This window comes from Nycticebus coucang, chromosome 18 (assembly GCF_027406575.1).
Source record: "Nycticebus coucang isolate mNycCou1 chromosome 18, mNycCou1.pri, whole genome shotgun sequence".
Taxonomy (NCBI): Eukaryota; Metazoa; Chordata; class Mammalia; order Primates; family Lorisidae; genus Nycticebus; species Nycticebus coucang.
The window spans coordinates 55997437-56101054 of record NC_069797.1 but is presented as its reverse complement, the minus strand read 5'-3'; the positions used below and the strand labels follow the sequence as shown (position 1 = coordinate 56101054).

Below are 103618 nucleotides of genomic sequence, written 5' to 3'. Positions count from 1 at the left end.
TTAACTCCAGCTTTTTCACCACCACCCCCCACTGTGAACCCACAACTTCTACAGGCCTAGGCTGGAGGGGGCTGCCCTTGCCTGACCTTGCAGCTGACACTGGGGTGGGGAGCATGGCACCAAAGGGCAAGTTACAAGACTCCTTTTTCCCATTGGGAGAAAGAAGAGAGGAAAGAAAGGAGTGTGGGGGTGAGAGGGTGGAGGTGGGGGAATTTAGGGCAAACAGCAGGCAGTGAAGTCAGCTGGATTGAGGCCCAGAAACCCCCACACCCTGGGGCCAAGTCTTACTCTAGCTTTGCTCTCAGCTCAAGTCTTGGCGAGGCCCCAAACTAGGGAAGGCCCTGGTTGCCCCTTTCCGCCTCCCTACCCCCACCCTTATTAAATACACATTTTATCTCTCAGCATCTTCATTATCTTAACTGAAGGAGACATGCAATGGATGGCAGCAGCAGAGAGCGTCAGAAGGGGGGCAGGCGTGGGGAGGGCAGGCGCACCCTTGTTATAAAGTGCTGATCTAGCCCTTTCAGGCAGTGTGGGAAACAGAGGAGGGATCAAAGGGAGTGAGGCTGATTCAGAACTCAATTAGAGCTTTTTAAAAAATGAAGCTGGCTCTCTCCTTTTGCCAGTCTTCAGGCTTTACCCACGTCCCTTGCACCCAATTAGCTTCCACTGCCAGTGCCTTGGGGCTGGGGTTGAAAATCAAGGGGAGGCCAGAGGGCACGCCTTCTCCCCTGTGCCTTCCCCTTTCCTAATGCGCTTATTCTGAGGAGACGTGCACTGTTTGTAGCTTAAGAAATGTTGTCTTATAGGGCATCTTATCTCTTTAGGAGGAAGCTGAGATCACAAAAGTTAAAAAGTGTGACATCAAAGTTAAAAAGTGGGACATGAAAGGTGGGGTTCTCACTAAACCCTTGCCAATTAGAGGCCCAGCTTCTGGCCAATCTAGGAACACTGGGTAACATCCACACAGGGACTCCTCTAACCAGCCTGTAGGTGAGACTCTCCCCATAGCCAAAACTTCCCGCCAGAAACATAGAAGTTGCCTCAAGCAAAATACCACTACATCAGAGGGAGTGATTGGAACGCACCTGTGAGGCTAATAAATGCTCCAAAACTGTGCCAAGACACATTTTGTAAGATAGAGCACCCTTCTTTTGCAGGGGCCTGCTCCACCTCAGTGTAAAAGCACCAAAGATGTTTACCTTCAGTTTAGAATTGTCCTCAACATAGAGGAAAAGGCAACATCTTGGCTCACTGATCATTCGTTCAAGAATTACTGAATATTGGGGCGCCGGCCTCATATGCCAGAGGTGGTGGGTTCAAACCCAGCCCCAGCCAAAAATTGCAAAAAAAAAGAATTACTGAATATCTACCATGTACTGGTTACTATACAACATACTAGGGACAGATATAAATGTAAATAAAATCTGTCTTGGCTCTTTTTTTCTCCCTCAGTAATTAAGGTAACAGCTTTCCATAGATTTTTTTTTTTTTTTTTGAGACAGTCTCACTATGTTGCCCTTGGTAGAGTGCTGTGGTGTCATGTCACTGCTCACAGCAACCTCAAACTCTTGGGCTTAAGCGATTCTCTTGCCTCAGCCTACCAAGTAGCTTAGACTATAGGCGCCCACAATGCCCAGCTATTTTTTTTGCAGTTGTCATTGTTGTTTAGCTGGCCCGGACCGGGTTCAAACCCGCCACCCTCAGTGTATGTGGCTGGCGCCGTAACCACTGTGCTATGGGTGCCAAGCCTCCATATTTTTAAAAATATAACCTAGGCTGGGTGCGGTGGCTCATGCCTGTAATACTAGCACTCTGGAAGGCCAACATGAGTGGACTGTTTGACAGGAGTTTGAAATCAACCTGAGCAAGAGTGAGACCCTGTCACTACTAAAAACAGAGAACTTAGCCGGGCGTTGTGGCGGGCGCCTGTAGTCCCAGCTACTCGGGAGGCTGAGGCAAGAGAATCACTTAAGCCCAGGAGTTGGAGGTTGCTGTGAGCTGTGTGAGGCCACGGCACTCTACCGAGGGCCATAAAGTGAGACTCTGTCTCTACAAAAAAATAAAAAATAAAAATAAAAACAGAGAACTAGCCAGGGGTGATGGCGGGTCCCTGTAGTCCCAATTACTTAGGAGGCTGAGGCAAGAATATCACTTGGGCCCAAGATTGTGCTTGCTGTGAACTATGACTCCACAGCACTCTACCCAGGGAAACTGAAACTCTCTCTCAAAAATAAATAAAAATATAACCTAAGTTATTACCTTATCCCCACTTCTCAGTTCTTATTGGTGTATCTTAAAAGGGCACTTAATAAATTAAGGTTGGGAACAATTGAAAATAAGGCTCTGCCAACTTTTTTGATCTCTGAATAGCTTGGACCTCACACATTCTTGCAGTTAGCTAGCCACAGGCAAGTCCTCATTAAGCCAGAAATGTCAGTGGCCGCTGGGCGGTTGACACACACCAGCTTGATTGTGCCTATGCTCTTTCCATGGAAATACCAACACTCTATGGAAACTTAATCTGCTTAGGGGAATAAACCAGAATATAGACACACACACCCTACCACCTTCAAAAGGAAGAATGCAGGTCAGCATCTTTGACACTACTCTATCTAAAGCAGCCTATGATCTTGGCAAAAACTAGTAACCACAAGCCCATCCCATACCACTAAAACTCCCACCACCTTCCTGTGGCTCTCAGCTTCAGTGAGAAAGTCAGCAAGGGAAGGGCTTTCTTCCTTTCTTCCCCAGCTGTCTAAATTGCACTTAAGACTTTACTGACAAATATGTATCAGCATTTGCTTCCACAAGGGCAGTGGAAGCCAAGCAGGGACTCTAAGTTTGCTTCACGCATCATTGATAGAACCAACCCTGTTCCAATTGCTAAAGTCTTAAGAACAGCAATGACCTAGAAATTAACAGTGGGGGGAGAACGGAAGGAAACACACCAGTACACAGAAAACCGTATTTCTAAATACTAGGAGAAAGGGAGAGAAAGGAGGTAGAGGGAAAAGAAATTGGCCCCTTTGAATCTACAAATGTGATGTTGGCTGGAAGCCAAGGAGGATACATAGCAGTCCCACTGCGAGTTAAGCCATGTTCCTGACTCAAGCCCTACAGTGTAGAGGAAGGCGCCAAGCCTCAAACATGACGAGGTGGGGAGGCTGCTCCTTTTTGGGCAGGATCCTACTGTGGACACAGAACAGACAGCAGCTGCCCACAGTGTGGAAACAAACTGTAAAGCAGTCACGTCTCTTAAGGCTGTAGCATCCAATAAAATGTAATTTAAATCAAGCCTTGCATCTGTTCTCAATCCCATTCAGTCTCTGCTTTCCATCAGCCTTCGGACAATCTTTGCAATTATGCTTGTTAACCCTTATAGTCCCAGACACTTTCCAATCTTCTGGGTATAGAACTGTGTTCCCCACTTGCAAATTATCCTTAGAGGGAATGAATGATCTAATAAAGGAGTATGAGAGAACGACAGACTTGTATCTACAGACTATTCTCTGCTACACACACCAGCGGGTAGTGTTAATTTCAGAGGGCTCTCTCTACTTTCCTTTCTATCCCATACCACCTGCTGTAGCTCAGATCATATTGCAAGGATACAGTGGGCAGGATGAATGAAACGGTGGCCAACAGATCATTTGTACACATATCAAGTTCTCAAACTCAAAGCCATCTCAGAAAGGCAGAAGAGCTCAGGGAGAAGCTCACTGGGTCACTGGCTCTTGGACCATTCACATTCACATGGTTTGCATTTCAAGCCTTTGCTTGAGTTATAAAAGTATAGCAATCTCCCAAACAGATCAAACTTAAGAACTGCTCCCCATTCCCACCACCTTCCCTCAAAATTACCTCAGCCCGAACTTCTAAAGCAGTCAATGTTATAGTGCCCTCTGGTGCCCCTGTCACAAATCACCATTTAATGCAACTACAAACCAAACCCAGACAAGAGGAGTCTTGAATAAACATATGGACTAATTTAATAAAGACTGGAAAAAATATGTTTAGATGAAAATCCAATCCCAAACTATAGCATCTTGAAACAAGTGGCTTCTTCTAAGTGCAGCTAAGACTGTGGGACAGTCTGGGAAAGAACTTTCACACTGCCTTCTGAAAGCTTGAGCTCTCTTGAAATGTGATTTCTTAAAAAGACAAAGAATACAACTTGAAAATAAATATATTCACAATCTGTAAAGTTACATTTTCCTTACCACCCCCACAACCTTAGGAGTGCCCAAGAAACTCAATGAGTCTTTAAAATGTCACAATGTGGTACTATCTGCCATGTGAACACAGTGTACTCCATTTGATCAAAGTGTCTTCCAAATCTCCATGTGGACTTACTCTTCTTGATCATTCTTTTTAATTTTTCTTACCTTAACCTCAAAGTTCTCACTAAGAGGTAATTATATACACATTCCACAACACAAATCTGTATACTTGGAAACACGCTGGTTAGAGACACGCAAGTGGTAGAAGTAGTGAATATAATAATTAAAAAGAATCTACTTGTTCACTTTCGTAGGTACAAATAATATAAGACCCAAAGATATGAATCTATAGATTAAAATTAATTGGAGTCAAGTAAAAAAGGTCATATTTGTTTTTAGACCTTAATGTATAAAGTACTAAAATGAAGACTCCGTAATACTGTAATACTTGCAGCTGGCATTAGGTACGGTATAAGAGAAACACTTAAGACAATCCCATAGCTAAGATATTTCCAATTAAAGCTTTGTCTTTCAGAGCATGTTCAATTTCCTTCTCTTCAATCTTCAAAGACACCTGGAAAGAAGAGAAAAGGATTTTTCATGGTGGAGAACTCACAGAAGCAAAGTTGTCATTACACAAACTTCTACCATATTAAACTTTTCTCTTAAGAGGCAAGCAAGTGAAATACTACTTTTTTCTTTTGTTTTCCCTTTTTTTTACTTTTGTTTTTTGAGACAGTCTCACTCTGTTGCTCCAGTCTGGAGTGCCATGGCATAAGCCTACCTCACAGCAACCTTAAACTCATGGGTTCAAGTGATTCTCCTACCTCAGCCACCTGAATAGCTGGGACTGCAGGCATATGGCACCATGCCCAGATAGTTTTTCCTATTTTCAGTAGAGATGGGGACTAGCTCTTGCTCAGGCTGGTCTCCAACTCCTAAGCTCAAGCCTTAGCCACCCAGTGCTAGGAATACAGGCACGAGCTACAGCAACCGGCTCAATACTACTTTTTTCAATAGCCTACAAAAAATATTGTTTAACTATTTGTGGTCATTAAGTCTTTACTTTAGCAAAGAACAAGTTTTCCAAAACAGCACAATTAAAAGGGCTATGTGGGGACGGCGCCTGTGGCTCAGTCAGTAGGGCACCGGCCTCATATACCGAGGGTGGCGGGTTCAAACCCGGCCCCGGCCAAACTGCAACAAAAAATAGCCAGGCGCCTGCAGTCCCAGCTACTCAGGAGGCTGAGGCAAGAGAATTGCCTAAGCCCAGGAGTTAGAGGTTGCTGTGAGATGCCATAGCACTCTACCAAAGATGATAAAGCGAGAATCTGTCTCTTTTTTTTTTTTTTTTTTTTTTTTGAGACAGAGCCTCAAGCTGTCGCCCTGGTTAGAGTGCTATGGCATCATAGCTCAGAGCAACCTCAAACTCCTGGGCTCAAGCGAGTCTCCTGTCTCTGCCTCCCAAGTAGCTGGGACTACAGGCGCCCGCCACAACGCCTGGCTATTTTTTGGTTGCACCCATCATTGTTGTTTGGCAGGCCCGGGCTGGATTCGAACCCGCCAGCTCAGGTGTATGTGGCTGGCACCTTAGCCGCCCAGCACCTGTGGCTCAAAGGAGTACGGTGCTGGCCCCATATGTCGGAGGTGGCAGGTTCAAACCCAGCCCCAGCCAAAAACTGCAAAAAGAAAAAAAAGGTACTATCTGGTCGGGAGTGCTATCTCTGTGAGGCCAAGGCAGGTGGATTGCCTGAGTTTAGGAGACCGACCTGAGCTAGAGCAAGACCTCATTTATAAAAAAAAAAAAAAAATACCCAATGTTGTGGTGGGGGCCTGTAGTCCCAGTTACTTGGGAAGCTGAGGCAAGAGAATCGCTTGAGCCCAAGAGTTTGAGGTTGTTGTGAGCTGTGATGCCAGCCAGGGCACTCTACCAAGGGCAACAAAGTGAGACTCTGTCTCAAAAAATGAATAAATAAATAAAAGCACTATCATAAAGAAGCAGTTAGTCTTACCTTTGTTAAGCCAGTTGCCTTGTTTTTCTTTAATCCTAAAATGCCTCTGGCTTCCAAGAGCCCTGAAAGTGACAAACACTCTGACTGGTCCACAGCTGCCACCTGCTGTTTGCGACAGACTTTACTATAGGCATCATACAACTGGGAGAAAACAAAGAACAAATGTAGCTTAAATGTCATATCTCTTATAACCTTATAATCTTAAAAAAACTTTTGAGTCTGGGTTTGCAAAAAAATTATCTGAATACTCTATTTCTTCTTGTTTTCAATAAAATCCTTGAACAGGCAGTCTGTAGATTATTCCCCAAAACCTAAATCTGTAATATAGGAAAGGGGCTTTATATATTTCGTAGGGAGATGCAGAAATGAAGGGGGAAGATGGGGAAAAGATTAATGGTAAACTCTTAACCATAACCCAAGGAAAATAAAATCAACTGCCTATACTATCAGTATTTATTCTTAGTGTTAAAAATCCATGTTTAATTCACATCAGTTGGAGCACAAGAGGCCTTTTGGATAGTATCTGCTCTACAAAGCAAATTCTCATCTCTACCTCAGCTCCATCTGCTGAGATTCCCAACTTACTTTTGCCAGAGTGACCTCTTTGACTTTCAACTGCCTGGTCAAGAGTAGCAAAGAACAGACCAAGATCTTCTGCTGAAGAGGGAAGGAATCTTGCGCTCCTTCTTGACTCAAGGTCATCCTGTTACTATCAACTTCTGAGATGACTTGAGATATGTGAATAATACCAACCCGCTTGGGAATCAGAGATTCAGAAGGTGACTTACCTATAAAGTAAAGAAGCCAGACCTAATTAGAATTTTATTTTTATCTTATGATTATTATTATTTTGAGACAGAGTTTTACTGTCATCGTTGGTATAGAGTGCCATAGCATCACAGTTCACAGTAACCTCAAACTCTTGGGCTCAAGCAATCCTCTTGCCTCAGCTTCCCGAGTAGCTGAGATTAGAGGTGTCTCCCAAAACGCCCAGCTAGTTTTATTTTTTATTTATTTTTTTTTTGTAGAGACAGAGTCTCACTGTACCGCCCTCGGTAGAGTGCCGTGGCGTCACACAGCTCACAGCAACCTCTAACTCTTGGGCTTACGCGATTCTCTTGCCTCAGCCTCCCGAGTAGCTGGGACTACAGGCGCCCACCACAACGCCCGGCTATTTTTTTGTTGCAGTTTGGCCGGGGCTGGGTTTGAACCCGCCACCCTCGGCATATGGGGCCGGCGCCCTACTCACTGAGCCACAGGCGCCGCCTGCCCAGCTAGTTTTAGAGACAGGGTCTCTTGCTCTTGGTCAGGCTGGTTTTAAACTCCTGAGCTCAAGCAATCCACCCACATCAGCTTCCCGGAGTGCTAGGATTATAGGCATAAGCCACCATACTTGGCCTCTAATTAGAATTTTTTTTTTTTTTTTGTAGAGACAGGGTCTCACTTTATGGCCCTTGGTAGAGTGCTGTGGCCTCACACAGCTCACAACAACCTCCAACTCCTGGGCTTAAGCGATTCTCTTGCCTCAGCCTCCCGAGTAGCTGGGACTACAGGCGTCCGCCACAACGCCCGGCTATTTTTGGGTTGCAGTTTGGCCGGGGCCGGGTTTGAACCTGCCACCCTCGGTATATGGGGCCGGCGCCTTACCGACTGAGCCACAGGTGCTGCCTGGCCTCTAATTAGAATTTTAAAATATTGGGCTGGGTGTAGTGGCTCACACCTGTAATCCTAGCACTTGGGAGGCGGAGGTGGGTGGACTGCCTGAGCTCATGGGTTCGAGGCCAGCCTAAGTCACAGAGAGAACTTGTCTCTAAAAAATAGCTGTGTGTTCCGGCAGGTGCCTATCCTAGCTACTCGGGAGGCCGAGGCAAGAGAATTGCTTGAGCCCAGGAGTTTGAGGTTGCCATGAGCTATGACACCACAGCACTCTACCAAGGGCAACAAAGTCAGACCGTCTCAAAAAAAAATTTTTTTTGTTTTAAATATTGTATGTATGTGTGTGATAGATGATAACTAAGTTTTAGTTAAAAAAAATTCTAGTGGAATGACATGGTGGCAAAGCAGAGATTCCAATTCTCTAACTAGAAGTCAAGGGATGAGAGAAAATGCTCTCCTCAGAAAGGTGGATAATGTGAGATGACTTAGAAAGTAGGGTTATCCTCTCCAGGGACAGAATAATGAGCTATTTCATCTTGTGGAACGTAATTTAATGTCAGAGAGACAAAATCCACCTCATGAAAGTTCCTACTATTTCAGAGGTAAAAAAAAAACAGAAACCTGAAGCAAAGATGACTGTACCTGGTAATTAAGGGGAAAACAAGTTGGAAAAACTACCCAATGTTTTTTGAATCAAATGAGTGGCTAATGTGGACAGTAAAGTCAATCCCACATCAGTCCTCCAGACGGCCTCCCAAATGACCTTTGAGGTTTGGTTCACTTGCCCAAGCTGATCTGCAGGAGAGTAACACTTCAGGAAAAAGTCACTGGATATCCTAGCAGATAACAGCCATCTCAAAAGCCGGAGGTTGGGAAACTGCCAACAAGCTGCACAGGACTATGGCCTCATTGTTTGGAAATGCATGAATTGCAAGACAGAGAAGAGATTTGCTGTTACAACCTTTGCCTGAAGTTACTTCCTGAGACCACTTGCAATTGTCCCACAACAATTTGGTTCTCTTTCATTACCACAAAGGGATGCTGCAGAGGGCTAATGGAGAAACCAGAGCTCACAGATCAAGTAAGAGAATTTTAAAGTTGAAAGGAATTTAGAGGTCTATTCTTATTCCCTACCCAGTGGCTCAGTGGCTGTGTCCCCTCTAAAATAGTCCCAACATGTGGTCATCTATCCAGCTTTTGTCTGAATATCTTCAATATTGGGGAACTCACCACGTTTCAAGGAAGCCCAATTTTTTGTTTTGTTTTGTTTTGTTTTTTTAATTTTCAGAGTTTCTTTTTTTTTTTTTTACAGTTTTTTGGGCCAGGGCTGGGTTTGAACCAGCCACCTCCGGCATATGGGGCTGGTGCCCTACCCCTTTGCGCCACAGGCACCGCCAATTTTCAGAGTTTCATTCTGTCACTCTGGGTACAGTACTGTGGCATCATAGCTCACAGCAACCTTAAACTCTTGGGCTTGAGAAATCCTCTTGCCTCAATCTTCCAAGTAGCTAGAACTACAGGTGCCTGCCACAATGCCCAGCTAGTTTTTCTTTTCTTTTTTTTTTGAGATAGAACTTCAAGCTGTGGCCCTGGGTTGAGTGCTGTGGCTCTCTAGCTGTAGTCTGTGGTAGAGTATAGCTCACAGAAACCTCCAACTCCTGGGCTTAAGCGATTCTCCTGCCTCTACCTCCAAAGTAGCTGGGACTACAGGCGCCCGCCACAACACCCAGCTATTTTTTTTTTTTTTTGGTTGCAGTTGTCATTGTTGTTTGACAGGGCTGGGCTAGATTTGAACCCGTCAGCTCTGGTGTATGTGGCTGGAGCCTTAGCCGCTTGAGCTCACAGCTCACACACAGCTCACAGCAACCTCCTCACAGCGCCGAGCCTAGTTTTTCTATTTTTAGGAGAGACGTGGTCTCAGTCTTGCTCAGGCTGGTCTCAAATTTGTGAGCTCAGGCAATAGACCCACCTCGACTACCTCGCCCTCCCAGAGTGCTAGAAGTACAGGCGTGAGCCACTGCACCCAGCCTCAAGGAAGCCCAGTTCTATTATTAGAAAGTTTCTCCTTATGTTTAGTTGAAGTCAGTTCCCCAATAGCTTCCTGGACCTGTTAAAAGTCAATCCTGGATCAGGTGAATGGTTCACGCCTATAATCCGAGTAGTTGGGAGGCCGAGGCAGGTGGATTGCCTGAGCTCACAGAGTTTGAGACCAGCCTGAGCAAGTGTGAGACCCTGTCTCTAAATAATAGCCGGGCGTTGTGGCAGGCGCCTGTAGTGCCAGTTACTTGGGAAGCTGAGGCAAGAGAACTGCTTAAACCCAAGAATTTGAGGTTGTTGTGGAGCTGTGATGCCACGGCACTCTACCAAAGGCTGAACAAAGTGAGACTTTGTCTCACACACACACACACACACAAAGTCAATCCTACATGTATCAGAAATCAAAAGATAGGAATTAGGTTAGTCTAACTTAATAGCAGTTCTCAACCTGTGGGTCACAACCCCTTTGTAACAATGAAAATACATCCTACATATCAGACATTTACATTACGATTCATAACAGTAGCAAAATTATAGGTATGAAGTAGCAAAAAAAATAATTTTATGGTTGGGGGTCATCACAACATGAGGAACTGTATTAAAGGGTCATGGCATTAGGAAGGTTGATGCCAGGAACTTACAATCTCTTTTAGCTATGTGTGTGCTAGTCCTCTTAGAGGACACTTACAAGTCTAAATGTTATTGGTAGGGGGTGGGAGGAAAGGAATAATCTGAAAAATTGAAGAGGAGAAAGAAATCAAAATTTAGGCTGGGTGCCCATAGCACAGTGGTTACAGTGCCAGCCACATACACTGAGGCTGGCAGGTTTGAATCCGGCCCAGGCCAGCTAAACAATGACAACTGCAACAAAAAATAGCCCAGCATTTTTCCAGTAGCCCGTAGTCCCAGCTACTTGGAAAGCTGAGGCAAGATAATCACTTAAGCCCAAGAGTTTGAGGTTACTGTGAGTTGTGACACCATGACACTCTACCAAGGGCGACATAGTGAGACTCTGTCTCCAAAGGGGGGTGGGTGTGGGTGAATCAGTATTTAAGTCTGTGCATTGGCATATATTGCCTACTATAAGACTAAGCACTAATAATGGCTACTTCTGAAATATTTTGAGTTTCTTTTAACAAGTTGATGAAAAACGAAAGCATTTCATGCAGAATAGCACTAGAAATAAATTTTTTTTTGGACAGAGTCTCACTTTGTCCCCCTTCGTAGAGTGCCCTGCTATTATAGCTCACAGCTCAAACTCTTGGGCTCAAGTGATTCTCTTGCCTTAGCCTCCTGTGTAGATGGGACTACAGGCACCTGCCACAACACCTGGCTGTTTTCAGAGACAGAGTCTCTCTCTTGCTCAGGCTGGTCTCGAACCTGTGAGCTCAAGCAATCCACCCGCCTCAGCCTCCCAGAGTGCTGGGATTACAGGCGTGAGCCACCTCGCCTAGCCTTAGAAACAATTTTATTTTATTTATTTATTTATTTATTTTGTAGAGACAGAGTCTTACTGTACCGCCCTCGGGCAGAGTGCCATGGTGTCACACGGCTCACAGCAACCTCTAACTCTTGGACTTACGCGATTCTCCTGCCTCAGCCTCCCAAGCAGCTGGGACCACGGGTGCCCGCCACAACGCCTGGCTATTTTTTTGTTGCAGTTTGGCTGGGGCTGGGTTTGAACCCGCCACCCTCGGCATATGGGGCCGGCACCCTACTCACTGAGCCACAGGTGCCGCCCCAGAAACAATTTTAATAACTCTCAGCCAGTGAAGGAGAAAAGGAAGAAACAATCAAATCAGACTGTCCCATTTGTAAAGATTAATACTGGCTATTAAACACTAACAGGATATGCCACTTTACATCTATGGCCACTTTACATCTGCCACAGCTAAAATAACAAGACTGAGGGAAAGGAAAATTAATTTTTGTCATTTATGACAGTCTACAGTTTATGGTACAAGGTGATTTTTGTATCTCTCCTTCACAGACTTGTTTAAAAGCTTTGATATCCCAAATTGAACTCCCAGTTTTTTCACCTGATTCTCCCTTATTATCAGGCTTTGCTTTCACCTATATTAAGAACTAAGGTACAGGGCAGCGCCTGTGGCTCAAGGAGTAGGGCGCTGGTCCCATATGCCGGAGGTGGCGGGTTCAAACCCAGCCCCGGCCAAAAACCACAAAAAAAAAAAAAAAAAAAGAACTAAGGTACACTGAACATAAGCACCCAGAGAGAAGATGATCTAACTTCACTGTCTACAGTTTTCATTTCTAGAGCTTGGAAAGAAAACTTATTCTATTTCAGCCATTATGTAATATCCTGGGAACTCATTTCCAGTAATGCATGGACTTTGGTCTAGTAGGCAAGATCAAAATAGATGAAATTATCTAAAAACACAGACACACATAAAAAAATCAGTTGAGTGTGGATTTAACTATATTCATTTTCATCTTTCTACCTCTTTCCTCAGAAAAGTTAAGCTTCCAATTAAAAAGGAAGGTGATAAACTACTTACATTCAGACAGTGGTTTGAGGATAGTCTGGCTTTTGACATCTGACTCTACAATTTCGATAGCTCTCCTATAAAAAAAAAATTCTAAAATTAATTTATTCTGAGCCAAACCAAACACCACACCAAGCCACCAAGCTCAAAAGCAGGCACATTAATGAAAAACAACATGTTTTGTAATTTTAAAGCCCCAAACAAAACTGGGTTATGTCTCAACTAACCTGGACTTAATTGCCTTGAAATAATTCATGGACCAGGGATTTGAGAAACTTCAACATTAAATGGTTTCCTCTTATAGATGCCAAGTAGGTTGTCATATATGGAGCCAATGATAACATTTGAGATGAAGAGAAAATGTCATGGGTAGGAGAGAGGATATGTAGTGTGGGAGACTGACTAAAGAGAGCCAGCACCACCCATACACACCAAACCTAAAAGGGGTATCCTTAGTTATATATACAGAGGATATGTGTAGGCTAAACCATGCCGGCCTACATAACTATTGCTCATAGCTGCAGTCTTTATCCAAGTAGTTTGCTGACTAGGGCAAACTTTCAAATTCAGGATCATGCCATCTAGCAATAGGAAGAGCTTACTCTCCCACTGCTCTCTCCAAAGTTCTTTGCCCACAGGAAGCCATAAGCCAGACCTGGATCTTCTGCATGGCAGTAGGGGGAGGTTGGACCAGCAGGCCAGCACAGCAAGTATCATTTTAATGGACCTAGTGTCCCTACTGGGAAGGAAGAAATTTCATCAGTCAGCACAGAGGCTTTCCTCAGCAGGAGGGGAAGAGAGACAGGAAGGAAGAAAGAGGTCCAGAGTACAACTGTGGGGGATCACCAACTAGAGGGAAGGGGTGCTCACAAAAGGAAGAGAAAAAAGTCTACAGGTAAAGATGGTTCAGGTCCATAAATAAACCTGCTTGAGACCAGCTAATGGAAAAGTAAACTGGAGTCTTTTTTAATACAAATGTAATTAACCAATCTATAATCACCACAGGGAGTACCAGCAACATCTCATTTGTTTCTCCCTCTGTAGGTAATGGACTGATAATGTTTCAGACATTAACACGGCAGAAATCCACAGCTCCCCACTGAGAAACAAGTCCTCCTTTCTGGGCATAAAAAAGTAGCAGAACAGAGCCTCTTAAGCCACGTTCACTTGTATTCCATGGGACAATTAATAGCACTTCTTTTTTAAATAAAAACAGCTCACAGTACCATAACTCACCTGCAAACATCTAGTGCTTTGCGAACATCTCCTGAAACAGCAGAGACTTTGCGGGCACAGAACTGAATTGCAGCATTGTCCAGAACCTGATCTCTAGACACCTTTGGACAAGACATAGAAGATAACAGTTTGAATTAGAAGATTCTCCCTCTGTAATTTAGATTCTAGGGATATTTTCACATTTAAGTCTAAACATGATTGGCAACCCTTTAGAGTCTAAAAGATACTTTTCTGCTCATAAATAAATGGAGGTGTTTGAGAGTTTTCACACATTTAAGCATTTTGTAGAAAAGGAAGTAGAGGTTAATAAATGGAAAATAACAATGGAATTTAAAAAAAAATCTATGTAATCACTTTCAAAACAGAAAGTTTTTTCATGGGTCCTATTTTTGTTTTTTTGAGACAGATTCTCTCTACGTCGCCCTCAGTAGAGTGCTGTGCCATCACAGCTCACAGCAACCTCAAACTCTTGGGCTTAAGCGATTCTCTTGCCTCAGCCTCCCAAATAGCTGGGACTACAGGCGCCCGCTACAACACTCAGCTATTTTTTTGGTTGTAGTTGTCATTGTTGTTGGGCAGGCCTGGGCCAGGTTTGAACCCACCAGCCCCCAGGTATATATGGCTGGTGCCTTAGCCACTGAACTACAGGTGCCAAGCCACGGGTTCTGTTTTTTAATGCCCATTAAGGAAGTATTTAAGTGATTCTTCTAACTCCTACTTTTATTTCAGCACTGAAGTATCCAGTAAATGAATGGAGCCATGTGTGTAAATTCACCTAAAAATGTTCTATGTTCCATTAGTAAAGCAACCAAAGTGAAATATTTTAGAACAATTGTTAGGTTTCCCAAATGCAGATGATCCAAGGAACATATGGGCACAATAGCTGGGACTCACTTGACTAAGTCGATCTTGCAAGATAGTGGCTATCTGAACTCTGGTATAAGGTGGAAAATTCAACAGTCGTGGTTTACATTTTCCTCTAGCTTGAAGCCTAGGCAGGAGTCTGTCTGTTAGATCTAGGGTATTAGCAATACCTGAGGGGGAGATTAAATAACATTAATCATGATTGGTCAAATAATGCCCAAAAGAAAACACTGAAAGCTAATTAAAAATTTCAGTTATAATACATCATTTCTTTTTTCTTTTTTTGAGACAGAACATCAAGCTGTCATCTTGGGTAGAATGCCAGGGCATCACAGCTCACAGCAACCTCCAACTCCTGGGCTTAAGCGATTCTCTTGCCTCAGCCTCCCAAGTAGCTGGGACTACAGGTGCCCGCCACAATGCCCAGCTATTTTTTGGTTGTAGTTGTCATTGTTGTTTGGCAGGCCCGGGCTGGATTCAAACCCACTAGCTCTGGTGTATGTGGCTGGCGCCTTAGTCGCTTGAGCTATAGGCGCTGAGCCTATTAATACATCATTTCAATTGTTGTTTCCCATTTGCCCCTATCCTACCCCACTATTGGGTAGATAAATAAGGCTGGGTGCGGTGGCTCGCCCCTGTAATCCTAGCACTCTGGGAGGCTGAGGTGGGGGATTGCTTGAGCTCAGGAGTTTGAGCCCAGTCTGACCAAGAAAGAGTGAGAGATCCCATCACTACTGAAAATAGAAAATATTTGCTGAGTGTGGTAGAACCCACTTGTAGCCAGCTAGTCTGGAGGCTGAGGCAAGTATTTTATGTTAATACTTAAGCTTTCTGCCTTGTCAAAATAAGAAAATGAATATAAAGTAATAATTTTAAGGCAAATCTATTTTGTTAAGTCTGAATAAAATGACATAATAATGGATTTCACAGGTAACAGATTTTTGGAATATCTGATCCTGCATATCAATCCACAATTCTAAGCCTAACTTGAAAAGAACATTCTATAATGATTCTGTTATCTTAGCTAATAGGTATATCTTTTTCTTTTTGAGACAGAGTCTCACTCTGTTGCTCTGACTAGAGTGCTGTGGCATCATCATAGCTCACAGCAACCTCAAACTCTTTGGCTCAAGTGATTCTCTGAGCCTCCCAAGTAGCTGGGACTACAGGCACTTGCCACAATGCTCAGCTATTTTTTAGAGACAGGATCTTGCACTTGCTCAGGCTGCTCTCGAACCTGTGAGCTCAGGAAATCCACATGCCTTGGCCTCCTAGAGTGCTAGGATTACAGGTGTGAGCCATGCAACCTGGCCTAGAACTCTTTAGAACTATCATGTAATACTAACAATTGAGTACTAACCAATTAGTATCAATCGGGAGTTGCTTAGCCATGGCCATTCAAACAGTGTGTACAATACATCCTGCCCTTTGCTGTCCAGTTGATCCATCTCGTCCAACACCAACACACTGCATACAAAGAGAAACAATTAGTATACATGTTCACCTATCTTTTATTTCTTTTTTTTTTTTTTTTTTTGTAGAGACAGAGTCTCACTGTACCGCCCTCAGGTAGAGTGCCGTGGCGTCACACGGCTCACAGCAAACTCAAACTCTTGGGCTTACGCGATTCTCTTGCCTCAGCCTCCCGAGCAGCTGGGACTACAGGCACCGGCCACAACGCCCGGCTATTTTTTTGTTGCAGTTTGGCCGGGGCTGGGTTTGAACCCACCACCCTCGGCATATGGGGCCGGCGCCCTACTCACTGAGCCACAGGCGCCGCCCCATGTTCACCTATCTTAATCCTCCAATCTGATTTGGGCTGACTTTAGGTCACATTGCTAAAGATGAGACTAGCCTGAAGATCGTAATTTATCCTATCTCTAGTCACTTTTTACAAGGATACCCCCCATCATGAACAAGTAACATACAGATGTTTTCAAACAATTAGTTAAAAAACCCTTTTTCCTTGGCTTGGCCCCTGTGGCTCAAGCGGCTAAGGCACCAGCCACATACGCCTGAGCTGGTGGGTTCAAATCCAGCCCAGGCCTGCCAAACAATGATGGCTGCAACCAAAAAATAAAAAATAGCTGGGTGTTGTGGCAGGCGCCTGTAGTCCCAGCTATTTGGGAGGTGGAGGCAGGAGAATCGCTTGAGCCCAGGAGTTGGAGGTTGCTGTGAGCAGTGATGCCACAGCACTCTACCCAGGGCAACAGCTTGGGGCTGTCTCAAAAAGACAAAAAACAAAACAAAAACCAAAAAAATAAAACAACCCTTTTTCCAATTTAAAATTAGAAGGTGTATTTTTTTTTCTTTCCCTGTAAGTATGTGTAACTACCCCTCAAAAGCAAATATAAGAACTGTTCTTTTTGTGGGCAACAGACCTTACAGATTTTCACAGAGCAACATGCAACAGAACAATACTTACATCATGGGGCCCTTCTCCGCAGTCATGTGTTTTTCCAATTTTCTCATCATGTCCTTCCCAGCTGGCCTGGATACTTCTTCCTGACAAATCTCCTGAGCAATAGCTGGGAATACAGCCTGGGCAGTTCTCAAAGACATGCAATTCAGCATGATATTTTTAAAGCCTTTTAGTTCCTTCTAGAAAAAAATGCAAACATGGGAGTTATTTTGTCCTCTGACATCTAAGGAGTTAATAGCATATGAGAGGAGGAAGCTCTATGGTCATTTGAAAAGATTTAGACAATGAAACTACAAATGTCTTATTTTAAGGAAACCTTCCAACTCCTGAACTTCAACTTTTCTTAACCCTTAAAAGCTAAGTGTCATTTTAGCAAGAGTATCATAATTCAGATTCCCAAGGTACCTTGAGGTCTTGCAGAATTCGGCTTAAGCAGGCAGTTTTTCCAGTTCCAGGAGCACCAGAAAGGTAAAGACTTCCAGCTTTTTCCCCACAGATGTGTTCCCTCAGGAAATTCCTAATGACATTCATCTCTTTTTCCCTGGCAGGCAGCCGATCTGGGACAGCTGTATTCAGGACTAGCTTTGTTTGCTGGTAGCAAGTGCCTGTGCCAGATATAAAAGGTCAATTAGACACAACAGAAGGTAACTGAGAGGACTCACTGGGTTTTATTTGTAGTTATCAGCCTGTTACAATGGCTGCACTAATAGCTGCTAAGTAAGAACAAACCTTCTTGCTTGAACAGTCTCATACATGCAGATTCTTTCTCCAGTGGCCATTTCTGCTCAGACTTTATTGTGCTTTCATGACTTTTTCGAACTGAGGAAAGTATTTTGTTTTGGTGACCTCTAGCTTGTTCTCTTTTTCTAGGAGATTTAACTGTCAGCTGATTGTCAAATACCAATCTGCGTCCCTTAGGTGTGCATGAGCGAGGGGGACCATTCTCTTTCTTGCCTTGCTTTGGTGGAGAACAGGGAGATAAACGAGGAGTGTTGCATAGGTTATCATCACCTAAAACATATTAAAATCAAAATATAGCCATTAATAACAGAGGATAGCAAAAGGACTTGCAAAGACTTCTGCCTTTCCTAGAAAGAGGTGGATTTGGATCTGGTCAGAACCACCAAAATAAAATGCTTTCTCAAGTAGAATCAAATATTGACCACCAGATGGCACCACTGATCACAACGAAGTATCCCTCCCTTATCCCCGGTTGTGCCTTCCATGGTTTCAGTTGCCCAAGGACTGAAAATAGTAAATGAAAAATTTGAGAAATAAAAAATTCCTAAGTTTTAAATTGTGAGCTCTTGAGTAGTTTGATGAAATCTTGCACCGTCCTGCGTGGGACACAAATCATCCCTTTGTCCTGCATATTCATATTGTATATGTTACTCCCCCACTAGTTACTTGGTAGTTGACTTGGTTATCAGATCAAAAAAACACTTCATATATACATATACACTCTCTCTATATATATATGGTTCGGTACTACAAGATTTTAGACATTGGCTGGGGGTCTTGGAATATATCCCCCATGGATAAGGGGTTGTTACTGTATTTGGTAGAAACCAAATGAGTTTTAGTAGGATGAAATTCTAAGATGGCTCTACAAGATTTCTCCATCTTGATACCATTGACACCTTGAACCAAATTGCCAGAGAGCTGTCCTGCACTATAGGATGTTTAGCAGCATCCCTGGCCTTTAACCACTATGCTACTCTCAGTTGTGACAACAAAAAATGTCTCCAGATACAGCCAAATTACCCCTCATTAAAAACGAATGCTCTAAAATAAGAAAGGATTACCAAACATTGTTCTAAAACAAGAAAAGGACTCAAAATATAAAAAAAAATTACTGTGGAAAGTTTCATAATACTGTGTAACTGCAAGGTTATTTAAAACACTGAGACCAGCCTGAGCAAGAGCAAGACCCTGTCTCTACTAAAAATAGAAAAACTAGCTGGGTGTGGTGGTGTACCCTTGAAGTCCCAGCTACTTAGGAAACTGAGGCATGAGAACCACTTGAGCCCAAGAGTTTAAGGTTGCTGTGAGCTATGATGCCACAGCATGCTAATCAGGCAAAAAAAAAAAAGAGACTGCATCCAAAAAAAAGAGAGAGAGAAAACACCAACAAAGAGACCAGCCTGAGCAAAAGTGAGGCCCCATCTCTACTAAAAATAGAAAAATTACTCAGGCATGGTGGCAGGGATCTGTAGTCCCAGTTACTAGGGAGGCTGAGACAAGAGGATCACTTGAGCCCAGGAGTTTGAAGTTACTGTGAGCTAGGCTGAGGCCATCCACTCTACCCACGATAACAGAAAGAGCGAGACTATCTCAAAAAAATAAAAACAAATAAACAAAACAACGATAGAACTAAATTCAGAATTAAGGAATCGAAGAACAGACCTATGAAGTAGTTCAGAAAGTAATCTTAATAACCCTGGAGTTCAGTAAACACTTAGCAAACATTCTGAAAATAATTAGAATGGTTTCAAATGAGTTTTGAAAGTTTCTCCAAAAGAGAGTAAAAACAGGTTGAGAGGTACTAGTGAAAAAGTTGTACTTATATAATGGATAGCTTACCCAGACGTTTTCTAGGGCTGAGAGGCAGACTTTTTAAATAAGGAGACCAGGGTATAGCCTGGACATTTGTCGGTACTAGTTTGGTGTCCAATATCCTAGACAGTTTCTTTTTTGGAAAATTGATTATAGCCTGTGCCTGGGATCGGGTTTGAGGCATGATGGCAACACAGCTGGATACAAAAAAAGAATAGGATAGCCAGTCAATATGTAAAAGTGAAGAAAAAACAACATGGAACTTAATTTATGGAGATGATTGACACTCATAATATTCGAGCATTCAGTTCTGCTACACACCCAAATGTATGCAATGATGGCTAACATTTGTAGTCTACCTACCATGTGTAAGATATGGCTATAAGCACTTTATATATTAACTCATTTTAGTTTTACAACTGAGAAGTAGGTTATTATCATTATCTTTACTTTACAGACGAGATGTAGAGAGGCCCAAAGTCACAGAAAAGAAGGGATATAACGCCAGGCATTCTGGTGCGGAAACCCAAGTTAACTACTTGAATGATGCAATAGAAAGTTAGCTGAATTGACTTTTATGGCACTTCTAATTCCCTCACTCCAGGCACGTGGGGTACCTTTATCACCAGTTTAGGCCAGGATCCGCCACATTTACAGTCTCTCCCAAGCCCTCCCACTGCAGCTCGGTGGTCCCTCGGTTCTTCCCTCTGCCTCTGCCCTTAGGGTCCCCTCTTTGCGGCTATCGACCCCACCCTGGAGCATTCCTTCCTGCAACTTTCAGCTCCTTCGCACCACGCACAACTGCGCAAACTACTCTGAGGTCGCACAGGACCCTTCCCTGAACCCGACCTCAGACCTCTCTTCCTCGCCCTTCTCAGGCCTAGCGGAACCCGCGGCCCTGGCCCCAGCCCTCACCCAACAGCAATGCCTCCCAGGCCCAGGCCTCCCTTAGCAACCCTCTCCTTTCCACCTCACAGGGCTGCCTCACCGAGTGCTGGTTCTTTCTCACGTCTCACACACGGTCTCACGGACTTTCCACCAAAACTTCCTGAAAAACTACACACCAGCAGCAACCAAACCCAGCCGCGCTCGCGCCAAATCTGCACAGCTACGGCGTTTCCACCTCCCGCCACAGCCCGGCCTCGCTTCTGATTGGCTGTCACCACACCGCCGTACGCCTTGGCCACCACCCCTTGTTCCGCATCCAATCCTGCTGAAAGGCCCATAGCCAATGAGAAAGCCCCAGGTCTCAGCGCCAACGTGACGTCCTGCCCATTTCGAGGGAAAGACATGTACATCCGGGGCCTCCGCGGGAAGACGCGCGATTGAGACTGGGAAGACTCTGGATTGAGAGACCCACCTCGCCGCAAAGCCCGGCGGGAAGTGTAGTCTTTACCCCCATGCGACTCTATTTCTGCGCTCCTTTCCACTGGAGGAGCAAAATGCTGTTGCTTTACTCACTGCCAAACGCACCGTTTTATTCTTCTCATGGGCTAGATTTTCAGAGAGCTACCACATAATGCCTACCATTTGGGAGGCGATTGTGTGCGCCAGGTATGATGCTAGGCGCTTTACTTACTTCTAATGCTCAACCCTCCAAGGCCCAAAGGCAGTATGTGCACAGGGTTGGCGGTCAGGTCTCCTGACACCTGAATGCGTGGGGATTTTTTTTTTTTTTTTTTTTTTTGAGACAGAGCCTCGAGCTGTCACCCTGGGTAGAGTACGTGGTATCACGGCTCACAGCAACCTCCAACGCCTGGCTCAAGCGATTCTCCTGTCTCCGCCTCCCAAGTAGCTGGGACTACAGGAACCCGCCACAACACCCGACTATTTATTTATTTTTTTGTTGCAGCCGTCATTGTTGTTTAACGGACCCGAGCTGGATTCGAACCCGCCAGCTCAGGTGGATGTGGCTAGCGCCTTAGCCGCTTGAGCCACAGACGCCGAGCCACGTGGGTATTTTTGTAAAGTTTTGCACACCTATGCAAAGAAAACAAACTATACTATATCTCTTGATTTGTGCTTCAAAGGTGAGAAATAGGACTAACCCTTCGCCTTATTTTGTTCAAGATATTATTATATTCTGTGCATCTTCTTAGCATTAATCCAAACATTGTAGGGAAAGAAGAGAATTATGACCCCTTAATTTTAAAATCTTAGGGTTTCAGGGACAGGAAGACAGCTGTAGAAAAGGAAAGCTGAGCTTTTAATGAAAAATTATGAGTAGTAAATTTGCAGGCTAGCTTCCAAAGCTAATAACCTATCTAAGCTTCAGGTTCCTTTAAAGGCCAGAACACCTATTGTGTTCTAGGTGATGGTAAACATTTATCTTTTATCCTCCAATATCCAATAAAACAGAGCCATAAAGCCGAGAAACAGAAAAGCAACTATTACAATCATCAGTTAATTGTACTTAATTCATATAGGTGCTAAAGGCCAATATTTTGTTACTAAGTGTATGCCAAGGACTGAGCTCCCTGTATCACTGATTAATCTTTACAAGCACCCCACAAAGTTAGTATTATTTTACAAATGAGAAAACCGAATTAGAGGAGTTGAATAAACTTGTCCAAGATCACACAACTATAGTAGTAAAGGGGAAAGCTGGAATTTGAACTCCAAGGTCTGACAGAAAATCTAACTCTTGACCCCTTAATCACAGGGGGATGATTAGACAACTGTAGGTTCTAATCGTTCTAACATAGGAAGAGATGTTGTAGTACATTTTGGGAAGGCTTTCTAGGAGCTGAAAACTGGAGAAGTGAACAGGCTACCATGAACGGAAGAAGACAGAATACTTTTAGACCAGATGGTATTTCTAATCTCTTAATAGAACAATAGAAGCCAAGAAGCAACCTTAACTATTCATGTTTTTACAACCTGGGCGCCTAAAAATTGCCCTTAACACCCTGAAATGGTAAGTCCAAGCCAGCATTAAGTGATGGTGGTCGTGAACAACCTACCAAAGTTACAGTGGGATAGACAGAGCAGATACAACATTGGAGCTTATGAAGCATTTGCTAGAAAATATTGCACCGGCCCAAGAAAAGCCAAGCATTAAGTGACCACAGTGGAAGCAGGCAAAGAATCACAGAAATACAGGATTGAAAGGTCTCTAAATGGCTACCTACTTGAAGCTTTCCCTTTTCACTACTAAAGATCCTCCAGTAACATGATGTGCACACCATCATACCGTTTCTCCTGTTTGTGCCTTTGTTCTTGCTGTTACCTCTGGTTGGAATGCCACTCACCATCCTTATTCCCTGAGTAACTCCCACAATGCCTTTTAATACCCTGCATAGGCTTCTCCTGGAAGATGTCCTACAGCAGTGGTTCTCAACCTTCCTAATGCCGCAACCCTTTAATACAGTTCCTCATGTTGTGGTGACCCCCAACCACACAATTATTTTCACTGCTACTTTATAACTGTAATTTTGCTAGTTATGAATCATAGTGTAATTATCTGATATGCAGGAGACCCCCAAAGGGGTCACAACCCACAGGTTGAGAACCGTTGTCCTAAAGTCATCTATTAAGCTGTAAGCTCCTTGGAGGCACAGACCAGGTCGTATTCGTATTTGTAGTGTATTACAGAAGCCTGGTACAGAAGAAAGTGTGCAATAAATGCCTGCCAAATAAAGGAATGGAAAGGATATTCCTGCCAAATGGACATCCACCCTTTGCATTAACTTTTTTGTGGTGGGATAGCATACAGTCCCTTAAATCTCACACCCCTACACCTAGGAGGGGAGAATGAATTCAATTATGTGTAAAAACAATACAAACTGGGATCCAGAAGTGTATTTTTTTTTTTTTGAGACAGAGTCCCACTATGTCACCCTTGGTAGAGTGCCATGGCCTCACAGCTCACAGCAACCTCAAACTCTTGGGCTTAAGCGATTTTCTTGCCTCAGCCTTCCAAGTATCTGGGACTACATATGTCCGCCACGATGCCCAGCTATTTTTTTGTTGCAGTTGTCATTGCTGTTTAGCAGGCCTGGGTGGGGTTTGAACCCACCTGCCTCAGTATATGTGGCCAGTGCCCTAACCACTGAGCTATGGATGCTGAACCTGGGCTCCAGAGTTGTCAAAGGTGAAGCATTTTTCCAGTTATCCTCTGGAATCTGGGTGGTCAGGATCCTGAAGTTGACATTTTTCTATTCTAGTTCAATTTTTTTTTTTTTTTTTGTAGAGTCAGGGTCTCACTTTACGGCCCTCGGTAGAGTGCCGTGGCCTCACACAGCTCACAGCAACCTCCAACTCCTGGGCTTAAGCGATTCTCTTGCCTCAGCCTCCCAAGTAGCTGGGACTACAGGCGCCCGCCACAACACCCGGCTATTTTTTGGTTTCAGTTTGGCCGGGGCTGGGCTCGAACCCGTCACCCTCGGTATATGGGGCCGGCGCCTTACCGACTGAGCCACAGGCGCCGCCCTCTAGTTCATTTTTCATAGTTCTCTTACCTCTATCTGCAGAGTACAAGGGAGTCGGAGACAGAAATCTTCCTTCCAGTGACTTGCTCTGTTCATGGCTGGATTGGCTCAGGAAATACTTAAGAGGCACAGTTACAGCAAGCGGCTGTGCCTCAGCAGTAAAGTGAGCAAATTAGTGTCCTTACCACCTGCTAACTCATAGTATCATGGAGGAGGAGCAAATTACACTGGAAAGACCTGTTTGGCATCTTCTATTTGAGAAAGTGTGTGTCTGTGTATGCATATACACACATAGACTGGCAAAACGGTCCCAATAAGACAGAGAAACCTTATAGGGTTAGCAAGTTAAGGGTCATTTAGGCAAGCTCCATTTGCAGGCTAAAGTCAGGAGGAAAAATTAAATCAATAAATAGGTAGCTTTATTAATCATATTAATAACAACAATGGGTCAAATAATCAGGGATTCAGCCAGTCTGGTAAAGTATGGATGAAAATGAAAGGAATCTTTTCCCCCCTCCCGCACCCTCACAGAGTTTTATATCTAAATTATGCGAGTGAGTCATATACACACCCATTAAGAGTCAGTATGGGAAATAATTTCAAGACCTTTACTAGTGATGGAAAATACAAATTAAGCTCATTAAGCCTTTTAGTGGTTATTATGTCAGCTGACCACAGTAAGCACAGAATGTCTGGTTGAATTTTTACACCAAAAGTCAAAGATCAAGAAAAACAACTTAAGATTTCAACTTTTAAAAAGCAGCGAAGAAAAACAGCTAACACCCATATAAAAATAGATGCATAAAGTCTGTATGCTCTGCCCCCACCTTTTCTTCCATTCCTTAATTTGAGAACTTGCCATGCAAGGTAGAAAGAATTGAGGGATATTGAGGAAAAGGACACAAGGCCAGGAGGCCTCCTGAGTTCCCTGAAATCACGAGCAAAGGAGAGTTAGGTGGAAATACAAGAACTGTCCAAATCTCTTGGTCAGCAAGGCTAACTAGAAATACGATTTTTCAAGGGGAGGAGAGAAAATCCTCATGCAACTGCAGATGATTCTGCCCAAATCAGAACATCTACTTTTTTGAGGGGACCTGAAATCACATCACTACACTTACCCAGAAAATGAGGCAACAGATTTTCTACCCTCTCTAGGCCACCAGTTGAGGCTGTATTCCAGACAAGAGTACACAGTTTTCAGTTTTTTGTTTTTGTTTTTGAGCAAGGTTTAATTAAACTTCATGGCATCCAGAAGAAAGAAATGTACCAAAGGATCCAACCTGAGACCAGATTATACATTTTAGAAGGAGGAAAAAAAAAAAATCAATGCTATTTGAAAGGAGCACTGTAATCAGAATTCTAAAATAAATTGTACAATAAATTATTTTTTTGGAAGGAAACTGATCCACATGCAGACATGAACACATACATACCTACATATACACACGTGTGTCATTCTAGTCTTTTATTCAGTGTTGACTGTGACTTCCATGCTGGGGACCATGGAAAAGGACAAAGGTGAGACATGAGAAAAGGCAGTGAGGCCCCTCTGCCACCAGTGGAATGAGATTTAAGACCATGAAGAGAATGAACTCACTAAGTTGTCAGAAACAAGAGTAGAAAGAAGGAAACAGCAGTTACCAAGGAAGATTTTAATTGATTCAAAGGAGAGAAAGAAAGCACAGAAAACTAACACAAATAAAGGCACAATGAAGGTGGAAGTTGAATGGAACCAAACCTTTCCTTCAGTTAAATGGTTATCCTTTTTCTTTTTTTTTTTTGCATGTGGTTTTGAAGGTGGTTGTTTTAAGAGATAATTCTGGAAGGTAGAGCTGTAATGGCCCTCTTCTCTCCCTTCACATTCCCCAAATTAGGGTGGCTTAACAGAAGGCTACTGTGACAACTTAACTAGGGGCTGAGATTCAACAGGGGAAGAAAAACTGCAATTGGAATGTGAAGAATCTGATCTGCAGTTGATCTCAGGTTGGGTTTCCAGTAGAACACAGCTCAGTGTAGTGACAAAGGGCCTCAGATGCCCTACACTCGACCCCCAGAGCACAAAGGGAAGAACACTGGAGCCACATTCCTCCCCCAGGAGGAAGCACCCAGCCTACAGATTATTTCAAGTGATCAGGAGAATTAAAACACACCCCAACCCTGAGTTGCTCTGTAGCAAGTCTATTTACAATTTTTTTTTCTCGTCTTTCCCTGGAGGTAAATCACGATTTCAAGTTGGGAAGCCATGGGGTTTAGGGGATTCCCCCAGGGCAAGGGCCAGTGACTAGTTTCTTTGCCTCGGCCTGCTGAGAGAGCTGAGATGAATTCCTAGAGACAGCAGCCTCACATTCATTGGATGGGGTAGCCCTAGGCCCTCACACTGCTGGCCTAGGCTGTGAAAATAATAGGGCACTGCAGCTGAAGCAAATCCCCATGACAGAGAAAACCACACCTGGAATATCAAAGTGCTTTGGTCCAGGTTTGGTGACTAGAGAAGAGAGGGAAGAGGGGCACCTAGCTCATTTAAAAACTTCGAGGCCACTGCCCTGCTTCCCAGACAGGGTGGTTAAGAAACAACTATTAAGTTTTTCCCACTAGGAAAAAACATCACAAAACCAAACCCACGTAAGGGCTTCCTGATGCTTAGTTGGGCAATGTCTCTTCTATCCAGGAGGGGACAAGGGAGTTAATGGGACTGGGCAACAGCCTCAACATGAGACCACCCAATCTTCCACCGAAGAGACGACATTCCCACAAGCAAATAAGAAGAGCAGTTTAAAAGGTGAGTAGTTTTAGTGCTCTTGTAGCCAACTCACCATAAACCTATATTATAAGCTTTTTACAACATACAAAATAGACCAGTAACTATGAGGATCACATTCCCATCTTCAATAGTAAATATACATGATAATATATCTAATATTAACAGTGGGACCAAATGTATAAGGCAAAGACATTTAAACAATGGCTGTGTCATCAACATGCTCTGAAGAAGGAAAACCCATCTGACTAGATCTAGACCTGGGCCTTTGTTCATGAGGCCAAGACAACAAATATATAATCAATACCCATGTGACACAGTCCAAATGCTGGGGGTATGAGGGGCAGCAGGTTATGGGGAGGAAGATAGCAGCCCCAGTGAAAAGCTGGGGTTTGGCTTTACTTGTGATATTTTGATGCTCTATGTATGAGTAAGGGGTGGAGGGAGACACACTTTGAGAACATGGTGTAAAAGGCATCAACTCCCATTTCAAAAATAAATGGGAAGACTTCACAGTCAAAGTTCAGTAACTTGTCAGCATCTACCCTGGAACGCTGCTGCAGCATCAACTCTTGCCCCCTCTCCTTTATCCTCCACTAGCATCCCCTCTTCAGCTGTACTCTCTTGAGTACACTGCGGATACTTCTCGGAGGTAACTGCTAACAGACTTGAAAAGAAGAATGATAAATAAAGCATGATTAGAAAAAGTTTGGTGACAGACTTAATCATGATTGTCTAAAAAGTCAATGTGGTCCAGGGGATGGCAAAGGGCAGCAGACCCCATACAGATAACCCAAGTCGAGCCCTCCCTCACCTGGTCCTGGGAAGACCTGGTTTTCACCTGGCCCCATGTACAGATCCTTAGCCTGTGACTCAATAGATTGGAAAGATCCCAAAGGCAGTCTAAGCTTGTGTCTTTTGAAATTTTAAACTAATTTTCTCCATCCACTTAAAAAAATACCATGTTCTCCCTGCTTTCATGCCAAGCTTTGCCTCTGCATGTGGCAACAGCTGTAGCAAACCAAAGCAGCTGGTGTGTCAAACCCAAGAGCTTCTCCCTGCTGTATTCTCATCCATCCTGAGTTCCTACCTAAACTAGGAACCTCCATTTTTTTTGTGCTCTTTAACTAGGACCTGGAAGACGAAGAAACGACATATTGCTGGCTGCCAAGGAAGATGCACTGGTCTGAGGCACACCTCACCATTATCTTTGTGCTTCTTGACGTAAAGGAATCTTTGAATATCCTCATACATTCTACTTACTTCCTCAGCCTTCTTTACTCCAGTCTGCGAACTTCAGTATCAACAGGCTAAGGTCTTCTGTAGCCCACAGAGCCAGGCCCTTCCACAAGGTGCCTTACCCTTCCCTTGTTTGTCTATCTGGAACATTCTCCAAGGGCTAAGGGACTGAAAGAACTACTGACCATTTCAGGGCCAGTCAGCAAAGACTGAGGCAGATTCAAGTCTGAGGCTAAGGCCAAGGCCCTACCTCCTCTCTCCCACCAAAGGATTTTGGGGTTTGTGAGTCAGGAATGAATGATGCTCCCAGAAGTGACTTTTCTGTTGAGGGCATGGGGAGTAAAGGGAGGAAAAATCCCTCAGCCTAGCCCCCTCAGAAAATGGGGCAGGAAATACCAAGGGACTCAAATGGCTCTGGTCCCTTTGCTGCAGAGGAACTGACTAGCTCTAAAATGATTCATTTCACCCTCTCTTTTTATTAAATGTTTAGTTCAACTGATTAGTGTTTAGTGTTTATGTCCAACTTATCCCTGGAGTGGGGGTAGGGTGAGAACAAAACCAAAATACCCCTAAAAATAAAGCACACCCATGTCCTTGCCCTTTCTCCAAATTTGATCTTTAAAACAGATCACTTCTCTCCAAACTCCTTTCCTGCTTCACTAAAAATGCTCCCTTCCCACTTAGAAGCCCTAGCCATGCTACCCTGCTAAATGATGAAATATAACAGACCTGCCAGGCTTCCCCCATAGTGGGGAGGAGGAGGAAGGAGTATCATATTGCCCTGCCCCAGCAATGAGTTAATTCATCACAACAAGGCACCTTTCCCCAAGAGGAAAGCAGGAGACACAGAAGCTTTTTCCTCATCTGGCTAGCAGGGCTTGGTAGAGGAAGGATGGATGCAGGGTTTGAGACCCCATATCAATATAAAGAGTCCGATCACCAAGTCCAGAGATGAGATGCATAGATGGAGATGAGCCGGGAGGATGCTTGGTGTTTAGGGTTGGTTGCACTGGAGAAACATGTTAGGAGCTCTCATGCAGGTTTCTGGGGGCATGGAAGGGACCATCTGAGAAGAAGAGAAGGTCTATCTTTTTCCTGAGGAACAGGACCAAGCCAAGCTTCACCTGAGAATGGGTGGCAGAGGGGGGGCTCCACGGGCAGCTGAAAAACAAAATAAATATCAAACACCCAGAAGTCACCCACCAGATAAAGAACCCAAGCATTCCTGAAATGAGAGAAAGGCTCTTTAAGCTAAGCTTCAAAATCTGGGACTAGGTTTTGTTGTTTTGTTTTTATAAAAAACAAAGATGAAGAGCAGTAAATTTTAACCAAAAAAAAAAAAAAACAAAAAACCAAACTGTACATTCTATGCAGTTATGGAAAAACGTTTTTTTGTTGTTGTTGTTGTTTAAGATAGAGTCTCAACTCTACTGCCCCTGGATAGAGTACCATGGCGTCACAGCTCACAGCAACCTCAAACTTTAAGGTCTCAAATGATCCTCTTGTTTCAGCCTCCCAATAGCTGGGACTACAAGCCTGTACCAGTATACCTGGCTAGCTTTTCTGTTTTTAGTGGAAACAGGGTCTTGTTCTTGCTCAGGCTGGCTTTGAACCCCTGAGCTCAAGCAATCCACCCGCCTTGGCCTCCCAGAGTGCTAGGAATACAGGCGTGAGCTACTGAGCCCAGTCAAAACTTTCTTTACTACTATTCTCACCTCGGTTTGTTTTGCTGGGATATATTCTCTGAAAGTGTTTATACTCTTCTGGAGCAGGAAAGTCTTCTACTGGATGGAAGGAATATTTTGACTCAAAATCATCTGAGAAAAAAACAAATAGTGATTTATATTACCCTTGTTTGTGCTACCACAGACTTTGGACCACTTATTACCCTTCCCCCTTACTCTTTTTTTTTTTTTTTTTTTGAGACAGAGCCTCAAGCTGTCACCCTGGGTAGAGTGCCAGGGCATCACAGCTCACAGTAATCTCCAACTCCTGGGCTCAAGCGATTCTCCTGCCTCCACCTCCCAAGTAGCTGGGACCACAGGCGCCTGCCACAATGCCCGGCTATTTTTTGGTTGCAGCCATCATTGTTGTTTGGTGGCCTAGGCTGGATTCGAACCCATCAGCTCAGGTGTATGTGGCTGGTGCCTTAGCCGCTTGAGCCACAGGCACCGAGCCCCCCCTTACTAATTCTCATATACAAAATCTGATGTACTGAGAGGGCCTGCCTCACCCACTAAACCAGGGATCTTTAGAACAGCAGTAGCATCATCTTACGTGTGCTGCACATGCAGAGGGTGTATTCCAAGGCTCTCTATATTAAGGAGTGAGTCTTTGAGCTGATTCTTTAAACCTTTCCACTAAAAATCAGGCATATAACAGGAAAGGAGCCCAGCTGTTTGAATGGAAGCAGAAAGAAATATAGTTCCATGTTTTTCTTCCCTTTTTTATGTTTTTTGACAGAGTCTTACTTTGTTGCCCTTGGTAGAGTGCTATGGCATCACAGCTCATGGCAACCTCAAACTCTTGGGCTCAAGCCATCCTCCTGCCTCAGCCTTCCAAATGGACGGGACTACAGGTGCCTGCCACAACACTTGACTAGTTTTAGAGATGGGGTCTTACTCTAGCTCAAGCTGGTCTCTAACTCATGAGCTCAAGTGATCCACTGGCCTCAGCCTCCCAGAGTGCTAGGATTATAGGGGTGAGCCACCATGCCCTGCCTTCAATAACATGGTCATCTTAGGGACTGTTACCATGTGAAACCAACCAAACCGTATCCACAAATTGGTAAAAATTTATTTAAAATGGTAATATTCAGCTCCAGCTAATAAGAGATTTGACCAGGTAATTCCCTTTTTGTCCAGGTTTCCCTCACTTAGCTCTGCAACAGAGTAGGGACAGTCATCTCATGGTCCCCACTTCCACTCTTTAGGGCCTCTCAACAAGAAGGTTCAAATTTTGTGCAAGTTTGCCTTGATCACATTTCAAAGGTTTCTACAAAAAAGGACATTGAGCAAAATTCCTAGTCCAATAGGAATAGCCTGGAACATGGAGGATGGAAAGTAGGGGAGGTGAGCAACTATTAAAGAATCTACAGTGTCAAGACCGCAAAAGACCTCACAGATCTATTACAGGGGTCTTCAACAGAGGGTCTAACAAATATCCTCTGGACAACATTTACTCAAGGTTCCATCTCAGAACTAATAAATTTGAATCTCCCAGATGGGAGCCCCAACATTTACACCCTTGGAAAAGTTAATCTGGTATGCTCCTGCTCTAGTTAACCACCTCGTTTTACAGATGAGGGAAATGAGACCCAGAAAAGTGAAGTGACTTCCTCAAAACAACACAGCTAGGTGGTAGCTTTTAATTACCAGATAAATGTTACCCACAAAGGAACTCTTCTTCCTAAGAGGATACACAATTCCTCTCTGAATAATCCTAAAGATCACAGAGTCTCTGACTTAAAAACTAACCACAAATAATGATCCTTGAGGGGCACGAGAATGGCTTTAGAGTTAGCATCACACTTGCTGATTTTACTTCAATATTCCAAAACAACCATGCTTAGAATATGCACCAAGAAGGCCAGGCGAGGTGGCTCCCACCTGTAATCCTAGCATTCTGGGAGACAGAGGCAGGCAGATCACTTGAGCTCACAAGTACAAGACCAGCCCGAGCAAAAGCAAGACCCCATCTCTAAAAAATAGCTGGGCACTGTGGCAGGTGCCTATAGTCCCAGCTACATGGGAGGCTCAGGCAAGAAGATCGCTTTAGCCCAAGAGTTTGAGGTTGATGTGAGCTATGATGCCATAGCACTCTACTGGGGTGACTGAGTGAGACTCTGTCTCAGAAAAAAAAAAAAGAATATGTATAAAGAAAAGGATGTCAACAGACATCCTAGAGACCTGCGGGTAAAGTCAGGAAGGGAACTGCTATGAAGAAAGAGTACCTTTCAGCATTCCCACCCTACCCTGGCCATCTGTCAGCTAAGGCACTGGAGTTAGTGAAGTCGCCACAGGAATTATTATGAGACTAAAACAGCCAGCTACTCACCCAAGAAAGATCGAACAGTGGTGATAGAATCTCTGTGGCCATTCCTCAAAGGTGGTGGTGGAGGAGGGGGTGGCCCCGCTGGTGTCCTTGAGGGTGGAGGTGGGGGCTTTCCTCGGCTCTGGGGTTCCGACCCATGCATTCGGTATGGTGGGGGTGGTGGGGGAGCATCTCTGGCACCATTTCGGATCATGGGTGGTGGGGGTGGAGGAGCTGCAAAGAAAATCCAAAGTAGTCAGGACTGGATGTGGAAATGGCAAGGGTAGAGGGATTTGAGAGACATGAGTTAAGAGTACCTTGGTTCTTTTCCAAAGAACCAGCCTCTGTGAGCCTCGGGATGGCATGTTAATTATCATATTCACCTTTCCCCTGATCCTTATTTCTTGAATAACCTCACCAACCTTCCAAATACTAAGGTTCAAAATAAATGTATGACCTTTTTTCATTTCCCACAGGTGAAAAACACTATTCTTGATTTTTTTCCCCTGCTTTCCCATGCCTTCCTCCACAATTCTAATTCAGGTTTATCTCACATTTAGCCTGTTCTACTGCAGAAGCCTTCCAAATGTTCTTGCTTCCAATTCACTTTGCATACCACCAACTCACTAAGCTCTCTAAAAAACTTGCCCAGATTTTTTCCTAGGGCATTGCATTTCCTACATTATAAAGTCTCAAATCTTGTATTACTTAGTTAACCTACCACATCAAACAGCCTGATCTCAACTTCTCTTCCTTTCTAAATACCTATGCAGGGTTAGGTATCCCTCTTTTACATATCCACCACACTACTATACTGTGTCACAATTATTCATTATATGAGCTTCTTTCCCAGAATCCTACATACATGTACTCCTTAAAGTCAGAGCAGTTCCTTCACCAGGGATCTCAAGCTTGGCCAAAAGTACAGCACATAGCAGTGCCCGTAGCTCAGTGGGTAGGGCGCTGGCCACATACACTCAGGCTGGCGGGTTCAAACTTGGCCCGGGCCAGGTAAACAACAACTACAACAAAAAAATAGCCATTGTGGCAAGTGCCTGTAGTCCCAGCTACTTGGGAGGCTGAGGCAAGAGAATCGCTTAAGCCCAAGCATTTGAGGTTGCTGTGAGCTGTGATGCCACAGCACTTTAACATAGTAAGACTGTCTCAAAAAAAAAAAAATCCCCAAAAAACAAAAAAACCCCAAAGTACAGCATGTGGTAGGTGAATAGACCAAATTACATATATTTTGAGACTTTTTTTTTTTTATTTTTTTCCTTGAGACAAGGTCTTACCCTGTCACCAAGGCTCCAAGGCAGTGGCATCACCATAGCTCACTGTAACCTCAAATTCCTGGCCTTAAGTGATCCTCCTGCCTCAGCCTCCCAAGTATCTGTGACTATAGGTATGAACCACTGTGCCTAGCTAATTTTTCTTACAGAGGTCTCACTCTTCTTGCTCAGCTGGTTTCAAACTCCTGGCCTTAAGCAATCCTCCCACCTTAAACCCCAAAGTGCTAAGATTACAGGTGTGAGCCACCATGCCCCACCCATAATGCTCTGTTCTTATGACTCCCCCCACAATACTCTCAATATTCCTCTTTTCCAATTACCAAATCTTACCTATCCTTTAAGATTCAAATTCAAGTTCCATGTTCTAAAGACTCCCAAAACAATCCACTCTATTCTGAATCCCTTCTTTGCTCTGCTACAACACAAACAGATATTTCACTTATTCCAGCACTTAACAGTATAAACTAAATGAGTCATTTTCAAAATATGTATAATAGCAGATCCATCTAAGTTCTGGAAAAGTTACATATCTCCAGTGATAGTCTCTGCTCAAAATACTGTGAATACCTCTTCTGGAACTCCTCCAAAGCCAGTTTTTCAGACAGAGCCATAAATATTATATGATAGTCACATTTCACTTCTAAGGTCACCTGACCACCAACAATGAAAACATTCATACCTGTCCCTGACTCTGCTTTTTGGGCATTTTCAAAAATCAAATTTTCCCTTAAGTAAGACAAAAACTTACTACCAAGTTAATATCAGAATTATGTCTGAAGAAATGGCAACACCACTGGAATAGATGGGTTTTAAGTTGCATTACCCCTATGCTCTACATTAAATTAATAACAGCAGCTACTATTTACTGGGTAGTCATTATGTTCCAGGCATTTCATATGTACTACATCTTTAAAAACTCTTATAGCCACCTCTGCAAAGTATGTGGCATTATATCCCCATTTTGTAAATGAGAAAATAGTACTCAGGTTATATGCCTAAGGTCACAGATCTAATAAAAACAGACTCAGCACACATCTGCTCCTTTCAGTCCTCCCATACTGCTTTTCATAACTTCCTCAAGTAGTATCTCACCTTCCCAACTAGATCTACAATCCAGTGAGTTGAAAGGGTGTTTTTTGGCACCTAGGCCACATAATAGGTGTCACCTAAGTAGGGCAAAGAGAGATACTTGGTTGAATAGACAATTTAGTTTCAATAATAAAAGTCTATCTTATTATTCCTCCTGAACTCCTGTCAGAATTTCTATAGTGATCACAGCCAAGCATGTAACACAGGAGAGGGATGATGTGTATACGCACACCAAGTCCCAGCACGGTGGGTCCAATAAAAGTTAGTTTTTGATTCCCATAAGAAACTCACTATGTCAACTCTCCTCTCTTCAAGGTCTGTTTAATATTATAAACAGGGGCCACTGGGTGCAATAATTAAAAAGAAATCTCGGGCCGGGTGCAGTGGCTCATGCCTGTAATCCTAATACTCTGGCAGGCCAAGATGGGTGGATCATCTGAGCTCAGGAGTTTGAGACCAGCCTGAGCAAGAACGAGACCCCCATCTCTAAAAAACAGCTGGGTGTTGTGGCAGGCACCTATAGTCCCAGCTACTTGGGAGGCTGAGGCAAGAGGCTCACCTGAGCCTAGGCATTTGAGGTTGCTGTGAGCTATGATGCCATGGCACTCTACCAAGGGTGACAGAGTTAGATTCTGTCTAAATAAATAAATAAAATCTCCTTCACACCTCCCAGCAGATCTCTGACCCTTGTTTTTATTCCAAACTTACCCAGAAATACTCCTCAAAATACACCCTAAAACCCAGATTCCTCAGGGCCTTGAGAATTTGTATCTATTTGCAGGCAATGGCCAGGAAGTAAGGTAGACCAGCCACATACACTCAGGCTGTGGGTTCGAACCTGGCTCCGGGCCAGCTAAACAACGACAGCTGCAACAAAAAAAATAGCCAGGTGTTGTGGCAGGCACCTCAAGTATTTGTGGTAGGCACCTCAAGTATTTCTTGAGGCAAGAAATACTTGCCTCAAAATACTCCCTAAAACCCAGATTCCTCAGGGCCTTGAGAATTTGTATCTATTTGCAGGCGATGGCCAGGAAGTAAGGAAGACAGGATTACTCAGGTTCACCAGGGCACCCCATAGACAGGGGATAGGCGATAGTGAAAAAAGCCAATCTGAACTAGGCAAATAAAGAAGGACAAGAGCAACCTGCTTGGCTCTTCCTGTCTCCCCTCAGGAGGGTTACCCCAATTAGGTTCCACTGCCTCTAACAACTTTCTGGCTCTTCTCCAGATCCAGTTTGAAGATTATTTCAGTGATAGAGCCAGAACCCTGGTCCTCAAAAAACAATCAGTTTGCAAAAGAACACCTGGGGTAGGAGACTACCTTTTGTAATCCAACCCCAGTTTTGAGGAAAGTATGATGGTATCAATTTATTTTTTCAGTTTATTTTTTTTATTAAACCATATTTGTGTACAATAATGCATTTATAGGGGTACAATGTGCTGGTTTTATATACAATTTGAAATACTTACAACAAACTGGTTAACACTGCCTTCACCACGCTTTCTTTTTTTTTTTTTTTGTAAAGACAGAGAGTCTCACTTTATGGCCCTCGGTAGAGTGCCATGGCATCACACAGCTCACAGCAACCTCCAATTCCTGGGCTTAAGAGATTCTCTTGCCTCAGCCTCCCGAGTCACCACGCTTTCTTAATTATTGTGTTAAGACATTTATACCCTACACTTACTAGATTTAACATGTACCCTTGTAAAATGCACCATAAAAATTCCCTTAAAAATGGAAAAAAGGTATTCTACTCAGGCAAAGGAAAAATTCCAGAAACAAACTCTATGAATGCATAACCAAGTTTTGTTTTGTTTTTTTTTTGAGACAGTCTCATTATGTCGCCCTCAAAAGAGTGTTATGGCATCACAGCACACAGCAACCTTCAACTCTTGAGCTTAAGTGGTTCTCTTGCCTCAGCCTCCCAAGTAGCTGGGACTACAGGTCTCGCCACAATGCCCGGCTGTTTTTTTTTTTTGTCGCAGTTGTCATTGTTGTTTAGCTGGCCCAGGCCAGGTTTGAACCCGCCAGCCTGAGTGTATGTGGCCAGGCCCTACCCACTGAACTATAGGCGCGGCTCATGATCGAGTTTTTTTTGGTTTTTTGGTCTCTAAGTCCCCTAGGAAGGCAAAATGCTCCAACCCTTTCAAATGTAAATAATTTACATAGAGACAGAAGTACATTATCATATAATATTACTATGATTTAATAATAGAGACAAGTCTATGAACTAACTGGAAGCCCTCTGCATAAAACCAGTAACATTCATCAGCACACTATACTTTTACGTGTACTTTTATTTTACAGATGGGGAACTAACTCAGAGAATCAGTGATCTGCCCAAAGTCCTACAACAAATACAGCCAATACTCAAATGAGTTAACTTAAATACCTCAATTTTTCTTCAGTGTATCACTCTTAAGAACTGCTGCTGTGGTTACTGATAAGGAAACCAACTGAGGCCTCTGCCAGGTTTCAAAGTTGGTGATGACTAATGGACAGAAGAACAAGGCTCATAACTTCAAAATATTCTAAAGAAACCACAAAGAACTAAGAAGCAGGAAGTAAGAAGTCTTAAAACTACTCAGAGCAACACTCAGAAATTACATTGTTTTCAGCTTCTATTTCTGGATGGAGTTTGAAAGTTGGAGCTTTGTTCAAATAAAGAGTTTAAAAACATTTTTTTAAAAACTTGAACATTAAGCCGGTTGGTGGTGGCTCACGCCTTTAATCCTAGCACTCTGGGAGGCCAAGACAGGTGGATAGCTTGAGCTCATGAGACCAGCCTGAGCAAAAGCAAGACCCCACCATGTCTACTAAAAATAGAAAAAAACTGAGGCAAGAGGATCATTTGAGCCCAAGAGTTGGAGGTTGCTGTGAGTTATGACACCATAGCACTCTACTGAGGGAAACAGCTTAAGACTGTCTCAAAAATAAATAAGATAAAATAAAATGAACTTTATAGAATCAAGGGCCATCTTAGCTAACTCCTTATGCCTAAAGCTAGGGAGACAGGGGTTAGGAATGTACCGGGCTACTGCTTGACTGCCCTATGTTAAACTGCCAGCTCTAGACCACAAATCTGTATGTACTTAACAAAGCAATGGCAAAGACTCATTGGGTTTTTAATATCTGCTTCTTGACAACATAACTTCTTAACCAATGTTCCATACCTGTAAAGACTGACCTTAAAATAAAATAAAACCTCAAGAGCCACTTGTGGAGTGTATGGCTCAAAGTCCAGTGATACAGGAATATAACAGCCAAAATTCCTGGGTCTAATAAGGCCCCAGAGAGTTGTTATGGGCTCCTCTACTCTCAAATCTCATTCATGCTATTCTGTAAAAAGCATGACAACCTCTTCTATCTTGTTCTAGGGCAGTGGTTCTCAACCTGTGGGTCATGACATTTTCGTTATAACAATGAAAGTACATCACGGCATTAGGAAGGTTGAGAACCACTGTTCTAGGGTTTCTTAATGTCCTTCTCACCCAGTGTAGGCTCCACAGCCCATTACTACAATCACTTCCTTACATACTCTTTACTTGCTGCCCCACTCTCCCTTATAGTTACAATGCCTTAAAAATGCTAATGATGGCTAAATACAACCCCACTCTTACTCTGCTGAACACACAGCATGCTGATTAATCTCACAACATTTCCCACTAACCTCAAGTGGGCCTTTCATGTGGTTGGCTATCCAAGCACATTTCCCTAGTTCATTCACTCTTCCACGCTCCACATGACCATTTTATGCCTTTTCTCTCTCCTCAAATCTCCTTCTCCTTTCCCCACCCTGTTCACAGCTGATGTTCTTGCTTTCTGTTTCACTAAGAAAACAGAAAAAAATTAGAGAAACTTTCCACATTCTCCTACCACTACACCCACCTACCCACTTGCTTCTCTATGCTTATTTGCCATCTTTCCTCCTGTTACTATGGAAGAACTATCTGTGTTCCTATATAAAGCCAGCCCCTTACCTATGGATCAGATTCCATCTTCTCTTGCCTTCTCAAGGACATCAGTTAGCAAACCTGTCCTCTCTCTCCCAACTAAATTTTTTCCCTTCCTACTGGTTTCATGCTACTCGTTCCATCAGAATGCAAACAGATGTCCCAAACTGCAGTATAAAAAACCCCTCAACTCTCAACCCTGCATCCTCTTCCAGCAATCACATATCTTCACACCCCTTTCCTTCACAGCAAACTCCTTGGATTTCTACAGATTTCTCCAATTCCTCTCTTCCTATTCTTGTATTCTTGAACCCACTCCAATTAAGCTTTTACCTTACCCTCTACCACTCACTGAAACTACTCAAGAGTCTTCAATTACTGTAAGACCAATGTGTCAGTCCTCAAGTCTTCAACTTACCTCACCCATCTGCAGCACTCAACACAGGTGATCACCCACTCTATGTTGGTGTTTTTCCACTTTCTTGGTTTCTCTTTTTCCTTCCTCACTAGAGGCTCTTTTCTCAGTTTCCACTGTTGGGTATCCTTTCTCTCTCTTGCCTCTACTGTAGGAGAGCCCCAGGCCTCATATGCCTCTTGCTAGCTATTCTTACTCCCCAGGTGATTTCATCTAACATGTCATTTTTGATGCCACCCAAAAATACCTCTTTGGTCCAAACCTCTCCACTGAACTTCAGAGTTTGGGAACCAATCCCCAATTCATTATTTCCTCATGAATCTCTAACAGGCATCTCAAACTTGTACAAAACTGAACAACTATCTTCCCCCAAACTTGCTGCAGTCTTAGTCTTATCTGCCCAGTTTACTGCAAGAGCCTCCTACAGAGGCTCCTTTTGCCACCTTTGTCTTCTGCAGTTTGTTCTCAACACCAAAGCTAGTGATCTTTTTAAAAGTAAATCAAATTATACTACTTCTCTGTTCAAAACCCTCCAGTGGCTGCCCATCTCACACAGAGTTAAACCCGAAGTCTCTGCAAAGTCCTACAATGCTCTCCCCCAGAGAGCTAGCTTTCTGACTTCCATGTCCTCCCACTCTGCCTCTCACTTATTCTAGTCCTGCCACCACGGCTCCCTTGCTTTCCCCAGAAAGACCTGTCAAGAGTCCTTCTGCTTCAGGGCCTTTGTGTTTGTTGTTCTTATTGCCTACAACAGCTATTCTCCCTATAACTACTTAAGAGTACTCATCACTTTCTTCAGATTTTTACCAAATTATCACCCAGTCAGTGAAGACTTTCCTCACTCTACCCCCTTCTCCAATTTAAAATATCAACACACTACCCCCACTCTTATTCTTCTTCTATGCTTTGTATTTTTCTTTTTTTCTTTCAGGCTAATATAAGGGTACAGATGATTAGGTTACAATGTTCGCATCTGCACCTACCCAGGAGGTGTGCCGTGTACCCTTAAATTGTGCCTATTAGTGAGAGCACACCAATCTCCTCCTCTTCTCCCCAATCCCCCCAATGCTTTGTATTTTTCTAAAGCATAATACATACTATGTAAATATTTTGCTAGTTTATTGGTTTGATTGTCCAGAACGGAAATCCTTTGTTTTTTCTATTTATTGGGCTATTTCCCTAACAATAGAGTCTGACATATAAAAAGGGATGAATATATGAATTCTTACTGGGTCCTCAATCACTGAAGGTGTGATTTGGGGAACAGGCTGAAAAGATAAACTCAATTCACAATATGAAAGGAAAAAAAGGTGCTTCTCAACACTTACCTGCTCCCCGACTGGGAGGGTCTCGGGCTGGGGGAGGTGGCCTATTACTCAGTAAAGAGGGGGAGGGGGAGGTGGGTGGAGGCGGTGCTAGGCCTCTGACAGGCCCCGGTGTCTTCCTATGCAAAGAATTATGTCTCTGTGGCAGCTCAGGAGCTGACTCATTAGTGGGACTGGAAGGTCCATTGGGGACCCCAGGAGGCTGATGATAAGGCGGAGGAGGAGGGGCCAGAGACTGGCCACTTGGTCCCGTTCTGATATTCACAGGGGAAGGAGGTGGTTTGACTGGGGGTGGAGCAGGAGGTCCCTCTCGACCAGGGTGAAGCCTTTGTCCAGGTGTCGGAGGCAAGGGTTTCTCTCTGTTGTAGGCTGGGGCTTTGCTGCTGTGCACAGGCAGAGGCGCAGGGGGTGCGTTGGCACGCCGCCCTGGGGGTGGTGGGGGAGGGGCAGAGGAGCTGTGCTTCATGCCCGTACTGCTGGTGGTATTGGGCCGAGAGAGGTCTGGTAAAGAGGGTCTCTGCATCCGGGGCAGTTCTGGGAGTGAGGCCCGGCTGCTATCTGTATCATCTTGAGGACGTCCACTGGCTGTAGACACTGGAGGTCTGGGGGCAGCAGCTCGAGAACTGGGGACTTGCAGGGCTGGCTTACCAGCTAGGTTCTCTAAAAATACATCAGACAACACTGGGTCAACAGAACTAGATATATACTGGTCAGTATTTCTATTTCACCCAGCCTCCTTAGTGCAACCTGCATGGCAGCAGGGAAAAAGTACCTGCAAAGATCCAGATTTTATTTTATTTTTTTTTTGTGATTTTTTGGCCGGGGCTGGGTTTGAACCCGCCACCTCTGGCATATGGGACCGGCGCCCTACTCCTTGAGCCACAGGCGCCGCCCAAGATCCAGATTTTAATCTGGTTTCAAGCTCAGATTCCATTAACAAATAGTACAGATATAAGATGAATACATGTTTCTTTCTTTTTTTTTTTTTAAGAGAGAGTCTCACTTTGTTACCCTAAGTAGAATGTCACAGTGTCACAGCTCACAACAACCTGAAACTCTTGGGCTCAAGCAATTCTCTTGCCTCAGCCTCCGGAGTAGCTGGGACTATAGGTGCCTGCCACAACACCCAGCTAGAGACAGGGTCTTACTCTAGCTCAGGCTGGTCTTGAACTCAGAAGCTCAAGTGATTCACCTACATCGGCCTCCTGGAGTGCTAGGATTACAGGGGTGAGCTACTGCGCCTGGCATGTTTATTTTTATTTAAATTTACTTTTTAATTTTTTTGGTAGAGACAGAGTCTCACTGTACCGCCCTCGGGTAGAGTGCCGTGGCCTCACACGGCTCACAGCAACCTCTAACTCGTGGGCTTAAGTGATTCTCTTGCCTCAGCCTCCCGACAGCTGGGACTACAGGCGCCCGCCACAACGCCCAGCTATTTTATTTTTTGTTGCAGTTTGGCTGGGGCTGGGCTCAAACCTGCCACCTTCGGCATATGGGGTCGGCGCCCCACTCACTGAGCCACAGGCGCCGCCCATACTTTCTAATTTTTTTAAATTTACTCTTATTTTTGACAAATAATAATTGTATATATTGGGCGGTGCCTGTGGCTCAAGGAGTAGGGCACCGGCCCCATATACCAGGGGTGGTGGGTTCGAGTCCAGCCCAACCAAAAGTGAAAAAAAAAAAAAAAAAAAAAATTGTATAGGGCGGCGCCTGTGGCTCAGCGGGTAGGGCGCCGGTCCCATATGCTGGAGATGGCGGGTTCAAACCCAGCCCCGGCCAAAAAAAAAAAAAAAATTGTATATATTTCTGGGTACAATGTAATGTTATATATACACACTATGGAATGATTAAATTAAGCTAATTAACAAATCCATCACCTTACAACTTATTTCTTTTTTGTTGTTGTTGTTGTTGAGACAGAGCCTCAAGCTGTTGTGCTGGGTAGAGTGCTGTGGCATCACAGCTCACAGCAACCTCCAACTCCTGGGTTCAAGAGATTCTCCTGCCTCTGCCTCCCAAGTAGCTGGGACTACAGGCACCAGCCACAATGCCCGGCTATTTTTTGGTAGCAGCCGTCGTTGTTTGGCAGGCCCAGGCTGGATTCGAACCCGCCAGCTCAGGTGTATGTGGCTGGAGCCTTAGCCGCTTGAGCCACAGGCGCCAAGCCCAAAACTTATTTCTTTATGGTGAGAATACTTACTGTTAGTCCACTTACTCTTTCAGCAATTTTGAAATATACCTTATCATTAACTACAGTCACCATGCTATGCAACAGGTCACTAAAACTTACTCCTCCTAACTAAAATTTTGTACCCTTTGACTAACACTTTCCCTTCCTCCATCGCCCATTCCGATCTCCCCTAGCCTCTAGTAACCACCATTTTACTCTCTACTTCTATGAATGAGTTGGGACTGTTCTAGATCTCAAGTATAAATGAGATCAAAAAGTACTTGTTTTTTTGTGCCTGACTTATTTCACTTACTATAACATCCTCCAGGTATCATCCTCCTTCATCCATATTGAGAATTTCGCTTTTTAAGTCTGCATAGTATTTATTTATTTATTTTTTGAAGACAGAGTCTCATGATGTTGCCCTTGGTAGAGTGCCGTGGCGTCACAGTTCACAGCAACCCTCAAACTGTTGGTTTAAGCGATTCTCCTCAGCCTCCCAAGTAGCTGGGACTACAGGCGCTTGCCGCAATATCCGGCTTATTTTTTATTACAGTTGTGGTTGTTTAGCTGGCTCGGGCCAGGTTTGAACCCACCAGCCTCAATGTACATGGCTGGAGCTGTAACTACTGTGCTCGGGTGCTGAGTCAGCTGCATAGGATTCTATTGTGTACATACACCACTTTCTTTATTCAAGTTGAATACATTTTTATTTAATCCCTCACCTTTTACTTTATTCCAGTTTGTATCTCCTCCCCTGCTACCACTCCTCTTTCCTCCTACCTCTACACCACACTGAAGCTGAGCTGGCTCACATGGGACAATTCAAAAATTATTATGATCGGAAAATATCCTAAGAAAGTACTTGTAAGAGCCAGGCACAGTGGCTCATGCCTATAATCCCAGCAGTTGGGAAGCCGAGATGGGTGGATTCTCTGAGCTCAAGAGTTCGAGCCCAGCTTGAGCCAGACCAAGACCACGTCTCTTAAAAAAAAAATAGCTAGGCGTGGTGGCAGACATCTGTAGTCCCAGCTACTTGGGAGGCTGAGGCAAAAGAATTGCTTAAGCCCAAAAGTTTGAGGTTGCTGTGAGCTGTGATGTCATGGCAACTCTACCGAGGGCAACAAAATGAAACTCTGCCTCAAAAAAACAAAAAACAAAAACAAAAAAAAAAAGAAAGAATTTATAAGGTACCTGAAGTGTCCTTGGCTCCCACAGGTCGAAGCTTTGGCACTCCTCCTTGGAATAGCCCTCCCTTGGGCTGCAGCGCAGCTACTCCAGAGCCATAACTGCCGCTGCTTGCTTTGGGCTCTGGAAAGCATACCATTAGGGTTTTCAGTTCATATGCTCTGAGCTAGTGGCCAAGGCAATCCTGAGGAGAGACTCCTCCTGTATCTGGGTTATAACTTGCAAACAAATCAGGCTTGCCTTTGTTTTTCTATTTTAAAAAATCTAGGCCTTTCAGTTCCACAGCTTCATGTAGGGATGAAACTCTTTGCTGTGATGAAAGAACAAAAAGAACAAGGAGCCAATCTTCTCTTATTTAGGGCAAAGTGATAACTGGGAAAGAAATGTTCAACAGGGCTTTCTGGGCTCACCTCTCCAGATAAGAGAAGAGCTGATGGCTCAGGGACCGAGGAGTAAGCAAACTCTCTAGAGGCCTACGAAAATGGGCACTTGTTGCAAATTATATAACCATCCTTGGCTTCAGCCAAGAGGTTTCTAGGAATGTGGTAGTCTCCTCAGAGAAGAGGCAAGGAATTGCCCTAATGAGCATTAGTTATAGTAGGAGATGATAATCTTAATCTTTAGAATGCTTCCCACAGGTCAAGAGAAAACTTCTAAGGGGCCGGGTATTGTGCTCATGCATATAATCCTACCACTCTGGGAGGTCTAAGGTGGGCAGACTGCGTCAGGTCAGGACTTTTAGACCAGCCTGAGCACTTCTCTAAAATAGAATTTTTACTAAAAATAGAAAAATTGGGCTGGGCTCTATGGGTCACGCCTATAATTCTAGACTCTGGGAGGCCAAGGGGAGTGGATCACCTGAGCTCAGGAATTCAAGACCACCCCGAGCAAGAGAGAGACCCCATCTCTACTAAAAATAGAAAAACTACCCAAGCATTGTGGTGGACGCTTGTAATCCCAGCTACTCGGAAGGCTGAGGCAAGAGGATCACTTGAGCCCAAGAGTTTGAGGTTGCTGTGAGATGTGATGCCATGGTACTCTACCCAGGGCAACAGAGACTTTGTCTCAAAAAAATAAAATTTCTGAATGAATATAATCTGAATCCTGTTAAAATTTTCTCTGAATTATTTCTTAACTGGACTGTTTATGGAAATACCAGAACCAATTTATGCTTGTGGGTTTGGGAAAATTATCTGTGTTGGGGAAAATGTCATGTGGGGAAGGTTGAGTTGGGGGATTATTTTCTAACATTTTTGTACATTTGGAACAGTGGCAATAAATGAGCCCCATTTAAAGAAAAAATTCCTAAAGTATTCAAATGAAGACATGGAAAGAGAGCTGAAGGATATCTCAAGACAAAACTCTCCCACTCAAGCCCCATCAATAAACATGACAACTTAGCCAAGTCTCCAAGTCAATCTTGGGACCCTACTCGTTCACTAGGAAGCCAAGCTTAGACTCACTTTCGAGGATGGGTGCACTCCGATCATTAATGTTGGTCACCTTCTTCAGCTTGGTCCCTTTGCAAATGTCCTGTAATAGGGCACCTCGACCCCGCTGCTCATCTCTATTCAGCTTGGGCTGCTCTGTGTTTGCCTGAAAGACAGAAACATACATTCACCCTAAATAGGAATTCACATTTCATCACAAGCTTGGGATGAATGACTTAAACCAAACTGGATCCATGAGAGGCCTGTCCAAACTCATCAGATATATGTGCCAAACAGCAATATCAATGTGCAATATTATTCTTTGGGTTCTTTTTTGGGGTCCTGTTTAACCTTCTGTGAAGGATATGGGTCTTTCTCCCTATTCTGATGGGAAGACAATCCTTACTAAGTTACCTATGCACTAACCTTTCTGTGTCAGATACTTTATCATATCGTCATCAACAAGGCAAACATTTATGAATCCCTACTATGCTTCAGGAATTATGCTAATTACATTCATTATCTCATTTAAATCTTGAAATATTCCTATGAGAAAGGTATTACTATAATTATCCCCATTTGAAATGTATGGGCCAAAAGCTGAATAGCTTCCAAAGGTCATGCCAGTAGGAAACAGCAAAGCAGGATGGTGCCTGTGGCTCAGTGAGTAGGGCGCCGGCCCCATATACCGAGGGTGGCAGGTTCAAACCCGGCCCCAGCCAAATTGCAACAAAAAAATAGCTGGGTATTGTGGAGGGTGCCTATAGTCCCAGCTGCTCGGGAGGCTGAGGCAAGAGAATTGCGTAAGCCCAAGAGCTGGAGGTGGCTGTGAGTCATGTGACGTCATGGCACTAAACCAAGAGCGGTAAAGTGAGACTCTGTCTCTATTTAAAAAAAAGGAGTAGGGCGCTGGCCCCATATGCCAGAGGTGGTGGGTTCAAACCAAGCCCAGGCTAAACACTGCCAAAAATAAAAAAAAAAAAGGGAAACAGCAAAGCAAGAATCTAATCCCAAATCACACATGGTGACTCATGCCTGTAATCCCAGCACTCCGGGAGGCCAAAGCAGGTGGATTGCTTGAGCTCAGGAGTTAACCTGCAGGGTGACAAAGTGAAACTCTGTCTCAAAAAAAAAAAAAAAATGAATCCAACCCCAATGGTGCCTCTAAAACTCCTATCTTATCTCAACTAACATCCTTTTGACTCTCTATTACTTCAATTTATCCTCTAGACAATGTTGTTATAGACTGTATTCCAAAGACGAGGAAATAAAGGTTTACGCAAATTAATGTCACATAATTAGCAAACCAAGAACAAAGTTTGAATGCTGACATGATTGCTTCAAAGCCCCCATGCCTTTTCCACTCTCCCTGCTTCCTCTTCCAACACATGTTTCTTTTCAGGTCCTTCATCGTCTACCTACCTCTTAAATGTCATGTACTACCCTCAGTCTCCATCTAAATGAGCAAGTCCATGCAGTCCTGCCTACAGGCCACAAAGTCTCAAAACTTTGTATCCTGTCCCCATCCCTCTAACCTGAGTTTCACATCCATGTACCAAGGCCTACAGGACATGTCCAAATGAATATCCTACAGGTACCTAAAATGCAACATATCAATACCATGTTCCTGAATAGGAAGACTCAATATTATGCATTTCTTTAATTCTGACACAATTTATAAGTGTAGAACTTTTTGTTTGGTTTTGCTTTTGTTTTGAGACTGAGTCTCAAGCTGTTGCCCTGGGTAGAGTGCCATGGCATCACAGCTCACAGCAACCTCCAACTCTTGGGCTTAAGCAATTCTCTTGCCTTAGCCTCCCAAGTAGCTGGGACTACAGGTGCCTGGCACAACACCCAGCTATTTTGCTGTTGTAGTTGTCCTTGTTTTTGGGCATGCCCAGGCTGGATTCGAACCCGTCAGCTCTGGTGTATGTGGCTGGTGCCCTAGCCACTGAGCTGCAGGTGCCGAGCCAAGTGTAGAACTTTTTTAATAAGAGATTTTTTGGAAGACATTATAGATGATTCTAAAATCCATCTGGAAGACTAAGCATATGACAAAAATGAAGAAAATGGAACTTGTACCAACAAAAGCTAGGACCAACTACAACAGGAGCACAGGACAACTGCTAGATAAATGCAGCAAAACACCAAGTCCATAAGGAGGCCCAGATTTCTATTTAAGAAATAATGAACATGGCTCGGAATAAGAATGCTATGAGAAGGAAAATCTAGGATTTATTTACCAAACAGGATAAATAAACCAGTTGTGAGGGTCATCAGCCTATCTACTCAATGGTTTTGAAACAGAAGTCAGGCATGGTGCTACACCGTAGTCCCAACCAGAAGTTTCAGACCAGACTGGATGACACAGTGAGAACCTCTCAGTTCAAAAGAAAGGAAAAAAAAGGTTGAGATAGCCTGATGGAAGGACAACCTACCTGATTAAAAGTGGGAGGGGGAGGAGGGCCAGGTGGGGGTGGAGGGGGAGGAGGAATTGGCATCCTTGTCCTGTTCCCAGTTGGCACTGCTCTCTCTCCGTCTTTATTTGCAGCTTTACGTCACTCATATACCTGCAAATGATAACAGAAATTCTTAAGAACAACTTTACCATTGGAGACAGTAAGTATCCAGAAGAACTAGAGGACTGGGCATGGCAACTGATAACATGGAATGCTTCATCTTCTAGTTCCACTGTGATATAGTCTAGGGCTTTGTAAACTTTTTCTGTGAAAGGCTGGATCATAAATATTATATTTTAGGCTTAGTAGGTAACATACAGTTTCTGGTACAGATTTTTCTTTCTTTATTTGTTTTGACAATCTTTTTTTGCTTAATGAATAAACTTTAATTTTTAAAGAAATTTTAGGTTCATAGCAAATCTGAGTAGAAATTACAGAAAGTTCCCATATACCCTCATCCACACACATGCATAATGTCCCCTCCAAAGTGTTACATTTGTTGCAATTGATAAATCTACAGTGACACATTATCACCCAAGTCCATAGTTCACATTAGTTTACTCTTGCTCTGGATGGTATACATTCTATGAGTTTTGACAAATATATCACAACATGTATCCACTATTGTAGAATCATACAGAGTATTGCCCTAAAAATATTGTGCTGGCCTATTCATCCTTCCTCCCCTCCAACCCTAGGCAACCACTGATCTTTTTACTGTTTCCATAGTTTTCTTTTCCCAGAATGTCATATACAGTAGAACCTCCATTAGTTGACACCCCAGGGACTATTACAAACTGATTAACATATGGAAGTGGTCAACATAAGGAACTAGGCTTACTCTACTGATACATAAATGTAGTGCTTGTCTGGTCTATGAAAATTGGGTCAACTTAAGGAGGTGGTCAATGTAGAGAGGTAATAAACCTATGGAGGTTCTACTGTCATGAATCATATACTACATAGCACTTTCAGAGTGGTTTCTTTCACTTAATAATATTCATTTAAGTTTCCTCAATGTCTTTTCATGGCTTGATAGCTCACTTCTTTTTAGCACTAAATAATATTCCGTTGTCTAGATATTTCGTGGTCTGTTTAACTCCATTCACCTATTAAAGGGTATCTTGGTTGCTTCCAAGTTTGCAACTCATTTGCATAAATATCAAGGAATGTGACTTCTGGATCATATAGTATGTTTAGTCCTGTAAAAAACTGCCAAACTTCTTCAAAAGTGACTGTGTCATTTAGTACTCTTGTCAGCAATGAACGAGAGTTCTTATTGCTCCACATCCTTGTCAGCATTTAGAGTTGTCAGTTTTTTGAATTTTGGCCATTCTAATAGGTATATACCGCTATCTCATAGTTGTTTTAGTTGGCAATTTTTTTTTTTTTTGAGACAGAGTCTCACTATGTTACCCTTGGTAGAGTGCTGTGGTGTCACAGCTCACAGCAACATCAAACTCTTGGGCTTAGGCAATTCTTTTTTTTTTTTTTTTTGTAGAGACAGAGTCTCACTGTACCGCCCTTGGGTAGAGTGCCGTGGCGTTACACAGCTCACAGCAACCTCTAACTCTTGGGCTTACGTGATTGTCTTGCCTCAGCCTCCCGAGCAGCTGGGACTACAGGCGCCCGCCACAACGCCCAGCTATTTTTTTGTTGTTGTTGCAGTTTGGCCGGGGCTGGGTTTGAACCCGCCACCCTCAGCATATGGGGCCGGCGCCCTACTCACTGAGCCACAGGTGCCGCCCAGGCAATTCTCTTGCCTCAGCCTCCCAAGTAGCTGGGACTACAGGTGCCCACCACAATGCCCAGATATTTTTTGTTGTTGTTGCAGTTGTCATTCAGCTAGCCCAGGCTGGGTTCGAACCCTCCAGCCTCAATGTACATGGCTGGTGCTGTAACCACTGTGCTACGGGCACCAAGCCTTCATTTGTAATTTTCTTTTTTTTTTTTTTTTGTAGAGACAGAGTCTCACCTTACCGTGTTCAGTAGAGTTCTTTTTTTTTTTGAGACAGAGTCTCACCCTATCACCCTCGGTAGAGTGCCCTAGCATCACAGCTCACAGCAACCTCCAACTCCTGGGCTTAGGCGATTCTCTTGCCTCAGCTTCCCGAGCAGCTGGGACTACAGGCGCCCGCCACAATGCCCAGCTATTTTTTTGTTGTAGTTTGGCCAAGGCTGGGTTTGAACCTGCCACCCTCAGTATATGGGGCCCGTGTCCTACCCAGTGAGCCACAGGCACCGGCCCATTTGCAATTTTCTAAGGACGGTTTTTCTTTTTTTTTTTGAGACCGAGTCTCACTCTCTCACCCTGGATAGAGTACCATGGCATCATGATAGCTCATAGCAACCTTAAACTCTTGAGCGCAAGTGATCATCCTGCCTCAGCCTCCCAAACAGCTAAAACTACAGGTACCTGTCACAACACCCAGCTAGTTTTTCTATTTTTAGTAGAGATGGTACCTCACTCTTGCTCAGGATGTCTGGAACTCTTGAGCTCAAGCAATCCACTTGCCTTGGCCTCTCAGAGTGCTAGGATTACAGGCATTAGCTACTACACCTAGCCTTTTTTTTTTTTTTTTCTGTTGCCTGGCTACAGTGTAGTGGCATCATCATAGCTCATTGCAATCTCAAACTCCCGGGCTCAAGTAATCCTCTGCCTCAACACCACAAGTAGCCTGAATACTTGTGTGCTCCACCACAGCCAGCTAATTTGTAAAACTACATTTTGTAGAGACAAGGTCTTGTTCTATCGCTCAAGCTGGTCTTGACTTCTTGGCCTCAAGAGATCCTCCCACCTCAGCCTCCCAGAATGCTAGGATTACAGGTGTGAGCCATCATGCCCAGCCTCTAATGACTTACAATGTTGAACATCTTTTCATATGTTTACTTGGTATCTGTGTTATCTTCTTTGGTGAAGTGTCTGCTTAGGTCTTTGACATACATATTTATAATTGGGTTGCTCTTGCTTTTTTGTTGTTGACTTTTAAGAGGTCTTTGTATTATATATTTTAGGTAACAGTCTTATCAGACATGTCTTCTGCCAAGTATTTTCTCCCAGTCTATGACTTGTCTTCTCATTTTCTTGATTTTTACGATCTTTCAAAAGTATAAAAACATTCTTAGTTTGTGAGCCATACGAAAACAGGCCATTGATCAGATCTGACTCATGGACCATCTATTGATACCTGGTACAGTCACATCCCTGGAATCTCATCAGAACATAAATACCGAGTCAGAAGTTGGTCATTAATCAGGTCACAAACACTTAACATTCAAAAACTATACAGCTATCTCTCTCTCATTTTACAGAGGAGATCAAAACCAGGGAACTGACTTATTGAAGTCAATAAAGGAGGGGACAAAGACAAGACTAGAACTCAGGAAAAATAACTAACCCCCAAAAAGCTGTCCCAAGGAAATCTCATATTTTTGCCTCCCCCAAAATGGAAGCAAAAAATAACACGGCCACAATCAGAACTTACAGATGACAAGAAAGGTTCAAGATAGTGTAACCAACTCTCCAGTCAATCCATGGAAGAACTGCTTCTAGGCAAACCGATTCATGAGATTAGAGCATGGTAAAATCTACAGGTAGCCTTAGCACAGATGGGAGCCATGTATACCAAGCCAAGTCTAAAAATCAAACCAACATGGCAACCCACTGGGAAGGCCTGGTTGTGAAGTCCTTAGGGGTGACTAAAACCCCTCCGAGAATAATGGAGTTGAGTAACTTAAATAGGTCTCTCCTCTCAATTCCCTGGGAATGATGAAAGGACAGGAAAAATATTCCAAAGGTTCTATCAAACCAAGAACCTTTACAGGAGAGTAGAATTTGATCAGAAACATGACTGTTAACATCTTCAAAATCCCAGCTTCTGCCACTATAGGCTGGCTTCCCAACAAAGCCACCTGTTACAACTACAAAGAACTAGACAGTACTGTGTCTAGCTGGTTTCCATGGGGAATGGTGTCTAAACTCACTTCAAGAAACAAGCAGTTAACTTCCCTCGAAGGGAAATACCTTCTCATTTCTGGTTTATAAACTTAAATGCAGTCTTTCTTTTTCCCTGTGGGTGGTTTTTTAAAAACAAGAGTTTAGGGTGGCGCCTGTGGCTCAAAGGAGTAAGGCACCAGCCCCATATGCCAGAGGTGGTGGGTTCAAACCCAGCCCCCACCAAAAAAAAACAAAAAACAGGAGTTTGAGGTTGCTTTGAGCTGTGATGACACCATGGTACTCTACCCAGGGCAAAACAGTGAGATTGTGTCTCAATAAATAAACAAATATATAAATAAATAAAGCTGATCCAATCTAACAATCACACTATTTAAAAATTCATCAAAACAGTAATTCCTCTATCAACCAAGGTGGGTAAAATAAAATAAACGAAAAGAGAAGCAGAAAAAAAAAAAACTTTCTTCTTGGGCGGTGCCTGTGGCTCAAGGAGTAGGGCGCCGGCCCCATATACCAGAGGTGGTGGGTTCAAACCCAGCCGCGGCCAAAAAAACTAAAAAAAAAAAAAAAAAACAACTTTCTTCTCTTTGAATTTCCTACTTTACTATGACCACTCCACTCCAAAATCCCCACAGCATGCTCAAAGCAAGCTAGCAGGAAACACATTTTCAATGCATTCTAGTCACTTCAGGTCCTGCCTTTTCTGGATTTCTAGTTCTATCAACCACTGGTGATTTCCATGGTTGAAATGATCTCCTAGAATGAGCTGAAAACACTTCAGACAAGTCCCTAACTCTTTCCATATGCATAGGTGATTCAACCTACATACTACAAAGTACATGATATGGGCGGCGCCTGTGGCTCAAGGAGTAGGGCGTGGGTCCCATATGCCGGAGGTGATGGGTTCAAACCCAGCCCCGGCCAAAAAAAAAAAAAAAAAAAAAAAAAGTACATGATACTATACTACTATCAACCTTAAACCTAATAGTACATTCCACTTATTTAAGCAATGCAGGAATTCTCTAGCAAGATAACCCTTTTTGTAAAAAAAAAAAAAAAAAACACCCACAGAGAAAAAGCACTAATATTTTACACAAATAAAATATCTTTTTTTTTTTTTTGCAGTTTTTGACCAGGACTGGTGACCAGGGCCGGGTTTGAACCTGCCAGCTCCAGTATATGGGGCTGGCATCCTACTCTTTTGAGCCACAGGCACCGCCCTACAAAGACATCTTCTTTTTTTTTTTTTTTTTTTGTAGAGACAGAGTCTCACTGTACCGCCCTCAGGTAGATAGAGTGCCGTGGCGTTACACGGCTCACAGCAACCTCTAACTCTTGGGCTTACGCGATTCTCTTGCCTCAGCCTCCCGAGCAGCTGGGACTACAGGCACCCGCCACAACCAACATTTTTTTTGTTGCACTTTGGCCGGGGCTGGGTTTGAACCTGCCAACCTCGGCATATGGGGCCGGCGCCCTACTCACTGAGCCACAGGTGCTGCCCCAAGACATCTTCTTAAAATGGGCTCAATTCAAACTCTTTTTTTTTTTTTTTGTAGAGACAGAGTCTTACTTTATGGCCTTCGGTAGAGTGCCGTGGCTTCACACAGCTCACAGCAACCTCCAACTCCTGGGGCTTAAGCGATCCTCTTGCCTCAGCCTCCCGAGCAGCTGGGACTACAGGCGCCTGCCACAACGCCCGGTTATTTTTTTGGTTGCAGTTTGGCCGGGGCCGGGCTTGAACCCGCCACCCTCGGCATATGGGGCCGGCACCTTAACGACTGAGCCACAGGCGCCGCCCACTGAGCCACAGGCGCCGCCCTCAATTCAAACTCTTAATTTCAAAATAGACTGATCAAAGAAACATCATCATGAACTTCATCAGGTGATCAACTTTATTTATTTTTATTTACTTATTTTTTTGAGACAGAGTCTCACTCTATTGCCCAGGCTACAGTGCTATGGTGTCAGCCTAACTCACAGCAACCTCAAACTCCTGGGTTCAAGCAGTCCTCCTGCCTCAGTCCTCCAAGCAGTTGAGACTACCAGTGCCAGGTACAATGCCCAGCATTTTTTCCTATATTTAGTAGACACAAGGTCTCCACTCTTGCTCAAGCTAGTCTCAAACTCCTGAGCTCAAGAGATACTCCCACTTCTGCCTCCCAAAGTGCTAGGATTACAGACATGAGTCACCATGCCTGACCACCAAGTAAGTGACCAACTTTATTTATTTAGACACAGTCTCACTGTTTCACCCGGGGTAGAGTACCATGGTGTCATCATAGTGAAAAGCAACCTCAAACTCTTGGGCTGAAGAGATCCTCAGCCTCTCAAGTACCTGGGAGTACAGGTATGTATGTGCCATTATGCCCACCTAATTTTTCTATTTTTAGTAGAGACAGGGTCTCCTGCTGAGGCTGGTTTCGAACTCTTGAGCTTAAAGCAATCCACCTGCCTCAGCCTCCTAAAAGTGACCAACTTTATTGTTGACTACCCATAGCAGCTCTCAACCTTTTATAACACATTCCTATTAGTGACATTAATCACATAGTAATATACTACAGATCATTACCCTTTGGATTTTACAGGTGAGGACACCAAATATCTAAGAGCGGGAATACCTGCATGTCCACTACAGAGAGAAAAGCTGATTGATCAAAGGGCAACTGTCTAAGACTACTCAGGTGTAAACTGCAGAGTTGGGACTCACATCCAGGTCTTTCAATGTCTTATCTTCCCTTTCACTAATCACCATGGGAAAAACAAACATAAAAGCTCCCTATAAATTGATGTAGTTTGGCAATTTTTTTTTTTGAGACAGAGCCTCAAGCTGTCACCCTGGGTAGAGTGCTGTGACATCACAGCTCACAGCAACCTCAAACTCCTCGGCTCAAGCGATTCTCCTGCCTCTGCCTCCCAAGTAGCTGGGACTACAGGTGCCCGCCACAACGCCTGGCTATTTTTTGTTGCAGCCATCATTGTTGTTTGGCGGGGCCAGGCTGGATTCAAACCCGCCAGCTCAGGTGTATGTGGCAGGCGCCTTAGCCGTTTGAGCCACAGGCGCTGAGCCTGGTTTGGCAATTTTTTTCCTCAAGTGAAAATCAACTCATTCCAAATTTCTTAGTGACAGAATACAAACACTTCTTGTGTTTCCAAGAACAGCCCAATTTATATAAATTCAGATTAGCACTTGACTGGTTTTTTAAAAATTAAGGCCAGGTAGGATGGCTCACGCCTATAATCCTAGCAGTCTGGGAGGTAGAGGCAGGCAGACTGCTTAAGCTTAAGCGTTCCAGACCAACTTGAGCAAGAGCAAGACTCCATCTCTACTAAAAATAGAAAAATTAGCCAAGCATGTAAGCTCAAGAATTTGAGGTTGCTGTGAGCTATGATGACACCATGGTATCCTAACCAGAACAACAAATTAAGACTCTGTAATAAAAAATATAACAAGGGGTGGCACCTGTGGCTAAGTGAGTAGGGCGCTGGCCCCATATACAGAGGGTGGCGGGTTCAAACCCAGCCCTAGCCAAACTGCAACAACAACATAGCTGGGCGTTGTGGTGGGCACCTGTAGTCCCAGCTCCGTGGGAGGCTGAGGCAAGAGAATCACTTAAGCCCAAGAGTTTGAGGTTGCTGTGAGCTGTGACACTACAGAACTCTATCTAGGGCAACACAGTTGAGACTCTGTCTCAAAAAAAAAAAAGTTCCTCAGACTTTACCTAACAATTGCAATCAGTGTAACCTGGCTTATTGTACCCTCAATGAATCCCCGACAATAAAAAAAAAAAAAAAAGTTCCTCAAAGGACAAAGAAACTCCTATTTTTCTATTCAAATTTCCTGATGTTTCCCTCCAAATATTCCTGTATTTTAAGAGGAGACTTCCGGTGGGAGGTGGGTGGAGAGAGGGTGATTGGTGGGATTACACCTTCAGTGCATCTTACAAGGGTATATGTGAAACTTAGTAAATGTAGAATGTAAATGTCTTAACACAATAACTAAGAAAATGCCAGGAAGGCTATGTTAACCAGTGTGATGAAAATGTGTCAAACGGTCTATAAAACCAGTGTATGGTGCCCCATGATCACATTAATGTACACACCTATGATTTAATAATAAAAAAAAAGAGGAGACTTCCTTAGTACAAAGACACAAACTAATGCCCTTTATATTGATAAATGAAGAACCCAATTGCAGCTTTCCTCATACACTTAAAATTATCTAAGAGGTACATTAGTTATCATTACAATCTAGGGCAGTTATTTTATTCAAATGGCATTTGGCTGTTTTAAAACTCAGCTTTCAACTGAAAATTACTTTTTTTTTTTTTTTGTAGAGACAGAGTCTCATTGTACCACCCTCGGTAGAGTGCTGTGGCGTCACACGGCTCACAGCAACCTCCAGCTCTTGGGCTTACGTGATTCTCTTGCCTCAGCCTCCTGACCAGCTGGGACTACAGGCGCCCGCCACAACGCCCGGCTATTTTTTGTTGCAGTTTGGCCGGGGCTGGGTTTGAACCCGCCACCCTCGGCATATGGGGCCGGCGCCCTACTCACTGAGCCACAGGTGCTGCCCTGAAAATTACTTTTAAAAGAAATAAAGAAAAATTCTAAATCTTAATGCCATGTTCTGCTTTCAATGCCTCATGTAAGAACACTTTGCTTTGATCTCCATTTTGATTACAGAAAAAGAAATTAGTCTTTGTAACAAAGTACCCAACAAAAAGGAAAAAAATTGACCTTAAAAAACAGACTGCCGGGGTGGCGCTGGCCCCATATGCTGGAGGGGGCGGGTTCAAACCCAGCCCAGGCAAAAAAAAAAAAAAACGAGACTGCCAGTTCAGCACCGTAAGCACAGTGGTTACCGTGCCAGCCACATGCACCAAGGCTGGTGGGTTCGGGCCTGACCCAGGCCAGCTAAACAACAATGACAGCTACGACAACAACAAAAAAAAACAGCCGGGCGTTGTGGTGGGTACCTGTAGTCCCAGCTACTTGAGAGGCTGAGGCAAGAGAATCTCTTAAGCCCAAGAGTTTGAAGTTGATACCAGATGTGACACCACGGCACTCTCCTGAGGGCAACATAGTGAGACTCTGTCTCAAAAAAAAAAAAAAAAAAAAATTTAATTTAATTTAAAAAACCAGATTGCCTCCCTCACTCCAGGAGTCTCTAGATCCCTAGCCTCACCATGGAAGAATCAGCTTGAGATGATCAAAAAGAAAATCACCTTTTCTTTCTTATACACATTCAATATCTTACTAAAGCTTTTCTCAATACAAAGAAATGATCCTCTCTGAAAGATCACAATAGCTTTGCCTCCTCTGTCTCCAGATAACCTGGAGAAGACAGATATGTATCTTCAAGAGGAAAAGGTGCCACTCTTCCCAATGGAATTCCTCTGATCCCACAGTTCAAGTCATCTCTAATAGTATCAGAGATGGAACATTAATGTTTGGCAGAAAGAGAAAGACAGCTGCTCTAGGACAAAGAAAGGCATTTAACAGAGAACAGAGTTTTTGTTCAGTTATTTTAATCTCAGCCAGAAGGGAACTACAGCCTTGCCTAACGTGGCTTCAGTAACTCAGTTAGGCGGGATGGTAAGGTTTTAAGCATAGACATTAAAAACACACTGATGGCTGGTCTCAAATTCTCAGGCTTAAGCGATCCACCCACCTCAGCCTCCTGAGTATTTGGGACTAAAGTCACCTGCCACTGTACCCAATTTGTTCTGTTTTTTAAAAAGGTTTATTTTGGGCGGCGCCTGTGGCTCAGTGAGTAGGGCACCGGCCCCATATGCCGAGGGTGGCGGGTTCGGACCCAGCCCCGGCCAAACTGCAACAGAAAAATAGCCGGGCGTTGTGGCGGGTGCCTGTAGTCCCAGCTGCTCGGGAGGCTGAGGCAAGAGAATCGCATAAGCCCAAGAGTTGGAGGTTGCTGTGAGCTGTGTGACGGCACGGCACTCTACCTGAGGGCAGAACAGTGAGACTCTGTCTCTACAAAAAAAAAAAAAGGCTTATTTTGGCTCAGCACCCATAGCACAGTAGTTAAGGTGCTGGCCACATGCACCAAGGCTGGCAGGTTCCAACCCAGCCCAGGCCAGCTGGACAACAATGAAAACTGCAACAAAAAAATAGCTGGGAGTTGTTGCGGGTGCCTGTAGTCCCAGCTACTTGGGAGGCTGAGGCAAGAGAATTACTTAAGCCCAAGAGTTTGAGGTTGCTGTGAGCTATGATGCCATAGCACTCTACCAAGGGCGACACAGTGAGACTCTGTCTCAAAAAAAAAAAAAAAGTTTATTTTTAGGCCAGCCACAGTGTCCCATGCTTCTGTAACCCTAGCACTCAGAGAGGCTGAAGCAGGTGGACTGCTTGAGCTCAAGAACAGCCATGAGGAGGGCGAGACTCCTGTCTCTACTAAAAATAGAGAAATTAGCTTGTTATGGGGCTAGAGTCCCAGCTACATGGGAGGCTGAAGCAAGAGGATTACTTCAGCCCAGGAGTTTGAGGTTGCTGGGTACTAGGCTGAAGCCACACATTCAAGCCTGGGCAATAGCATGAGACTCTGTCTCCCAAATAATAGTAATAATTTTACTTTTGGGCGGTGCCTGTGGCTCAGTCGGTAAGGCGCCGGCCTCATATACCAAGGGTGGTGGGTTCAAAACCGGCCCCGGCCAAACTGCAACCAAAAAATGGCCGGGCGTTGTGGCGGGCGCCTGTAGTCCCAGCTACTTGGGAGGCTGAGGCAACGGAATCGCTTAAGCCCGGGAGTTGGAGGTTGCTGTGAGCTGTGTGAGGCCACAGCATTCTACCGAGGGCCATAGAGTGAGACTCTGTCTCTACAAAAAAAATAAATAAATAAATAATTTTACTTTTAATTATATATACGTAAGAGTTGTATATATTTACATGGTATAGGTGATATTCTGATAAAGGCATACACCGTGTAATAAAACAGCATAATTGGGGTATCTATTATCTCAAGCACTTATCTGTGTTAGGAACACTCTAATTCCATTATTGTTGACTATAGTTACATTGTTGTGCTATCAGACATTGTTCATTCTATCTAAGAGTATTTTTATACCCATTAACCACTTTATGCCCCTCTCTCCACTATCCTTCCCAGCCTTGGGTAACCTCCACTCTCTGTCTCCATGAGAACAAATTTTTCTTTCTTTTTTTTTTTTTTTATTGTTGGGGATTCATTGAGGGTACAATAAGCCAGTTACACTGATTACAATTGTTAGGTAAAGTCCCTCTTGCAATCATGTCTTGCCCCCATAAAGTGTGACACACACTAAGGCCCCACCCCCCTCCCTCCATCCCTCTTTCTGCTTCCCCCCCCATAACCTTAATTGTCATTAATTGTCCTCATATCAAGATTGAGTACATAGGATTCATGCTTCTCCATTCTTGTGATGCTTTACTAAGAATAATGTCTTCCACTTCCATCCAGGTTAATACGAAGGATGTAAAGTCTCCATTTTTTTTAATGGCTGAATAGTATTCCATGGTATACATATACCACAGCTTGTTAATCCATTCCTGGGTTGGTGGGCATTTAGGCTCTTTCCACATTTTGGCGATTGTAAATTGAGCTGCAATAAACAGTCTAGTACAAGTGTCCTTATGATAAAAGGATTTTTTTCCTTCTGGGTAGATGCCCAGTAATGGGATTGCAGGATCAAATGGGAGGTCTAGCTTGAGTGCTTTGAGGTTTCTCCATACTTCCTTCCAGAAGGGTTGTACTAGAGAACAAATTTTTCTTTTTTGAGACAGATTCTCATTATGTCGCCCTTGGTAGAGTGTCATGGTGTCACAGCTTACAGCAACCTCAAACTCTTGAACTTAAGCGATTCTCTTGCCTCAGCCTCCCGAACAGCTGGGACAACAGGCACCCACCACAATGCCTGGCTATTTTTTGTTGCAGTTGTCATTGTTGTTTAGCTGGCCCAGGCCAAGTTTGAACCCACCACCCTCAGTGTATGTGGCTGGCACCATAACCACTGTAATACAGGTGTGGAGTCAAGAACAAATGTTTTAATATTTAGCTCCCACATATGAGTGAGAACATTCAAGATTGTTTTTATGTGTTTGGCTGATTTCACTTAATGTATGTTTTTGTTTTTTTTTTTTGAGACAGAGCCTCAAGCTATCGCCCTGGGCAGAGTGCCATGGCATCACAACTCACAGCAAACTCCAACTCCTGGGCTTAAGCGATTCTCTTGCTTCAGCCTCCCACGCAGCTGGGACTACAGGTACTCGCCACAATGCCCGGCTATTTTTTGGTTGTAGTTGTCATTGTTGTCTGGCAGGCCCAGGCCGGATTTGAAACTGCCAGCTCTGGTGTATGTGGCTGGCACCTTAGCCTCTTAAGCTACAGACACCGAGCCACCTATGTTCTTTAGTTCCATCCATGTTGTTACAGATGACAAGATTTCATTATTTTTTTATGGCTCAATAATATTCCACTGTATATATGTATCAGATTTTCTTTATCCATTCATCTATTGATAGACACTTAGGTTGATTGCAAATCTTGGCTATTCTGAGTAGTGTTGCAATAAACAACAAACATAGAAGTAGAGTGTTCTTTTAGATAGGATTGCAGGGAAGGGGTTTCCTTGAGACAGAGTCTCACTTTGTTACCCTTGGGAGAGTACCATGGCATCACAGCTCACAGCAACCTCAAACTCTTATCTCAGCCTCAAGTGATCCTCTTATCTCAGCCTCCCAAGTAGCTCGCCATAACTCCCGGCTATTTTTTTTAGAGATGGGGTCTTGCTCTTGGTCAGGCTGATCTTGCACTCCTGAACTCAAGCAATCCACCTGCCTCAGTCTCCCAGAGTGCTAGAATTATAGGTGTGAGCTGGGGGTGAGGGTGGGGGAGGAGGTTCTGATTCTCCCAAGATTAGTCTCTCTGTGAACAGACTAAGACATATGAATATCAGGGAAAGAACATTTCAAAAAGAAATAACAGTGAGTGATAACCCTCAGACATGTAGACGTCCTTGGTGTGTTGAAGAACTAATAAGAACTAGAACAGACTGAGAAGTTAAGAAATCTGAGGCCTTACAGGCTATCTTATAGTTCTAAAGTAGTAAGTGTCCTTCTCTATCCAATTTGCCTATAATGTAATACCAAAAATGCCTACAAAAAACCAATAGTGGGTGGCGCCTGTGGCACAGTGAGTAGGGCGCTAGCCCCATATAACGAGGGTGGCGGATTCAAACCCAGCCCTGGCCAAACTGCAACAAAAAAATTGCCGGGCGTTGTGGCGGGCGCCTGTAGTCCCAGCTGCTCAGGAGGCTGAGGCAGGAGAATCGTGGAAGCCCAAGAGCTGGAGGTTGCTGTGAGTCCTGTGACATCATGGCACTCTACCGAGGGTGGTAAAATGAGACTCTGTCTCTACAAAAAAAAAAAAAAAAACCAGGGTGGCGCCTGTGGCTCAGTCGGTAAGGCACCGGCCCCATATACCAAGGGTGGCGGGTTCAAACCCAGCCCTGGCCAAACTGCAACAAAAAAATAGCCGGGCATTGTGGCGGGCGCCTGTAGTCCCAGCTACTCGGGAGGCTGAGGCAAGAGAATTGCTTAAGCCCAGGAGTTGGAGGTTGCTGTGAGCTGTGTGAGGCCACGGCACTCTACCGAGGGCCATAAAGTGAGACTCTGTCTCTACAAAAAAAAAAAAAAAAACCAATAGCTTCACACCCAAAATGAACCAGAAGTTCAATTAGTTATCTCAATCCCACAGGCACTACTTGATTTCTTGGCTTAAGCACAGCTAGACCCAAGTACTAAGTGGAAGCCTACCAGGGTTAAAAGTCATCTGATAGTAATCAGCCTCCTTGTTCACCAGCCCTTCAACTTTGCTCCTAAAAAGCAGTACAGCGTAAGGAGGCAAGAGTTCATCACCACAGTGGCACAAAGAGCCAGGAGCTGCCTAAGAGTTTTCACATGCCACTCCAGGACTGACAAACAACAAGAATCAAACAGGTTCCTCTAATTACGTGGAAACCTGATGTCAACAAAGCATTAAGAACACGCCTCCATGTCTTTTAGAACAGACCATAGCAGAGAGTTTCCACTAACTAAAGCATTTCTAGTTTCTCTAAATTATAGGGTGTCCCCAAAGGTTGCCATAAAAAGGAAAATTAACAGATTATTTATATTATATAACATTTTAATGTATTTTACTTTTTTTATATTTATATTTTGACACAGAAATAATTTATAAAATTTTGTAATGAATATTTTATAAATAAAGGTACATTTAGCTACAATTTCCCATTTCCCTATGTATCTATGATGATATCTGGGACATCCTGTACAAGAAAACAGACTTAGAAAAACTTTCATTTTCTACATATTTTATCACCACCACTCCAAAAAAAGGCTTTACATAGTTCAAAGCCCTCCTGTCTCAATGACGGTGCTATTCCTTCTTGAAATTTAATTCAGTCAAAACTCCAGTGAAACAGATTTCTATCCTGTGTAGTGTAGAGATGGAATTAATTAAAACTCCAAGGTAACAGCTGGGTGCAGTGGCTCACGCCTATAATCCCAGTATTTTGGGAAGCAGAAAAACAGGAGATCTCTTGAGCCCAGGAGTTCAAGATCAGCCTGAGCAGCATACCAAGATTTTATTTCTACCAAAAAAAAAAAAAAAAAAAAATTAGCCAAGCCTGGTGGTGCAGGCCTGCAGTCTGTTAGGAAACTGAGCTAGGAGGACCAACTAAGTGATGCCTATAATGATGCCACTGCACTCCACCTTAGGCAAAGAACCAGCCAATGTTTCTAAAAGAAAAAAAAAAATCCAACATTACTTAAAAGGAAAAGAATTTTTCCAACTACAGAAATTTTTCAACGTAGATTTTAAACTATGCAGCATATGTGATTGATCCAATAAGTAGCAAAAATAAATAAATCACCTAATTGGAAGAAGGCTAAAGGGAGAGGATCAATGCTGGAGACCAGAAGTTAGAAACCAGCCTGGGAAACACAGTGAGACCCCTATCTCTACAAAAAATATTTTAAAAATTAGCTGGGTGTGATAGCAGAAGCCTGTGGTCCCAGCCTCTCAGGAAGCTGAGGGGAGAGGATTGCTTGAGCCCAGGAGTTCAAAGGCTGGAGTAAGCTATGAGTGAGCCACTGCACTCTAGCCTGGGCTAGAGGGAGACATCTCTTTTTTTATTTTTTATTTATTTATTTATTTTTTTGGCTGGGGCTGGGTTTGAACCTGCCACCTCCAGCATATGGGGCCGGTGCCCTACCCCCTTGAGCCACAGGCACCGCCCAAGACATCTCTTAAACAAAATAAAAATTAGGTGGCACCTGTGGCTCAGTGGGTAGGGCACCAGCCACGTATACCAAGGCTGGAGGGTTTGAACCTGGCCTGAGCCAGCTAAAACAACAATGACAACTGCAACAAAAATATAGCTGGGCACTGTGGCAGGTGCCTGTGATCCCAGCTACTTGAAAATAATTAAATAAATAAATAAAAATTTGGAAAAAAATCACATACCCATCATGAATATTTAAAGAAAAACTCCTAGGACTTTTTTTTTTTTTTTTTTTGAGAGAGAGAGAGTGTCTCACTTTTGTCACCCTTGATAGATTGCCCTGGCATCATAGCTCACAGCAACTTCAAACTCTTGGACTAAAGCAATTCTTTTGCCTCAGCCTCCTAAGTAGCTGGGACTATAGGCACACCCCCACAATGCCCGGCTATTTTTAGAGATGGGGGTCTTGCTCTTACTCAGGCTGGTCTCGAACTCCTAAGCTCAAGCAATCCACCTGCCTCAGCCTCCTAGAGTGCCAGGATTACAGGACTGAGCCACATAGTCTGGCCTGAAAATCCTACCCTGTTTGTTTCCCCGAAAATAAGACAGTGTCTTATTTTAAGGTGTGCTCCCAAAGACGCGCTAGGTCTTATTTTCAGGGGACGTCTTATCTTTCCTGTAAGTAGGTCTTATTTTCGGAGGATGTCTTATTTTCGGGGAAACAGGGTAGTACTTCCACAACAAACTAAACCTGGATGTTTTACTTTCACAGACAACTTTTCAAGATGTTAAGATAAGCAGCACACAACCTTGAAAGAAAAAATAAAGGAGGGAGAAGATATATAACTATAGTGTATGATGAAATCTTTTTGAATACAATTCCTCTAACAAAAACATAATGATGTACCTCAATAATGCAGCTTTTCCCAATAATATAACTCTTTCTTCTTGGCACAGATTTTTTTTTTAAGCCAGTCAAATTTAGCAGTGATTATCAACTTTAGTGACACCAGTGCTACTATCTTCTAATAACTTACCACCATCAGACCAGCCCCAGATAATTTCTCAAAAGCCCTAAAAATGTAAATTCAGAAGTCTACTTATTCATATACTACTTTATATGGTAAATATTACATACCACTTGTCATTCCCAGATACAGAGCAATCCAGGGGTCAAGTCCTCATCTAAAATGACAAAGCCGGGTGGCACCTGTGGCTCAGTGAGTAGGGCACCGGCCCCATATGCTGAGGGTGGCGGCGTTCAAACCCAGCCCCGGCCAAACTGCAACAAAAAAATAGCCAGGTGTTGTGGCGGGCGCCTGTAGTCCCAGCTGCTTGGGAGGCTGAGGCAAGAGAATCGCGTAAGCCCAAAAGTTAGAGGTTGCTGTGAGCCGTGTGACATCATGGCACTCTTCCCGAGGGCGGTACAGTGAGACTCTGTCTCTACCAAAAAAAAAAAAAAAATTAAATTAAAATGACAAAGCCGGGCACGGTGGCCTATAATCCCAGCACTTTGGGAGGCTAAGATGGCCTTAGCTTACGAGTTTGACACCAGCCTGAGCTAGAGCAAGACCCCCATCGCTAAAAACAGCCGGGCATTGTGGTGGGCACCTGTAATCCCAGCTACTTGGGAGGCTGTGGCAAGAGAATTGCTTGAGCCCATGAATTTGAGGTTGCTGTGAGCTATGACGCTAGAGCACTCTACTGGGGGCGACAAAGTGAGACTCTGTCTCAAAAAAAAAAAAGAAAAAGAAAAAAAAATGATGACAGATCAATGAGAATTCTTCTGTGTTCAATTAAATAAGCACAGCTGCAAAGAATGGCTTCGTAAAACAAGAGGACTAGAGATAACTAATGCAAAAGCAATGTAAATTAAATATCAGAAAATCATCCAAAACAGAAATCTGGGAATCAAGAAAGAAAAAATTCTGTTATGCAGAAAGCACTAAAGTACCGGGACGTGAGAGGACATGTACAGAAAATAGTCAATTGTAGTAAATCAGTAATAGTTCAAAGTAGTGCCTTATAACACATTCAATGATCAATAATCAATGAGGTCGGCGGCGCCTGTGGCTCAGTGAGTAGGGCGCCGGTCCCATATGCCGAGGGTGGTGGGTTCAAACCCAGCCCCGGCCAAACTGCAACAAAAAAAATAGCTGGGCGTTGTGGCGGGTGCCTGTAGTCCCAGCTGTTCGGGAGGCTGAGGCAAGAGAATCACGTAAGCCCAAGAGTTGGAGGTTGCTGTGAGCTGTGTGACATCATGGCACTCTACCTGAGGGCGGTGCAGTGAGACTCTGTCTCCATAAAAAAAAAAAAAAAAAAAAAAAATCAATGAGGTAAGGCCAGATGTGGTGGCTGTAATCCTAGCACTCTGGGAGGCCAAGGAAGGTGAACTGCCTGAGCTCACAGGTTCGAGACCAGCCTGAGCAAGAGTAAGAGCAAGACCCCACCTCTAAAAATAGCCAGGCATTGTGGCAGGCACCTGACTCCCAGTTACTCAGGAAGCTGAGACAAGAGAATCGCTTGAGCCCAAGAGTTTATGGTTGCTGTGAGTTATGATGCCACAGCACTCTACCGAAGATGACAGAGACTCCTTCTTCCACCCCCCCAAAAAAAAAAAAAAAATCAATGAGACAATAATCTTTTGATTTAGAAGTGATTTTGCTCACCAAAACTGTGGCAATGGAAGTGGTAAAAATGTATTAGAGCTGCTCATCTTAGAATGCAAATCAAATCTGCCAGAGCCAACACAGTTTCTTCAGGTTGTATTTCAGGTAATAACAGCCACAAGATTCCCAAGAGCTGAGAACTCGGGTACCACAGCTGGCCCCTGCAACATTTCTGAGACAAGTACTATTTGGCTCCTGATCTCTAAGCAATTCACAGCAACTAACAAGCAGCTGCAACTCCTTTCCAGATGTTTCACACACGGGTAGCAAAAGACAATCGTTTTTCCATTCTAGGCCCAGGAATCTATAATACAAAAGGTGAAGCAATAAAAAAAAACTGGAAAAGTTAAAAACCAACTTCAAATCCTAATGCCTTAATATTTCCAAGAATGATGCTGCATAAATCTAAGGCAGATGATTAATACGTCTGTTTTCAAAGCCTGAGTCAATTTTCCATTTCACCAAAAACATTAACAGATTCCTGAATTTAGACAGTGAAATGAATGCAGAAGAGTAGCTCAATGTTCATAACTAATATTTCTTCCCCACCCACACATCCCAGGAACTGGTGGGTTTAGAGACGTTGGCTAAAAAAATGGAGTCACACAAGGCCAAATTTATTATCATCAGCCAGCATTTAACTCTAACGTGGGGAAATTAATTAAATGAAAGACACACATTCTAGTTTAAAAATCCAGACCAAAGCTAGACAGACCAAAACGCAATCTGAATACAAAAGTAATCTTAGAGGAAGCCTAAGGAATTTGCCATAGAGATGTAAGACAGTATTAATGGTTTACAAAAAACCCTTATAAAGGAATTTCCAAACTTTCCTGAAGATAAGATACATTTAGAACAGCAGTTCTCAACCTGTGTGTCCCTTTTGTAACAATGAAAATACATCCGGCATATCAGATATTTACATTACAATTCATAACAGTAGCAAAATTACAGTTATGAAGTAGCAACGAAAATAATTTTATAGTTGGGGGTCACCACAACATGAGGAACTATATTAAAGGGTCATGGCATTAGGAAGGTTGAGAACCACTGATTTAGAACATTTGTTTAAAAACCAAACACAAAAAGATCTCTGATGATAAAAATATGTCAAATTGCATATAAAACCTGTGTATGGTGCCCCATGATTGTATTAATGTACACAGCTATGATTTAATAAAAAAATAAAAAAATCCCTGAGCCCTGATCTAGACCTACTAAAATCAGAAGTTTTCTCAAAGTATGATCCAGTAATCCATACATTCAACAAACATTTCTCTTTTTTTGAGATAGTCTCACTTTGTTGCCCCAGTGGAGTGCAGTAACATCACAGCTCACAGCAACCCCAAACCCTTGAGCTCAAGCAATTTCCTTACCACAGCCTCCCAAGTAGCTGGGCCTATAGGTATCGCCACAATGCCTGGCTATTTTTTTTTTTTTTTTTTTTTTTTAGGATATGGGGGTCTCACTCTAGCTCAGGCTGGTCTCAAACCTGTGAGCTAAGGCAGTCCACCCACCTTGGCCTCCCAGAGTGCTGGGATTACAGGTGTGAGCCACTGTGCCTGGCCTCAACAAACACATTAAAGTGATTCATGCTGTACTAAAGGAGTATTAGTAATCAACTGCATAGACACTATGGTTTCTGAATGGATATAGGGAAGCTAAAGGCGATGAATATATTTGTTAAACACAATAGATTACATGCAGTTGTCAGTATTCCCTCACAAAACACCATTTAAATTACAGAAAGGGATTTAAATATATATGTCTATGTACACACATATTTATGTATGTATATACAAATGTATAAACCAAGCCAGGTGCACTGGTTCACTCCTGTAACCCCATACTTTAGGAGACTGAGGTGGGAGTATCATCTGAGGCCAGAAGTTCAAGATCAGCCTGAGCAACACAGCAAAGCCCCATCTCTACAAAAAATAAAATGTCAGTGGGGCATAGTGGCACCAGCCTATCATCCTGACAACTCAGGAGGCAGAGGTGGGAGGACTGCCTGAGCCCAAAAGTCTGAGGCTGCAGTGAGCTATGATGATGCCACAACACTCTAGCCTGGGTAATGACAGTGAGACTCTGCCCCCCACCCCCAAGAAAGGATAAACCTAAAAAAAAAGAAAAGATGAGATAGGAGGCCAGGCGCTGTGGCTCGTGCTTGTAATCCTAACACTCTGGAAGGCCAGGGTGGGTGGATTGACTGAGCTCAGGCGTTAGAGACCAGCCTCAGCAAGAGAGAGACCCTAACTCTACTAAACAGAAAAAACTAGCCAGGCGTTGTGGCAGACTCCTGTAGACCCAGCTAAAGGGGAGGCTGAGGCAAGAGGATGGCTTGAGCCCAAGAATTTTAAGTTGCTGTAAGCTATGACGATGCACTCTACCCAGGGTGACAGAGTAAGACTCTGTCTTAAAAAACAAAAATTAGTTTCCTCTGTTTATCTATCCATGTTGCCAGGTAGATTACAAAAATTGAACCAGAGAGTCTCTGAACCAAGGAACCAGAGCCAAGAGCAGAAGTACCACACTGAAAATGGGATGGGGGTGGGAGTCGAGTGAAAGTCTAACAACTCAACAGACCTCTCCACCCTCCTCACCTATCCTCTCCCACTTGGCCCCAAAACACCAGCAGCCAGACTTATACTCAAAACACTTGGCTTTTAATCTTGAGGAGAAGACTGGAGGGGTCCTCTGACCAATTTGCCAGTTCACCCTACAGTGGTGCCCATCACTTGATGAGCTTTTTAGTGCCTAGGTCTTAAAAATGAACAGGTAGCTAAGAATGATCAGATATTTGAAAAAAATCTCTAATACGTCTTTTTTTGAGACAGAGCCCCAAGCTGTTGCCCTGGGTAGAGTGCTGTGGTATCACAGCTCACAGCAACCTCCAACTCCTAGACTCAAGCAATTCTCTTGCCTCCGCCTCCCAAGTAGCTGGGACTACAGGTACCCACCATAAGGCCTGGCTATTTTTTGGTTGCAGCCATCATTGTTGTTTGGCAGGCCCAGGGTGGATTTGAACCTGCCAGCTCAGGTGTATGTGGCTGGCGCCTCAGCCACTTGAGCCACAGGTGCCGAGCCAGGAATACATTATTAATACAAGAAATAAAACAAGAAAATTTCCCAGAAAACATAGAAATAAGCTTCCAGACTGAAAAAGCCATTGAAGGCTGAGTATGATGAATTTCTCAACAGCCACACAAGGTACAAAATGGTTACATTTTAGAATACCAAAATAAAGACAAGATCCTAAAATCTTCCAGAGAAAAGACAGATCCTATGCAAAGAATCTAGAATCAGAAAGCATCAGACTTCATAGCACTACTGAAAGTGAGAAAAACACAAAGTAACAGCTTATAATTTCAAAAGAAATACAATTCCCAACATAAAATTGTGTATCTAGTCAAACTACCAAACAGTGTCAGAGTAGAAAGGAGACAATTCAGACATGCAAGACCCCAAAAAGCCCCACTCTCCATTGAACTTTACAAGCCTCGGGAAGAAGACTAGTCCACCACTAATGGGTTGAGAAGATATTTATACTTCTGTCAGAGTTATAGGGATGAATTAGTGAGTGATATTCGGTCAATCAAGCTTAAAAAAAAAAAAAAAAAAAGGGAAGGAGGACCGAAGGGAAAAAAAAGGAAAGAAAGGAACGGCAATATATCTAGGGAAAAACTGTACAAAGAAGTAAATGTAATATGATGACACAGTCATTATACTGGGTGCTAAATTGTTTTCCTCTTTTGGTAACATTCACCTCTACTTCACTTCTGGATACACATGGGGGTAGGAGGAAGCTGGAGGCCTGGGATCTACATTTCCCACAATCCAAGTTGTGGTTTAAATTTCACCAATGCAAGTCATTCACTCAAGATCTGGACAATGAAAGAAAGGCAGATGTCATTAATGTTCTTCCTGTAGCAATGAGCAGATGCATGGCCTCAGACAGATGGCAGACCTGTGGTTTGCAGCAGTTTTCCAATGTTCTCCTATGAACTGCCTGCTTTGGTCCTAAAGGCATCTAAGATTATTATTAATGGCAGCAGTTTCTTGAAATTCTTCCAACACAGCTTTCCCTGACCTATGCTCCCTCAGACTTTCAATGTTTTATAAGTATCTAATATCTCTGAAATACCAAGAAAGGGGCGGCACCTATGGCTCAAAGGAGTAGGGCACCGGCCCCATATACCGGAGGTGGCGGGCTCAAACCCAGCCCCAGCCAAAAACTGCAAAAAAAAAAAAAAAGAAATACCAAGAAAGATTTGTTTTCCTAATTGAACACTGATACATAATATTAAAATATTAAAATATTGATTTAATCAAGATTGTGATGTATCTGTGTTAGGAGGATAGCAGGAAGTGTTGACGGTAGGTGACAATGTAAGAATGCAAAAATCTTCATTTTCCATAGCACTAATTCAGTAGATAGCATCTAAGAACGGAAAGAATCAGCCAGGTACAGTGGCTCATGCCTATAATCCCAGTATTTCGGGAAGCTAAGATGGAAGGATCACTTTGAGGCCAGGAGCTTGAGACCAGGCTGGGCAATACCATGAGATCTCCATCTCTACAAAAAATTTAAAAATTAGCCAAATGTGGTGATGTGTACCTGCAATCTCAACTACTCCAGAGTTTGAGGCAAGAGAGGATTGCTTGAGCCCAGGAGTTCAAATCCACTGGACAGTATAGCAAGACTCTGTCTCATGGGCGGCACCTGTGGCTCAAAGGAGTAGAGTGCCGGCCCCATATGCTGGAAGTGGCGGGTTCAAACCCTGCCCTGGCCAAAAACTGCAAAAAAAAAAAAGCAAGCAACAAAGAAGGAATAGCATACTGCAAGTATTAAAAGTACTTAAGTGAGGCCAAATGAGGAGAAATGGAGTAGCTGGGGTTTTTTTTTTTTGTAATGATACGCCTTACAGTACTATTTGACTCTTTATGTATTCTTACTATTTTGATAAAAAACAAATATTTAATTACTGAAATCCAAAAAATACTCTTAACATTGTATAAGCAAAACCATCATAAAAGCAAACTGACCAAAATTTCCAAAGATAAGTTCAACATAGGATCTGTTTTACCAATGCCAATAAGGAGAGTAGAAAATCCCAAACATACCAAAACAAATTAAAAGGCATTGTAAGGCTGGGCGTAGTGCCTCTTACCTGTAATCCTAGCAGTCTGAGCGGACAAGGCTGGAGGATCTCTGGAGCTCAGGAGTTGGGAAACCAGCCCGTGCAAGAGTGAGACCCTATCTCTACTGAAAATAGAAAAATGAGCCAGGTCTGGCACTGGTAGCCCTGGCTACTCAGGAGGCTGAGGCAGGAGGACTGCTTGAGTCCAGGAGTTTGAGATTGCTGTGAGATAAGCTGAGGCCATGGCACTGTAGCTTAGGTGACAAAGTGAGACTCTGTCTCAAAAAATATATATTTCAGTTAAATGGTTAAAAAAATAAAAAATAAATAAAAGGAATTATGTCCAATTCTAGAACTCTTGTCTTGCTTCAACTCTAATAGAAGCAAGCTGCCTGATGTTACCTGGATCTCTTAACACAGTCTCTGTGCATATAATCACACAGCTATCACCAACCCCACAGTTTACTCTAACACAGTGGTTCTCAACCTTCCTAAGGCCACGGCCTTTTAATACAGTTCCTGTGGGTCGTGACCCACGAGTTGAGAACCGCTGCTCTAACAGAAGCCAATTATGTGAGCAACTTTCAGGCCACTATAAGGAATCATAACCAGGCTAGGAGCAGTGGCTCACACCTATAATCCTAGCACTCTGAGAGGCTGAGGTGAGTGGATTGCCTTAGCTCACAGGTTTGAGACCAGCCTGAGCCAGAGTGAGACCTCATCTCTAAAAATAGCTGGGCGTTATGGTGGGTGCCTGTAGTCTCAGCTGCTTGGGAGGCTGAGGCAAGAGAATCACTTGAGCCCAACTGTGAGCTATGATGCCATGGCCCTCTACCAAGGGTGACAAAGTGAGACTCTGTCTCAAAAAAAAAAAAGAAAAAAAAAATCATAACTAAAACTAATTGCAAAGTTAGGCACAAAAGTAAAGGGATGAATCTTAAAATCAAAATCAATTTCCTTACTTTTTTTAGGTCTTGTTTTCAATTTTATGCAACTAACTGCTAAAAAACATATAAACAACCAACATCATTTGTCAAAACAACTTTAGAACTGCAGAGAAACTGTTAGATTTAAAATGCTATTACAGGGCGGCGCCTGTGGCTCAGTCGGTAAGGCGCTGGCCCCATATACCGAAGGTGGCGGGTTCAAACCCGGCCCCGGCTGAACTGCAACCAAAAAATAGCTGGGCGTTGTGGCGGGCGCCTGTAGTCCCAGCCACTCGGGAGGCTGAGGCAAGAGAATCGCTTAAGCCCAGGAGTTGGAGGTTGCTGTGAGCTGTGTGATGCCATGGCCCTCTACCGAGGGCCATAAAGTGAGACTCTGTCTCTACAAAAAAAGAAAAAAAAGTCCTGAAAGGAAATCTATGCGGATGCTTCGTAAAGTGTTGATCTAGACTTCACGTGGAGAGAAGTGTCATGCCTCATTTCAAAGATAATGTATTAGGTCCCAACTCACCACAGATAATCTAATAGCAAAGCTGTGACTTTTCATTGTTTTTTTTTTTCTTATTTATTTATTTTTTTGTAGAGATAGAGTCTCACTGTACTGCCCTCGGGTAGAGTGCCATGGCGTCACACGGCTCACAGCAACCTCTAACTCTTGGGCTTACGCGATTCTCTTGCCTCAGCCTCCCGAGCAGCTGGGACTACAGGCGCCCGCCACAACGCCCAGCTATTTTTTTGTTGCAGTTTGGCCGGGGCTGGGTTTGAACCCACCACCCTCGACATATGGGGCCGGTGCCCTATTCACTGAGCCACAGGCGCCGCCCGACTTTTCATTGTTGAGAAGTCTCTTCTGGGTGGTGCCTGTGGCTCAGTGAGTAGGGCGCCGGCCCCATATACCGAGGGTGGTGGGTTCAAACCCAGCCCCCGCCAAACTGCAACAACAACAACAACAACAAAAAAAAACAGAAGTCTCTTCTTTCTCACTCTAATACCCTTAAGCCATAAGAAACACAGATGTTCCTTGCTGACATGCTAGAAAAATTTGCATATTTTCATCCTTGATCACTAGTGATAGGCTGGCTAAGTGAAGAATATACTTTAAAACAGGGCAAGCTGATCCAACAACATAAGAAAGGTACTAAATCAAACAGGAACATCTGGGTTTTGAATACTGTCTATGCTTTTTTTTTTTTTTTTTTTAAGAGACAGAGTCTCACTTTGTTACCCTCGGTAGAGAGCCGTGGTGTCACACCTCACAGCAACATCCAGGTCTTGGGCTTGGCGATTCTCTTGGCCTCAGCTTCCCAAGTAGCTGGGACTATAGGTGCCAGCCACAATGCCTAGCCTTTTTTTTGTTGCCATTTGGCCAGGGCTGAGTTTGAACCCGCCACCCCCGGTATATGGGGCTGGTGCCCTACTCACTGAGCCACAGGCACCGCCCAAGTACTGTGATTTCTGAACAAGTTAATAGACTTATATATAAAAATGCTTTCATACATTCAGAGTTTTAATGTCCCAAGATAAAAATGTTTTCATAGATTCAGAATTTTATAATGGCCCTTGGGCTACTGATTCCTTTGCATGTCCAAAAAGACTTATATGTATATCCAAGACATACACATCATGCTTAGACATATGGCCTAGATGATGGGTTTGACAGAATACTGTATTCACCAGTTCAAAATAAGAACATCTGTGCTCTCTCTCTAGCCCCAGGAGGATTATTAAAAAATAGTCAATATTCTCTGGCTCGGCGCCTGTGGCTCAAGTAGCTAAGGTGCCAGTCACATACACCTGAGCTGGTGAGTTCGAATCCAGCCTGGGCCCACCAAACAACAATGATGACGGCTGCAACCAAAAAAATAGCCGGGCATTGTGGTGGGCACCTGTAGTCCCAGCTACTTGGGAGGTGGAGGTAGCAGAATTGCTTAAGCCCAGGAGTTGGAGATTGCTGTGAGCTGTGATGCCACAGCACTCTACCCGGGGCAACAGCTTGAGGCTCTGTCTCAAAAAAAAAAAAAAAGGATGGAGAAAAAATAGTCAATATTCTCAAAAGTAAATAGGTTTTCTGTTCCCTCAATAGCAGGTCTGGAAAACTAACAATCCCATCATTCCCTATAATCTAAGAATTTTTCCCCAACAATCCTAATCTCCAAACAATTTCTAAAGATTCTAAAGGGGTGGCACCTGTGGCTCAAAGGAGTAGGGTGCTGGCCCATATACCACAGGTGGCGGGTTCAAACCCGGTCCCAGCCAAAACTGCAAAAATAAATAAATAAAATAAATATTATAAAATTGTAAAACCTAATTCAGCCTACCAAGTTTAATTTGCAGAACCTGTAAGAAATCCAGTCTAAAAGAACAGGCTTTATCCAGACAAGTCCTTACAAAAAACATGTTCCCAGTGAGTAGGGCACCAGCCCCATATACCTAGGGTGGTGGGTTCGAAACTGGCCCCAGCCAAACTGCAAAAAAAAATGTTCCAGGGCGGCGCCTGTGGCTCAGTGAGTAGGGCACCGGCCCCATATGCCGAGGGTGGCGGGTTCAAACCCAGCCCAGCCAAACTGCAACAAAAAATTAGCTGGGCGTTGTGGTGGGCGCCTGTAGTCCCAGCTACTCGGGAGGCTGAGGCAAGAGAATCGCGTAAGCCCAAGAGTTAGAGGTTGCTGTGAGCCGTGTGACGCCACGGCACTCTACCGAGGGCAGTACAGTGAGACTCTGTCTCTGCCAAAAAAAAAAAAAAAAAAAAAAGTGTTCCATACCACACAAGCAGACTTCTTTATGATACTGGTTTCAACATTAGTAAATTAATAGCTGTGGAAAGAACTGACAGAAAAAGAATCTCTACTTTAGAGGTTGAGCTCAAAATTCACTATGCTATTTATCTGTTTTTTGGGGAGCCCAAGCTCTTTAAACCTTTGCCCCCGTCTTTCTGCTTCTTACCTCTTACATCCAGCTACACTGAAACTTGTTTCAATTCCTCAAAATACCCACATTCTTTCTTTCTTCACGACCTTTACTTGTGCCATTGCCTCTACCTAGAATAGTCTTTTTTTTATTATTTATTTTTTAGTCTTTTTTTTTTTTTTTGAGACAGAATCTCATTATGTCGCCCTCGGTAGAGTGTCATGGTGTCACAGCTCACAGCAACCTCAAACTCTTGGGCTTAAGCAATTCTCTTACTTCAGCCTCCCAAGTAGCTGGGACTACAGGTGCCCACCACAATGCCTGGCTATTTTTTTCTTGTTGTTGTTGTCATTGTTCTTTAGCAGGCCTCAGCTGGGTTCAAACCCACCAGCCCCAGTGTATGTGGCCAGCGCTCTAACCACTGAGCTACGGGTGCCGAGCCTACCTAGAATAGTCTTTTCTTCTCCCCTTATCCCTTCTTTGGTTTTGGCCTTAAAAGTCAATTCCTCAGGCTCGGAGCCTGTGGCTCAAGTGGCTAAGGCCATATATACCTGAGCTGGCAGGTTCGAATCCAGCCCGGGCCCGCCAAACAACAATGATGGCTGCAACCAAAAAATAGCCAGGCATTGTGGCGGGCACCTGTGGACCCAGCTACTTGGGAAGCGGAGGCAGGAGAATTGCTTGAATCCAAGGAGTTGGGGGTTGCTGTGAGCTTTGATGCCACAGCACTCTACCCAGGGCAACAGCTTGAGGCTCTATCTCAGAAAAAAAAAAAAAAAAAAGTCAATTCCTCAGAAACCTTTCCTGATTGTCCTTTCTCCCCCAGTCAACCTCGGTTGCACTTCCCATTGGCTGTCTCCACAGTATTTACAGCAAAAGCAATTAATTATTTGTTTAATGGATGTCTTCCCCACTAGACCACAACTGCCACAAGGGTAAGGACTAAGTCAGTTTGTTCACTGCTGTATCTTCCTGCCTCTAGAACAGTGCTTAAAGGCACATAGCAAGAGCTCAAATATTAGTGTTGAATTAAATGAATAGTATTTTTAAACAGTGAGCTTCAACAATTCTAAAAATTTATCCTTCAGTCACACATGCAATGGGCCAAATATACTGCATGTGGTTTTTCATCAGAGCATAGTTTATAACAGCAAGGGACTAGAAATTGTGCAAATGTCTATCAGTGTAGGTTAGCTGTCAAATATTATTATCGCTGATAGGGAATAACTGCCAAAATAGGTTTAAAAACAAACAAAAGATGCAGATAGCATTAACAGGGTGTTATACTTGCTTTTTAAAAAAGCAAACAAAAATGTATATATTCACTTTATGTGTACATTGTATCTTAAGAAAAGGACAATATGGCGGCACCCGTAACTCAGCTGGTAGGGCGCCGGCCACATACATGGAGGCTAGCAGGTTTGAACCTGGCCTGGGCCAGCTAAAACAACAATGACAACTCCAACAAAAAAAAAAAAATTGATGGGCATTGTGCTGGCGCCGGCAGTCCTAGCTACTTGGGAGGCTGAGGCAAGACAATCACTTAAGCCCAAGAGTTTGAGGTTGCTGTGAGCTGTGACACCATGGCACTCTCCCCAGGGCTACAGCTTGAGACTCTGTCTCAAAAAAGGAAGAAAAGGATAATGTTACTTACCTCTTAGAAGATGAAATAGGTTGACGGGAAGACAAAGGCAGATGTAACTGAGCATATTCAGTACCTACTTTTTACCTTTAAAATTTTGTATTATCTATTTAAAAAACAAAATTTGCTAAAAGCCTGTCATGCCTAAGACAGTGACAGAAAGAGTTTAAATATCTAATACTTAGATCTTAGTCAACAGACATCCTTACCTACAGGCTAAGTCCTGGGAGAGTAGAAATGGAAAGACGGGAAAACTCACTTATTCACAAATCTTGGACATGTTATCCCACAGTACACAGAAGAAAATTCTACTTTTTGGAACCAACTGTCCCAATCTGAATACATATGGAGAATGTTTTCATAGTCATAAGGGATTATTGGGGGAAAAAAAGGATTATTGGATTCAGCATTTCCATTACCATAGAAAGTAGGTCGGATTATCTGTGCTGAAGAAGTATCATACTTACTAAAAACAAATTATTTAAAGGATAAAATAAAAACAAATTATTCTCACTGAGTGGCCTCAAAATCCAAATGGAGGGTGGCACCTGTGGCTCAGTGAGTAGGGCACCAGCCTCATATACCGAGGGTGGCAGGTTCAAACCTGACCTTGGCCAAAAAAATGAAAAAAAAAAAAAAAAAAAAAAAAAAAGATTTAAGACACAGACATTAGCAAACGTATTACCTTTCTTTTCTACGAACATCATTTTTCCCCCATAAAGTCCTGTTCAGCACTTTTAGTAACCTTCTACAAAGATTATCAAGAAATGCTTGTAGCTCAAAGGTTTGAAAGTGAGATTGGAGAAAGAAAAAAGAAAAGTTGAAAATACTGTCTTCTTTTCCTCAATGCCCTGAACTTTTCAAAGCTAGGCAAAGGCAATGATTTCTGCATTTAATCATCAGATGAATAAGAAACAGATCTCAATTTAAACAAAAGATAAAGGATTGCAAGCACCTTCAGTAAAGAGTACTGCCTCTATTTCTCTGCAAAGCAGCTCTCAGGACCTACCAATGAACCTCATTTTGACATGGAGCGCCCCATCCCCTCTAATCCGGGGCATATCCCTCAAGAGACAGTCAATCAACTGGAACTCTGCCAACTTCTACTTGGGAGTTGTGTGAAGAACAGTAGCAACAAGAGCTTACTGAGAAGGAGATCAACGATCACACTCAAGGAGAAAAGAAGTTATTTGGCAAAAAGATGCATGCTGCCAAAATGTTAGTCACAGCTTCAAGGTCCCAGTTTATGTCTCTGCAACTATTCTTTGCTTTGACAAGAGTCCATTCTCTGATCCAGGAAACTCAGCTCAGCTTCTGTCACCATCCCCATTTGAAGCAGTGAAGAACCCTTTCAATTTGGTAGTATCAATTGTGACAGAGCCAAGATGTCCACCAAGGACTAAAAAGGAGAGGAAAAAATGTGTAACTTACCATTTTCCACTTAGGACTGACTCAAGCAGAGCAATGGAAACTGACAAGATAGGAAAAACTGAAAATCATTATGATAAAAGAAGCTGACTATACGCCAAAGCTTGCCCAGGAGCTCTCAGCCTCCATAAGTTATCTCAAAACCCACTTAAAAACAATCCCAAAGGCACACTGTGGATTGAAATAACAGCATCATATAAATTAGGCTTTTATCCCCAAAATACGTGCATATACTGTATGCCTGCAGCTCTTCCTAGGGTTAGTATGAAGACTATGGTTTGTTGAAATAGCCCAAACCAAGTGCCTGTGAATCTCAGAATTACTTCAGAACCACAGGAAAACAGATTCAAGTGCAGCAGGTTACTCTCCTAATCAGAGAGCCCAAGAAGAAAGAACATTCCATAACTTCCTCTTCAACAGAACAGCAGTCTCCTTTCTCTCTCTTTCTTAAAAACTATCAGTAAAACTTGAAAACTCCACTATTCTCCACACTTTCCACCCTCCTCTGTACTGACATCATATAAATTAATCAGTACCAACTAGGGTAAACAATATTCTGATATCAAGTGTGAATTACAATTAGAAACCACCCTCTCTTTAGCAAATCAACGTCACATCTCAGAAATGCCAAGACTTTCAGGTACATTTCTTCTAAACAAGTTCACCTTTGGGCAAGGTGTTCTGAAGACTATGCCCAAAGAAAAAGCTAAAACAGGGTAGGCATGGTGGCTTATACTTGCAAGCCTAGCACTTTGGGAGGCTGAGGAAGAAGGACTTCAGGCCAGAGTTCAAGATCAGCTGAACAAGAGTAAGACACCCCCCCACACACACCATATCTACAAAAAACATTAGGTTGGGTGCAGTGGCTCACGCCTATAATCCTAGTACTGGGAGGCCGAGGCGAGTGGACTGCTTGAGCTCAGGAGCTGGAGATCACCCTGAGCAAGAGTAAGATCCCATCTCTACTAAAAATAGAACTGACCAGGCATAGTGGCACATACCTATAGTCCTAGCTACTTGGGAGGCTGAGTCGAGAGGACTGCTCAAGCTCAAGAGTCTGAAGTTGCTGTGAGTTATGATGCCAAAGCACTCTACCCAGGGCGACAGTGAGACTCTGTCTCAGAAATAAATATTAAATACTAAATAAATAAATATTAAATTAGCTGGGCATGGTGGTACCTGCCCGTAGATGCAGCTACTTGAGAGGCGGAGGCAGAAGAATCATTTAAACCCAGGAGTTTGAGACTGTAGTGAACTACAATATTCCTGGTGACAGAATGAGACTGTCTCAAAAAAAAAAAAAAGGCTAAAACATGATTTCAAAGGATTAACAATAAAGAAGCACCAGTACACTGGGCTTCACCAACCAACAAGGCCACAAAACATAAGGCTCAACTATACTATTTTCCAATGAATTCTTGAGAGTTCATGGAGTCAGTCAGTGCCTGTCAAGAGTAAAATACAGTTGTCCCCTGGTACCAGTGGGAGATGGATTCCAGTACCATACAGACAACAAAATCCACAGATGTTCAAACCTTTATCTAAAATGGCACAGTGTCTGCATATAACCTATGCATATCCTCATATATATATATATATATTTTTTTTTTTGCAGTTTTTGGCCAGGGCTGGGTTTGAACCCACCACCTCTGGCATATGGGGCTGGCGCCCTACTCCTTTGAGCCACAGGCGCCACCCAATCCTCCCATATATTATAAATCATCTGTAGATTACTTTTAATACCTAACACAATGTAAATGCTATGTAAATAGTTGTTATGCTGTATTGTTTAGGGCAGGCGTCCTCAAACTTTTTAAACAGGGGACCAATTCACTGTCCCTCAGACCATTGGAGGGCCGGACTATAGTTTAAAAAAAAAAACTATGAACAAATTCCTAAGCACACTGCACATATCTTATTTTGAAGTAAAAAAACAAAACGGGAACAAATACAATCATACCACCTCATGTGGCCCACGGGCCACAGTTTGAGGACCCCTGGTTTAGGGAATAAGAAGAGTCTAGTCCAGGCACAGTGGTTCAAGTCTGTAATCGTAGCACTCTGGGAGGCCCAGGCAAGTAGACTGCTTGAGCTCAGAAGTTGGGAGACCAGCCTGAGCCAGAGCTAGACCCTGTCTCTAAAAATAGCTTGGTGTTGTGGCATGTGCCTATATTCCCAGCTACCAGGCAAGAGGATCGCTTGATGCCCCAGCACTCTACCAAGGGTGACAAAGACTGTCACCCCCCCAAAAAAAGAAGAGTTTGTACATATTCAATACAGAAGCAACTATCCATATTTTCCCTCAAATATTTTTGATCAGAGGTTAGTTGAATCCACCAATGTGGACCCCACTGACACAGAGGGCGAACTGCCGCCAGTGGCTAGAAAATAACACTACATTCTCCCAGGGCCCATCAATTGACCTCATTCATCCCCAACTTTAAGTTCCCTATCTTCATCTTGATGGCAGCCAATACAACAGAACACAATATGAAATTTCTGACTTCTAAAAGTTGATGTTTCTAGTTAAAAAACTGAACGTGTATCAAATCAAAACCAACTATTCCCTGGCACCAGTGAAAAAATGGAGTAAGGCTGAGAAGAAACTGAAAAAGATGTTTTCTAATATCAGTATCTCAATCTTGTTTTCAGAGGTCATTTCTTTGCAACCACTTCAAAAATCTCATTTGGTGGGCGGCACCTGTGGCTCAGTGAGTAGGGCGCCGGCCCCATATGCCGAGGGTGGCGGGTTCAAACCCAGCCCCGGCCAAACTGCAACAACAACAAAAAAAAAAATAGCCGGGCGTTGTGGCGGGCGCCTGTAGTCCCAGCTACTCGGGAGGCTGAGGCAAGAGAATCGCATAAGCCCAAGAGTTAGAGGTTGCTGTGAGCCGTGTGACGCCACGGCACTCTACCGAGGGCGGTACAGTGAGACTCTGTCTCTACAAAAAAAAAAATATATATATATCATTTGGTGAACAAAAGCTTTTAGACATAGGGATAGATCAGACCTGTATTTCAAAAGGAAAAACATGAAAGCTTAATGAGTTAGTAAGTCTCAAAGTTAGTAAGTCCAAAGGTGGGCTAAAACAGCTTTTATTCCCTGAAGTTCTCCTCTGGTTTATAAAAGGAGAAAAGAACATACAAAAAGAAAATCAGTACGTCATTCAGAAATAAAATCTGTAAGGCAAAAATAACAGTATGAAAATGGAGGTGGGGGCGGCACCTGTGGCTCAAAGGGGTAGAGCGCCGGTCCCATATGCCGAAGGTGGCGGGTTCAAACCCAGCCCCGGCCAAAAAAAAAAAAAAAAAAAAAAATGTGTATATATATATATATATATATATATTCCATTACACACCAACTTCTTCCAGCTCCTCATCTCAGGGTTATCTTTTAAGACTCTTCCTTCCTGGTTGGTTAGTAACTCAACCATACCCACTGCCCAAGTTTTAACATTTTAAGATTTCCATTTTCCTCACCTCACACCACCTCAACTCCAGGTGGTTCCACGCGCATCTCAACACTTACCAAACTAACTCAATTTCCATTCCCTCTAAACTAACGCATTCGAGATTCCCTCTAATATAAGCAGTTTCCAGAGTCATCCTCCCAATCATTGGTTTTCACCTAACTCGATTCCTTAAATTTCACACTGGCCTCCTCACTCACAGCATCCTACTAATTAGCTGTTCCCAACAGGTCCTCCCTTCCCTGGCTCCCTTTTTGCGCACGGTTACCTCGTTCCTAACCCTGAGTTGCCGCCTTACTCACCTTACCCAACCCTTCAGGAGCCCTTATTTCCCGTCTCTCAAAAACCGTCCTCCCATTTCGCTGTCCGCGCTGGACCCAAACCAATTCCCGACCACTCCTCCCTACTTAGATTCCCTACGCCCATGCTCCTCCGGGTTCTTCAGACCCAGCCCCCCGTTCTCCGTCCCTCAAACCCCGCCCCCAGGACCCTTCTCCTTCAGGCCCCTCCTCCAATGCCCCTCTCTCAAGCCCCACCCCAAGCCCCCCTCCCTCGGGCCACCCTCCCACTCAGGTCCGCAGGTCATTTCAGCAGCCCCAGCCCCTTTCCGACCTGGCCGCAGCTGCTCCGGGGGCGAATCCTCCGTCACCTCCGCTCCGGCTTGGTCCTGTCCCGCTCTCCCCCCGGCAAGCTCTGTTTCTCGCTGCCGCCGCCGCCCCTTTTGCCAACCCGGAAATGGATCTGCTCCCACCGTCCCCAGCGTCCGCGAACAAAATGGAGGCGGGGGAAAAAGGAGGAGGGAGCTGAGAGCAAAAAAAAAAAAGGTAGACGCATGCGCCCCTCGAAAGCCCTCCTCCTACCGGCGCACGTACAGGCGGAAGCGGTCGGATTGGCAGCCATCTTGGGAAGGTCGCGAGAATTTCGATTAACCGCTGAAGGCAGTATTTGCAATTTTGGCTGCAGTTAGAATTTCGTGGGTAGGGCGGCGCCTGTGGCTCAGTGAGTAGGGCGTCGGCCCCATATGCCGAGGGTGGCGGGTTCAAACCCAGCCCCGGCCAAACTGCAACAAAAAAATAGCCGGGCGTTGTGGCGGGCGCCTGTGGTCCCAGCTGCTCGGGAGGCTGAGGCAAGAGAATCGCGTAAGCCCAAGAGTTAGAGGTTGCTGTGAGCTGTGTGACGCCACGGCACTCTACCCGAGGGCGGTACAGTGAGACTCTGTCTCTACAAAAAAAAAAAAAAAAAAAAAAAAGAATTTCGTGGGTAGATTTTACTAACTAGTGATGCCTGAGTTCTACTCCCAGAACTCTGACTTAATTGGTCTGGAGTACAACCTAAGCATCGGTATTTTTTTAAATTGCTCAGGTGGTTCATTATAGCGTGTTCCCAAGGTGGAGAAACCCTGGGCTAAACTGAGTCATTCTTGAAAATACTTCTTTTTTTATCTTTATCCCACCATGCGCACACACACTCTTCCCATAAATGTCTTTTCTTAATCTCTAGTTAACGAAGAACTGCCTCAGCCAACCTTGCAAGGGACAAGCAGGCAAGCTCCGGTTGTCATAGCAATCTCGAGAGGCGGGCCCCTACTAACAAGTCTTCGTTTACGTCATCTTTAGCCACCTGACCTGAACACCGGTCTCTTCTTTCGCGGGCGCGGGGTTTCACCAACCTCCAGGGCTGGAGCAAGGTGCTGCGGACTACTCCAGCGGCTCGGACTAAGAAAAGAAATCCTGTACCCGCGCTGCGGAGCTGTTAACTCCGTGGCAGTCAACTAAGAATCTCTCCCTAGTCCACCCACAAAAGCTCTTTTCCGTTGCAGCCAACTCCATTCCTGTGTATCCTCAAAATGCTCTTCGGGTGAATCCGAAGTTAGGGGACAGAGTTGGGACTTAATTCTTATTATAAGCTGTTTGTCCTTGGGCCTCCGCTACTGTATCAATAGAATAGGTATAATAGTGCCTGTCCCATCTGTCTCATAGGGTCGTTGGAAGGCTGAAATCAAGCAGTGAATGGGAAAACTTGTGATAAACCATAAGGTACTATTTTTGTTTTCCTTCCGTTCTGTCATGCGTAGTGCTGGGCACCACTTACTTGTGAAGTAAATGTCACATTGACAACCTGCTGTGGGCCAGACACAGGCCTAGGCACCAGAAGATGACTACAGAGGTGACTAAGACAGAACCTCTACCCTCAGGGAACTCATTGTGTGGGTGGACAGACTGATAAGCAAACAGCTAGCTGAGATGCTAGTCAGCATGTGATTAGTACTATGGGGACATATATGCTGTGGGACATCAGACAAGGGAGTGATTAATTCCTGTTAAAGAATGGCAGAAGGTTTTGTAAATGGTTTTGAACTGAGTCTTGAAGGATGAGTAGAATTGTATTGCTAATTGGAGAAGGCAGGGAACACATTCTGGGGCAAGGGATCAGTGGGTGCAAAGGTAAAGATTTTCAGGTATTTATTATGTCTTGCATCCTGCATGCCTGAAGGTGGAGCGATTGAGCCATAGAGATGGTATCTAAACTCTACCTAGGCCAGTCCTGATTGCTCACACCTTTAATACTAGCATTTTGGGAGGCTGAGGCAGGAGGATAGCTTCAGCCCAGGAATTTGAGGTTGCTATGAGCTATGATGACACCTCAATGCTGTACCCAGGGCTTCACAGACTGAGACTGTCTCAAAAACAAACAAACAAACAAAATATATATATATATAAAAAGGCTTGGTAGCACAGTGGTTACTGCACCGGCCACATGCACCAAGGGTGGTGAGTTTGAACCCAGCCAAGGCCAGCTAAACAACAATAACAACTGCAACAAAAAATAGCTGGGCGTTGTGGAGGGCACCTGTAGTCTCAGCTACTTGGGAGGCTGAGGCAAGAGAATTGCTTAAGCTCAAGAGTTTGAGGTTGCTGTGAGCTGTGATGCCATAGCACTCTACTGAGGGCGACATAGTGAGACTGTCTCAAAAATACATATATGTATATTAAACACAACTAAAAATCTTGGACAAAATTTTTTTTTAAATCTTATGCTTTGGGTTGGTGCCTGTGGCTCAAAGGGGTAGGGCGCCAGCCCCATATGCCAGAGGTGGTGGGTTCAAATCCAGCCCTGGCCAAAAACTGCAAAAAATAAGTAAATAAATAAATAAATCTTATGCTTTGATGAGCTATTGAAAAACTAAGAAATTTTCAGGACAAAACAAAGGAGGTAAAAGCAAGAGATGTAGGGACAGATAAGTGGAACACTGAAGCAGGCTTTTGCTCTGAGGGCACTTGGCTAACTAGGGGAATTTGAGTTTTTATCGCTGTCTTATGGGAAAAGGAAATACCCCAGACTCTCCTTAACAGGGAGAATTTAACAGGCGACCCTCCCACCAAAAAGATGAGACACAAAGGACTACATCTTCACTGTACAAATGAACCAGAAATAGACCTGTTCCCTCTCCTTTAGATATAGGGTTAATGGATAGAATTTATCTGTAAATAGATTTTTCACATGCATGTCTGGCAGAACATTCAAGAGTCACGTACAACCCAAGATAATTCTTTTCTGGGTGGAACCATCACTTGCACTGCAGCTTTCCAGTATACTGGACCTCTGCACATCAAATGCCAGTACCACATTCTTTTTTTTTTTTGTAGAGACAGAGTTTCACTTTATCGCCCTCGGTAGAGTGCCGTGGTGTCACACAGCTCACAGCAACCTCCAACTCCTGGGCCTAGGCAATTCTCCTGCCTCAGCCTCCTAAGTAGCTGGGACTACAGGCGCCTGCCACAACGCCTGGCTATTTTTTTGTTGCAGTTTGGCCGGGGCCGGGTTTAAACCCGCCACCCTCGGTATATGGGGCCGGTGCCCTGCTCACTGAGCCACAGGGGCCGCCCTCTTTTTTTTTATTATTATTAAATTATAGCTGTGTATATTAATGCGATCATGGGGCATCATACACTGGTTTTATAGACCGTTTGACACATTTTCTTTCTTTTTTTTTTTTTTTTTGGTTTTTGGCCGGGGCTAGGTTTGAACCCGCCACCTCCGGCATATGGGACCGGCGCCCTACTCCTTGAGCCACAGGCGCCGCCCCTGTTTGACACATTTTCATCACGCTGGTTAACATAGCCTTCCTGGCATTTTCTTAGTTATTGTGTTAAGACATTTACATTCTACATTTACTAAGTTTCACATATACCAGTAACACATTCTTATCACAGTGACAAACAGGAAAACCAAAATTCCAAAATGCCCCCATGGAGAACAATTACCCAACAATTACCCAACTGTCAACTTGACAGGGGCCAATTTGTGAAGAACTTTATTATCTACTGGGAAAAGGGCTGAGCACAATGGCTCACACCTGTAATCCTGGCACTCTGGGAAGCCAAAGCAGGAGGACCAGCTTGAGGCCAGGAGTTTGAAACTAGCCTGAGTGATAGCAAGACCTCCATCTCTAAAAAAAAAATAGAAAAATTATCTGGGTGTGGTGGCATGAGCCTATAGTCCTAGCTACTTGGAGGCTGAGGCAGGACGATCACTTGCGCCCAGCAATTTGAGATTGCAGTGAACTATGACAGTGCCATTACACTCTAGCCTATGCAACAGAGCAAGGAAAAGTTGGATTTTATCTTGAGGACAAGAGAGGGAAACCATTGAAAGGTTTAAGTAGAGAAGTGCCATGACCCACTTCGTATTCTAGAAATATCCCTCTGACTGCAGCAAGAAGGATGGATTAAATGGGGCCAGGTTAGAAGCAGGGATGCCAATTAGAAGGTTACTATGGAAGTCTAAGTGAGAGGTGAAGTTACCTGCACTGAACACTGGCTTGGCACAAAGGCTTTGGAGTCAGGGTTGCCTGTCTGCAGAATTCAAAGCTTCTCAGTTCTTCCCGTTACTGAATAGGGTAGTTATAACTTGTCTATGTTATCTAATTGATACTTGTCTCCAGCCTCTTCATCTGCAAAATGGTGATAAGCCTAAGTGGAATACACCCTGAGTATTTCTGCACATAGAAGGCACTTAACTAACTTTAGTCAGGGTCATTATTAGAGTATCAACCATGGAACATGGGGCAGCGCCTGTGGCTCAGTCGGTAAGGCTCCGGCCCCATATACCAAGGGTGGCAGGTTCTAAACCCGGCCCCTGGCTGAACTGCAACAAAAAAATAGCCAGGCGTTGTGGTGGGCGCCTGTAGTCCCAGCTACTCCAAAGGCTGAGGCAAGAGAATCGCTTAAGCCCAAGAGTTGGAGGTTGCTGTGAGCCGTGTGACGCCATGGCACTCTACCGAGGGCAAAAAAAAAAGTGAGACTCTGTCTCTATAAAAAAGAAAAAGAAAGAAAGAAATGGAACATGGGGACTGAAGAGGGGGAGGAGCCAAAGATGATCGCTGAGTTTTACAGCTAAGTCTTAGCAGGAAAGAGTTGCAGGAGAGAAGCTGGGGTGGTGAAGGAGCCTGAATAGCCTGGTGGAACATCTGAGAAGAGAGGTTCAATAGGCCACTAGATGTTTAGTTCTGGAACTTTGGAGAGCAATCCTAGGAATTTGGGACCCATAAACTGTGGTAACTACTCTTCAAAGATGGCTTCTGATGAACCAGGATTCTTAGGTACACATTGTACATGGATTGGCCTGTGACTCCCTTGAACCAGCCGAAGTGAGGTTGTACCAGGTCCAAAACTAAGCCTGAAGACTTGGCAGCATCTGCTTGTGTGCTTTGGGGACCCATAAGCTCACAGGTGAGAAATCAGCTACTCTGCAGCAGAGGCCACCTAGAGGGAGAGGCCTTGAAATCCTGAGAGCATACTGTTCCAGAAGCTTCAATGAGTGTTCAAGAAGGAAGAATGGTTAGAAACATTAAAGCTGGCGAGAGGAAGACAAATGTCCTTGGATTTGGTTACATGGCAGTCATTGGTGCCCTTGACCAGGGCAATTTCAGTGAACAGTGAGAGCAGAAACCAGATGGACTGGGTTAAAGAATGAAAGAGAAACAGAGCAGCAAAACCAACCAAACCAGAGCCGTACATACTGATCTCACAAGCATAATGTTGGAGGGAAGGTTTGCTGAACACTACATCCAATATGATAGTATTTATGTAAAAATTTAAAGCATGTAAATATAAAACTCAATAATTAAAAGACAACCCAATTGAAAAATGGATAAGGAATTTTTGTTTTTTGTAGAGACAGAGTCTCACTTTATGGCCCTCGGTAGAGTGCCGTGGCCTCACACAGCTCACAGCAACCTCCAACTCCTGGGCTTAAGCGATTCTCTTGCCTCAGCCTCCCGAGTAGCTGGGACTACAGGTGCCCGCCACAACGCCCGGCTATTTTTTGGTTGCAGTTTGGCCAGGGCCGGGTTCAAACCCGCCACCTTCGGTATTTGGGGCCGGTGCCCTACCAACTGAGCCACAGGCGCCGCCCTGGATAAGGAATTTTTAATGGAGTGAATAATGCCCCCCAAACTTGACATTTACCCAGAAATTTGGGATTCAACTTATTTGGAAATAGGGTCTTTGCAGATGTAATTAGTTAAATTGAGGTCATGCCGGGTTAAGATGAGGTCCTACTGGATTGGGTGGGCCCCATATTCAATGCCTGGTGTCCTTACAAAAAGAAGAGAGGACACAGACTCACATGGGGAGAACCCCATGTGAAGATGGAGGCAGAAATTGGAGGGATGACTTTACACACCAAGCTAATAAAATTCACATCACATAAAACTCACTCATTTTAACCACTTTAAAGTATGCAATTGGGTGGTTTTTAGTATATTTACAATGTTGTACCTAATTTAAGAACATTCCCATCACCCAAAAGAAACCCCAAGTCCATTAGCATTCTCCCCTGTTCTGACTGCCCCCACCCCCTGACAAGCACTATCTATTTTCCGTCTATGCATTTGTCTATGCAGAACATTTCACATAAATGAAATCATGCAATACTTGGCCTTTTGTGTCTGACATCTTTATTTTTATTTATTTTTTATTTTATTTATATTTTTTGAGACAGAGCTTCAAGCTGTAGCCCTGGGCAGAGTGCCGTGGCATCACAGCTCTCAGCAACCTCCAACTCCTAGGCTCAAGCAATTGTCCTGCCTCCTCCTCCCAAGTAGCTGGGACTACAGGTGCCCGCCACAATGCCTGGCTATTTTTGGTTGCAGCTGTCATTGTTGTTTGGTGGGTCCAGGCTGGATTCAAACCTGCCAGCTCAGGTGTATGTGGCTGGCGCCTTAGCTGCTTGAGCCACTTTATTTTATTTTTTTTTTAGAGACAGAGTCTCACTTTGTCACCCTTGGTAGAGTACCGTGGCGTCACAGCTCACAGCAACCTCCAGCTCTTGGGCTTAGGTGATTCTCTTGCCTCAGTCTCCCGAGTAGCTGGGACTACAGGCGCCTGCCACAATGCCGGCTATTTTTTTTGTTGCAGTTTGGCCGGGGCACCCTCAGTGTATGGGGCCTGTACCCTACTCATTGAGCCGCAGGGTTCATCCATGTTATAGCATATATCAGTACTTCATTCCTTTTTCTGGTGGAATAGTATTCTGTTTTATAGATGTGCCATATTTTATTTTATCCATTCACCAGTTGATAAATATCGGGTGTTTCCACTTTTTTATTTTTTTTGTGGTTTTTGGCCGGGGCTGGGTTTGAACCCGCCACCTCCAGCATATGGGACCAGCACCCTACTCCTTGAGCCACAGGCGCTGCCCTGTTTCCACTTTTTGGCTGTTACAAATAATGCTATTGTAAATATTCTTGTACAGAAGGTTTTTGGGAGGAGGGGTGATGAATATGTTCTAAAATTGGTGGCAGGCTGGGCACAGTGGCTCATGCCTGTAATCCTAGAACTCTAGGAGGCTGAGGCAGGTGGATTGCTTGAGTTCAGATGTTCAAGGCCACCCTGAGCAAGAGCAAGACCCCATCTCTGCTAAAAATAGAAAAACCAGCTGGGCACTGTGGCAGACACCTGTAGTCCCAGCTACTTGGGAGGCTGAGGCAAGAGAAATCACTTGAGCCCAACAGTTTGAAGTTGCTTTGAACTATGATACCCCAGCAGTCTACCCAGAGTGACAGTGAGACTCTGTCTAAATAAAATTAAATATTTTATTTAATTGGTGGTGATTGTTGCACAACTCTATGACCATACTAAAAACCATTTAATTGTACACTGTAAATAGGTGAATTATATGATATGGGGGCTCAGGCAGGAGGATTGCCTGAATCCAAGAGTTGGAGGAGTTTGCAGTGAGTTGTGATAGCACCTCTGCCCTCCCTCCTGGACAATGGGCGAGAAGACCTTGTCTCAAAAAAAAGAAAGAAAAGAAGGAAGGGAGAGAGGGGGGAAGAGAGAGAGAGAAAGAGAGAGAAAGAAAGAAGGAAGGAAGGGAGGAAAGGAGAGAAAGAAGAAAGAAAAGAGAGAGAGAGAGAGGGAAAGAAAAGAAAGAGTGAGTTTGGGAGCAGTGGCTCATGCCTGTAAGGCCGGGGAGGGTAGATTGCCTGAACTCAGGAGTTTGAGACCAGCCTGAGCAAGAGCAAGACCCTGTCTCTAAAAACAGCTGGGTGTTGTGGCAGGCACCTGTAGTCCTAGCTACTCGGGAGGCTGAGGCAAGAGAATTGCTTGAGTCTAAGAGTTTGAGGTTGCTGTGAGCTATGACACCATAGCACTGTATCCTGGGTGACAAAATGAGGCTCTGTCTCAAAAAAAAGGAGACCTGAGAGGAGATGATTTAAATGCTAAAAGGAAAGGGAAACAGCCAATAGAGAGGGAGAGGTTGAAGAAACGAGTTCTTCTGGTTAAATACTACTACCCCTTGTGGATAGACCCTCTTAGGGAGATTCAGGATTCCTGCAAGAACTCTGTCCTCTGCTCTGCAGCCTCTTCCCCATCTCCAGGAACCTTGAGAAAGTAATCTCAGTGGTGACACCTTGTGGAATAAAAGGGCAGTGCCCAAATTATTCACTTGGGGGCACAGTATACCCCATGGAAAGGGCATTTTATGTAACTCTGGTCTTCTGATCACTCCAGTTTATTTTCGCCCTTTTGTTCATTGCTAGACCAGCCTAAGAGGTATGATGGTACTAAGAAAGCTCATCCTCTCTAGCCCACAGCCCACAGAGCTGTTTTACAGCCTCATGGTAAAACCCAGGCCTAGCGGAAGCGGGATTAGAAAAGGTAATTCCCCAGCCATGGTCAAGCGACCTGCATGAGCACAGGGTGGTTGTTACTTAGCTGTTCAAGTTCCCAGGATTTGCAGAGTTTGAACTGTGGGCTCTGGAGTCAGAATGAACATGTTCAATTCCATGCTGGCTGTGAGACCTGGGGTTGGGAACTTGGCCTCACTATGCGTCTGCTAAGAAATCTCTCAGGAGGCTTGGAGCGGGTGGCTCATGCCTGTAATCCTAACATTCTTTGAAGCTGAGGTGGGAGGACCGCTTGAGCCCAGGAGCTCAAGACCAACCTGAGCAAGAGTGAGACAGTCTCTACTAAAAATAGAAAAATTAGCTGGGTATTGTGGTAGGCACTTGCAGTCCTGGCTACACAAGAGGCTGAGGCAAAAGGATCACTTCAATCCGGGAGTTTGAGGTTGCTGAGAGCTAGGATGATGCCTCAGCACTCTAACTTGTCCCAAGAAAGAGAGAGAGATAGAAAGACCAAGGAAGGAAGGAATGAATCTCTCAAGATTCGATTCATCATCTATAAAGTGGCTGAGATGAGAATGAGGGAAATAATCCACATCACTTCCTCTGCACTCCTGAAGCAGGAGGACAAGGACAGGGCTCCCAAGATCCTGCTTGAGGGCATAGAGTTCTTGAGAGTGTGACCAGCACCCTGATTCTCTAAGCACCAGGCCCAATAGAACAAGGCCTCTGCACTGAGCAAGATCCAATTCCCAAGCAGCCCCCGGTGCCTCATCCCTGACTCCTCACTTCCACTCTTGGCCATCAAACCCTATTTCTGCTTGGGAGGCCTGGGTCATCTCTTCCAAGAAGTTTCTACGCTCCTCCCACCCCGTTCTCTAGACTAGTGGTGAATCTCTTTGGCTTAATTCCTAGAGCACTTATCCCGTGTCTTGTTTCACTCTTATGGCTCCTATTTCAACCAACCTAATTTATTTGTTCAACAGATATATATTGAGTGGCTTCTCTGTGCCAGGTAGTAGATAGTGAACAAGACAGACTCAGACTCAGAACTAAAGTTCTGGTGGAGGAGGTAGACACTAAGCAAATCCACAAGGAAAACTTATGCTGTCAGATAATGATGAGTATCTTGAAGGATATAGAGGTGGGTAAGAGGGATAGAGAGTGAGGTGGGGTGGGATCTTCTTACTAGAATGATCAGGAAAGGCTCAGGGAACAGCAAAGGAAAAATCCCAGGAACAAGAATGAATTGTATGTGTTTTAGGAACAGTAAAGTGATCAGTGTGGTTGGAGTGGAGTGAGGTCCAAGGGATAGGATAGGGGATCAGGGAGGGAGGATATTTTTTTCTTTCTTTTTTTTTTTTGCAGTTTGGGCCAGGGCCAGGTTTGAACCCGCCACCTCAGGTATATGGGGCCGGTGCCCTACTCCTTTGAGTCACAGGCGCCGCCCGGGAGGGAGGATTTTGATTTTTAATCTGTTGTTGAAAATTTGAGGGTTATAATCTGAATTGCTTTGAGATATAACATAACATAACTACAATAAAATGTAGACATTTTGCATGAACAACTCAATGAGCAGACACAAACACTTGTATGACCAGCCCCAGGTCATGATATAAAACATTTCTATCGGGCGGCACCTGTGGCTCAGTGAGTAGGGCGCTGGCCCCATATGCCGAGGGTGGCGGGTTCAAACCCAGCCCCGGCCAAACTGCAACAGAAAAATAGCCGGGCGTTGTGGCAGGCGCCTGTAGTCCCAGCTGCTCGGGAGGCTGAGGCAAGAGAATCGAGTAAGCCCAAGAGTTAGAGGTTGCCGTGAGCCGTGTGACGCCACGGCACTCTACCCGAGGGCGGTACAGTGAGACTCTGTCTCTACAAAAAAAAAAAAAAAAAAAAACATTTCTATCACCCAGAGGGCTTCCCCATGTCCCTTCCCAATCAAAACCTTCTCCCACCACATTGAGTAACCACTATTTTTACTATCATTCTCGCAGATTAATTTTCCCTATTCTTGAACTTCTCTTGCATGGAATCATACAGTATGTAGTCTTTTTTTGTTGTTTTTTGAGACAGTCTCATTCTGTCATCCTGAGTGAGAGTGCCATGGCATTATAACTCAACAGCAACCTCAAACTCTTGGGCTCCAGTGATCCCTTGCCTCAAGCCTTTCAGGTAGCTGGGAATACAGGCACCTACCACAACACCAGGCTATATTTTTTTGGAGATGAGGTCTCTTGCACAGGTTGGTTTCGAACTCCTAAATTCAGACAATCCACCCGTCTCGGCCTCCCAGAGTGCAAGGATTACAGGCGTGACCCACCACGTTCAGCCCAGTATGTGGTCTTAGTGCCTGGCTTCTTGTACCCAAGTCTGTCCTGGGCATAGTGGCATATGCCTGTAGTCCCAGATGCTTGGAAGACTGAGGCAAGAGGATTGCTTGAGCCCAAGAGTTTGAGGCTACAAGTGAGCTATGATCAAAACACTGGGAAACATAGCAAGACCCTATCTCTAAAAAGAAAACTAAAGAGCTAAGTCTGTGAGATTCTTTCATGCAAATAATAGTAATTTGCTCTTTTTCTTCCTATGTAGTATTTCATTGTATTAATATGTGCCGACTTATTTGTCCATTTATCTCTTGAAAGAGATAAATGGGGTTTTTGCTTTTGCTTTTTTGGAGACAGAGTTGCCCTCGGTATAGTTCTTTGGCATCACAGCTCACAGCAATCTCAAACTCTTGGGCTCAAGTAATCCTCTTGTCTCAGCCTCCCAAGTAGCTGAGGCTATAGGCACCCGCCACAATGCCTGGCTATTTTTAGAGATGGGGTCTTGCTCTTTCTCTCCCAACTCCTTAGCTCAAGCAATCCATCTACCTCAGCCACTGCACCCAGCCCCTAGATACTGGGTTTTTGTCCAATTTGCTTATCAGGAATAAAACTGTTATGATTGAGCTAGGTGCGGTGGCTCATGCCTATAATCCTTGCACTCTGAGAGGCTGAGGCAGGTAAATCGCTTGAGCTGAGGAGTTCGAGACCAGCCTGAGCAAGAAAGAGCAAGATCCCTATCTCTATTAAAAATAGAAAAAACTATCTGGGCCTGGTAGTGCATGGCTGTAGTACCCACTACTCAAGAGTCTGAGGCTAGAGGATAACTCAAGCCTCAAGAATTTGAGATTGCTGTGAGCTATGGTGCTGGGGCAGTCTTGCCTGGGGCAATAGAGTGAGACTCCTACTCCAAAAAAACCCCAAACTGCTATGACCATAGTTGTACATGTCTGGTGGACATAAGTACTAATTTTTCTTGGGTGTACACCTAGAAGTGGAAATGCTGGGTCATAATTTTGGTGTACATTTAGTTTTAGTAGCTATTACCAAGCAGTTTTCCAAAGTGGTTGTATCACTGCACACTCCCTCCAGCAATGTATAAAAGTTTCAGTTCCTCCACATCCTCACTGACACTTGATATTGCCAGTTTTTTTGTTTTTTTTTTTAGCCATTTGTGATATGCTTGGAGTATTTTGTTTGTTCGTAGTTTTAGAGACAGGGTCTCTCTCTGTCACCCAGGCTGGAATGCAGTGGCATCATTATAGCTCCCTGCAGCCTCAAACTCCTGGGCTCAAGCGATCCTCCTGTCTTGGCCTCCCAAGTAGCTGAGACAACAGGTGTGTACCACCAGACCTGGCTATTTTTTTTAAGAGATAGGATCTCATTATGTTGCCCAGGCTGTTCTTAAACTCTTAGCCTCAAGCAATCCTCCTGCCTTAGCCTCCCAGAGTGCTGAGTGGGGTTTTTATTTTTTATTTTTTTTGAGACAGAGTCTCACTATGTTGTCCTTGGTAGAGTGCCGTAGCATCACAGCTCACAGCAACCTCAAACTCTTAGGCTTGAGCAATTCCCTTGTCTCATCCTCCCAAGTAGAATGGGACTACAGGTGCCCACCCAGCTATTTTTTTGTTGCAGTTGTCGTTGTTTAGATGGCTCAGGCTGGGTTCGAACCCACCAGTCTCAGTGTGTGTGGCTGGCTCTCTACCCACTGAGCTACGGGCACTGCCGGGGGGGGTTATTTTATTTTATTTTATTTTGAGACAGAGTCTTGCTTTATTGTCCTTGGTAGAGTGTCTTAGCATCATAGCTCACAGCAACCTCAAACTCTTGGGCTCAAGTGATCCTTTGCCTCAGCCTCCGGAGTATCTGGGACTACAGGTGCCTGCCAAAATGCCTGGCTATTTTTAGAGACAGGGTCTCACTCTTGTTCAGGCTGATCTTGAACTTGTGAGATCAGGCAATCCATCTGCCTCAGCCTCCCAGAATGCTAAGATTACAGGCCTGACAGATTGGGTTTTTTGTTTGTTTGTTGTTTTGAAAATGGAGTCTCACCTTGTTGTCCTGGATAGAGTGCTGTGTCATCACAGCTCACAGCAACCTCAAACTCTTGGGTTCAAGTGATTCTCTTGCCTCACCCTCCCTAGTAGCTGAGACTACAGGTGCCCACCAGAATGCCTGGCTATTTTTAGAGATGAGGTCTCACTCTGGCTCAGGCTGGTCTGGAACCTCTGAGTTCAGGCAATCCAACCACCTCGGCCTCCTAGAGTGCTAGGAATACAAGTGTGAGCCACGGAGCCCGGCCAGATTGGGGTTTTTAAAAGACACCCTGACTACAGTGTGGAGCCCCAACTGGTAGCAGCTAGGGGTTGGCTGGAGAGAGGAAGACATGAGACCAGGCAGGAGACTAGCCTAGTCAGTCATCCAGAGAAGATACCAAGGTGGTTTGGATTAGGGTGGTCATCCGGGAGCCTTGGTGAAGAGGCTCAATCACAATATGTCTGTAACTGTAGCTAATGGGACTGGCTAATGAGATGAATGACGGATGAGAGAAAGAGGCATCAAGGGTGAGTCCTAGATTTTTGGCTTGAAAACCAGTGTGTCTTCACTAGTATAGTGGTGAGTTTAAAAGAAAAGAAAAGACAAGATAAGACCAAGGTGGACACGAGGACCATTTTATTTTATTTTATTTTTTAGAGACAGAGTCTCACTCTATCATCCTCGGTAGAGTGCTGTGGCGTCACAGCTCACAGCAACCTCCAACTCCTGGGCTTAGGCGATTCTCTTGCCTCAGCCTCCCAAGTAGCTGGGACTACAGGTGTCCACCACAACGCCCGGCTAGTTTTTTTGTTGCAGTTTGTCTAGGGCCGGGTTCGAACCTGCCACCCTTGGTATACGGGGCGGGTGCCCTACGCACTGAGCCACAGGCGCCACCAAAGAGGACCATTTTCTTAAGAATAGATGTAGGTCAGGGGAAGACTGAAGGCTCATGTGTGGGTATTTAGCTATGGTGTCTCCTGGAAGTTAGGCTATCACTAGAGCCTACCAGTCGGCTCTATGTGCCCCATCTCTTAGCCAAACTGGTAAATACCAGTTGCATGAATCATGTGTATCATCTGCAGTGGACAGACCTGGGTCTGGGGGACAGTGCTACCCCCTCACACATCCTGTCACTTGGACCTTATACTGGGCCTCTGGCTTCTACTTACAGAGTTAGAATGAAATATGATCATTTTGTGCCTCCTGGAACACGTGAGAACTAAAACGCCCCCTCTTCTGAGTCCCAGGTGCTATGTGAGGTTGGCACCTTTTCTTCTCACTTTTCTTGCTTTTTTTTTTTTTTTTTTGAGATAGAGTTTCACTTGGTCACCCTCAGTAGAGTGCCATGGTGTCTTTAGCTCACAGCAACCTCAAACTCTTGGGCTCAAATGATCCTCTTGCCTCAGCCTCCCAACTAGCTGGGACTACAGGCGTCTGCCACAAGGCTCGGCTATTTTTTGGTTGCAACCGTCATTGTTGTTTGGCTGGATTCATACCCGCCAGCTCAGGTGCACGTGGCTGTCGCCTTAGCTAATTGAGCCACAGGCGCCAAGCCGCTTTTTTTTTTTTTTTTGAGACAGAGTCTCACTTTTGTCACCCTCAGTAGAGTGCTGTGGCATCATAGCTCACAGCAACTTCCAGCTCTTGGGCTTAGGCAATTCTCTTGCCTCAGCCTCCTGATTAGCTGGGACTTCAGGCACCCGCCAGGCCGCAACACCCAGCTATTTTTTTTGTTGTTGCAGTTTGATAGGGGCCAGGTTTGAACCCACCTCCCTCGGTATATGGGGCTGGCACCCTACTCACTGAGCCATAGGTGCCACCCTTTTTTTTCTTTTCTTTTTTTTCAGTTTTTCTATTTTTAGAAGAAACAGGGTCTCACTTTTGGTCAGGCTGGTCTCGAACTCATGAGCTCAGGCAATCCATCCATCTCAGCCTCCCAGGGTGCTAGGATTACAGGAGTGAGCCACCATACCCAACACCCAGCTATTTTTAGAGATGGAGTCTTGCTCTAGCTCAGGCTGGTCTCCACTTGTGCGCTCAGGCAATCCACCCACCTTGGCTTCCCAGAGTGCTGGGATTATAAGCATGAGCCACTGCCGTCTGCCTCACTCACGTTTTCAAAGGCATCCAGAAAAGCCCTGATGAGGCCTGGGAGCTCTGGAGGCCATTCCCATGCCTCTCCTGCACCCCTTTCCCAGTCCCAAAGGAACAGAATGGAGAACAGCAGGCAGGTTGATTCATAGATTTTATCAGCTTTTTCTCCACCCAGTGGTTTCTGCAATGACAAATGAGCCTGTACAACACACACACCGGTTCACTCTTGTTAAAGCTCTGGGGCATGGGAGGGAGCTGGGTGGCCCTGGGCAGGCGTCAGGGCTAGGAGCCAGCAGTGACCAAGACTGGGCCTATGGGTCTCAATATTCAAGGAGGGTCGGGGGAACTGGGGTGAGAGGGCTGCTGAGGGCTGCTGAGGGCTGAGGGCACAGGAGAGCACATCAGCAGTAGCAGGGAGGAGGCAAGGGAGCAGGAGGGTGGTCACAGCCACTGAGAAGGTAGGAGGGTGTGGGACACAGCGCCTGTGTATGTCCATAGACATTTTTTGTAGCAGAGAGCAGACAGACCCAGACTGTGTATAAAAGGGACTGTACAACATTACCTATAATACATTGTTTACATATGATACAAGGCTCTTTCCCTCTTTGGGTTTTAAAAAATAAATTTACAATTCCAGAATTTTGGGTAAAAAATATATACACCCTCAGAGCAGGAGCAGTTGCCACTTTTGCTACTGTTGCTGCTGCTGCCTCTTCAAAAGGGAAAGAGGTGGTGCCAGAAAGGAGGATGAGGCTGTGCCAGGAAACCTCACCCAGTAGCTGCCAGGAGCCCCTGCACCCCTCAGCCCTGGAGGCCTGTGGCAGGAGAAGGAGGGAGCAGAGGTAGTAAAGGCCTTGCCAGAGTCCAATTTTGCCTTTACGGTCTCTGCTGTCCCCACTGTCCCTCTCACCCCACTTTGGGGGGGATACCTGCCCCAGGTACAGAGACACACCCCACCCCAGCTCCATAGGGAGGACAAAAGGGGAGTCAAGACAGGGAGAGGGACAAAGACTATGTCGTTGGTGTCAGACACAAGAGCCAGAAGGGGGATGCCAACTCTCTCCTTAGCAGTGAGATGCCCCAAAAAGCAGGAGTGGCCGCATCCCACTTCACTACAAGGCAGAGGGAGGGTCCTATAGGCAGCTTAGGCCTGTGTTTCCCTGAGCATCTTTCACTCTCTCATCAGAGTTCACCCAGGGACCTTCAGGAGGCCTGAGTGGAGGACTTGCAAGGGCTTTGGGTCACCCCTCCCATTTGCTGCTGCTCCCTGCCCTTAAAGCAGCTTGGCCCACAAGCCTGGGCATGCAGGGCAGCATGAGGAGCTGAGCAGGGAGTGGTGGGGGTGGGGAAGGCACCCTGCATGTCCCAGGGGCAGAGTAGCACCAAACAGAAGGACCCTCCACTGTCCCCCAGCACACACAACAACCCTCTTCAATTACCAGATGCACTCCTGCTCCCTTACAAGGGCACACACACACACACACACACACACAGGGTACTATAATATTCAGGGCAGTATATCCAGAGGTCCCAGCCCTAATCAGGAAGAAGCTGGGCAGGTGGAGAAGACTGCCAAGTCCCTCCCAGAATTCCACTTTGCAAGATGGGAGGGTGAGCAGCTACTTCTTTCCTGCTTGGGAAGAAGCTGGAAACTCCATCTTGGAAACAGACCTGGATGGGAGGAGACAGAGGAAGGACTCTCTGCCCTCTTCCCCAGAGAGGGCAGGAACCAACGAAGTGTGGTTTCAGCTTGAAGGAGTGATAGGGAGAGGACTTCAGCAGGATGAACAGGCTTGTGAGTCCAGCAGTAAGTCCATCCAGCTCTTCTCCGTGGGGTGGGAAGTTGCTCCAGGGGAAAGATGGTGGCAGCAGGTCAGGCAGTCATACAAAGTGCTTGAGTGCCAGGTGCCCAAAGACCCTGGTGGGGGTCTGACCAGAACCTCCCTTTTCACTGACTATTTGCCTCCAGCTTGTAGGATAGCTCAAAGAGGAGGTTCTGATTGTCAATGACCTGGAACTGGCGCACGTAGGCCTTGGTCTGCAGGTGATGAGGGGATGCCTCCATGTCCAGGCCTGGGGAGGAAGAAGAGAGAGGCAGTCAGGTTCCCAGCTTCCTTTCTGCCTCTACACACACACTGGGCAGAGGATAAGGCTATGGACTAGGACAGGTGTTGGGTAGGAGGGTCTCTGGGAGAGCCAAAGAGAGAATGGAGAACTGACAAGTGTGCAGAAATCCATATTGAGCAAGGATTTCTCCCCTGAACCCTCCCACTCAGTCAAAGCTCTACCTGTAATGCTCTCAGAACTCTGGGTACTCACAAAGTGGCCGGCTCCGGTATTTGCGGATTGTCCTCACTTTTTCAGCCACTGAATGCTGGGAGATGACAAGGAATAAGCCCTGAAAAGGGCACAAAAAATGCTCCCTTCTCCTACTTCCCCTCCTCCATTCTACAAATCTATTGGTTTTATTCCCTCCAGTCCTTCTCTGAAGGACCAAAGGAAGGGGTGTTGTGGGGTGCCAGGAGAGGGGGAGGTTGAGTTGCCCCCAAGCTGCCTGCCAGCTTTGCCACCTGTGGGTGGGTTGCCACAGTGATGCCACCAGGGAGACAGTCAAGAGTCTGTTAGGCAAGCTGGGCACCATGGTGGAAGGTTGCTATTTTTAGGGAGGTGACAGGAGAGAGGGGGAGGATGCAGGCCCCGCACTCATGGGACTGGGGGTTGGCAGTGCCACTCACCAGTTTCTCGATATTCACCAAACCATCTACAAGGGTCTTACTCCCCTCATGCAGGAATGTCAGGTCTAGGGGATAAAGAAGGAATCTAATGTAAAGAAAGGCTCAGAGGAGAGGTGCTAAGGGGCAGTGCACCTGAAGACCTTCCCTTCCCACAGAACCCACTCAGTCTGGAGGAAGAATGGACTGAGACTCAGCCCTGGAGCATGGGAAGAGAATGTGAATAGAAGAGCCACAACGTGGGAGTAACTCTCTCACCTTTGAGGATCAGAGGCACGAAGGGAATCACAGGAGGCTTCATTTTAGAGATCACTTCTCGGTAGCTTTTGTGATTCCTGCAGGGGTCCTAGCATTTGCAGAAGAGGGATCAAGGGATAGATGGGCCCACCTTCTACCCAGAAGCCATCCTTTCCCATCCCCCTTCCCAACATACATCCCTACCAAATAGGGGTGTGTGTAAGTGTCTAGCTGGAGTGAGGGGGGGTGGGGACTCGACTGCTTCCCCCTCTCCTCCAGGGAAAACAGGGTAGCAATCCTTCCACCCTTCCCCTCCCAGCATGGTGTAGCAGGGAGGGGTCCCAGGCCTTAAAATCCTTGAAAGGGAAGCTTGAGAAAGAGGGTTTCTGGGAACAGAGGGTTTCTGGGGTATAAATCCAAAGGCAGATGAAAGAGCCAAACACACTCACTGTCAGGTTCTCAAATTTGCGGAACAAGTTCTTGAATTTCCCTGGCAGCTTCTGGGGAGTTTGAAGGAAGGAGAAGGGATATCAGAGTAGAGCTCCTTGGGTTACAGGGAGCTCCTGACTAATCCCAGGTGTTAGAGGGGGAAAGGGCCTGCATGTCTTGGCTGGGGGTGGGAGGAGGCCCTGGAAAGCTGGTGGGTGGGGAAGTAGGGTCAAGGAGCTAGAGATAGTCTAGAGGAATTAATCATTCTGGGACAAGCCAGACCTCTGCTTATGCCGGCGCCATGCACAAAGGTGGCGCCATTGCAGTTTTGGCCAGAGCCAGGCTTGAACCTGTCACCCCTGGTGTAGGGAGCTGGCGCCCTAAAGGTGGCGACATTGAGCGGCCCAGCTCCCACAGCCAAGTTTGCAACCGGGCAGAAGGCTACTTGTCCCACTCAGGCCGGGATCCTGGCTTTCACTAATTTGCACAAAGACAAGGTCCGTTAGCTTAAGTCAAGCTCGGCACCCTGGGGCTGCATGCGCCAGAAGAGGGCGCCTCCTTCCAACCCGCACAAGGACTCCCGGTATACGCTGGCTAGTCCCAGGAGGCCGCAAGGGGGTGAGCCTGGGCTGCCAAGATCCCCAGGTAGGAGAGGGAAAGGTCTCATCACCTCCCAGGTGAGCCGCAGGCGGCTGACGGCGGCGTTGTCCAGCCCCATGACCACAGCATAGAAGGACAGCAGGTCCTGGTTCTGCTTGCAGCTGCGGGGTGGGAGGCGCTGTTAGGGGGCGCTGTCCGTCCCCAGCCGCGGGCCTTTGCGCCCCCTCCCGCTGCCCGCCGCACTCACATGGCCGCGATCTTGATGAACTTCTTGAGCAGCTGCGCGCGCTTGCCCGGGGCCTCGCAGAGCAGCACCTCGGTGGCCACCCAGTGCGTGACCTCGCTGCAGCGCTGCAGCAGCAGTTCCAGGTTGGCCGTCTCCCGGCGGCCGCGCTCCCCGTGGAACACGTAGTCCACGAACTCCAGCTGCACCCGCGGTGCGGAGGGGTGGCCACGGCGCCGGGGCGTGGATGGGAAGGTGGCAGTGCAAGGCCAGGAGGAGGGTAAGGCAGGAGGGTGGGGGCGGAAGGGGTGGCAAATAGAAAAAACGGGGAACAGGACAGGAGGCAACAGAGATGGGCGAGCAAACAGCTAACATTAACAATATTCCACCGTCTATTGAGCATTTATTTACTAGGTGCCAGGCACTTACTCCAAGCTAACTTATCGCCAAGACAACCATCTGGTAGACATTGATGTCACTGCTTTATTTTATTTCTTTAATAATGAATATTTTTTTTAATTATTTTATTTATTTTTTTTTTTTTTGTGGTTTTTGGCCAGGGCTGGGTTTGAACCCACCACCTCCGGCATATGGGACTGGTGCCCTACTCCTTGAGCCACAGGCGCCACCCAATAATGAATATTTTATTTATTTATTTATTTATTTATTTATTTATATTTTAGACAACAGAGTCTCAAGCTGTGGCCCTGGGTAGAGTGCTGTAGCGTCACAGCTCACAGCAACCTCAAACTCTTGGGCTTAAGCTATTCTCTTGCCTCAGCCTCCCAAGTAGCTGGGACTATAGGTGCCTGCCACAATGCCGGGCTATTTTTAGAGAGGAGGTCTTGCTCTTGTTCAGGCTGGTGTCAAACTTGTGAGCTCAGGCAATCCACCCACCTTGGCATCCCAGAGTACTAGGATTACAGGCATGAGCCATTGCCTGGTCTTTTATTTGATTTTTTAAAGGCAGAGCCTCACTGTGTCGCCCTGGGTAGAATGCTGTGGTGTCACAGCTTACAACCACCTCAAACTACTGGGTTGGAGTGATTCTCTTGCCTGCAGCCTCCAGAGTAGCTGAAACCACACCCACTACAACACTCAGCTATTTTTTCTATTTTTAGTAGAGATGGGGGTCTCACTGTAGCTCAGGCTGGTCTCCAACCCTTGAGCTCAAGCAGTCCACCCACCTAGGTCTCCCAGAGTGCTAGGATTATAGGCATGAGCAAATGTGCTGGGTCAATGATGACTATTTTAAAAGTACTAAGCCCGGGTCAGGTTCTGTGTAAGCAGCACTTGGGCCCTGAACCATTCATAGGGTCTCTTTCTTGGGCATTTTTTCAGATGAAGGGACAAAGGCTTAAAGAGGTTATGGCCATGTAGTGCCCAAGGGCATGCTGCAAGTGAGCTTCATAACCAGGACGTTCTGCTGTAAATTCTGTCAAAGGCACATTTCTCCCTCCAGTCCCCAAGCCCAGTGCTTGCCTCAATCCCCACCTCGTGCACACAGCAGAACAGCTCCCAGTGGAAGGCAGTGAGGTGGTTGGCAATGTCTTCAGGCTCCACGCGGTGGATCTCTGTGTCTCCAGGGGAGACCTGGATCTCCTCCGGGAGGGGCACCTGGTGGCAGAAAAGGGCAAAAGGGATGGACTCTTGGTAGCAGGGTGAAGGGCTGCTCACAGCCCTCCCCTCCCCCGCCCTTGCTCTAAGCCAAGGCCTTGCAAAGGAGTTCTCACCAGGGCCTCATAGCTGTCCCTGGTGCAGGCGAACAGGTGGCTGTTGATCCCCAGTGTGGTGAAAACACAGTCCTCAGTCGGCTGAAGAAGGACCTTTTCTGCAGAAGAAGAGCTGCTCAGCCTCAGCTTCAGACACCTGCACCCTCACCCCTGCCCACCCCCACCAGGCACTGTCACTGTCCTCTCCAGAAACTCCTAACCCCACAATGGCACATAGACTAACAGGACCCATCACCAGTTCATGCCGTATTTACCTGAAATTTGTCAAATGATGATTACTTTGGCATTTATAATCTCTTTTTATTCCGCCCCCCCCCAAACATTCTTTCACAGCTTTTCTCTTTTTCTATCATCCCTATATTGGAAAGGCAGAATTTTTTCCCATCTTTGAGGAAAATAAGGCTGTTCCTACATAACTGGCTTTCTGCCTTCTCACTGGGATTAGTGACCCACTCTGTGTCTTTCGCATGAAAAATACAGCATCTTTAGATGCTCAATGAGGCTAAAGGACCAAAACATAATCCAAGATGGGTGAGGAGGCACCTAGATCTCAACCTAGGAATTGTGGACCAGTGCTTCCCAAATTTTAATGTGCATAGGAATCCCCAGGGGTCTTGCTCAGATGCCAATTCTGATCCAGCAGGTCTGGGTTGGGATCTCAGATGCTGTTTTGTATATTTTTTAATTGTTTTTCTTTCTCTCTCTTTTTTTTTTTTTTCTTTAGAGAGGAAGTCTCACTATGTTGCCAGGCTAGAGTGCAGTGGCTAGTCACAGGTGTGATTATAACGCACCACAGCCTTGAACTCCTGGGTTCAAGTGATGCTCCTGCCTCAGCCTCCCCAGGTGGGTGGGACTACAGGACTACTGGCTGCAGATGCATTTTTAACAAGCTCTCAGGTAATGCACATGAGGTTTGGTCACCATACTTTGAGAAGCAAGGGCCTAGAATTCAGTCTTTACCCCTGCCCCAGGGCAATGAGCTTGTGATTTCCTCTTCAGGCCATTCAGCCCAATTCTTCCTGACCCTCACCTCCAGAGGAGGCCACAGCTACCAGGATGAGGGATTCCTCACGCCCTGCAGGCTCCTCTGAATACTGCAGTTTCTCCGTCACAGAGCCCAAAATGTCCTGCACAGATGCTGAAAGGCGGCTGCGTATAGTCACATAGGAGTGGTCAGGCATGTAGACCCGGCAGAAGACTGGACAGAGACAGAAAGCAGCTTTTCAACAGAGGGCAGAGTGGCAGAGCCCCGCTGTTCCCCACCAGGGGCTGACCTCTGATGAAGGTGCTATGAAAGGGAGACTGCACTGCTCCAGATGCAGGGACCCCCCCACCTGTCCTCCTGACCTACTCAGG

General features: G+C 44.7%; 3 protein-coding genes and 1 long non-coding RNA gene across 8 annotated transcripts in view; 1 reads left to right on the top strand and 3 right to left on the bottom strand.

The window, feature by feature from the left end:
* Positions 1–3974: 3974 nt before the first annotated feature.
* CDC6 (cell division cycle 6) lies at positions 3975–20769 on the bottom strand. Its single transcript, XM_053570830.1, has 12 exons — positions 20499–20769; positions 19538–19707; positions 17684–17965; positions 17360–17559; positions 16958–17133; positions 15893–15999; positions 14563–14702; positions 13669–13769; positions 12445–12509; positions 6821–7023; positions 6236–6376; positions 3975–4797 (listed from the first exon to the last, which is right to left on the bottom strand). The coding sequence occupies exons 2-12, from the start codon at positions 19692–19694 to the stop codon at positions 4708–4710; spliced, it is 1662 nt and encodes a 553-aa protein (XP_053426805.1). The 5' UTR covers positions 19695–19707; positions 20499–20769; the 3' UTR covers positions 3975–4707.
* Positions 20770–24342: 3573 nt separating this feature from the next.
* On the bottom strand, positions 24343–81515 carry WIPF2 (WAS/WASL interacting protein family member 2). Of its 4 annotated transcripts, none has more exons than XM_053570846.1 (8): positions 81336–81515; positions 47271–47402; positions 44866–44998; positions 43409–43525; positions 40045–40701; positions 31994–32203; positions 29653–29754; positions 24343–29098 (listed from the first exon to the last, which is right to left on the bottom strand). In XM_053570846.1, the coding sequence occupies exons 2-8, from the start codon at positions 47331–47333 to the stop codon at positions 29058–29060; spliced, it is 1323 nt and encodes a 440-aa protein (XP_053426821.1). In that variant the 5' UTR covers positions 47334–47402; positions 81336–81515; the 3' UTR covers positions 24343–29057. The 4 variants fall into 4 exon arrangements, with proteins under 4 accessions (XP_053426821.1, XP_053426823.1, XP_053426824.1 ...); XM_053570848.1 differs by lacking the exon at positions 81336–81515 and adding an exon at positions 81026–81152; XM_053570849.1 differs by lacking the exon at positions 81336–81515 and adding an exon at positions 63661–63732.
* A 14931-nt stretch (positions 81516–96446) lies between these two features.
* The window catches only part of LOC128570652 (rap guanine nucleotide exchange factor-like 1), a 15540-nt gene continuing 8368 nt past the window's right edge, over positions 96447–103618 (bottom strand). Inside the window, exons 6-15 of one of the 2 annotated variants that reach the window (XM_053570025.1) lie at positions 103293–103460; positions 102263–102360; positions 102024–102146; positions 100554–100732; positions 100377–100467; positions 99727–99777; positions 99299–99386; positions 99044–99108; positions 98628–98682; positions 96447–98381 (exon numbers count right to left, since the gene is read on the bottom strand). In XM_053570025.1, coding sequence (XP_053426000.1) covers positions 98257–98381; positions 98628–98682; positions 99044–99108; positions 99299–99386; positions 99727–99777; positions 100377–100467; positions 100554–100732; positions 102024–102146; positions 102263–102360; positions 103293–103460 — 1043 coding nt within the window. In that variant the 3' untranslated portion in view covers positions 96447–98256. Of the gene's footprint in view, positions 98382–98627; positions 98683–99043; positions 99109–99298; positions 99387–99726; positions 99778–100376; positions 100468–100553; positions 100733–102011; positions 102147–102262; positions 102361–103292; positions 103461–103618 lie in introns of both variants that reach the window. The other variant, XM_053570024.1, reaches the window with a different exon arrangement.
* On the top strand, positions 100672–103392 carry LOC128570653 (uncharacterized). Its single transcript, XR_008375601.1, has 3 exons — positions 100672–100809; positions 102987–103159; positions 103262–103392. It is a non-coding gene; the product is annotated as an uncharacterized LOC128570653 (long non-coding RNA).

Bases quoted from the DNA above. Each gene is read 5' to 3' on its own strand.
- CDC6 (XM_053570830.1), bottom strand. From the start codon at position 19,694: ATGCCTCAAACCCGATCCCAGGCACAGGCTATAATCAATTTTCCAAAA. The intron at 17,560-17,683 runs GTTTGTTCTTAC...TATCTGGCACAG, and splicing joins GAGACTGTTCAAGCAAGAAG to GCACTTGCTACCAGCAAACA. The intron at 7,024-12,444 runs GTAAGTAGTTTA...TTTACTTTATAG, and splicing joins CCTCAAACCACTGTCTGAAT to GTAAGTCACCTTCTGAATCT.
- WIPF2 (XM_053570846.1), bottom strand. From the start codon at position 47,333: ATGCCAATTCCTCCTCCCCCTCCACCCCCACCTGGCCCTCCTCCCCCT. The intron at 43,526-44,865 runs GTGAGTCTAAGC...TATGCTTTCCAG, and splicing joins GAGTGCACCCATCCTCGAAA to AGCCCAAAGCAAGCAGCGGC. The intron at 32,204-40,044 runs GTAAGTGTTGAG...TTTTCTTTGCAG, and splicing joins CCCTCCCAGTCGGGGAGCAG to CTCCTCCACCCCCACCACCC.